This window comes from Adiantum capillus-veneris, chromosome 9, assembly GCF_014529385.1.
Source record: "Adiantum capillus-veneris isolate H3 chromosome 9, ASM1452938v2, whole genome shotgun sequence".
Lineage (NCBI taxonomy): Eukaryota > Viridiplantae > Streptophyta > Polypodiopsida > Polypodiales > Pteridaceae > Adiantum > Adiantum capillus-veneris.
Genome location: NC_140939.1, coordinates 151,145,156 through 151,289,334, shown reverse-complemented (window position 1 = coordinate 151,289,334; position 144,179 = coordinate 151,145,156). Strand labels below are relative to the sequence as shown.

The window sequence follows — 144,179 nt, the reverse complement described above, 5'->3', positions numbered from 1 at the left end:
GAAGCTAATCTAGAAAGAGTGAGGCCGAAGAAAATCCAAGCTCCAAGCGCAAGAGGATGAAACGTGACTCGTTGAGGCCTTTGGTAAGAATGTCTGCAATCGTCTGGTCACTTGGACAGTGTTCAACCATAATGGTTCCTTTGCGTATTGCATACCTGAAAAAATCATAATGGACAGCAATGTGCTTTGACTTATTATGTTGAACATAGTCTTTTGCAAGGCTAATAGCACTCTTGTTGTCACATAGCAAGGGTGTGTTAGAAAGAGGAGAGTGACCGATATCAACGAGCATTTATCGAAGCCAAATCAGCTCACGAGCTGCAAGTGATGCCGCAACATATTTTGACTTAGTCATAGAAACTGCAACACAGCATTGTTTCTTGTTGGTCCAAGAAACAAGACAACCACTTATAAAGAAGCAATTTCCACTACTAGATCGCATAGATAAATGTGAGCTTGTCCAGTCTGCATCAATGTAACACAAAAGAGAATTATATTGCATAGAATTCGATGTGAGTTGTCCTCGATAGACCAAACCAAAATTTGTAGTCCCTTTCAAGTATTTCAATACACGCTTTGTTGAAAACCAATGCTTAACACTAGAATGGTAACCTAACAGGACATAAAAGTGTCCTTTCAGGGTTTTGGGACAAGTTTCCAAAACCATATTAGATCCACTCATTTTGAAAAATCCTTTCATGAGCTTATAGTTCAATAACTACTACATATGGAAAAAATGATAAACTTGTAATTTTTCTCATCCCTTGGTGAACACAAGCCTCCAAAGTTGATGGACCAGTGCATTTTTCCCAAAACAGCAATTTCTTACAGTTGATTGCATATAAATAAGAGTGGGGATTTTTGTAGGACATGAGATAAAATGCCCCGTTAACTTCAATGGGTTGGTGACCAAAACATATGGTTGCTTTTACCTCACTAATTTTTTTTTGGGCAAAAAAATAGGTACAAAAAAGTTACATTTTTTCCATTCTGCGGACCTATCATCAAAGTTTCTATAGTCACGCTCAATACAGATACTATATACATGTTTTCTTAATTCCCTATGGGCCTTTGGATTGAAAAGGAGCCATGGAGCATGTCAAAAGGATAATGGATCTCTTACAATTGGAACCTTGGGGGCAATGATAAAGTGCTAAATACAGCAAACATGAAAAAATTGGGTTTAGCATTATGACCTCTAGAAACCCATAGAAACTACTCAATATCTAGCCAAGTTTGTAGTCTATGATTAGATATGGTTACTACCTACAAAATACACACAATTGGCCTAAGAAACTATGAATATTGAGAAAGTTATACTTGCTACTCTAAAATGCACTACAACAAAAAAGGTGTCATCTACGCAGATATCGACGCACTGCGTCGCTATGTGTGTCGATATCCGCGTCCTTGTGAACCTATCGCTATTTGCGACGCAGATATAGAACAGATAGCGATGACCATAACAGAAAAAAAAAATCTTGGGTAGAGGGAATGTAGCCTGGCATGTGTCCAGTTAAAAAATGGACACAGCCACAGCCAGACTTCCTGCCCTCTTCCCAAGAAAGGGAGCAGCACCAAAATCAACCATGCTCCTGCGCGCAGAAATTTTGGCAGAGTTCCCTTTGTTTTTACATAAAATTTTCAAAAAAAAGCCATATCATGTATACGCCTCCTACATGCTATCCATGTAGGATCTCACATGAGATTTAAGGCCAATGAAAGACAAGTACCGTACCAACTGAAAAGCATAACCATAACGAACCATAACCATAACTTAAAAGCATAACCATAACGAACCATAACCATAACTTAAAAGAATAACCATAATGCAGATAACCATAACCATAAAAAAAATTAACAATAACCATAAGCATAACCAGAAAGTTAAACATAACCATTAACAAAACCTGAGCCATAACTATGTCTATACAAGAATAGAAGAAATAACCATGTCTATACAATAACAATGACAATAATCATAACCATAAGGGAAACAATAACTGTCTGAACAATAACTGTCTATACAAAAAAGAGACACAGAAGCGTGTCTGTGTCTCACAAAGCATATATATGAAATCCGGTCCACTAATGACTAGGCGTCGCAACCTGCACATAGGACAACTCACAAAATTAGTATGGATATTACTTCACATATACTTACTTAATTAAATCAACTCACACATATTAACATCTCACCTCAAGCGATCAGCGAGACTGTAAGGCCTCCCAGTCTACAGGCTCTCTTGAAGCTTCAAGATCATTCAGTACTTCATAGATACATGTGCGATATCCATCTGACTCCTCCTGGCATGACGGAGCTCGATGCATCGCAATATTCTGTGTTTATACAAAAATCAAAGTAATAAGAATACATGATTCATCGCGTTTTAAAAAACGCCATAGTTAAGATTGGATTAGAAACTCACAAACTCATAGCGAAAGGTGTTGAAGCCTCCGCTGCCAAGATGAGATGTCCCCCTAGTCATCTGTCGTACCTACGCAGCCTCACGCTGCTATCTGAACCGCGTGTCCGCTGTTCGCTCATCCTACCTGATATGCAACCATGTTTCGTGTGGGATGCCCGAAGGCTTCGGTGAGCCGGTCCTGAAAGCCTTCCGAGCTGTATCTCGTCGATGTTTCATGGTGTCCCGTGCAACACCCTTGATCCACCTCCTCCGAACAACAGAAGAACCCGGAGCAGGCTGGTACTCTCTCAGGATGGTCTCTACTATGTAATTGACTTTGTCTCCATCCTGATCACCCCAAGACGTCAGAAGGCTGGTCGAAAACTGCAGCTCCGTGAGTTGGCGAATCCGCTGTCGCATCTCAGTCCCGACTCTATCCATGTCAATAGAACCATCTGCCTGTACAGTATAGAGCTTGGAGGCACTAGGATCGTGTGCCCCCCAAGGTGTCCGAGGTGTGTCAAGAGGTGTGTCGAGAGGTGTGCTTGGGTAGGACGGGGGTCGTGAGCGAGGAGGGGTCGAAGCATTTGTGGACCCTCCTCCATAGCAACCACCACCTCCACCTGGCGATCACCGAGATCGGCGAGTGCGCCTGTGCTGCAGAGATGAGGATGTACCCGCCTCTGTCCCACCCTTAGGTGTCGAAGCAGCCATGATGGGAGAAGCAGGCGTCGTACCCATAGGCATCCTCCCCCGCGTAGGCGTCCCCCCCTAGGCGTCGGACCCTCCGGTGTGAAGCCCGGAGGTGTAGTACTCGTGCCTCTGGCTACCCAGTACTGAGAAGCCTCTGCCATCTGAGCAGGCGTCATCCGTGTAACGAAGCCCATGAATGCATCTGCACTCATGGAAGCGGGATTTGGAATCTGGTCTGCCATACTAAAGTCCTGCACAAAGAAAGTAAAATAAAGCGTCAGAGCACAATTGTTTAAACTAACTTTAAGCTTAATTTTAAATCAACGTCTTCACACAAACACTTACAGACCTAGGCCTCGACGAGTGAGGCATCATCGATAAGATCTTGCACCGTATCATCGTCTATCTCTAATTGCAAACATAACTTTGCCCCAACTCGTTCTGGCAGATTGTCTTCATCCATTGCATCTTCATCTACAAGTGTCAATTCTGGCTCGTCTGCGTCATCCCTCGTATATCTGTCAGCTTCCTTTGCCATACCTTTGTCCATCTCATCTAATGTCACAGTAGTATGGACGTTGTCTGACTGACTTTCCTCCAGGAGATCTTGCCCTTCAAATACTTGTTTATTTCTTGGAGCAACCTGAACCACAAACCACCATTGTCGCTCTCGAGGGTCCGGTACAAAGACCACTTGCTCGCAATGTTCGGGGAGAGCAAATGTGTCGCTCGCATCTGTCCAAATCTTTGTAGAATCTATTTGCACAGGTTTGTTTCCATCTCTGCGTACCGTTGCATTGCGACCAAAAGTAATCACCTTGAACCACTTCACATCCAACAAAAACATCTCAAACCGCCTGAAGCTTACTTTTAGGATATCTAACACCAGACCACAATAATCCAGGTTGCTAGTGCTTTCATTCGTGTCTCTAGCACTGGCCCTGCTCTTTTGCATGAAACTAACCATTACCCCAATTTCATACGTGTTTCTTCTGCTGTCAATTTGTTGTGTTCTGAAATGGTTTCCATGCGACCACAGTGCCATGTATGTATGATACTTCCAGTCACATCCAATAGCCAGCTCTTCCTCTTCTAGAGATATGGGTTCTCCGATCTGTCGAGCTGCTCTCACTGTCTTGTCCAACCATGCCATTGTAGGGAAGAGGAGCGAGATATTTTGGCAAGGGTAAGCCTCTAGTGGTTCGACTTCGCGTGAAATCCTGTCGCTCCCTATTGCGTCTCTCTTTCTCTTCTTCGTACCTTTCAAGCCATTTTTGCATGGGCGCTGAATTTAGTATACAGAACTTCATGATCTTTTCTCGCATGGCCAGGTTCATTTTCTTCGGCACCCCTTGCCCTTGCGGATCCTCTCCCATCAGTCTTGCATCCTCCTCATCGCTCCACAGTCGAGGCATTTCTGGGTCAGAAACGGATAGAAATTCGGTCGTCAATACAAGAGACTCTTGCACCAGCCATCCTTCTGCCATGCTCCCCTCTGGATGCGCTTTTTGGCGAACAAAACCCTTAAGTGTTTTCATGAACCGCTCTAGAAAGAACATCCAACGGATGTGGACTGTACCTGCCGCTGCAACCTCATCTACTACATGGACGAGCAAGTGCATTTGGATAGTTAGGCAGCTCGTGGGTAGATACTTCTCAATCATGCAAACTGCCTCAATGGAGTTAGCCCTTGCGACTGCAATAGATTCCTCCTGTATCTCCTTGGAAGAGATCCACCGCACTAGCTGTGAAATCTTGTATATGCAGGTCCGCACTTCCTCCGTTAAACACCCCTTGATTGCAATTGGAAGAATGAATTGCAAGAACTTATGCCAGTCGTACGATTTCAATCCTGATAGTTGATCGTCACGAGTGAATGCTGTCTTGAGATATCGCATATATCCTGTTGGCGTCCTGAACTCTGAAATCTCTCTTTTCACTTGTCGCTCTTCGTTTTTTAGCAATACCCATGGCGCTCTTGGAAGTTTTGTTTGGTCAGCTGCATTGGTGAAAGGCCATAGCTCTAGCATCTTTCCAACTGACTGCAAATCATCTCGTGAAGCTCGATTGTCTTTCATTCCCATGATTGTCTTCCAGAGGAGCTCTCCCACATTCTTGAATATATTCATTGGATCCAGCAAATGCTTAATTAGTAGATCACCCCAGTACGGCAACGTATGGAGAATGGAAAAACGTTTCATTCCTGGAATAGGTTGCCCCTCATGTTGCTCCCATCGGCGACGCCACTCTTGTACATGCATAGGATGACATTCGACGCGACCAAGCTGACCTTCGCACAAGTGATGGCCATCTATAAGATAACGATGGTGGCCTTGATAAATTGTCTTTGGAAAAGAGGCAGAATAGCGCACATCCAAAGACTGCTCGAAAATTGGACATGCATTGTATCCCGAAGTTGTTAGCCCTGCATATATTAAAGCATGAATCAGGCGAAGGCAAAGGGCTTGCGAATAGGGAGATATTTGTAAATCAATAACCATTACCAGAAGCTTCTCCGTATCCTAGCCAATCATGCATAGTCCACATAAGAAGTTGATGGATCCTTGCATGCTGTTGTCCTACTGGTTCAACCGCATCTGCTATGTCGATCCCATGCCATAACTCCTGGAGCTCGTCAACAAGTGGAGCTAGATAAACATCCATGTTTTTTGCCTTGAACTTACCAGGTACAATGAAGCTTAATATCAAATGACCCTTCTTGATGGCAAGCCATGGCGGGAGGTTGTAATTGATAAGGCACACAGGCCAAGTGCTCCATGATGAGCTTCTCAAGCCAAATGGATTGACTCCATCCATTTCCATGCCCAAATGCAAATTGTGTGGTTCACTCTTAAAATGTGTCCAGGTATCTTCAATGTGCCAAGCCTTTGAATCAGCGGGCACCCTAAATGTCGCGTCAGTGGATCTATTCGTAGAATGCCACCGCATCAACTTTGCAATGGAACGACAACGAAACATGATTTTTATCCTAGGAATAATAGGGAAATGCCGCAACACTTTAACTGGCACTGTCTCGCCAACTGCATCTTGTTTGTAGCGCATTGCTCCGCACTTAGGACACGATAGAAAATCTATGAATTCATTGCGAAAAAGAATGCAATCATTTGGACATGCATGAATCTTGTTGTAGTCCAAGCCAACTAAGGTCAAAAATTGCTTTGCGTCTGGCCTGGAGGGGGGCATTTCATTGCCAGCCAGGAGAAGTTGTTCCTGCAATAACCTGTTTAAGCCACATTAAATTAAAAAGCTCTCCGAGCACATCACCGTTGCAATCGGAAAATATCTTTTGTAAATTACGTACCTAAACAATGCAGTGACGCTTGCATCTAACCACCCGTACACTGACTGAAGATTCAAAAACACCAGACAAGTACGAAGCACAGATATTTTGGCGCCTTCATAGATTGGTTGACGTGCCAACTTCCTCAACATGTCTTCAAGAGATAGGCGCACGGCTTCTGGTGCTTCTTCGTTCGCGTTCTCCTCGCTTGTCTGGAAGAAGGCATCCAGCATCTCCTCCATGCCGTCGTCTTCTGTCTGTAAGCCCTTTTCAGCTTCCATCCGTGGCTCTATATTGGTCGGACCTTCACGCATAATCTTTTTTCTCTCTCTCTCTCAGATGTAGGTGCTATGTCACAGAAATCAATGCCCGTTCCGTAGGAGTCGTATCGCAGATCCTGTACGGTTTCTCTAGCAAACTCTCTGTACTTGTGCACATGCTCATTACATATCCTACGCTTGCGCAGGATTTGATACTTGCAGAGCATGCACGAGAATGAAATCTTTTCCTCCATGTTAGTTGATGACGTTGCCATCTACAATGATTATGAATGTTGTTTTAATATATATATATATATATATATATATATATATACTCCTCACAATTAAACTACCTTGCATTCTCTAGTCTTGCCCAATCTCCGTACACCTCAGTCCAGAGGTGTACGGAGATCAGGACCACCGGGTCAAAATCTCGTCTTTACTGGTCGAATCCTATATGGGTAGACACATACGTGTACTCCCAAGTGTACATGGCAAGGCATCTAGCAGGCAAAACCCCTTTGCCTCTTTTAGTTCCATAGTTTCTTCTCTGTCTATGTACCCTATCTCTCGTTCTTTCTCTCTCGATCTCGCTCTCGCTATCTCTCTTTCTCTCTCTCTCTCGATCTCGCTCTCACTAGCTATCTCTCTTTCTCTCTCTATCTCCCTATTTTCCTAGCTCTCTCTCTGTCTCTCTCTCCACTTCCCTATCTCTCTCTCTCTCTCTCTCTCTCTCTCTCTCTCTCTCTCTCTCTCTCTATATATATATATATATATATATATATATATATATATAAAAATCTCTTTCTCTATCTCTCTATTTCCTATCTCTCTCTCTCTCTCTCTCTCTCTCTCTCTCTCTCTACTTCCCTATCTCTCTACTGATCGAACGAGCGACTGAGCTAGGGAGATCTAGACGCCCACGACTGCGGAGGACAACACAACATCGACATAGGCTGCATCAGAGGATCTAGCTAGGTCACTTAGGCTCGACATGCACAACGCCCGGTCAAACTACTGACCATGGAGGAGATTGATGAGATCCGCCAGCGACAGATGCTGGATCTCCTATGATCTACCTATTCAAGCTAGTTGGTTTAGCCGTTTAGTCCACACCCAGCAGTTTAGGGTTCCATAATATTTTATTTTATCATCTTCTTACTCTGACTTTGTATCAGATCCATCACATTGTAACTTTCTTGTCTCATGTCTCATAGGTCACTTTGGCCTTTCGAAGACATTAATATAACATTTCATTTCATTTCTCTCTTTAATTTGTTTTCTTTAATTTTATTTTCCTAAGCATACATTAATTCTCTCTCTCTCTCTCTCTCTCTCTCTCTCTCTTTCTCTCTTTCTCTCTCTCTATTTCCTACACACACACACACACCCCTCTCTCTCTTTCCTACACACACACACACATGCACACACACACACACACACCGCTCTCTCTCTTTCCTACACACACACACACACACCGCTCTCTCTCTCTCTCTCTCTCTCTCTCTCTCTCTCTCTCTCTCTCTCTTTCTCTCTTTCTCTCTCTCTATTTCCTACACACACACACACCCCTCTCTCTCTTTCCTACACACACACACATGCGCACACACACACACACCGCTCTCTCTCTTTCCTACACACACACACACACTGCTCTCTCTCTCTCTCTCTCTCTCTCTCTCTCTCTCTCTCTCTCTCTCTCTCTCTCTCTCTCTCTTTCCTACACACACACACGATGTAGAGAGAGAGAGAGAGGGAGGGGTTGGGGGGGGCGGAGATAGACATAATACTTGCGCAGCAGGTTTCGGTCAAGATCTGAGCAGGCAAAAATGGCCCCTGCGCGCGGGTTTCGCTTTTTTTTTCCCAATTTTTTTTGCGTCGCTATACGCGTGGCTATACGCGTCGATATATGTGTGGCAAATAAATCCTTTCCACGCGTATATCAACGCACACTGCGACGCGTATATCGACGCGTATAGCGACGCATGCAAATTATGTTGATATACAGGTGGAAAAGCATGGCCATCGATATATACGCGTTGATATCTTCATGTAGTGTTGTAGTAATGTATCGTATTCTTCAACAATCAAAAAACTCAACCATCATCATATACTATGCTATATAGAATATTAGGTCCCCCAAAACTCAAGGAAGATTAGCTTTATGTTATATATTACACTTACACAATCAAAATTGAATTTGGATATCAAGAAAGCCCCCAAAAAAATAATAAAAGTGCTAATTTTGGCCAAAAAACAAGATTATGCAATTCTTGTAAATTGGTCATAACTTTCAATTTTAACACTTAGCTCTCCCTACAAGCATCAAAACATGTTGAGAACTATGAAGGCCTAACCTCTAGCCATCTAAACCTCACAAACATGAAGTTTAGAGTGGTATAGTTGCCAAAAATTGAAAAAAAACCAAAAACAGGACCCATTTTTTCACACAGTTTAGGTTCAAAAATTGTGTGCAAGAGTAAGGTTAATGGTGAGATCGATACTCCAAAAAAAATGCTAAGTTTTTTTCAGCTCATAGGGCAACTTTGTGGATATATAGTACCTAGAAATCCATTCTCATCCTCTTCAAATAATTCAAGCAAAATGGTTACTTAACAGGACATAAAAGTGTCTTGTTACCATTCTAGTGTTAAGAGAAGGACATGCAAGATGTTGGCCAAGATAATTAGCAACAAACAGATTATCAGGACGAGTGTTCATGCCAAAAAATTGAAGACATCCAATCAAGTTAGCATAAGATTGATTTGTGACAAGTTGACCGCCATTGTCAGAAGTGTTGTTCGTAGAGCTCGCAAGACAAGGTGTGCTATCCAAATGTGCAGATTACATACCAAATTTTTGAATAGTATCTGCAATAAACTTTGACTATCAAAGGAATAAAATACCTTTTGTACAATTTCATTGGATCTGAATTCCAAGACATGAGTGAATCTCTCCAAGATCCACTATATCAAATGCAGAAGGCAATAATTTTATCAGTTGCTGAAGAAATCCCAAATCATTGGAAACAAGGATGGTATCATCCACATAAAGAGCAAGAATCACAAAACTGTTACCTTGGTGTTTTATGTATAAGTTGGGGTCTGAAGAGCAAGAGATAAATCCTTTAGAGGTGAGAAAAAAGATCAAATTTTATATACCAGGCTTGCGAAGCTTCTTTCAGACCATATAGTGCCTTATGGAGTTGAGCAACAAGGTCTTCTTTACCTGGAATAACAAACCTTTCTGGTTGTTCCATATAAATTTACTCTTCAAAGTCACCATTAAGAAAAGCAGTTCGCACATCGATTTGATGAGCTTCTACATCAAATTGAACAACAAATGCCAACAAAACTTGAACACTTGTAATGTGAACAGCTGGTGAAAAGGTCTCTTGATAATCAACACTAGCTACTTGGGAGTAAAATTTTGCGACTAAGCATGCCTTGAACTTGTCAAAAGATGCATCTGCTTTTACTTTTTTCTTATACACCCAGTTACACTTAATAGCTGTACGACCAAGAGGTAGTTTAGTTAGTATCCATGTACCTTTAGAGATAAGAGAATCATACTCTGCTTTCATAGCGTCTTGCCATTGATCCTTTTGTGGTAAAGAGATAGCTTCATCATAAGTAACGGGATCTTCAGAAGTAAAGAAAGCATTATCAACAATATCATCATCAGAAACATGACATGAGCCATGTTCAAAATCAATAGGCAGATTAACAAAATATCAATATCATCATTGGAGACATTTGGAATGGATGGTTGTGAAGAGGAAAGTTTCTGTGTAGAAAGAGTTTCATCATTTAAAAGAAATGGAAAATCCTGAAGCAATGATTTAGTATCATCAAAACCATCCATGGACCATGAGCCTACCATAAGCTATTCGTTAAAAGTAGCATCACGATTCACAATTACTTTCTTGGAGAAAGGGTCATAGGATTTGTAGCCTTTGGAAGTTTCAGAATATCCAATAAAAATAACTTTAAGACCAGGAGAATCAAGCTTTGTTCGTGTTTCTTTGTGAACATGAATACAAGTAATAGATCCAAAGGTTCGAAAATGAGATACAGAAGGAATGTCACTTGTCCATGCGCTGATGGGTATCTTACTAGAGGGTGCAGTAGTAGGAAGATGATTCTGAATAAATACTACTCTCAAAGTAGCTTCAACCCAGAAAACACGAGATAAACAAGAATGAATCAGCATACATCTTACAATATTGAGAATAGTGTGATACTTTCGTTCAACAACATTAATCTGTTGAGGTGAATATGGTATAGTGTGTTTATGATGAATTCCATTGTCAGCACAGTAACTCACAAACTCCCAAGAGACATATTCGCCTCCACTTTCACTACGAAGCTTCTTAAGGTGACGACCAGTTTGAAGTTCCGCAGCCTTGTGAAACTGTTTGAAAAAAGATAAGGCCTCAAATTTTTATATAAGTTGAAATACAATTGTATACCGTGAGAAATCATCAATGAAAGTAATGAAGTAGTGATATTGTGATCTTGAAGAAGGTAAAGGTCCACATATATCAATATGAATAAGATCCAATATGTCAAGAGAATGAGTTGTATTTGAAAGAGGAAAGGGTTTACAATTATGTTTCCCAAGAGCACAAAACTCACAAATTCCCACATGGGGATGAGCTTTAAGATCTATGCCATGAAGAAGATCACGACGCTAAAGATCAAGGAGTTTTGAGAAATCAGCATGAACAAAACGGTGATGCCATACTTTGCAGTCATGATCACCTAAAGCAGTGACAACATTTGCTACAACATCATTGAGAGAGAGTTCAAACAAATTACCATTTCAAGGAGCAGTGGCTATAGTCTGACCATCTTTCTCAATTCGGCATTTGGTATGATCAAATCCAACAAAGAGACCAAGATCAACAAGTCTAACAACTGAAAGAAGATTACATTGAATATCTGGTACATGTAATACTCCTCGCAAAGTTCGAGTGAAAGAAGATAAGGTACCAAGACATAAATCTCCAATACCCTCTACTTGACAAGTGGTATCATTAGCAAGATAAACAACACGTTGAGCTGGTAGTGGATGATAGTTATGGAGCCACTTATACTGATATGTCATATTTCTTGTACCACTAGAATCGACAATAAAAAGTGATCCATCACGTATATGAAGTATTCTGTCTGGAGCAACTCAACATAGGACGTAACTTGTCTCTGGTACAATAATGTTTTGATGTTCAGTAGCATATGCTCTATTACAATCTGTCTCGAATCGATGCTTATAGCACATATGAGTGGGATGATCAGATCATCCACAATATTCACAAGAAGAAGAAGAAGAAGAGTCTCTAGATAAACGTGGTTGTTTTGTGGTAATATTGTGTTTTTCATCATATTGATGTGCCCAGCAATCATCTTCGGTATGGTCATTTTTCTTGCAGTAAGAACATTGCTTATAAGGAAATTTGAGGCAAGAAAAAATATTACCGCAACGGCCACCTCTACGGTTTCCTCGTTGAAATGGGCGCCTTCGAGCATAAAAAGCATGTTCCATCAGTTGTGACTCAGTTTCCTCTTCTGAAATCATAGCTGTATCGTGACAAGCATTACGTCGTTCTTGACGTTAAGAGTATTCAATTAAAGACATGCAGGCTTGGTGGAAATCAAGACCATCTTTATTAGAGAGAATAGTAACAATGTTATCATAAGAAGTATCCTTCAGCGTATCAAGGAGAAGTGCAATCAGTTGTTTTTGTGGAACAGGATCACCGGTAGCAGCAAGTTGATTAATTATAGATTTAAAAGACTCAATATGTCCCATCATGGTAGTACCAATTTCATATTATAACTTGTTAAGCAACCCTCTTCAATAAATTATTTTTGTAACATATTTCTTCTGAAAAGTTTGCAATAAGGTACTTCGATATGTCGTGGGAAGTAGGCAGTTTATATATATAAAGCAAAAGAGAATCAGTAAGAACGGAAAGAATATATCGACGAGCTGCTTTATCACGTCGTTGCCAATCCGTATACGCAACATTCCAATCTTCAAATATAGGTCCTTCAATGATAAACATATTATCATGATCCATATCAACAGGCTGAGGCAGACAAACACGATTTCCAAGGACAACATCAGAGATTTCATCACCTTCAAGAATTAACAACATCTTTACTTTTTAGCCTGGAAATCCTTGGCCTTGGAAAGGAGGAACAAAATGTTGGTGAGAAGGAAAGCCGTTGACGAGAATAGTTATAGCCATATCTGGTTGCGAGAAGACATATAAGATAAGATCGCAGAATTTGCACACCATATATGGTGAAGGCTGCAATTGAGAACGAGAGAAATATGACGACTGTGTTCTGTCAACAATAAATGCAAAAAAAGATGCTCAATAAACGTCCAAAGATGTGACAGACGTCACCAAAAAAAACCAGGAAAAAGAAGATGTTAATAATAAAAGAGTTCTCAAAATAGAGTGACATAAGACGCAAGATTGACAGCCACAATATGAATAGCAAAAAGCTAAATTTTCTAGAAAAAGTTGACATCAAAATTAGAAAAATGATCGCGGATGCTTCACGAAGACGCATGAGGACGAAAGCTACGTCAAACTCAATTACAATAAAAACAACATAACTTTCTACTGCGAAGTCCAATTGACGCAAACCTAGAAGTCAAATTAAAGAGCTAGAGGAGATGAACAAGTTTTGAATGTAAACTGCCATGTATGCTACGCTCCATCGCGCTTTTCGCGTTTCTCCAAATTTTGAGCAGAAGACTCCCAAAATTTTGAGACGAAGTTTAGGGTGTCAAAAAACAAATCAACAACAAAACGTAATCTACGATTCATTATATCAATTAACAATAAACACCATACAAAACACTAATCATATTCTTCTTAACACAAAACAACCACAATTAACAAGAATCAATCCTCAAAAATAAAATTTATAGAAATTTTGAATCTTACATGTGAATCGCATACACATATTGTTTTGTCACCATGAATTGTGATCGTTACCGTTCTGATACCATGTTGAGAAAGAGAGAGACAAGACAAGAGACACACCATGTACTCTCCCAAAGAATGATTCATATTGAGGACAAGATACAAATATATATAGGTGAAACCAAGTTGAGTAGAGTGAGCCATATGTAGCTCCAACACCTTGCATGGTCCCACGCCACTCCATTCCACTCTTGCTTTTCCACAGCATAGTCAACGCATTTCTTCTAGCGGCGTGCTTCGACGCTCCTCTCAAGATAGAGAGCACTGAGAGAGACGAAGCAGTGGGGATCTTGTGGCTTCACTTGTTTTGGTAGTGGGGACGGAACGAAATCACCTATTTCAAAGCATGCCGCCGCTGATGTAGAGGACAAGGATACTGATGCACCCGTGTCAGACACGCATGGATGCTACTATAGGGTAAATTATGGGGGTGAGGTGGACTTTGGTACAGCACATGGCATGACATTTTGACATCATCTTCAGATTCTTATACATTCAACGTTATTTTGTAAAGTTTAGAGACCAGCTGCCCGATCATGCACGGTATAGTGAGGACGCGTTGTTGCATGCTATATTTCTAAATGCCCCCAATCAATGTTTTTCTCAACAGTAGATGGAGGGCTACATAAAAACATTTTTGAGAAACAAGCAGTCCAGTGTGTTGGGGTATAAAGCCCAATGTGGTCGCCCAGGTAAGTGGGCGGGCCGCCAGGTATGTACACATATTCTTTTGTAAAAACCTATTAAGAACTCACTATGCTCTACACATTACAGTACAGCGAGTTAACCATATCATCCTGCTCTTCTTCTCGCACTCTCTCTCGCATCGCACTTCCGCTCGTACTCCTTCAACTGGTATCAGAGCTCAGATCGAGGCTCGGGGCAGCACTGCTGGAGGCTAGAGTCACCAACTCAGATTGGAGTGAAATTCGATAGGCGAAGACACGGCCCCAAATCTCGTGGGTGAGCCCGAAGGACACGGTGTTGTCAGAATTTCATTCTAAGGTCATCTCGTCCACCGTTCGGCTTCGACAAAGGTCTGCGCAGGCCATTTTCGACTACGTGGTCTCAGCGGGTGCAGATCTGACTCTGCAAATTTGGGGTTTTCGGCCTACGACTACAGGTGCTGAGGATATCGACACTCCTAGAGTGTTGATTTGTGGCTGTCTACACATCGAAGGACGGCTCACAGTTCTTGGAGGCGTGTCACATACGACACGGGCGCATCTACACAGAGACTGTAGGCGACATCCACTAGTTCATCAAGTAGCTTGTCTTTGCTGCTTGATATTCCAGATTTCATCCTGACATTGCAAGTACTTCCACATGGGATAGATGATGTATGTCTGTTGAGGGTTTGCTGGCTGTGAGTCACGCAGCAAACAATCGCCGCAGCAGTTATAGCATACAGTGAGAAATTTGTGGATGTATGACTTTGTGGAAAGTCTATGTGTCTGTCAGATTTACTGCAGCCTTTGTTGAGGGTCGAGTGAGGTTTTATTGAGCTGGGGGATTCTCGAATGTTGAGATCCTTTCGGTGATACAGGTCTTGGAGCGATCCCTCGAGCACCCTTAGATAGGCAGCTAGGATGTATTGACTGTGAGTTAGACAACTGGGATTGCATCTTTGCTTTACTGCCATTTAGGCATTGTCGCAGTCTATGCTTACAGGACAGTGATAGGACAGTCAGAGACAGTATAGGTGCAGGACAGGTTTACCCGCAGCTTACAGTGTCAGAGAGACAGTGTTTTTTGAGCTGTTTTTTGGTCTGTTTTTAGTACACCAAAGCCATTTTAGAAAGGAGACTGCCGAAATTTATGCAGAATCTGAAGCTTTCTTGGTTCATTTGACAGGTTGATATTGGTTCAGAGGTCAGTTTATAGGGGAAACTCTACCGAATTTTTCCCAGGAAAGTAAACCACTGTGAAGCGTAGCTATGGCTGGATCACAGGACACTGCTCTTTACAATATCAAGAAACTGGATGGAACCAATTTCCCATTGTGGAAGAAGCAGATTTGGCACGTGTTGGTACAAAAGAAGCAGATAAAACCTATAAAGCTCAAGGGGATAAAACCAGAAGATATGGACGAAGATGAATGGAGTGAAATGGATGAATTGGCACTTTCTACCATTATGCTGACTTTGGCAGAAAGCGTTTACTTCAATGTAGCAGACGAGATGTCGGCTTATCAAGCATGGTTAAAGTTGAGTGATCTTTATGAGAAGCAGAGTGCAACTTCACAGGTATACTGGCTTAAGAAGCTTGTTGACTTGAAGATGAAAGAAGGGACACCTATGTCCAATCATCTGAATGAATTCAACGCAATCTATAGTCAGTTGTCAGCTCAAGGTGTCAAGTTTGATGAACCTGTTAGAGCTATGTTCCTGTTGATCACATTGCCGGAAAGTTGGGACACTTTTCGCACAGCTTTGAGTAATTCTACACCTCCATATGGTTTGAACATAGCAGGTGTAGAAGGAAGTCTGCTTACTGAAGAAACCAATATATAGAAAGACAATGGACAAAGGCAAAGGAATAGCCATAGTTGTCAGGGGAAGGACCAAAGAAAAGTACAAAGGTGGAAAGAGGAATCAGTCTCGTAGCAAGTCCCGCAGTGCTAAAGGCAAGAGTGACATAGAATGCTACCATTGTGGCAAGAAGGGTCACATGAAAAGAGATTGCAGAGAATGGAAAGCAGAAAAAGGCAAAGAGAAAGCTGAAGACCATGGTGAGAAGAACAAGTCCTCAGTGAAGATTCAAGAAATAAATGTGACAAACACTGTTGCAGAGGATGACAGTCTAGTGTCAGAAGACATCTACTTCTTGAAGAATACAATGGACTCAGCTCTTCTTACAGCATCTGATGGAAATGCACTGAGTGACTGGATTATAGACTCAGGGGCATCACTTCATGTGTCTCCAAACAAGGAGTGGTTTACTTCTTATGTGACCACTAAAGATCATGTTCGGCTAGGCAATGGGCAGACATGTGAGATCTTAGGTGTTGGAGATGTTCAATTGAAGTTTCAGAATGGCTCTTCTTTCACGTTGAAGAATGTGAGACATGTTCCCGCAATTACAAAGAGCTTGATCAGCACATGTTTACTTGATGATGCTGGCTACGTCACCACACTACAAGAGGTTGTGTGCTCTTGTGACGCTGTTAGCGACGGAAATACACTGGGTTTTTATAACCCCCGGCGTCGCTAAAATCGTCGCTACGAGCGTCGCTACGAGAGCGTCGCTATATGCGTCGATATAAGCGTCGCTATATAGAGACGCTCATAGCGACGGTTATAGCAACGTTTACACTGAAGACTATAGCGACGCTCATAGCGACGCTACAGAGCCATAAATAGCGACGGTTATAGCGACGCCCGAGAGAATTTTTTTTTGGTGGCAGGGCATTGAATGCTCTGCCACCCATCAATCATATTGTACTTGATTCACTTTTAAAAAAAAGTGCAAGGGTAGATAATAGACCCAAAATAGTCACCCACAAGACGCATTGTTTGCAAAATTGACAATTGTACACATCATAGGCAAAATGAATTGATTGGCAAATGTAATAATGACAATTGTACAACATCATAGGCATAAAGAATTGATTAGCAAAAGGAATTGCGGTGACAAATGTAATAATATACATGGTTCAAAAAGACGTATAAAATCCGTCTCATGATACATAAGCTATGAGAAACCCTAAACTAATGCTATCTAGCTACGGCTAAACTGACGTCGTCTAGTCAGACGTCTCATCGCGTCCAAGTGGCGTATCTGTCGGATTCTACAAAAAAAGACAATAAGACAGCTTTCAGTAAGTATAAACATATAACGACATTTACAAAACAATACAAAAAATAAAAAAGAGTAAACCCTAATACTAACCATGCCGCCGCGAGAACTGAGAATGTCCATCAGGGCGTTTAAGCCCTTCCTGCCTACGTACTCGCGCTCGTACGGTGTGGGATCACGTCCTGTCATCGACCACTGTCAAAACATACAAAGATTTCATTATGTTAGAATTAAAAAACTCATAAACCCTAAACTATCGAACATAAAGAGCAATGTGAAAACACTTACAAAATCGGCCTCAAATGATGCCCATCCACCGCTCCCCAAGTGGTGCGAGCTCCCTGCCTCTACTTGCGCTCTGGCTGCATCCTTTTGTTGCTTCCACTTGTCACGATTCTCGTGCGCTGCTTTCTTCGCATTCTTCCAATCTTCTTTGGCCAGCCAATCTGGCCTGTTCCACCCATTCTTGATTGCTTTTTGCACTTCGAAACGCTTGTGTTTGCAGTATTCGCGCATTCGAATCTTCATCAGGTCTTCATTGAAGCGCTGATCCCGTGTTGGAACGGGAAACTCATCATGAAGTATGCTGATGACTCTGTTTTTTATATCACTTGGTACTTCACTCCATTTGTGTAGTATGTAGTGTCTAAACAGCTGAGAGCAAAGACCACCCATGCGCGAGATCACCTTCTTGCCGTCATCATCCATGATGATGCCGCCGCTGAAGTCGATGGAGTAAGACAAGCCCTCTGGCCGGTGACGTGTGAACCTGGGTGTCCCGGCAGGGGTCTCTAGCGGTGTGTCGATGGGGGTACGGACGTCAGGTGTCTCCACCGGCGTCTGGGCCCCGAAGAGAGGAGTGGCGAGTGGAGTGGCTCCTGGCGGAGTAGGTAGAGGTGTGTAGCTTCTAGGAACAGTCAGCCGTGCAAAACCTGGCGTAGATGGCGATACTGTGGCTGGTGTGGGGGAGGGAAAAGAAGGGGAGGGTAAAGAGCCTCGTCGAACACGAGGCGGTGTGGAGGCATCGGTGGCGGAATCCCCACAACAACCGCCACCGCCACCACTAGAGCGCCGGTGTCTAGACGAGTGTGAAGCTCGTCTCGTCGACGCCGAAGCTTCGGAGCGCGCCGAATGCTCCGGAAGAGAGGGAGATGCGGATGGAGTAGGAACGCGCGATGATGCGCCAGAGCGATGACGCTCCACGTACCACTGTCTCTGCTGCGGTGACAAAGAAGAAAGAAACTCCTCATCATCCATACCTGCATTAAACACACGAATATTTAAACTTAATATTGAATGAATAGAGTAGACAATGACGCAAAGACCATTAAATACAATGACGTAATGACGCATATAAATACAATGACGCAATGAATTGAGTGATAGAAGAGGCAAGTCGAAAACTCAGAATTTTCAATCAAAAGATGTGAGCGCGAGTAGAAAAGAGCGTTATACACCATGGAAGGTACTTAGAGAGCCAGAGCTTTTACAACACGGAGCAAAATTGTTCAAATACAATATTTGTGGCTTTAAGAGATCTCTCTCTCATCCTCGCATAACTCAGCATAACTTCCTATATCTATATAGAGCTCTCCGTTTAAACACATATCCTTTGTTTCATTTTGTAGCTCCTCTCCATGCACCCCATATAGAGTAGTAGCATCTTGATGCTCGTCTGGCACCACCGCAACGGCTTCTGATTGAGCATCTTCTCTGATCTCCTCCATTGATGCCGTTGTGATTGGCACATGGTAGCCTTCATACGTCCTTGCACTACGAGGGGCTACCTCTATGACGTACCACCAGTTTGATGTAGACTTTGTAGGATGAAATATTACCTGCCAGAGCCACATAACCTACATGAGAGCTTTCAAGCACATAACTTGTAAAAGCGGGATGTTAACTATTTACATACTTACTTGTTCACAATGCTCGGGTAGTACGAAAGTGTCTCTTAGGTCAGTCCATTTCTTAGTAGAATCCACCTCAAGAAAACCAGACTCTCCTCTACGCAGAGTAGCGTTGCGACCCTCCATGATTATCTTGAACCATTGCACGTCGAACAAGTCGACAAAAAATCCTCTATAATCGATCCTCAAAATCTCTTGCAACGTGCCGAAGTAAGTGAGTTCCGCCACCACAGGATCTGCATCAGAGGAACGTCGTCGACTAGACTGTTCAAATTTTGCCATGATTCCACAATCTTGAGTAAAACGCTTTTTGTCGATTCGTTCCACCCTAAAATGTCGACCTTTACACCATGCTGCTGTGTATGACTTATACTACAACGAACAAATATTATGAGTGGTCGTTCAAACGTTTAGAAATAAAGTCACTAGATAGTCGTACATTGCAAACTTACCTTGGTCGCGCAACCCCGAGAGTACTCCCACTCTTCCTCAGTCACTTCGTCACCGCATTGTTGTGCGCTTTTCAATTGGTTGTGCAACCATCTTAAGCTCATGAATGTTGGTAGGCTCTCCAGAACCGTCGGATAGTGCATCGGTGGTCGTCTTCCCCGTCTCCACTCGATTCGTGCCCTTTGTCGCTCTTGCTTTGCATCCTCATATTGTGAAATCCACTTTTGCATCACTGGATTGTGAAGCATGAAAAATCGGTTGATTTTAGCCTCTAGATCTTCCGTCATCTTCTTCTCAACACCGAGATTGCACATGACAATCCCAGATATGCGCTCATCATCTATGGTCCGCCATAGCGTGTCCCGGGCTTTATCAAATCCATCTAGCCACTCTCCAATGTACACTAGGGACTCTGATACCAACCAACCTTCTGCCATGCTACCCTCCGGACGTGCCTTTTGACGCACATATCCCTTAAGCGTTTTCATGAAACGTTCTAAGAAGAACATCCATCTGGAATGAACTGTGCCAGCTATTTCCACCTCATCAACTATGTGAACAAGAAGATGCACCTGAATGGTTAGCATTGTAGTAGGAAAATGTTTCTCAAACATGCACACAAGCTCCGCAGCATTTAGTTTGGCGAATGGTATGGAGTCTACGTTGATCTCCTTTTGTGAGATCCATTGCACCAGCTTTGCAAGTTTGTAGATTGTGTTACGGATGTCGAGAGACAAACATCCCTCAATGGCAACCGGTAAAATAAACTGTAAAGTATGTGCAGCAATGATATTAAAGTCCACATTTTATGCAATGATATTAAAGTCCACTATGAACGTACCTGACACATTTTATGCCAATCGTGTGACTTCAAACCGGTAAGCTTTCCTTCTTTAGTAAAACACGTTCGGAGCGAGTGCATTACGCCAGTGGGGGTCCGCAAAGATCGAATGGTCTCTTTTACTTTGCGTTCTTGGGCTCCTGTGAAAATCCATGGTGCTTTAGGGAGTTTTATCGATCCATCAGACGCTGTTTGCGGCCAATATTGCTCCATACGATCCACATTTCTAAGGTCAACTCTGGCTCCCAAAGTATCTTTCTTGCCGGTCAGATGGTCCCATAGTAGATTACCCACATTCTTGAATATGTGCATTGGATCGAGCAAGTGATTGATCATGAGTCGGGGCCAGTATGGTAACTCGTACCATAGAGATAGTCTCTTCATCCCTGGAGGCAATCCGTCATCGCACATCTCCTTCTGCTCTAACCATGCTTGTGTAGACATCCTTGGTGGCTCTCTTCCCAAAAAGCCGTCGCGTAACACATGATTCTCTGGAAGATACGCTTGATGACCTTCGTAGATTTGCTTCTTCAGTGAGGGTGCCCTACGTGCATTCAGTCTAGGTCCACATGTGACACATGCTCTGTATCCGCTTGTTTGAAGCCCTGCATGTATACACATGATAATAGATCAACTATGGGAAAAAACAAGATTTACAGTGTCTGAGTGAGGAGTGTCAATAGATCACCTGAGCATTCTGCTAGCCCGCGATAGTCATGCATGATCCACATTAGAATGCCTCTGATCAAAGCATTCCGTCGTCCTGTGTGTCGGCTTATATCCACCACCTCTATGCCAATCCACAATTGTTGTAGCTCTTCCAATAGTGGACGAAGATACACATCCATATTCCCCACTTTATATCGCCCTGGCACAATCAAGCTTAGCCATAGGTGCCCCTTCTTCGTAGTCAACCACGGGGGAATGTTGTAGTTGACGATGACAACGGGCCATACACTGTAAGATGTTGATCTTTGACCAAATGGATTTACGCCATCCATAGCCAGGCCTAAGCGCAAATTTTGAGCTTCCCTGGCAAAATCCGACCATGTTCCATCTATATGTTTCCAGGCTGTGCAATCTGCAGGAATTGGTAGCACACCATCCGAAGATTTATTCTCCTCATGCCATGATGCTAGGGCGGCCATGGACTTACATTCGAAGAAATGCTTGATGCGAGGAAGCAGAGGAAAATGTTGCAAAGCCTTTTGTGGAATTTTTGTCCCATGGAGATCTACTCGATATCTTTCGGAATCACATTTCGGACACTTCTCCATGTCTATGTATTCCCCTCTGAAAAGAATGCAGTCATTAGGACAAGCGTGGATAGAATTGTAATCCATCCCCAAGTTTCGCAAAATCTTTCTTGCTTCATCTCGGGAATCTGGCATCACATTGTCAGCTGGTAGTATGTGCTCTTTCAGCAATCTACACAACATAAAAATATGATACAGTCGTGTAAAAATCTATCAGATCATTATACATTTAGAGTTTTATTAAAGTAAACTAATTGTAATAGATCACCTGAAAAGCGTTGTGACGCTAGTGTCACTTCATCCAAACTTTGCCTGCATGTTGAGAAGAACCAGGAGTGCTTTCAATCTAGACATACGTGCTCCATTATACAATGGCGTATCGGCTTCACTTTTCATATCATCATAGATAAGCCTTTCTGAATCCATGATCGTCTCGATCATTTCATCAATCTCGGGCTCAAACATGCCTCGTTGGGAATGTGCTCTGCATGATCATCCCCCGAGCTGTTAGAGGCTACATCTTGTGGCCTCACATATGCTGCTTGACCAAAGCGCCTGCGAACACGTCTATTGGGTTGCAAGATTGCTGCTTGTTGGCCAGCGTCAGAGTCCGACGAGTTATAATTGGCAACAACTCGATCTATAATAGATGGATAGAACTCGCCAAATTCGCGAACGTGCTGCAAAGAAACACGTCTTGTCCATCACACAGCATGCTTGCATTGATTACAAGGACATAAGACCCTCGTTGAGAGATAGTTGTTTCGGTTGGACGGTCCCACATCCTCGTCACTACTCATAATGAGGATATATAAAAAACTTATAACCTGGACAACAAATTTAATATTCTATTGGCATTCTTTGTCTTTTCTCTCTCTCTCTCTCTCTCTCTCTCTCTCTCTTTACCTCACATTCTCTAGTCATGTCCAATCCCCGCACACCTCGGTCTAGAGGTGCACGGAGATCAGAACCACTGGGTTATAATCTCATCTTTATTGGTCAATACCTATATTTGTGGGTACAAGAAATCTACACACCCACGTCTACATGATACTGCATGTAGTGGACAAAACCCCTTTGCCTCTTCTCTAGCTGTAGCACTTCACAGCATCTTAACATCTTTTCATAGTAGATCTTTTCACTGTTCGTCTAACTCTAAACCCTAAACCGTAAGTAATTCTTGCGTGGACTCGATCTAACGTAAATAAGCGTAAATCTAAATAAACGTAAATCTAACTAAAAATAAACCTAAATCTAATTTAACGTAAGTCTACATCTAACCTAATCTTTAACGTCTTTTGGGATAGTTTCCTACGACGTTAAAACTCTCTTCTTCTTGTGTGTGTGTGTGTGTGTGTGTGTGTGTGTGTGTGGGTAAACCTAAATAAACCTAAGTCTAATCTAATATAACATAAATCTAAATCTAACGTAAATTATGTTATATTAAAAACAAAGAACTAAACTAACAGGGATTATAAGAATCTTAAAACTGATTTAACACATAATTTTTCACATAACTCGGCAAGAGTTGGCATTCTCATCACTAAAGATGTGAGAGTTAATTTCCGGCGGTGACGCTGCCTCATCTCCATCTACATCTGACGACAGCAATTGGCCCTTTAGACCGTTCTTGCTCTTGTTACTAACTTTGAAGTTGCTGTTGAATGACTAGAGGTTGTCTAGATGGTCATTGTGTCGGGGATGTAGTGACTCTTGCCGCCCTGAAGATCCACCTTCTTCCCTATCTTCTGAAGACATTTCACCTGTACTTTTGGATCGACGGAGCCCACCATGAGTGAAGGCAGCAATACCCTATATTCCATTGAGGGCTTTCTTCACCCGCTTCATGCAGGCATCGCAGTCTATGGAGACCTAAATCTAATCTAATATAACGTAAATCTAAATCTAGCATAAATAAAGGTAAATATAGTTAAAAATAAACCTAAATCTAATTTAATGTAAGTCTACATATAACCTAATCTTTAACGTCTTTTAAGATAGCTTCCTACGACGTTATAACTCTCTTCTTCTTGTGTGTGTGCGCGTGTGTGGATGTGTGTGCCAATAAAAAGAGATAAATGGTATAACCTTTCTATCACCCATGCCAAGTATGATAGATTGATTATGCCATTTCCCTCTTGAATAATAGGTCTTGACATCAACTCCTCGTCGGCTAGATTTTTAGGTCTTTTAATTTTAATTAGTTTCCTACGACGTTAAATTAGTTTCTCTCTCTTTCTCTCTCAATGTGTGCGTTTTTTTGGATCGTATGCATGTTTTCTCTCTCTTTTCCTCTCTCAATGTGTGCGTTAATTTTTTGTTTATGCATGTTCTCTCTCTCTTTTCCTCTTTCAATGCGTGCGTTTTTTGTTTATGCATGCTCTCTCTCTCTTTTCCTCTCTCAATGTGTGTGTGCATTCTTTGTTTATGTATGTGTGTGTGCGTTTTTGTTTTTGTTTGTACTCTCTCTCTCTCTCTCTTTCTCTCTCTCTCTCTCTCTCAAAAACACTATGTGTGTGTGTGTATGTGTGTGTGAGAGAGAGAGAGAGAGGGAGAGAGAAAGAGGGGAAGGGAACATGAGAATGAGGAGAGGGAAGGAGCATACCTGGCTCTCCTTCCTCTCCTCGTGTGTGTGTGTGTGTGTGTGTGGAGAAGAAAAAGAGAGAGAGAGAGAGAGAGAGAGAGAGGGAGAGGGAGAGCGTTACCTGCTCCTTGCTTGAGGGCGCCGAAAAACTCAGATCTGAGATCTGAGTTTTTGGGCGCGCTCGGTTATTTTTTTAGCCCAGCCGGCGTCGCTATGATCGTCGCTATAAGTGTCGCAACTTTCTTTGTAAATTTGCGACGCTCATAGCAACGCCGGGAATTTTTTTTTTGAGCGTCGCTGTGTGAGCATCGCTAATATGAATAGCCTCTTGTAGTGCCACTTTTGGACAGAGCATGTGGAAGATATCCAACGGTTCTATGACAGTAGCACATGGAGTAAAGTTTGGAGGAATTTACATGATTTATGTATCAAATGTCTCTAAAAATGTAATCAATGTAACCGAGCAGCCGAACGTTTCCTTGTGGCATTGCCGGTTAGGACATATGTCCAAGAAGGGAATGGAAATCTTGTCTTGTTCTGGTTATTTGCCTAGCTTTTCATTTAATGATTTTGAATTCTGTGAACATTGTCTGTATGGTAAGCAAACACAGCAGCCACATAAGCATAGAAGCAGTAGAAGAGATACACAGTTGGCACTTGTTCATAGTGATTTGTGTGGACCTATGCCTAACCTATCTCTAGGGGGAGCTTCTTACTTTATGACATTTATAGATGATTACTCGAGGAAAGTATGGGTTTACTTTCTCAAGCACAAGGATGAAGCGTTTAGTGTTTTCAAAACGTTTGTGACACTTGTGGAGAATCAGAGTGGCAAGAAGCTTAAATGCTTACGCACTGACAATAGTTGAGAGTATGTTTCAAAGGCCTTTCAGGACTTTTAACTGTGAGTCAAAAGGTATAAAACGTGAACTTACTGCTCCTTACAATCCTCCTCAAAATGGTGTTGCTGAGAGGATGAGTAGGACCATACAAGAGAAGGTCAGAAGTATGTTGTCTAATGCGCAGCTGCCAAATGGGTTTTGGGCTGAAGCTGTATCAACAGCTGTTCCTCTAGTAAATAGATCTCCTAGCAAGGTTTTGCAGAAGTATTCAGTGCCAGAGATGGTATGGTCAGGCAAAATGCCCTCATACAAGCATCTCAGAGTCTTTGGCTGTGAGGCATATACTCACGTTCCAAAGGAATTTAGGAACAAACTTGAGCCAAAGAGTAGAAAGTGCATCTTTCTAGGCTATGGTAATTCTAGTGAGATGGGGTATAGACTTTGGGATCCCGAATCCAGAAAGGTTGTCCGCAGCAATGATGTTCACCTTAATGAATCCAAATATCATTCTAAACCAGAGAGGGTTGAGGAGATTAGAAGAGTTATCTTCCAAGAAGATGGACATGCACGTGCAGGACAAAATGTCAGGGCTCAAGAGGAGCAAGGACAGGATAGAGTGGAACCACAGGTTGTGGCTGAGCCTGAGCCACCTATTGTCCGTAGATCTGGACGTGTCACGCGACCTCCTGATAGGTTTGTTCCATCTATGAATTATGTCATGTTGACTGGTTGCAGCGAGCCTTCATGTTACAAGAAAGCAGTGCAAATGAAGGACTCCGGGAATTGGCAATTGGCCATGCAGTCAGAGATGACAGCTCTGCATAAAAACTAGACATGGAAGCTAGTTAAATTACCACAGGGCAAAAAGGCTCTACCCTGTAAATGGGTTTACAGATATAAGATCACCGCTCATGATAGTCAGCCAAAGTACAAAGCAAGGCTTGTTGCCAAGGGCTTTAAGCAAGAACAAGGAATTGACTTTGAGGAATTCTTCTCTCCGGTGGTCAAGATGACTACATTGAGATGCTTTCTTGCATTGGTTGCCATATTAGATTTGGTGTTGCACCAAATGGATGTCAAGACAGCGTTCTTGCATGGTGATTTAGATGTGGAAATTTACATGCAGCATCCAGAAGGGTTTGTTGAGAAAGGAAAGGAAGATTGGGTATGCCAGTTTTTAAAGAGTCTTTATGGCTTAAAACAATCACCGAGGGCATGGTACCATAAATTCCACAAGTTTATGCTTTCTCAAGGCTACAAACGTAGTGAGTTCAATCACTGTCTATATACAAAGAAGGCTAAGGATGGGAGTTGGTTGATCCTTATTTTGTATGTGGATGACATGTTGATTGCTGGCAAGCACTTGGAAGAAATTTCAGCTTTGAAGTCAAAGATGGAAAAATTGTTTGACATGAAAGACATGGGTGAGGCAAGTCATATACTTGATATGCGCATTGAGAGAGACAGATCAAAGAAGTTGATTTGGTTATCTCAAACAGAGTATATTGACAAGGTTTTGCAACGTTTCAATATGGAGAAGGGAAAGGCACTGAGTGTTCCATTGCCACCATATGTGAAACTTAGCAAACAAGATTGTCCTATGTCAGAGGAAGAACATGCTGAAATGGATAAGATTCCATATGCGTCTGCAGTGGGTAGTTTGATGTATGCAATGATTTCTACTCGCCCAAAAATTGCATTTGCAGTGGGAGTAGTAAGTCGATACATGTCAAACCCAGGCAAGAAACATTGGGAGGCAGTGAAAGGAATATTGAGATACCTGAAAGCTACAAAGAGTATGCGTATATGCTATGGGAGTCAGGAGCTAAGTGTAAAGGGTTTTACAGACTCAGATTATGCAGGTGACTTAGACAACCAAAGGTCTACATCAGGGTATGTCTTTACATTGGCTTGTGGAGCAGTATCATGGCGTTCTACATTACAAGATTGTGTTACTCAGTCTACTACAAAGGCTGAATATGTTGCAGCATCAGAGGCATGCAAAGAATCAATTTGGCTTAATCGACTAGTAACAGATTTGGGAATCAAAGAAGAGATGCCTGTGTTATATTGTGATAGTCAAAGTGCTATACAACTGGCTCGCAATCCAGTTTATCACTCAAAGACAAAGCATGTGGATGTGAAGTATCATTTCCTCAGGGAAATGCTCGAGGATAAGCAACTTCAGCTTGTCAAAGTTCACACCACAGAAAATCCTGCTGATCTACTTACAAAAGGACTTCCCTCAGAGAGCTTTGCGCATTTTCGCAAGCAGTTAGGTGTAGGGTAGTACATCACTTCTCTACATCTCTTGTATATTAGCTTGTATAGTAGCTTCTCTCACACTTAAAGTACCACATTGGACTTTAAGTGGGAGGTTGTTGGGGTATAAAGCCCAATGTGGTTGCCCAGGTAAGTGGGCGGGCTGCCAGGTATGTACACATATTCTTTTGTAAAAACCTAATAAGAACTCACTATGCTCTACACATTACAGTAGAGCGAGTTCACCATATCGTCCTGCTCTTCTTCTCGCACTCTCTCTCGCGTCGCACTTCCGCTGCCCAATGTGGTCGCCCAGGTAAGTGGGCGGGCCGCCAGGTATGTACACATATTCTCTTGTAAAAACCTAATAAGAACTCACTATGCTCTACACATTACAGTAGAGTGAGTTCACCATATCGTCCTGCTCTTCTTCTCGCACTCTCTCTCGCGTCGCACTTCTGCTCGTACTCCTTCACAGTGTACGACGCGCCATGGCCAACGAAGTTAGAGATCCACACACGAGCTATTGCAGTGGCAACACGGTAGATGCAGAGTGGGAGTGGGCAATGTAAGAAAAGAGCAATTAGGCTGCAAACGGGCTCATCCTACGGACAACGCAAAGCTCAGGCCAGACAAACTTCCACGCATGCAAAGCAACATGGAAGGACAAATATGTAACATTGATTAAATTACAATGTAACTCGGTGATTGTAAAGATTATAGTTGATAATTTGTTATTGTTATTACTAACTTAGGAAAATATCACTCTTAGTCGACCAACCAAAGAGATGGTCAAGTTTCACGAGCGGCATATAGAATTTGAAACTTGGCAATGGTTGTTTGAGAGCAACCACATCTATCGCGAGCGATTCGACGCAATGGTTGGATCACTACAAGCGATAAGTTTAAATAAATTATTTTGCATAAATTATTTTGAGCTATTCATAATTTTTCAATCTAGTTTGGGTTTATGTAGAGTCAAGGTGATCAAATGTACATGCCTATGGAGGAGGATTAGGTTGAAAAATATCTATCCAAACTTTCATAAACTCCCAATGTGGCACAATGTATATACAACTACTTTTCTTTTATTTGTAACTTTTTTAAGTAGTTGATCTCTTGCACATTAAATTGTCAAGGTAAACTAAATTCACTTTCAATTTTTTCTTTGTATACTCTTTCAAAAAACAATTGATGTTTCATTGTTTTATGTAGGTAAAAAATAAAGGTGCTCATTTGGGCCACCCAAAATAAGCACCTTTATTTTTGAATGGGCATATAGCGATAATATACGCGGTAATAGCAGTAGCAAATCATGCAGTAATAGTCACAGATATATTCCCACGACTATTACCTGTATATTGCTTTTAAATCATTATCGCGTTTTTTGCCGCTAGTATTGCCGCATACGAATTTTTTTTTCTATTTTCCTTTGTTTTTCCGTGGCAATGCTAGCGGTTGTGGAATTCGCCTCTTATAGTGAGGGTTGTTGGAGTAGGTAGTCACAATAAGGATCTTTAATTCCATAAAAAAATATAGGGAAGAAGTAATAATTGCTACACAGCATGGATAGAAAGAGCAGTCAAAAGCAACCAATTTAAAGAAGTTCTTGATGCCGTTCACAAACTTGACGTCATGCTACACAAAGTCCTTTTTTTCTCAAATCTTTGTGGTTTTTGAATATCCTGAAGAAAGATATTGTGCTTTTCATTATCTTGGTCGATATGTATGCCAAATATGATGCACTTGAGAAAGCACAGAAAGTGCTTGAGGAGATTGTTGTTGCCTCTTAGAATGCATTGATTGGGAGATGTACAAGATCAAGGCCAATAAGTTCTAAGCCATTTTCAACGGATGCAAAGAATTGAACTATCGCAAGATACACACAACGATAACGGGGCCAATTCTGACGAAAAGTGCTTGATGAGCTTCCTAGTCGGAAATGTCCTCTCTAGTTGGAATGCAACAAGAGCAGAGCCAAATGTGGTGTGCTTCAAAAAGCACAGAAAGTTCTTGAGGAGCTTCCTGGTCGAAAATGTCCTCCCTTGGAATGCAATGTGCACAAAATATGTCATGCTTGTAACTCCCGTGTTCAATATGCATGCCAATTGTGGTACGCTTGAGAAAGCACAAAAAGTGATTGACGAGATTCCTGTCCCAAATGCCACCCCTTGGAATGCACTGATTCTGAAATGTATACAACAAGAGCAGGGCTAGAAAGCTCTAGGCTATTTTCAATGGATGGAAGCATTGGAATGCATTAGTCATGGGATGCGCACAACAAGAGTAGGACCAGAAAGATGTAGGCTATTTTCAGCTTCCTATTTGGAGTGTGGACACCTAGAATGCATTGATAGCAGGATTTGCCCCACAAGAGGAAGAACTAGTTTGTTTTAAGTAGATGTAATCACCTACATGTGCATCTTGAAGACATGTCATGCAAAATGATGATATGGGCACAAAAATTCAGTATTACATTGTTAGTTGAAAAAAGATATTGTGCTGATATTAGCTAGCTAGCAGGGCGATAGAGCAAAGGGATGTTAAAGGAGGTAGTGGCAGCAAGGATGTGAGGTACAGATGGATACAAGCCGCTCCACAAAAAAAATCCAGAAAAGAAGCATTAATCGCTACACAAAGAAATTCTTGATGACCTTCGCAAACTTGACGTCGTGCCGCACAAAGTCATTATCTTTAAACTTCATGGTTTGCTGAATATCCTGAAAAAAGATATCGTGTTTGTCATTATCTTGGTTAATATATATGCCAATATGGTGCACTTGAGAAAACACAAAAAGTGCTTGAGGAGCTTATTGTTGCCTCTTCGAATGCATTGATTGGGAGAAGTACAAGAGCAGCGCCAATAAGCCCTAGGTTGTTATCACTGGATGCAAAGCATTGAAACGTATCGATCGCCAAATACGCACAGCAGGAGAGGGGCGAGTTGTGGAATGTGTACAACAAGAGCAACACCATAGGTTATTGAAAAAAGATGTCGTGTTTGGCATTGTCTTGTTTGATATGTATGCCAAATGTGGTGCGCTTCAAAAAGCACAAAGAGTGCTTAAGGAGCTTACTGGTCTAAAATGTCGCCTCTTAGAATGCAGTGATTGTGAGATGTGCGGAACAAGAGCAGCGCCAAAGTCAGGAGTCTGGACTCTTCAAATGCAATGATTGTAGGATTCGCCACATGAGAAAGCTCTAGTCTGTTTTCAGTAGATGCAATCACCTACGCATGCATCTTGAAGGCATGTGACTCTACGTCTCCTCTACGCACAACAGGAGAATGGCCAGAAAGACGTCATCCTTGGCATTGCCTTGTTCATTCAAGCCCCTAGATTCTCTTATGGAACCGTGAGTTTATAGAGGGGATATGACTTGCGAATACCTTTTGTAAGAGAGGTTTGAGACTCATTCACACGATGCCTCTCTAACGTTGAGCGGATTACATGGTAGAATATGACCACTAAGTGGAGCTTGTGATGTGACAGGGTAGCATTGATCAATTAGATGCCTACATTCAAGAGACAATTGTGCTAAATTGCCAAATAACATGACCTTTTTATCTTTGAATGGGTCTAGCATTGTGCCATTGCTATCACAATTTGTCAAACTATAAGGTCAAAAGTCTGCTTTGTCAACATTGAAATCTCATCTATAATTATCACGTCTACTTCTTTAATGTTGATGTATTTGTCATCGATCTCGAAGATTGATAGCGAATATTGTTGTGTGCGTATTAATATCTTGAATTGGTAGTGAACTATTGTTGCGATGCTACTCAACCTTGTAGCTGTTGCATCGTTCTACATTTATGTTTGATGTCACTTAGAGTTTGGATGCTTGCCTTCATCTAGGAAGCTAGGAATGCTGATCAACACTCTAAAGGATCCCCGCTTCCATGGGGTCTCTTAAAGCTTAGAATGAAAAAGGATTATTTAGCTATGCCTAGAGCATTGCATAATAAGATGCAATGCTATGTTGAGATCTTATAGCCGTGTATAAAATAAAATAATGTAATATAGAAACGACCTCCGAGAGAGAGAGAGAGAGAGAGAGAGAGAGATTGTTTAATTGTTTGGACTTCTGATGATCATACTGACAAATGAAGCTCAGTTCGTGGCTAGCGGAGAAGGCGCTGGCGAAGAGAGGGAGGATACCGAGGCTTGGCTAGGGCAATGGAAGGTGGCGGAGAGAGGGGAGAGAGGAAGACGAGAGTGCATGTAGGTGAAACCGGTGCTCGAGTCGGGGCTGAGCGTGTGGCCGGAGGCAACCAGACACTGGCCGTTGCGCTCTACGAGGAGGCTAGATCGGTCGCCCATCAGGAGGTCTTGTGTCCATTCGGGACCCGAGCACGCCAGCCGGACGTTGCTGACACTGCAGCCGCCGCACTTGACGCGAACGCTCCCCGCAGTCACTTCAGGTTCCGCAAAACCCATCCCAAAACCCTCCAGATCGATCTGGAATACCTTGATGCACGAAACGTCCAATACAAGGTCTTCCCTCGCATGACGATGATGATTATGATGATGCAGAGAATGGTTGTAATTAGGGCTCATTAACTCTGCAGGCCCTTCCCTGGCAGCCTCTACGCCGCCCTCCGTTGCCCTGCATATTAACGCCACCACTATCAAAAGCCAAACGCTGCAGAAGCTCGGCATCTTCGCCATCTTCTCTTGTCTTTCTTTCTCTTTTATAAAATTCTCACCCTTGCTTTGCCTTAAATATGGAGTACCCCGTCATCATCAGCCGACACTATATTTACTTGGTGAGCCAAAGGTCTTTTTTGGGATCTTTGAGCCCACACGTGGCCACTTGGCATGATCGAAGCCATTGCACACAACTGGAATCGCATGGCCAGGAGCCTTGCACAAAAACAAGTAACAAGAATATCGCTGCTTTTTATTACGTGTGCTTGCGTTAGGTCTGCACAGAGCCGGTCACCCCACGGCTCTGCAAGCGTGGCAAAGCACAGTTTCTCACAAGAGTGGCAAGAGATTTCGTCCAGCGTTTTTGACAAACTGCTTGCAAATGCATGCCCTTTCACATGAGCCACAAATCCTGAGATCTCATCTATGCCCATTAAGCTTGGGCTACCAATTTAGCTTTTTATTAACTTGTGCTTGTGTTTTGAAGGTCTGCACAGAGTTGGCAACCTTGACTCTGCAAGCATGACAAGCAAGGTTTCCAAAGTTTCTCACAAGGGTGGCAAGAGATTCCGTCCAACCAAAATGATCGAATTCAAAAATTAGTGCACGCCAATAAACTGGCACTGGTATGCATCAAGACCACCGTTTTTGACAAACTGCTTGCTAAGGCATGCCCTTTTACATGAGCTAGTCAGAGGGTTTGGCAAGGTTTACAAAGGCATGATGGATGAGGGAACTAAAGTTTCAGTGAAGAGGGGGAATCGAAGATCAGAGCAAGGGATAATTGAATTTCAAACAGAAATTGACAGGTTGTTAAAGCTCCACCATAGCCATCTTGTCTCGCGATGCAATGAGCTACACGTGCAGCTTGAAGGCATTTGATATCACGCAAGATGTTGGTGTGGGCCAAAGAGTTCATGACGATTTTATTAGTCAAAAGCTGTTGACAAAAAAAAGTTGTGCTTGGCGCTGCCTTGGTGGACATGTATGCCAGATGTGGTGTACTTCCTAAAGCTCAAAAAGCTTGATGAGCTTCCATGTCATCTCTTGCATTGCTTTGATCGCGGGATATGCCCAACAGTGACAGGGCCAGGAAGCTCAGTGATGTTTTCAACAGATGCAAAGAGAAGGGAACTCTTTAAATATAGTCACCTTATGCTTCTATCTCGAAGGCATGTGGCATTGAGCTCTTGATGCAATGACCTACATGTGCAACTTGAAGGCATCTGTGGCATCATGCAAGATGTTGGTATGGGCAAAAGAGTCACAGAGATATTGTTAGTCAAGGGCTGTTGATACAAAATGTCGTGCTTGGCATTGCCTTGGTTGACATGTATGCCAAATGTGGTGCTAGGAAGCTGTGGGCTATTTTCAGCAGATGCGTAGCGAGGACCTATCTCTAGATGCAATCACCACTTGGCTTGATCCAGAGCATTGACTCCGGATCTTAATCCAGTGGACCTCGACCTCGTTCGAAGAACAAAAAAAAGCTTGCATTGCGACTCGCTCATAAAAGCATAACCAAAAGAAAAGAAAAGAGAGGAGCGCTGGCAGGTTTTCGCCAAGGCAGCAGGGGCCAAGAAGCAGCATAATAGATGAATGTTGGCTTTGGGCAAGAAAAATCATTGACGAACTGGGGTGGGAGGGCCAACAAACCTGAACAGGGGCACTGACTGAGGTGGAAAGACCGAGGATGAGAAAAATTGATGGGGGAGAAGCCTATGAGCGGTGTGGGTAGAGGAGTTGATCAGAGAGGATAAGAAAAAGTAATGACGAGCCTATAAGCGGTTGCGGACTTGTAAGTTGACGGCGTGAAGAAGATTTGGGAGCCTGGTGCAAGGTTATAAAGCAATATAAAAAGGAGAAGACAAGTAGCCAAGGGGAAATGAACAGGGGTTTCACAGAGGGTGCACAAGGAGGTGGTTGGATCTGCAAATAGAACTGCAAGGCATTGGTTCCTTGGTAAGCCTAAGACGATTTTCCTAAAGCAAGCCAGCGAGTTAAGCCACCTGGCAACATCGAGGGTGTTGCCTTTCACTTGAATCTGACGGCAAGCAGCAAACCAAAAGCAGCGCACCACACAGGAAACAATAAACATTAAATAATAGAGCTGGGTGCAGCAATAAAAGCTCCGTGCAACAAAGTCACCAAGCAGAGTTCTAGCAAATTTGGCAATAACAAACCATCAACCTTTTAGAGGACGACGACAGAGATAAAGTCTGAGGAGAGACGAGTTGCAGAAAGCAAGGAGCTATACAACAAAGACAAGAGGGTGGTGGCGATTCTGACTGAGAAGCTTAACGCACCGATGCAAAAGCATAAAAGTGGAGGAGACGGGCCAGTAGGAGCCGATAAGCCAAAGAAGAGGAGAGCCTCTAACGAATGTAGCAGAAGTGAGGGCGACCAAAGGGCGTTGTCAAGGCCATATGCAAAGAAGAGAAGATTGACAAGCACAGAGAGAGAAACCGATGTGCAGTAGCTAAGAGGAGAGAACTGCATGCCCCTTTGCATCACAAGAAAGCTATAGACAGAGCCAAATGCTATGAGTTTGATTAGCACTACAAGAGGTTATTCATATTAGCGACGCTCACACAGCAACGCTCAAAAAAAAATTCATGGCGTCGCTATGAGCGTCACAAATTTACAAGTAAATTTGCGACGTTCATAGCGACGCCGGCAGGGCTAAAAAAATAACAGAGAGCGCCCAAAAACTTAGATCTCATATCTGAGTTTTTCGGCGCCCTCAAGCAAGGAGCAGGTAACGCTCTCCCTCTCTCCCCCCCTCTCTCTCTCTCTCTCTCTCTCTCTTCTCCACACACACACACACACACGAGGAGAGGAAGGAGAGCCAGGTATGCTCCTTCCCTCTCCTCACTCTCATGTTCCCTTCCCCTCTTTCTCTCTCTCTCTCATACACACACACACACACACACACATAGTGTTTTTGAGAGAGAGAGAGAGAGAGAGAGAGAGAGAAAGAGTACAAACATAAACAAAAACGCACACACACACATACATAAACAAAGAATGCACACACACATTGAGAGAGGAAAAGAGAGAGAGAGCATGCATAAACAAAAAACGCACACATTGAGAGAGGAAAAGAGAGAGAGAACATGCATAAACAAAAAATGCACACATTGAGAGAGGAAAAGAGAGAGAAAACATGCATAAACAAAAAAACGCACACACATTGAGAGAGAAAGAGAGAGAAACTAATTTAACGTCGTAGGAAACTAATTAAAATTAAACGACCTAAAGATCTAGCGGACGAGGAGTTGAACTCAAGACCTATTATTCAAGAGGGAAATGGCATAACCAATCTATCATACTTGGCATGGGTGATAAAAAGGTTATACCATTTATCTCTTTTTATTGGCACACACATCCACACACGCGCACACACACAAGAAGAAGAGAGTTATAACGTCGTAGGAAACTATCCTAAAAGACGTTAAAGATTAGGTTAGATGTAGACTTACGTTAAATTAGATTTAGGTTTATTTAAGTTAAATTAGATTAGATTTAGGTTTATTTTTAGTTAGATTTACGTTTATTTACGCTAGATTTAGATTTACGTTATATTAGATTAGATTTAGGTCTCCATAGACTGCGATGCCTGCATGAAGCGGGTGAAGAAAGCCCTCAATGGAATATAGGGTATTGCTGCCTTCACTCATGGTGGGCTCCGTCGATCCAAAAGTACTGGTGAAATGTCTTCAGAAGATAGGGAAGAAGGTGGATCTTCAGGGCGGCAAGAGTCACTACATCCCCGACAATGACCATCTAGACAACCTCTAGTCATTCAACAGCAACTTCAAAGTTAGTAACAAGAGCAAGAACGGTCCAAAGGGGTTTTGTCCACTACATGCAGTATCATGTAGACGTGGGTCTGTAGATTTCTTGTACCCACAAATTTAGGTATTGACCAATAAAGACGAGATTATAACCCGGTGGTTCTGATCTCCGTGCACCTCTAGACCGAGGTGTGCGGGGATTGGACATGACTAGAGAATGTGAGGTAGAGAGAGAGAGAGAGAGAGAGAGAGAGAGAGAGAGAGAGAGAGAGAGAGAGAAGACGAAGAATGCCAATAGAATATCAAATTTGTTGTCCACGTTATAAGATATTTATCCTCATTATGAGTAGTGACGAGGATGTGGGACCGTCCAACCGAAACACCTATCTCTCAACGAGGGTCTTATGTCCTTGTAATCAATGCAAGCATGCTGTGCGACAGACAAGACGTGTTTCTTTGCATCACATTCGCAAATTTGGCGAGTTCAATCCATCTATTATAGATCGAGTTGTTGCCAATTATAACTCGTCGGACTCTGACGCTGGCCAACAAGCAGCAATCTTGCAACCCAATAGACGTGTTCGCAGGCGCTTTGGTCAAGCAGCATATGTGAGGCCACAAGATGTAGCCTCTGACAGCTCGGGGGATGATCATGCAGAGCACATTCCCAACGAGGCAATGTTTGAGCCTGAGATTGATGAAATGATCGAGACGATCATGGATTCAGAAAGGCTTATCTATGATGATATGAAAAGTGAAGCCGATACGCCATTGTATAATGGAGCACGTATGTCTAGATTGAAAGCACTCCTGGTTCTTCTCAACATGCGGGCCAAGTTTGGATGGAGTGACACTAGCGTCACAGCGCTTTTCAGGTGATCTATTACAATTAGTTTACTTTAATAAAACTCTAAATGTATAATAATCTGATAGATTTTTACACGACTGTATCATATTTTTATGTTGTGTAGATTGCTGAAAGAGCACATACTACCAGCTGACAATGTGATGCCAGATTCCCGAGATGAAGCAAGAAAGATTTTGCGAAACTTGGGGATGGATTACAATTCTATCCACGCTTGTCCTAATGACTGCATTCTTTTCAGAGGGGAATACATAGACATGGAGAAGTGTCCGAAATGTGATTCCGAAAGATATCGAGTAGATCTCCACGGGACAAAAATTCCACAAAAGGTTTTGCGACATTTTCCTCTGCTTCCTCGCATCAAGAATTTCTTCGAATGTAAGTCCATGGCCGCCCTAGCATCATGGCATGAGGAGAATAAATCTTCGGATGGTGTGCTACCAATTCCTGCAGATTGCGCAGCCTGGAAACATATAGATGGAACATGGTCGGATTTTGCCAGGGAAGCTCGAAATTTGCGCTTAGGCCTGGCTATGGATGGCGTAAATCCATTTGGTCAAAGATCAACATCTTACAGTGTATGGCCCGTTGTCATCGTCAACTACAACATTCCCCCGTGGTTGACTACGAAGAAGGGGCACCTATGGCTAAGCTTGATTGTGCCAGGGCGATATAAAAAGGAGAATATAGATGTGTATCTTCGTCCACTATTGGAAGAGCTACAACAATTGTGGATTGGCATAGAGGTGGTGGATATGAGCCGACACACAGGACGACGGAATGCTTTGATCAGAGGCATTCTAATGTGGACCATGCATGACTATCCCGGGCTACCAGAATGCTCAGGTGATCTATTGACACTGCTCACTCAGACACAGTAAATCTTGTTTTTTCCCATAGTTGATCTTTTATATAAATCTTGTTTTTTCCCAAGAACGCAAAGTAAAAGAGACCATTCGATCTTTGCGGACCCCCACTGGCGTAATGCACTCGCTCCGAACGTGTTTTACTAAAGAAGGAAAGCTTACCGGTTTGAAGTCACACGATTGGCATAAAATGTGTCAGGTACGTTCGTAGTGGACTTTAATATCATTGCATAAAATGTGGACTTTAATATCATTGCTGCACATACTTTACAGTTTATTTTACCGGTTTCCAGTGAGGGATGTTTGTCTCTCGACATCCATAACACAATCTACAAACTTGCAAAGCTGGTGCAATGGATCTCACAAAAGGAGATCAACGTAGACTCCATACCATTCGCCAAACTAAATGCTGCGGAGCTTGTGTGCATGTTTGAGAAACATTTTCCTACTACAATGCTAATCATTCAGGTGCATCTTCTTGTTTACATAGTTGATGAGGTGGAAATAGCTGGCATAGTTCATTCCAGATGGATGTTCTTCTTAGAACGTTTCATGAAAACGCTTAAGGGATATGTGCGTCAAAAGGCACGTCCGGAGGGTAGCATGGCAGAAGGTTGGTTGGTATCAGAGTCCCTAGTGTACATTGGAGAGTGGCTAGACGGATTTGATAAAGCCCGGGACACGCTATGGCGAACCATAGATGATGAGCGCATATCTGGGATTGTCATGTGCAATCTCGGTGTTGAGAAGAAGATGACGGAAGATCTAGAGGCTAAAATCAACCGATTTTACATGCTTCACAATCCAGTGATGCAAAAGTGGATTTCACAATATGAGGATGCAAAGCAAGAGCGACAAAGGGCACGAATCGAGTGGAGACGGGGAAGACGACCACCGATGCACTATCCGACGGTTCTGGAGATCCTACCAACATTCATGAGCTTAAGATGGTTGCACAACCAATTGAAAAGCGCACAACAATGCGGTGACGAAGTGACTGAGGAAGAGTGGGAGTACTCTCGGGGTTGCGCGACCAAGGTAAGTTTGCAATGTACGACTAGCTAGTGACTTTATTTCTAAACGTTTGAACGGCCACTCATAATCTTTGTTCGTTGTAGTATAAGTCATACACAGCAGCATGGTGTAAAGGTCGACATTTTAGGGTGGAACGGATCGACAAAAAGCGTTTTACTCAAGATTGTGGAATCATGGCAAAATTTGAACAGTCTAGTCGACGACGTTTCTCTGATGCAGATCCTGTGGTGGCGGAACTCACTTACTTCGGCACGCTACAAGAGATTTTGAGGATCGATTACAGAGGATTTTTTGTCGACTTTTTCGACGTGCAATGGTTCAAGATAATCATGGAGGGTCGCAACGCTACTGTGCGTAGAGGAGAGTCTGGTTTTCTTGAGGTGGATTCTACTAAGAAATGGACTGACCTAAGAGACACTTTCGTACTACCGGAGCATTGTGAACAAGTAAGTATGTAAATAGTTAACATCCCCCTTTTACAAGTTATGTGCTTGAAAGCTCTCATGTAAGTTATGTGGCTCTGGCAGGTAATATTTCATCCTACATGCAAAGTCTACATCAAACTGGTGGTACGTCATAGAGGTAGCCCCTCGTAGTGCAAGGACGTATGAAGGCTACCATGTGCCAATCACAACGGCATCAATGGAGGAGATCAGAGAAGATGCTCAATCAGAAGCCGCTGCGGTGGTGCGAGACGAGCATCAAGATGCTACTACTCTATATGGGGTGCATGCAGAGGAGATACAAAATGAAACAGAGGATATGTGTTTAAACGGAGAGCTCTATATAGATATATAAGGTTATGTTGAGTTATGCGAGGATGAGAGAGAGATCTCTTAAAGCCACAAATATTGTATTTGAACAATTTTGCTCCGTGTTGTAAAAGCTCTGGCTCTCTAAGTACCTTTCATGGTGTATAACGCTCTTTTCTACTCGCGCTCACATCTTTTGATTGAAAATTCTGAGTTTTCGACTTGCCTCTTCTATCACTCAATTCATTGCATCATTGTATTTATATGCGTCATTACGTCATTGTATTTAATGGTCTTTTTGTCATTTTCTACTCTATTCATTCAATATTAAGTTTAAATATTCGTGTGTTTAATGCAGTTATGGATGATGAGGAGTTTCTTTCTTCTTTGTCACCGCAGCAGAGACAGTGGTACGTGGAGCGTCATCGCTCTGGCGCATCATCGCGTGTTCCTACTCCATCCGCATCTCCCTCTCTTTCGGAGCATTCGGCGCGCTCCAAAGCTTCGGCGTCGACGAGACGATCTTCACACTCGTCTAGACACCGGCGCTCTAGTGGTGGCGGTTGCGGTTGTTGTGGGGATTCCGCCGCGGATGCCTCCACACCGCCTCGTGTTTGACGAGACTCTTTACCCTCCCCTTCTTTGCCCATCCCCACACCAGTCACAGCATCGCCATCTACGCCAGGTTTTGCGCGACTGACTGTTCCTAGCAGCTACACACCTTTACCTACTCCGCCAGGAGCCACCCCACTCGACACTCCTCGCTTCGGGGCCCAGACGCCGGTGGAGACACCTGACGTCCGTACCCCTAACGACACGCCGCTAGAGACCCCTGCCGGGACACCCAGGTTCACGCGTCAACGGCCAGAGGGCTTGCCTTACTCCGTCGACTTCAGCGGCGGCATCATCATGGGTGATGACGGCAAGAAGATGATCTCGCGCATGCGTGGTCTTTGCTCTCAGCTGTTTAGACACTACATACTAAAAAGGTGGAGTGAAGTACCAAGGGATTTAAAAAACAGAGTCATCAGCATACTTCATGATGAGTTTCCCGTTCCAACATGGGATCAGTGCTTCAATGAAGACCTGATGAAGATTCGAATGTGCGAATACTGCAAAAACAAGCGTTCCGAAGTGCAAAAATCAATCAAGCATGGGTGGAACAGGCCAGATTGAGTGGCCAAAGAAGATTGGAAGAATGCGAAGAAAGCAGCGCGCGAGAATCCCGACAAGTGGAAGCAACAAAAGGATGCAGCCACAGCGCGAGTAGAGGGAGGGAGCTCGCACAACTTGGGGAGCGGTGGATGGGCATCATTTGAGGCCGATTTTGTAAGTGTTTTCGCATTGCTCTTTATGTTCGATAGTTTAGGATTTATGAGTTTTTTAATTCTAACATAATGAAATCTTTGTATGTTTTGACAGTGGTCGATGACAGGACGTGATCCCACACCGTATGAGCGCGAGTACGCAGGCAGGAAGGGCTTAAACGCCCTGATGGGCATTCTCAGTTCTCGCGGCGGCATGGTTAGTATTAGGGTTTACTCTTTTCTATTTTTTGTATTGTATAAATGTCGTTATATGTTTATACTTACTGAAAGCTATCTTATTGTCTTTTTTTGCAGAATCCGAGAGATACGCCGCTTGGACGCGATGAGACGTCTAGCTAGACAATGTCAATTTAGCCGTATCTAGATAGCATTAGTTTAGGGTTTCTCATAGCTTATGTATCATGAGACGGAGTTTATACGTCTTTTTGAACCATGTATATTATTACATTTGTCACCGCAGTTCATTTTGCCAATCAATTCTTTATGCCTATGATGTTGTACAATTGTCATTATTACATTTGCCAATCAATTCATTTTGCCTATGATGTGTACAATTGTCAATTTTACGCTTGTCAATTTTGCAAACAATGCGTCTTGTGGGTGACTATTTTGGGTCTATTATCTACCCTTGCACTTTTTTAAAAAAGTGAATCAAGTACAATATGCTTGATGGGTGGCAGGGCATTCAATGCCCTGTCACCAAAAAACGTTTCTCTCAGGCGTCGCTATAACCATCGCTATTTATGGCTCTGTAGCATCGCTATGAGCGTCGCTATAGACTTCTGTGTAAACGTCGCTATAACCGTCGCTATGAGCATCTTTATATAGCGACGCATATAGCGATGCTCTCGTAGCGACGCTATTAGCGACGGTTTTAGCGACGCCGGGGGTTATAAAAACCCAGTGTATTTGCGTCGCTAACAGCGTCACAAGAGCACACAACCTCTTGTAGTGTAGAGTGGGCAGAACTGGAGTATGTTGATGAGTGGTGACAAGGACATCGTGCAAAGAGGTGGCCGTCATTGAAAAGGGTCGAAGCTCCAATTGAATCGTTGGCAACAGATCTAGTTCCCCCTTTGGATCTCCATCATCTTCATCGGGAGGAGTGAGCGAATCATACGGAGCTCCAAGCAAGAAATTACTCCTTTACCTGCGGCGTGGCTAGAGAACTGGCCGATCATAGTCTCGGAGTAGCTTACAACCTTTCCTCAAAACTAGGAAAAGGCAAATAGATTCTTATTTTCAATCTCTTAAAGGCATACCTGAACGGATTCAAGGGAAATGGATTTTCAAGAAGTGGTAGGTCTATATAATGTACTTTCGTGAGGGTACCACATTTGACATACGCACTCACCGATGTACTTTGTTATGAAGTGGTACCAATGTACTTTGTTATGAGCCGCACATTGAGCAAACTTTCCGTGCTCGCCCACAAGATTGAGCGCCATTTCGTAGAGATAAAAGAGATGTATCATCAGATAATTGCAAAACAATATATGGAAGGCTGGAGGAAGCACACTGGATGCAAAGGAAAGGATTCTCGGCCTTGCACAAGGCATTGACATGGGTAAGAGAATTCATAGTGAGATTGCTATAAGCCGGTCTGTTGTTGTAGATAGATGTCATGCTTGGTGGTGCTTTGGTCATAGTCACAAGTGATGCGTCCCGAGGAGTGGGGATGGGGCTCAAATGGATTTTTAGTGTAAAAAAGAGGGTGTGTATTTATCTCTTAATGTCTATTTTGGGTATGGCAGGGAGGACATATATTCACAACACTGGACGTTTCAATCGCACAAACGCGACTCCATCTCGACAACACTACAAGGTTCGTTATCTACATTTAGCACCCCATGACTATGTGTTTGATTGGCGCAACACATAAACGCTACGGGGCAGGGCACGGCTTCCGTTTCTTATAATTTTTGGAGAGACCACAGTGCCAACTCTCCACCATACTTTTGTATGGCACCTCTGCATGACGTGCACTGTATACTTTGCAGTTTCAGTTTGTGAGGTTTCATTGCAAGAGGATATGTTTAACTATTCACATTGCTTTTTTGTAGCTTGCATCAAACATTGTCCTCCAGCTTGCACAATTGGATGACATTCGTACAAGATTATCAGGTCGGTAGTATAGTTTGATTTTTATACTCTATATATGGTTTTTGTATTTTTTGAGTTTGTCAAAGCTTCAATTTAGCCATATGTTTTTTTCATGAGTGCATGCTCAATTTTGTTCATCTTATCTATATACCAAATAGGCATACATTTCTTTTCGCACAGTCTGAAAATTCAACCTATATATTGAAAATAAAGAAAAATTGACTACGGATGATTGAGATAAGATGGGTTTCTCAAAGATTGTTCCACGGTTTAGAGACTAAATGGTCGACATTACTAGATTGAATGGTGCCATCTGCAAACAACTACCAAACTAGGTTATCTTGCAACCCATTTGCTCTATTCAATTACGCTCTTTAGTAGCTCAATTTCCTATATGGAGCACTATGGGGCATGACAACTTCCTTCTTTCCAATGTTCATCAAGTCCCAAGATGAGCTATTATTGGAGCATGTCAATTGGTTCTACTCATTTTCTCGAGTCACCACAACAAATTAACCCAATGCGGCAACAATCACAACCAACTAACCAGCTAACCAGCTGCGCTCCAATATCTATCAGATTATGAGCGGCAAAGAGTTTCAAGGAGACATTGAAGAATCTATGGAGCATGAAGATGAAGAGGAACCTCAGGACACTCCTTCCTTGCGTCGGGTCTCTGTGACTCTTGTCGATGCCGCTTCTGACCCGAGTAGGCTGGTGGCCTCGTGTTGCATTGGTTGATGAGCGCAAGAAGGGAGCCATTATTTGCATCTTTACTATCGACGATGCACACTTCTAGCCATCCAATTTGAAGCAGTTTCCTTGCAAGATCATCACCCTCTTGAAATTTCTCCCTGAGCTGCATGTCTCCTAATGAGGTGATGGATAAGCACAAGGAGGCCGTCCACTTATCACGCACAGATGCATGCCTTCTGATGGGTCGATGAGCGCAAGAAGGCAGCCATTATTTCATTACGACAGAAAATTCAACCCGCTGATTGACTATACTTGTTCAATACCATAGAGAGCACCATTCATCAGAAAAGAACTAGAGGAGAATGCGGCACAGCTGCGAAATGGCAAAACGTCTCCTTTGAGCTCATTTTGGGAAAAATAAAGGAAATTAAGCCCATTAAGTTCACAAATCTCATCTAAAATTCTACTTGATAAGTGGTTGTCAGAAAAATCTAGATAAACCACCTGAAAGAGACCAACCAACTCCATTGGAATCTAGCCATGAAACTCCGTTGGAACATAGCCATGAAATTGATTGCTATCAAATCCAAGTAGAAAAGGCCGGAAAGGTTTCCCAAACTCTTGGGAATGACACCATCAAAATAATTGCTGCTGAAATCTAGAGATTGTGCTTGATTCCATAAGAAGCTGTCTATGAATAAGCTGGAAATGCCTCCTATTAGGCTATTATTGTTGACGTAGAAGCCCACCATGGACACCATCCTTGCATACTCAAAAGGGATTTCCCCTGTCAGATGGTTATGGCCTACATCCAAGTGTGATAATTCTGAAAGAAATCCCAAAGGAATAGGCAGATGTCAAGAGAGCTCATTGTGGGAAACATTGAGCTTCACCAGGCTGCATCTTTTACCGAGCTCTATAGGGATTTGGCCGGTGAGCTTGTTGCACTACAAGAGGCTATTCATATTAGCGACGCTCACACAGCGACGCTCAAAAAAAAAAATTCCCGCGTCGCTATGAGTGTCACTATGAGCGTCGCTGTGTAAAAAAAATAACAGAGAGCGCCCAAAAACTCAGATCTCAGATCTGAGTTTTTCGGCGCCCTCAAGCAAGGAGCAGGTAACGCTCTCCCTCTCTCTCTCTCTCTCTCTCTCTCTCTCTTCTCCACACACACACACACACACACACACACGAGGAGAGGAAGGAGAGCCAGGTATGCTCCTTCCCTCTCCTCACTCTCATGTTCCCTTCCCCTCTTTCTCTCTCCCTCTCTCTCTCTCTCTCTCTCTCTCACACACACACACACACATAGTGTTTTTTTTTTTTTGAGAGAGAGAGAGAGAGAGAGAGTACAAACATAAACAAAAACGCACACACACACATACATAAACAAAGAATGCACACACACATTGAGAGAGGAAAAGAGAGAGAGAGCATGCATAAACAAAAAACACACACATCGAGAGAGGAAAAGAGAGAGAGAACATGCATAAACAAAAAATGCACACATTGAGAGAGGAAAAGAGAGAGAAAACATGCATAAACAAAAAAACGCACACACATTGAGAGAGAAAGAGAGAGAAACTAATTTAACGTCGTAGGAAAATAATTAAAGTTAAAAGACCTAAAGATCTAGCCGACGAGGAGTTGAACTCAAGACCTATTATTCAAGAGGGAAATGGCATAACCAATCTATCATACTTGGCATGGGTGATAGAAAGGTTATACCATTTATCTCTTTTTATTGGCACACACATCCACACATGCGCACACACACAAGAAGAAGAGAGTTATAACGTCGTAGGAAACTATCCTAAAAGACGTTAAAGATTAGGTTTGAGAAACATTTTCCTACTACCATGCTAACCATTCAGGTGCATCTTCTTGTTCACATAGTTGATGAGGTGGAAATAGCTGGCACAGTTCATTCCAGATGGATGTTCTTCTTAGAACGTTTCATGAAAACGCTTAAGGGATATGTGCGTCAAAAGGCACATCTGGAGGGTAGCATGGCAGAAGGTTGGTTGGTATCAGAGTCCTAGTGTACATTGGAGAGTGGCTAGACCGATTTGATAAAGCCCGGGACACGCTATGGCAAACCATAGATGATGAGCGCATATCTGGGATTGTCATGTGCAATCTCGGTGTTGAGAAGAAGATGACGGAAGATCTAGAGGCTAAAATCAACCGATTTTGCATGCTTCACAATCCAGTGATGCAAAAGTGGATTTCACAATATGAGGATGCAAAGCAAGAGCGACAAAGGGCACGAATCGAGTGGAGACGGGGAAGACGACCACCGATGCACTATCCGACGGTTCTGGAGAGCCTACCAACATTCATGAGCTTAAGATGGTTGCACAACCAATTGAAAAGCGCACAACAATGCAGTGACGAAGTGACTGAGCAAGAGTGGGAGTACTCTCGGGGTTGCGCGACCAAGGTAAGTTTGCAATGTACGACTAGCTAGTGACTTTATTTCTAAACGTTTGAACGGCCACTCATAATCTTTGTTCGTTGTAGTATAAGTCATACACAGCTGCATGGTGTAAAGGTCGACATTTTAGGGTAGAACGGATCGACAAAAAGCGTTTTACTCAAGATTGTGGAATCATGGCAAAATTTGAACAGTCTAGTCGACGACGTTCATCTGATGCAGATCGTGTGGTGGCGGAACTCACTTACTTCGGCACGCTACAAGAGATTTTGAGGATCGATTACAGAGGATTTTTTGTCGACTTTTTCGACGTGCAATGGTTCAAGATAATCATGGAGGGTCGCAACGCTACTGTGCGTAGAGGAGAGTCTGGTTTCTTGAGGTGGATTCTACTAAGAAAATGGACTGACCTAAGAGACACTTTCGTACTACCCGAGCATTGTGAACAAGTAAGTATGTAAATAGTTAACATCCCCCTTTTACAAGTTATGTGCATGAAAGCTCTCATGTAAGTTATGTGGCTCTGGCAGGTAATATTTCATCCTACATGCAAAGTCTACATCAAACTGGCGGTACGTCATAGAGGTAGCCCCTCGTAGTGCAAGGACGTATGAAGGCTACCATGTGCCAATCACAACGGCATCAATGGAGGAGATCAGAGAAGATGCTCAATCAGAAGCCGCTGCGGTGTTGCGAGACGAGCATCAAGATGCTACTACTCTATATGGGGTGCATGCAGAGGAGATACGAAATGAAACAAAGGATATGTGTTTAAACGGAGAGCTCTATATAGATATATAAGGTTATGCTGAGTTATGCGAGGATGAGAGAGAGATCTCTTAAAGCCACAAATATTGTATTTGAACAATTTTGCTCCGTGTTGTAAAAGCTCTGGCTCTCTAAGTACCTTCCATGGTGTATAATGCTCTTTTCTACTCGCGCTCACATCTTTTGATTGAAAATTCTGAGTTTTCAAATTGCCTCTTCTATCACTCAATTCATTGCGTCATTGTATTTATATGCGTCATTACGTCATTGTATTAAATGGTCTTTGCGTCATTGTCTACTCTATTCATTCAATATTAAGTTTAAATATTCGTGTGTTTAATGCAGGTATGGATGATGAGGAGTTTCTTTTTTCTTTGTCACCACAACAGAGACACTGGTCCGTGGAGCATCATCGCTCTGGCGCATCATCGCGCGTTCCTACTCCATCCGCATCTCCCTCTCTTTTGGAGCATTTGGCGCGCTCCAAAGCTTCGGCGTCGACGAGACGATCTTCACACTCGTCTATACACCGTCGCTCTAGTGGTGGCGGTGGCGGTTGTTGTGGGGATTCCGCCGCCGATGCCTCCACACCGTCTCGTGTTCAACGAGGCTCTTTACCCTCCCCTTCTTTGCCCGCCCCCACACCAGCCACAACATCTCCATCTACGCCAGGTTTTGCGCGGCTGACTGTTCCTAGCAGCTACACACCTCTACCTACTCCGCCAGGAGCCACCCCACTCGACACTCCTCGCTTCGGGGCCCAGACGCCGGTGGAGACACCTGACGTCCGTACCCCCATCGACACGCCGCTAGAGACCCTTGCCGGGACACCAAGGTTCACGCGTCACCGGCCAGAGGGCTTGCCTTACTCTGTCGACTTCAGCGACGGCATCATCATGGATGATGACGGCAAGAAGGTGATCTCGCGCATGCGTGGTCTTTGCTCTCAACTGTTTAGACACTACATACTAAACAAATGGAGTGAAGTACCAAGGGATTTTAAAAACAGAGTCATCAGCATACTTCATGATGAGTTTCCCGTTCCAACATGGGATCAACGCTTCAATGAAGACCTGATGAAGATTCGAATGCGCGAATACTGCAAACACAAGCGTTCCGAAGTGCAAAAAGCAATCAAGCATGGGTGGAACAGGCCAGATTGGCTGGCCAAAGAAGATTGGAAGAATGCGAAGAAAGCAGCGCGCGAGAATCCCGACAAGTGGAAGCAACAAAAGGATGCAGCCAGAGCGCGAGTAGCGGCAGGGAGCTCGCACCACTTGGGGAGTGGTGGATGGGCATCATTTGAGGCCGATTTTGTAAGTGTTTTCGCATTGCTCTTTATGTTCGATAGTTTAGGGTTTATGAGTTTTTTAATTCTAACATAATGAAATCTTTGTATGTTTTGACAGTGGTCGATGACAGGACGTGATCCCACACCGTACGAGCGCGAGTACGCAGGCAGAAAGGGCTTAAACGCCCTGATAGACATTCTCAGTTCTCGCGGCGGCATGGTTAGTATTAGGGTTTACTCTTTTCTATTTTTTGTATTGTTTTATAAATGTCGTTATATGTTTATACTTACTGAAAGCTGTCTTATTGTCTTTTTTTGCAGAATCCGACAGATACTCCGCTTGGACGCGATGAGACGTCTGACTAGACGACGTCACTTTAGCCGTAGCTAGATAGCATTAGTTTAGGGTTTCTCATAGCTTATGTATCATGAGACGGATTTTATACGTCTTTTTGAACCATGTATATTATTACATTTGTCACCGCAGTTCATTTTGCCAATCAATTCTTTATGCCTATGATGTTGTACAATTGTCATTATTACATTTGCCAATCAATTCATTTTGCCTATGATGTGTACAATTGTCAATTTTACACTTGTCAATTTTGCAAACAATGCGTCTTGTGGGTGACTATTTTGGGTCTATTATCTACCCTTGCACTTTTTAAAAAAAGTGAATCAAGTACAATATGCTTGATGGGTGGCAGGGCATTCAATGCCCTGTCACCAAAAAAAACTTCTCTCGGGCGTCGCTTTAACCGTCGCTTTTTATGGCTCTGTAGCGTTGCTATAGACTTCTGTGTAAACGTCGCTATAACCGTCGCTATGATCGTCGTTATATAGCGACGCTATTAGCGACGGTTAATTTTAGCGACGCCAGGGGTTATAAAAACCCACTGTATTTCCGTCGCTCACAGCGTCACAAGAGCACACAACCTCTTGTAGTGTTGTGGCCCAAGTTTAGGCCTTGCAACCTGCCCAATTCTCCCAAACACGGAGGGAGACTGCCAACCAAACCATTCTATGAGAGGTCTAGAGTAGTAAGATTATGGAGAGCAGAAAGCTCCCCCAAAATGCTGCCACTCAGCATGTTACCTTGAAGCAACACATGTAAGCTAGCATGTTGAATTCTGTAGTAAAAGAGAATATCTTGTCTGGAATTGTTCCATCGAGCTGATTATCCGATAGAACAAGGCAATCTAGCTCAGGTAGGTTCTCAATTGCCTCGGGTATTCAACCACCTAGATTGTTACTGCCCAAATCAAGGGTAGCAAGTTGTGAACACCTCCCAAGCTCAGGAGGAATTGCTTCAGTGAAAATGTTGGAGTTAAGAATGAGGGTGGTGAGATTCACCAACATACTGATAGCGGGATAAAGAGCAGTGCAATCGGGTGGCCTCTGTACTCGTGCACACTCCACAAACCACGCCTCATGCAAACAAGCAAAGAACAAAACAAAGGGGGCACCACCCTAAATTAAGAGGTTTAGGGACCTCACACATAGTGCACATAGGCAAGTGAGACTTCTGGCATTATGATGGAATCAAAACATATGGCAAAACACATAGAAACGAAGCTTAGGGACCTTATGTAGCATATATATACACAAGACATCAGCTTAACAATACAACGGCATCTGATCATACATAACAAGGATATAGAGAAGCAAGCCAAGGATGGCATAACCCCTTGTCAAAAACAATCAACCCAGCAAGTAGGTATGATCCTACTAGCAACACATCAATACCTTGGAGAATGATGGCGAGGATGGTGGCCATGGAGGATGAGAGAAGACTCCTTATTTAGGTTTTAGGGCTAGTAATGTAGCATACTAGAGGGAGAGAGAGAGAGGGAGAGAGAGTAGAGCTCCATCCATAGCTCCTCGTTGTGAGCAATGTCGTCATAGCTTCGTTGCTTGGTGAAGTGGGTGAAGTGTTTGTTTTGAGTGAGAGAAGGCCTCCTTATATAGGTTTCTGAGAGGGTTTAGGATTAGGGATAAACATGCTTAAATCCGCTGATTGGGGTTACTTTTTGCTTAGGGTGGTCAACAGATTGAGGTCACCTGATATGTCACCATCAAGATATTCTCTAGAGTGATGTGAGAGGGGAGGGTAAATGCTGATTTTTCTGATTGTGACACATGGGGATAAGGCCTTGACCAACATTTAAGAGGAGGTAAGGTGGCTGTTGAAACTGGAGGTTCTGCACATGTCAGGGAGGGACCTGCGGGGGGGAGGTGGCAGCTGGGTCCTCCTGAATATCAAATTCTCAAAAAATCCTCAACCATGGCTTCTTTTGACATGTGTTCTTTGAAAAAATTAGCATGTCTCTTTTCAACTCAAAAGTCTTTATCCCTGTTGACTCACCTTTACCATAAGATTTTCCCCTTTTCTCCTTCTGTAACTGCATTGTTGATGCCCAATCACTGCTTCTAGTAACAGTGAATTGTTACCTACCAAATACTTATGGTGCAGTAAAAAATATTTGCCATGGTAAAAAAAGTTACTGTAGGTAAAAAGTGATTTGTATTTACCATGTAGGTGAAAAATATTTACTGTGGTAAAAAAATATTTACTGTCGGTAAAAAAAGTGAAAACGGAGTATGCTGTGCTGCGAGTCCACATGAACATCCTCGTGTAAATTTCACTAGAAATTCACACCTAGAATGGGCTATTCTGTAAGATATAGGTTGTAGGCATGCATAAGAGCTCGTTCCCACGTATCTTCTGTCCATGGCACTTTTTACTCTTTGGTGCTTGTGAAGTAGATTTTTCTTCTCTTTCGAGATCCCTTGGACTAGAGTATCCTCATCTCCCCAACAACTGACTGTGCCTTTATTGCATCTTCAGAAGGGGTCCTAAAAACCATGCATCATATAGCCCTCCCCCTTAAGCTAGAGGTATTTGATGCCTCTAGCTGTAGGTTGTGCTACAATAGGGTTCTCTTGAATACTTACCCGCCTGGTACCAACTGAATTTGCCATGTTACTACTTTCTTGGTTGATGCACCCTGTTTAGTCCTTTCTGATGAATAATTGTATCCATCCATGACTAACAACTGGTCTCCTAGACCCTTGAAAGCCATACCCCATCCATTGTCAATATCCGCTTTCACTGGTAGCATTCTCTTTTTTTTTTTTTTTTTGAAACGACTATGTACATGATTGTTACCTTAGTTGGAGCTCGAATATGATGAGCTCTCCTCTGAACCATCCTTAGCATTGATTTCACCAGCATATGGCTGTGAAAGACGACATTGGTAGGCCTTCAATCACCAACCATTTACCGGGGTCTGATGTACCTTACCATCTAGGTCACCTAGCTGGTAACTACCATTTGAGAACCTCTGTATCACTACAAAAGCGCCTTCCCACTTAAGCAAGAACTTACCATCCTTCCTGCGATCAAAGCGATTATCGTATCTGAGCACTAAAGAACCTTCCTTGATACCTTTCTTGACAAGGTTGCGATTGAACTTCTTTCGTTTCTTCTCTGCCTGGGCTGCATAGTACTTTACTGCTGACTCTTGATCTAGCCCTAACCTCTCCAAATCGATGATTCTTCCTTCCACCTACTTCTCTTGACTATCCTCTTGATGTGCTTTTAGAACTCGGAGGCTCGCTAGCTCCACTTCTATAGGCAATAGTGCCTCTTGCCCGTAAACCAAGTGAAAAGGTGTATACCCCAAGGATGTTTTAAAGGATGTTCTGTAGGTCCAAAGTGCTGCATCTAGGTGTTTGTCCCATGCCTTAGGATGTAAATGCACTTGCTTAGTGATGATTTTACATATAAGACCATTTACCTTTTCCACAAGACCATTGCATTGAGGGTAGTATGGTGTAGAGTGCCTGCGCTTGATTTTTAACTTGCTCATCAATTGCCTGACTAAATCAGCTCGAAATCCCGGTCCCCTAACCGAGAGAATCTCCAAAGGTGTGCCAAAACGGCAACAAAGGCATTCAAAAATGAAATCACTCACGTCCTTGGCTGTGATGCGCTTTGTGGGACGAGCTTCTGCCCATCTGGTCATGTACTCCACCCCCATAATGATGTATTCCTTCCCTGATTGAGTGCAAGGTAGTGGCCCTATTGCATCTATCCCCCATTTTTCAAATGGCCCATAGGTTTTGATTGGATGTTGATTTTCATGGGTAAGACGCCTTGGTCCAGCTTTTTGGCAAACCTCACATGTGCGGCACCAATGTTGTACATCTCGATGGAGGCTTGGCCACGTGAACCCTGCTTGTAAAATCTTTCTGCTAGTAATCTCTTGTGCAAAGTGGCCACCACACACACCTTCATGACAACTAAACAAAATATCCTTTATCTCCTGGGATGCAGGAACTCTCCTTAAGACAGCATCTTTCCCTCTACAATACAAGTCCTCATTCACTAAGCTATAGCTGGTAGCCTTTTTTGCCAACCACCTACGTTCACTTTTACTCATACCATAGGGTGCTTCACAATGCTCAAGAAAGTAAAGTAAATCATGCAGCTCCTCCTTTCCCTGGTATAAAGGACTTTTCACAAGGATAGCACCTATTATGAGAGTTTGTAGTTCTTCACCTGCTAAGGCATCTGCTTCTCGATTTTGATCTCTAGGTACAAAGTGCACTCGAACTTCTTTAAAACCCTTCAACAAGGCCTTTGCTTCCCTCATCTTAACATACAATTTTTCATTTTTACAGGCCCATACACCAACCATTTGCTTAACAATCAACATGGAGTCACCAAAAACATTTAGCTTTGTGATGCCCTGAGAAAGACAACATTGCAACCCTAAAACAAGGGCATGGTACTCTGCTTCATTGTTAGAATGAACCTCTTTTAGACGAAACCCTTTTGCAAAGATCTTCTCCTTCTCTGGACCTAAAATTACTATGCCTGCTGATGCCTTGTCTTTGGTCCTCTTCTAAGCCTCATCAAAATATAGACTGTGTGCTCCCAGTAGAACTTCAGGCTCCGGGATAGGCGGTACCTTACTAGGTGCCTCTTTCTTGGCCTTCTCATAACACCTTTGTGTTAGGACATCTGCCAAACAAGCACGGGTGGAATCCTCTACTTGTAGTGTGTAGTCAAACTCTTGAAGCTGCACCACCCACTTTGCTATTCTTTGAGACAATTCCATGTGTTGTAGGGCATATGGAAAAACCTCCTTAGTTGTGATCACCACAAATTGTCTCGGAAGTAAGTAAGCCTGAAACTTCTCCACTGCAAACTTAAGAGCTAGCACCAATTGCTCAGTTGCGCTGAAACCCTTTTCAGCAGCTGTCATCACTCTACTAGAGAAGTAGACTGGTCTCATGAGAGATGTCTTTGGGTCTTTTTGCATCAAGACAACTCCTAGAGCTTCTGGACCTACACTAGGATTTACATAGAATAATTCACCCCATGTGGGCTGTAGGACGACAGGCAATGAGCTCAAAATGGTTTTAACTTCTTGAAAGCACCTTTCACCCTCCTCACTTCATGTCAATGTAGTGTGTTTAGTGAGTTGCTGCAAAGGATAGATTGCCTGAGAAAGGAGATGTATGAATCGTCCCATGTAGCGAACCTTTTGAATGAAGGAGACTAGTTGCTTCACGTTTGAAGGAGTAGGTAAAGCTAACAATGTCTTTACCTTGCTCTCACCTATGTGGCACTTGTCTTTATTCAATTGCCCACCCAATTGGTCCAGACGGGTGAAACCTTCATGAACCTTGGACAGATGTACTTCCCTAGAGCTGTAAATGCAAAAATCATCAATGAAGACTCGTATGGACTTACCAAAGTAAGGTTGAAACACCAAGTTCATAAACCTCTGGAAAGTAGCTGGGGCATTAGTTAAACCAAAAGGCATAACTCTATAAGCAAAACACCCCCAAGGTGTTATGAAGGTAGTCTTTCTTTGGTCTTCATCTGCGATTCTGATTTGGAAGTAGCCTGAGTACCCATCACACACTGTGTACCTTTCATGACCAGCCACTTCATTTAGTATTTCATCTTGAAAAGGCAAAGGAAAATGGTCCCTTTTTGTGGCTGCGTTTAGAGGCTTGTAATCCACACATACCCTCCACTTCCCATTTTTCTTTGGTGCTACCACAACTGGAGACACCCACTCAGAATCTTCCATTGGGTAGATAAATCTTGCCTTGAGTAATCTTTTTACTTCTTTTAAGAGTGCATCTTGTTGCACTAGCCCTAATCTCCTTAGCCTTTGCACCACTGGTTTGGCACATTCCTTTAATTGGATATGGTGTTGGGTTACCGTCACTCCTCTAATGTGCTCGTAATCAGTTATAAAGAGGCCAGCATGCTTCTTTAGTACCTGCAAATAGGGTTCTCTCTCTTCTTCTAGTAGGTCCTTAGCTAGAATCTCCTCTAAGCCTGTGGCTTCTTCCTTGTTTAGAGAGTCTTGACCACCTTCTCCTTCTGGGTTTCGCAGTATTATACCCATGACTTCCAAAGAGCTAGCATCCTCCTCAGATGACTCATCCTCAGATGAAGAGCAGCTGCTTGTGCTCCATTCATCCATAGAAGTCTCTATCTCTAGGTCTTGTTGTCTACCCTGCTTCATGTCATACACAATTTTTTGTTGCTTGCCACCTACCTTATGATTTGGTCGCAACTCAAGGGAACCTGTCTCCCAATCTTGCCTAGCTTTCATAGCCATAAGCCAAGGTCTTCCAAGGATTAGCGGATAGCCCTCCCCCTTAGTTGGGATCACATAAGCATCAATTGAGATTGCCACACCAATAGCTGAAACCTTTACTCCATTAACCTTTCCCACACAAGCCACCCTTACATTATTTTCCATCTTAGCTTGTAAGGAAGTTTGCTCGTTTACTTCCAAACCCAACCTGTGCATTAATTTCTCTGTCATAACACAAATCTCGGCTCCACCATCTACGTACACATTGGAGACTCGCTGACTCTTAATCTCTGCATCAATGACTGGTACGATATCCTTCATGCCTCTTGCACTAATAGACCCAACTGACTTTGCCTTAGCCCTCCTGGTGCTGACCATCTTGGACCGGGTTCTACGCATCTTTGGGGAAAGGTGGAGGAGTTGCTGCGATGAAATCTTTGGTCCTTGCTTACTCACATCTGCTACCAGGTCGTAGGGTATGGATCCTACCCCAAGTGGAAAGTCTTCTACTCCTATGTGCCTCCTTGACCTACTCTTCCTTTTCTTGTCTCCTATCACTTGGGAGGAACCCTCATTCCCTTTATCCGTCTCTGAAGCTTCCATTTCATCAGTTCTTTGTCTCCTAACTCTCTTTATTGGCATGGCAACAGCTTCCTCCATTTTTTCTTTCCCTTTATCCTTACCATTGTCAAGACTTATGACAAAGACAGCCCTGTCCTCCCCTCCCGATGGTAGTGGAGGGATCTCTGCTGGTGCTTGTGGTGGTGGAGGAGGGGGTCTCAATATTTGGATTGGTGGAGCCACGTGTGCATTTTGTCCATTTAGTGGCCTAGCTTGAGGAGGAGTGACTTGCTGGTGAGGAGTCCGTCTTTGATTACCATTTCCTTGATAGCGTCGTGGATGGGGGCAATAATACATGCTGTGACCTACCTCTCCACAGTTGTAGCAAATGTACTCACGTGCTTGCCTTTGCCCTTCTTGTCTATTTCGTTCATTTCTTGGCTGGGGAGCCCTTACACCTTGAACCAGATTGATGGACAGGCTCTCTAGTTGATTGGTGATTTGTTGAAGTAATTCTTGTTGAGAGGACTCTTGGTCTGTTGCTCCTATCCCTGCTACTACCCTTGCCATAGGTTGAGCTAGCGGTGGAGGCTCCATTCCCCCTTGTAGTTGAGCTTGGAATTTGAACTTCGTATCCTTCTCCCTTGCATAAGTCATAGCTTTATCAAAGGTATATGGGAATTTACCTTTTACCTTTTCTCGAAGGATGGGGTAAAGCCCTGCCAGGAAACAGTCCTTCTTTAGGCATTCTGGCGCCCTTTCTACTTCACCTAATGATGCACACCATTTCTCCCACAGGTTGGAAAACTTTCCTTCATAGCTTCTATAGTCATTGGGTGATATTTGGCGTAGCTCTAAGAGCTGTCTCCATATCTCCTCTGGAGGCTCATGGAGGCAAAATTCTTCGATGAAGGCCATCTTTAAGGACTCCCAGTCTCTTCTTTCTTCAGGTGCCAAAGTTTGATACCATAATTTTGCACCTTCCCTCAAGACCAAGGGAAAGGCCCTTAACATAGTAGCTTTGTCATCCCTTCCCGATACCAGAAAGGCCATTTCCAAATTATCCAAAAAGTCTGGAGCAACCTCCCCAGGCTTACCATAAAAATTAGGGAAGGCCATAAGTGAGAGAGTAAACAATTACACAAACAGCTCCAATTTATTTTAAAATAGAGTATGGTAATTACAATTTGGAGCTTTAGCACAACTTAGCTCAAAATAGGATGAAGATCGACACATCAAAGGAATGGTAATAGTCTAGTAAGGGTAGAATGGCAGGATGAGGAGAGCGCAAGATTTCCCCAAGTCTCTCGGCTCCAAACAACAGGGCTATTCTTTGCTGATAAAAGATTTTTCTATCAATACAAATATTCACACGGATATGACGCACAAAATGGAAAGGAAACATGCGGGGATCATCATTCTCATTATTAGCATCCATACTTACACACAAGAGCCTAGCTTAGTTGCACCACCTTGGGACCAATGAGCCTGATCAACCACAAAAGGTCAGCACCTCGGATCACTTCGACTCTTCCTGATGCATCTGTGAAGACGTAAGGCGTGATGGCAACACTTTGTACAATGCTGAGCCTTTTAGCAAGCAACAATTGGATGCTATTACCATAATCATCATGACAAATGAAAGTGACACCATTAATGTGCAGCACATCATCAACTAAGATAGTTTCCTTAGATTGAGATAACTTCTTGAAAATTAGCAGCAAAGGTAGGGCAGGGAGGCTTTTCACCCGGTCTCCAAAGCACTTTGGACAATATCCAAAGTGATCTTCACGCGGACAGGAGGTTGGCTTGGGATTGGTGGTGTCTAGATTCACAAAGTGCACTGGGAGCACTCGCAGACGGGCGGCAATCTTGTAGGCAAGCCTTCGCCTCTTTGCTTCAGGAGGATTTAGGGGTGAGAGTCGTGGTTGCAAGTTGGAGGTTGAAGTTGGTTGCTCACTAGCCTTTTTCTTGCTTGTAGTGGTCATGTAATCCCTTATTAATGAGATTAAGCCAAATGTTACCTTACGCTTGAGCACGCGCTGCGGCCTTGGGCCACTTAGGTGTAGAGGTGATCTTCCTCCTCTTAGTCGGCTCCTCAGGAAAGAGAGGTCTGGTGATGCTTTCTCTTCCCTTAATGTGTGTCACAGTACCTTCGTGTATGTTGAGGTAGAATATTTCAAGCTCGTGTGCGTTGGAGGTTTCTGGAGCACTCATAGGTTGAGAGGAGAGGTATATCAAGCTCTTCTTCTTACTCTCCTTCGTTGGCGACGATCACGAAAAAGGCATGTAGAAGAACTTACTTCTTGAATTTCAATGATTCTGCAACCAGGTAACAAGACCTCGATGAAAGCTTTTAAGGCCTCTAAAGCCTCCTCTTCTTCTGTTCTCCAATTTGCAAATTTCTCACGCCATTCGTCCATGTTGTAGATTGCACATCTTCATTGCTTGTGGACTGAAGGTCTGTGTAGCCCTCCTCCGTGGGGGCACCAAAATGATAGCGGGAAAAAGAGCAGTGCAATCGGGTGGCCTCTGTACTCGTGCACACTCCACAAACCACGCCTCATGCAAACAAGCAAAGAACAAAACAAAGGGGGCACCACCCTAAATTAAGAGGTTTAGGGACCTCACACATAGTGCACATAGGAATGTGAGACTTCTGGAATTATGATGGCATCAAAACATATGGCAAAACACATAGAAACGAAGCTTAGGGACCTTATGTAGCATATATATACACAAGACATCAGCTTAACAATACAACGACATCTGATCATACATAACAAGGATATAGAGAAGCAAGCCAAGGATGGCATAACCCCTTGTCAAAAACAATCAACCTAGCAAGTAGGTATGATCCTACTAGAAACACATCAATACCTTGGAGAATGATGGCGAGGATGTTGGCCATGGAGCATGAGAGAAGACTCCTTATTTAGGTTTTAGGGCTAGTAATGTAGCATACTAGAGGGATAGAGAGAGAGGGAGAGAGAGTAGAGCTCCATCCATAGCTCCTCGTTGTGAGCAATGTCGTCATAGCTTCGTTGCTTGGTGAAGTGGGTGAAGTGTTTGTTTTGAGTGAGAGAAGGCCTCCTTATATAGGTTTCTGAGAGGGTTTAGGATTAGGGATAAACATGCTTAAATCCGCTGATTGGGGTTACTTTTTGCTTAGGGTGGTCAACAGATTGAGGTCACCTGATATGTCACCATCAAGATATAGAGTGATGTGAGAGGGGAGGGTAAATGCTGATTTTTCTGATTGTGACACATGGGGATAAGGCCTTGACCAGCATTTAAGAGCATGTAAGGTGGCTGTTGAAACTGGAGGTTCTGCACATGTCAGGGAGGGACCTGCGGGGGGGAGGTGGTAGCTGGGTCCTCCTGAATATCAAATTATCAAAAAATCCTCAACCATGGCTTCTTTTGACATGTGTTCTTTGAAAAAATCAGCATGTCTCTTTTCAACTCAAAAGTCTTTATCCCTGTTGACTCACCTTTACCATAAGATTTTCCCCTTTTCTCCTTCTGTAACTGCATTGTTGATGCCCAATCACTGCTTCTAGTAACAGTGAATTGTTACCTACCAAATACTTATGGTGCAGTAAAAAATATTTACCATGGGTAAAAAAAGTTACTGTAGGTAAAAAGTGATTTGTATTTACCATGTAGGTGAAAAATATTTACTGTAGGTAAAAAATATTTACTGTGGTAAAAAAATATTTACTGTCAGTAAAAAAGTGAAAACGGAGTATTTTGTGCTGTGAGTCCACACGAACATCCTCGTGTAAATTTCACTAGAAATTCACACCTAGAATGGGCTATTCTGTAAGATATAGGTTGTAGGCATGCATAAGAGCTCGTTCCCACGTATCTTCTGTCCATGGCACTTTTTACTCTTTGGTGCTTGTGAAGTAGATTTTTCTTCTTTTTCGAGATCCCTTGGACTAGAGTATCCTCATCTCCCCAACAATTGACTGTGCCTTTATTGCATCTTCAGAAGGGGTCCTAAAAACCAGCAATCACATACCAAGCTCGACCGGGAGGGGCCCTTCGAGAAGGTTGCTATCGAATCACAGCTCATGCAATATTTTGAGGTTTCCTATAAGGGGAGACAAAATCCCAGTGACGTAGTTGTCTCTCGTTGATACCTCCATAAGGGAGTCGGATTCCCAAAGCTCATTTGGCCACTAGCATTGCCATCCCTGCAAAGTATCCTGGAATGTTCCCTGTGAGCTGATTGCTAGTGAGTTCTATGTCTGACAAAGCAGTGCATTTACAAAATGTCGTATCGATAGTGCCATTAAAAAGGTCCCTATTCAAGAATGGTTGTGAGAGGTGGGGTGCATTGCAGAGCTGACCAGGTGTAGAGCCTGAGAGTTTATTACCATCCAAGCTTAAAGTGATGAGTGAATAATTGTCACCCAACTCTTTTGGTATGCTCCTTAAGAACTTATTGGTTACCAACAAGAGAGAAGTTACCCTTGTCTAGCTTCCCAGCCAAGATGGTAATGGCCCATTGAAATGGTTATTCTCTAAAGACAGGGAACTGACAAGCTGATGGTTCCCAAGCTCATCCAAAAACAGACATCAAAACTGATTTAAAGAGAGATCCACAATTTGCAAACTTTTGCAGTTCCTCATCGAAATTGAAAGAGACCCATTGAAAAGATTGTAGGGCATGCTAAGAATAGTTAAGTTTTGGAGGCGGCCAATGGAGTCAGGAATAGGGCCAGATAGGAGATAGTGAGTGAAATCCATCTTTGTCAATGCCTACAAATTGCCAATCTCTGTCGGCAGGGACCCCGAGAGTTGACATGAATCCATGTAGAGGTTTGCTAAAGTGTGCAAGCTTCATATTTCTTTAGGCAATGCACATTAATGATAGACGTTGTGTGCCTGTGTTACTGAGGAAACATGACAGTGAGTGTGTGCATATAAGCATCTGCAAGAGGTATGGCAAGTGTGTGTGTATATTGTGTGTGTGTGTGTGTGTGTTAGTGGATGTCTCTTTGTGTGTAGTAAGAGTGTTGTGAGTTAGAGAAGAGTACCTCATGTACATCACTCTTTGGCTCCTTGCAACAATCACTTCTCCATGGAAACAAGCAATTGTGTCTGTTGCCTTTGCAGGCCCTTTCATCACATTTTTTTGTTGATGGTATGAGACTGTTGGCAACGTAGGCAACAAAAGTTCCTATTCTAATGGAGCCTGAAGAAAATGTGAATGTTGTTGTCATTGGATCCTGTAGAAATGTTGAAGGAGTTGTAGCACTAAAGCGTTCTGGTGATGCGCTTCTATTGAAATATCAAAACTCCCCCTTCATTGTTGTATGTCAAGGTGATGGCCGTGCAGCAAGAAGGGTAGTGGACAGAGGTGATTGTCATGTTGTTCTCGTCTATGGATGAGAAGCCCACAACCTTGTAAGACAAGGGACTGGTGTGGAGTCATACATGATGATGCCCCCTTGCTCCATCACCACTACGAATTTGCCATACAAGAACTTGCTGAAGGAAACACTGCATTCTCTTGAAGGCCGTATTTGTTCTCCAGCCAAAACCCAAAACCCAACCAAGCACATTGCTGGTCCCACAATACGAGGAGGTCACCTTCTATCATCCTAACACACATACATGGAAAAATTAAATACAAGGAGATTTCTAGTGGGGGGCTCGAGGGAAAGGCCTCGTTAATCTTCAAAGTGCTTTGGCCATACGTCAAATTCCCTTGAAGGCATATGGCACTGCCTTGGTTGACATGTATGTCTGAAATGTCGTCCCTTGAAACGCATTGATTGCGGGATATGCCCAACAAGGATTGGGCCACAAAGATCTGGCTCATTGGTTTTAGGATGCAAAGCGAGGGCACTTCTCGCTCTACGTAGGAGTCCAATATGTTATGATGTAGAACATAAAGTTAGCTCTACTTATCTTTAAGTTTAATCTATATCCTGCATCTTTTCTATTTGTCTTAACATGTGTTTTGTGTCTGACAGGGAGGACATATATTCACAAAAGTGGACGTTTCAATTGTACGGGAGTGCCTTTAACTCGACAACACTACAAGGTTCGTTATCTGTATCCAGCACCCCATGACTATGCGTTTGCTTGGAGCAACACATAAACGCTACAGGGCAGGGCACGGCGTCCGTTTCTTATTACTTTTGGAGAGACCACAGTTCCAGCTCTCTACCATACTTTTGTATGGCACCTCTGCATGACGTGCACTATATACTTTGCAGTTTCAGTTTGTGACGTTTCATTGCAAGATGATATATTTAGCTATTCACACTGCTTTTTTGTAGCTCGACTCAAACATTGTCCGCAGGCTTGCATAATTGGATGACATCCGTACACGATTATCAGGTTAGCAGTGTAATTTTTTTTATATAGTTTGTTACTTGACTATGCTTGATTGAGAGGATGGGTGTCTCAAAGATGGTTCCACAATTTAGAGACTAAATGGTCGATATTACTAGGTTGATGGTGCAATCTGCAAATAACTACCAAAGTAGGTTAAGTTGCAGCCCTTTTTCTCGATTCAATTACCCCGTTTAGTAGCTCTTTGTCATATATGGAGCACTCTAGGACACAACCTCCTTCTTCCCAATGCTCATCAAGTCCCAAGCATTGAGCTATTATTGGTGCCTATCAATAGGTTCTACTCATTTTCTCGTGTCACCACAACAAAACCTAAGGAAAAAACAATCACAGCCAACTAACCAAGTAAACAGCTATGCTCCAAAATCTGTCAGATTATGTACGGAAAAGGACCACCAAGCAAGACTAGTTCTTAGTAAGACATGTAAATCATATATCTTTCATGGAGCTCCTCAATATGATAAGGGTCACGCTAGCATATAGATAGATTCAAAATAATGCTCTCTCATTGCTCCACATGGTCTTAGCAAAAATTACCAAAAATAGCGAGCAAGAAAAATCGGATAGCGAGGTCTCCTTCTCTCTTCCTCTCTCTCTCTCTCTCTCTCTCTCTCTCTCTCTCTCTCTCTCTCTCTCTCTCACACACACACACACACACACACACACACACACACACACACACACACAAACACACTCACAGATCACGCTTGTGCTCTCTTCTCTCATGAGATCTCCTTCTCTTAGTCTTCCCACTATTGTCACCGTGCATGATCACAACAACATTGTGTTCCTCGCTGTTATCTACGGACTACAATTTGACTATGAAGAGCTTAGGTCAGGTGGTTACATGTTTAGAGGTTGGCAGCTAGCTAGTAGGGCGATGGAAGAGAGGCACTATGAAAATCTCTAATTGTTTATCACGGTCTTTTATCGCGTTTTGTAGAGAGAAGGGCCAAAATCAATTAGAGAGGGAGAAAGAGGAGGAAGGTTTTCTTTTTTGCATTTCAAATATTACCATAGTTATTTCTGTGACTATTACCGCAAAAGTTGCCTCTAATATTGCCGCTACTATTATCGCGTTTATTTCTGAAGCGCAATTTAGTGCCTAAACATTGAAATTCTGGCTTAAACATCCTTCTATTCCCCTTCCCCCCCTCAGATTTTGGTGTTTCCCTCCTCTTAATAAAAGCTAAAGAACATTATATGAAATTTTCAAATTTTAACAAAAGACATATGAGAACATGGAACAATAGCTAGCTACGTGGGACTACACTTGGATACAGCTAAACTAATCACTATTAATTGATTACCATAATTTAGCACGCTTCACAAAATTAGAGAGAGGAAGAAGGGGGAGAGAGATGAATGGATGACCAAAAGAATTCATAACTTAAAGTATGCAAAATGTTTATGAATCATCTTCCAAAAGATCCTACAAGAAGCATCATGCAATTCTAAGCCCATGGCTCCTAAATATATAAAGAAAGAAACATAATTTTTATTTGTGGATGCGTTGGCTTCATCATCTTCGGATTTATCATCCTTCATCTCATGATATTCATCATCATGACAATCATCCTTGCTAAGACTTGGGGACGCCCGACTTGATTCACAGACCTCCCTCTCCCTCTCTCCCTCATCCATAGTAGGAGGTGGAAGAGAATCGAATATGGTCGCCACTTCATTAGTGAAAACAATGGTTCTCCCCCGAGGTGTTACGGGAATTACAAACCAAAGTTTTGGTTGGTGGATTGCTAGGACATAGATGACCTATAGAAGATATAGAAGCTCAAAGTGAGTAGTATTGGTATTATAATCAATGTTACAAGCAAATAAGAATAAAAAAGGTAGTTACTCACTTGCTCACAATTGCATGGCACAACTAAATTTTAATACCTCCATGTGTGATTTACACTAGAGTCCACCATGTAGAGTCCATTCTCATGTCGTCTAGACACATTTTGTAAACCACTTGCACTAGAAAATGAATGTATGAAAGGTTCTAAAACTAACCTTTAGTATCCTTTCAATAGTTCCACAATACCTGGCTTCACCACCATTTGTGTCAAAGTTACCCATGATGCCACAAAGCATGGTGGACGTTCTACGCTCGTCAATTTGGCGCGTACAAAAGTGATGACCGTTTGACCACATAGAGTTATAGGAAAGACACAAAATAGGAACATATCTTTTATCAATTACAAAGATAAAATCAAGAAAAAACTTTACAATATGGTTTAGGTATATGAGTACTCCATCTTTGGTACACAGCCTCGTGCATACTCCCATTCTTTGTCGGTGATGTCTTCTTTGCAAAATTTTGCTTCAGTCATTCTCTCGTGAGTCCACTCCGCACTAATGAGATCTAGGAAACATGCCACCTGTCTAGGCACTAGGGATGCCCTTCTTCCTCCATGGACTTGTTTCCATGCTTCTCTCTCTTGCAAACACCTTGCCTTTGCCATTGTCCACAACTCCACCCACTTGTTCATAACCTTTCATTGAGAATACAAAAGTTATTGAACACTGAGGATGGATTCATATCCATGTTAAATAATTTTCCCTTTCCACTTGGAAAGTGTGAAGTCATCCTTTCATCTTCCTCGTTTCACCACACGTGAGTCATTGAAGGATCAACTTGTGCCAAATACGACGAGATATAAACAAATGCCTCTTGCAAAGCCACCCTTTGGCCATACATGCCTCTAGTTGAGACCGCAACCGCACAAAATCTTTGAGAGTCTTTAAAAACCTTTGTAAAAAGAACATCCATCCTGCGTGCACTACTCCACATATAGAAATATCCTCCACAACGTGAACCAAGGGATGGATTTGACTAAGAAGGACCAATTGAAGAAATGCATCCTCAATGGCACAAACAATTTTTGTTGCTAGTGTTTGAGCAGCAGGGATAGCGGCTATTTCAATTTCCTTGGATCTCATAAATCTTCAAGAAAACACATAAGAAGATACTAACTGCTAGTTTAGCTTATTGTGTACATATAAAAAGTGTAGTTGAGTGGAGTCTTGTGGTGTACCTTACTAGCTGTCCAAACTTAAAAATAGCATCCCTCAATTTGTTTTCCCGACATATACACATACTCATCGGCAGAATGAACTACAATGTAAATTAAGGGAAGGGAAAGAAAGAGAATGTCACACACACACACACACACAATGGTGAAAGCGCGCGCACACACACACACACACACATACATTCTATTCGGATCGATTGCGGAGACGGTTTAGGATTGGGGGCTATCCGCGAACGACATTGGATGCTCAACCTAGTTGGGAACCCACTCTTCAATGCGACGTAGTAAATACCTAATATCCTCCCCTTCTCCCCCCCCCCCCCCCTTTTCCCTATTATTTTCTACCGCCACACACACACAAAAATGAAAAAATGCATAAATTGTGCATACCTCATCCATTGTTTGGGATTTACGACTAGTGTGAAAAGTAGAGCCTTCTTTTCTGCACACGATTGTTGTGAAAATGCGGTAATAATTCTTGTTGTTGGCATGAGATTAGTTCATAGGTGGTGGTGTGCAATTGGTTGTTTGCTTGGTGTATGATTAACACACACACACACACACACACACACACACACACACACACACACACATACACAGAGAGAGAGAGAGAGAGAGAGATAGAGAGAGAGAGAGAGAGATTAGGAATGATTTAATGGGTATTGTTAAATAACCATTAAATAAGTCCTAATGTAGAGAGAGAGAGAGAGAGAGAGGAAAATGTTGAATGTTAGAGTAGTGTCAAAATAGTGTAAGTTAGAAAAATAGATAGATAGAGAAGACAAAGAGAGAGAGAAAGAGAAAGAGAAAGAGAGGGAGAGAGAGAGAATAAAGAAACAGAGAAAGAGAGAGAAAAAGGGAAAGAGAGATAGACATAGAGAGAGAATGGAGAGAAAGAGAGAGAGGTGGAGTAAGAGAGAAAGAGAAAGAGCGATAGAGAGAAAGAGGAAGAGATAGATAGATAGAGAGAAAGACAGAGAGATAAGGTAAGAGAGAAAGACACACACACACACACATAGAATATATATAGAGAGAGAGATAGATAGAGAGAATAGAGAGACACAGAGAGAGAGAGAGAGGGAGAGAGAGAGAATGAGAGGGAATACAGAGGGAGAGGGAAATAGAATAGAGAAAGAGAGGGAGAAGAGAGATAGATGGAAAGAGCGAGGGAGAGAATATATATATATATATAGAGAGAGAGAGAGAGAGTAGAGGGAGATAAATAGAGAATAGAGAGAAAGAGAGAGAGAATAGAGGGAGAGAAATAGAGAATTGTTAACCCTCATGGATCACGGACACCCCATCACCTATGACGGACGTGTATTATGTATTTGGTAGAGTCAGGTACCGGGCTTGTCGGACCAATAGGAAAAGGGTAAGAGTGATCGCCGATGAGAGGCGCACTCTAACTGGGACATTCAAGGGATTAGTTGGCTAAGCATGGGCGCCCAAGTGTGAATGGGGTGAGCTCATATAAAAGCCAACTAAACCTAAAATTCACTCATTCTCTCATTTGTGCAATAGAAGAGTGCTCTTGCTCCATCTCCATCTCCATCTTCTTCTTCTTCACCTCCTCGTGTGTGTGTATGTGAGAGAGAGACAGAGAGGGAGAGTGTGTGTGCGATCGAGCATTACGAAGGCACAACGGCGGCGAAGCGGTTGAGTGCGGCACGACTGCAGCTTCTTCTTCATTGCAGGGAGGAATCCTCCATGGCAGGAGCATAGAGCGGTGAGTGACACACCATTGCCCTCTTTTGAGCTTGCTAGATTAGTCTTGTTGTGTGCTTGGAGCCATTTGTGGCTCGCACACGGTGTATCGGCAAGTCCCTTGCTTCGACAGTGTGGCAAGGAGCGCACAAGAATAGAGAGAAAGAGAGAGAGAGATAGAGTAAGAGAGAAAGAGAGACGCAAAGAGAGAGAGATTAAAGAGATAGGTTAAGGTCATGTTATTTGGCAATTTAGCACAATTGTCTCTTGAATGTAGGCATCTAATTGATCAATGCTACCCGTGTCACATCATAAGCTCCACTTACTGGTCATATTCTACCATGTACAATATGTATTTCTTAGTAAGACATGTAAAACATATATCTTTCATGGAGTTCCTCAGTATGATTAGGGTCACGCTAGCATATAGATAGATTCAAAATAGTGCTCTCTCGTTGCTCCACATGGTCTTAGAAAAAATTACCAAAAATAGCGAGCAAGAAAAATCAGATAGCGAGGTCTCCCTGTCTCTTCCTCTCTCTCTCTCTCTCTCTCTCTCTCTCTCTCTCTCTCACTCAAACACACACACTCACTGATCACTCTAGTGCTCTCCTCTCTCATGAGATCTCCTTCTCTTCGTCTTCCCACTATTGTCATCGTGCATGATCACAACAACACTGCGTTCCTCGCTGTTATCTACGCAGTACAATTTGAATATGAAGAGATTAGGTCAGGCGGTTACATGCTTAGAGGATGGCAGCTAGCCAGTAGGGCGATGGAGGAGAGGCACTATGAAAGTTTACCGCGTTTTGTAGAGAGAAGGGCCAAAATCAGTTGGAGAGAGAGAGAGGAGGACGTGTTTTTATTTTCATTTCAAATATTACCATTGTTATTTTTGTAACTATTACCGCAAAAGTTACCTTTAATATTGCCGCTACTATTACCGCGTTTATTTTTGAAGCACAATTTAGCGCCTAAACATTGAAATTCCTGCTTAAACACCCCCCCCCCCTTCAAATTTTGGTGTTTCCCTCCTCTTAATAGAAGGTAAAGAACATTATATGAAATTTTCAAATTTTAACAAAAGAGATATGAAAACATGGAACAATAGCTAGCTATGTGGGACTACACTTCGTTATAGCTAATTGGTTACAACTAAACTAATCACTCTTACTTGACTAACATAATTTAGCATGATTCACAAAATTAAAGAGAGGAAGAAGGGGGGAGAGAGATCGATGAATGGATGACCAAAAAAATTCATAACTTAAAGTATGCAAAATGTTTATGAATCATCTTCCAAAAGATCCCTACAAGAATCATCATCCAATTCTAAGCCCATGGCTCCTAAATCAATAAATAAAGAAACATAATTATCATTTGTGGACGCGTTGGCTTCATCATCTTCGAATTTATCATGCTTCATCTCATCATATTGATCATCATGACAATCATCCTTGCTAAGACTTGGGGACCCCCGACTTGATTCATTGACCTCCCTCGACCTCTCTCCCTCATCCATAGTAGGAGGTGGAAGAGGATCGAAGATGGTCTCCACTTCATTAGTGAAAACAATGGTTCTCCCCCGAGGTGTTACGAGAATTACAAACCAAAGTTTTGGTTGGTGGATTGTTGGGATATAGATGACCTATAGAAGATATAGAAGCTCAAAGTGAGTAGTATTGGTATTATAATCAATGTTACAAGCAGATAAGAATAAAAAAGTTAGTCACTCACTTGCTCACAATTGCATGGCACAACTAAATTTTTATACCTCCATGTGTGATTTACACTAGAGTCCACCATGTAGAGTCCATTCTCATGTCGTGTATACACATTTTGCAAACCACTTGCACTAGAAAATGAATGTATGAAAGGTTCTAAAACTAACCTTTAGTATCCTTTCAATAGTTCCACAATACCTGGCTTCACCACCATTTGTGTCAAAGCTACCCATGATGCCACAAACCATGGTGGACGTTCTACGCTCGTCAATGTGGCGCATACAAAAGTGATGACCCTTTGACCACATAGAGTTATAGGAAAGACACAAAATAGGAACATATCTTTTATCAATTACAAAGATAAAATCAAGTAAAAACTATACAATATGGTTTAGGTATATGAGTACTCCACCTTTGGTACACAGCCTCGTGCATACTCCCATTCTTTGTCGGTGATGTCTTCTTTGCAAAATTTTGCTTCAGTCATTCTCTCATGAGTCCACTCTTCACTAATGAGATCTAGGAAACATGCCACGTGTCTAGGCACTAGGGATGCCCATCTTCCTCCATGGACTTGTTTCCATGCTTCTCTCTCTTGCAAACGCCTTGCCTTTGCCATTGTCCACAAGTCTACCCACTTGGTCATAACCTCTTCATTGAGAGTACAAAAGTTATTGAACACTCAAGATTTAAATTCTTGCAAAATGCTATTAGTGAAATAATATTAAAGCGTGCAAGCCAACTTAAATAATGGGAGGTGAAGTTTGACAACTCCAAACCCGTAGGTTTAGTGCTCCACACACTAATGGAAGGATGAGGTTCGTGCATGGCAGCTTACGGAGGTCACTGGTTGTTGATGACTACTACTAGGATTGGCTCGTGCGGTACTCTAGTAAGTCCAACCTCCAATAATTGCAACGAGTGAACACCTTTATTCTTCCTCAAGCAATGGCGACCAAGGGAGTCGCATATGGGGTTTTTCCATAGCAGGCATGCCTTGCTTCCTGCTAACGATTATGATTATAACTCTCTCCTCTTCATCATCCCGGGCTCAAGTTTAAACACAACATCAAAAGTTCACTTGGAATTCTTTATCTTCTGATCCGGTATTCTTGTCTAAGCCGTTTAACCTTTGTAAAATCTTAAACTGTTGCCTTGTAATCCTATAATGTAAACTGTCGCTAAGCCCTCTCGAGTAAGGTTCTGCTCTCTTTAATATCGACCTACTAAATGCTATGTATTACTCCTCTTTGTCGTCACTAATCATCTCGACATGATTTTTAGTTTAATCCGTGTTTTTCTTTGTGTTTAATTAACACAATATTTACATCAACAAGCACTAAATTATGGTGATAAAGAAAGGACTCTCTTAAATTTCGACCAAAAAACATTAATTGTATCATGCAATCAACATTAAGTGAAGCAATTAGCAAAATCTACAAACATAAGAAAGAAAAACCACTTAGTTGTTGCTTCTCAGATTGTTCAGTCTGGGAGCATAGCCTCGGCTCTGATACCACTGCTATAGTCGGGAGCGCGGAAGGCCTGCAAAATACGTAAAATAACACACTACAGACAATAAAGCGATAGATCTGCATACCTGCCGCATCCACGAGCACATAATCGACGATATACGCGGACAGAGAGAGACAGAGAGCGATAGAGAGTGAAAGAACACGTGTAAGCGCACCTCCTAGAGCGGAGTGCTACGCCGGCACGGTGAGAGAGATGAGGGGAGAGATAAGAAGAGCAATGCAGAAATTGGGTGCAATCTCCCCCCGTGCAAGAGTGACCATTTCCCTCTTGCACGTATTTGTTTTATAGATTTCTTGAATGGTCAAATTGGTTACAAACTGGCCGGCCGGTCATAATTGGCCAAAGCTCATAAAAGAGCACTTGAATAATAAAATGTACATGATATACAAATAAATTTGCATAGGCCAAGCTGGGTCTAGTCTTTTCCACCTGTCAGTTGCAATAAATCATAAAATATCATAAAATATCGACTGTGAGAACAATAGATTTTATCCAGTCGGGATGTTGTTCGGGCATATTTTAGGTTGATGTATGTGAAGCCTGGCATGTTATGGGCCAACCTCCCACAATTCCATTAGAGCCCATTTTTTGTATAGGCTCATCCATTTACATTTTTCCAAACCAACTAGCAAAAGCAAGCAGCCTGTTCTAGCCTTCATCTTCTCATCCATATTGAAGTCTCCTAGTATGAGCCACTTCCCTTCAATCTAAGTATGTGGCTCTGTCTTAAAAATTGCAAGGGCTAATATGTTTATTATTGTGAGTGGATGATCCACCCCTTTGACTCTCACTCTTAGGAATCTTCTAGAGGGATGATTCATGATCACTTTTGGCCCTAGGTCCCCATCCACAATAGAGAGGATGCCCCTTTACCCATCCACACCCTCTCCATAGAACATCAACTTCTTCCCTCAAGCTTGGTCTTTTTTGCTGTGGGCATCTAGATGATGCTCCTAGATACCTCAATAGCTAACTTTATTAACCCTTTAACTCCCTTCCAAAACTTTTTCCGGGATTTTAACCGTTTTACATCCCAAGATTGAAAAACAATATCTTCCATCATTGAGATAAGGGTTTATATTCCTCCACCTTGAGTAATTCTTCCTCAGTGCTCTCTTTCATGTATTCCTTCTCCGTAAGGTGTTCACAATCTGATATCTTATCAGCTTACTTATAATAAGATCCACGAGGTTGGCATCTTATGTCATAAAATATAATATCTATCTTTACCAAATGATTTTCTCATATTAAAATGATCACTTAATATGGGAAGATAAAATGGGAACAAGAGCTAGTATATATATATGTGCTTCTAGACCTATCTCAACAGGGACCGAAAGGAGAAATGGTTGCATCTCAACAGGTGCTCAAAAGGAGACGGTCTACCAAAGAGCAATGTGCAATAAGTGCTTTTAGATTTACCTCAGCAAGAGATCAAGAGGAGAGATGGTTACATCTCAAAAGGGGTCCAAACGGAGGTAGTCTATCAAAGAGCAATGTGCATCTAATGGAGCTTAAAAGACCTTAGGAGTAGCTTCATTAAAGACCTCCAAAAGTTAGTGTTAAAAAGTCTTTTGACCTTACACAAGCTAGGGCTAACCTCGAGGTGGGAATCGTACCCAAGCATGAGGTGCTAAAACGCTTAAAAAAGTGGTGGGAATCTTTCCCAAATCTTGAGGTGATTTTTATGTTTAAATGACTAAGGTTTTTTAAATGTTAAATTCAAAGATAAATTCTCAAGAGGCATGAACGTCCATGCTTGATTGACTAAGGCTTAAAGTATTCAATTCAAAACAAATGACATAAGAAGCATAAAAGACACATGCTTGCTTGATTGACTAATTTCTTGAGGTATTCAGTGCAACCAAATGACTTAATCTGCATATTAGACACATGTTCAAATGATCCTCCACATGTGGTCCTCATGATGTGATTGAATGCTATTGGTTAGATTTTAAAGGGATCCAATGAGAATTTAGATACATAAAAATAAATAATTAAGTTCTTTTTCTCAAAGAGGAAAAAGAGCACACATGTCCAAATGAAATAATAAAATAATACGAAAGAGAGAGAGAGATAGAGAGAGAGGGGGGGAGTGTGGACCAAGCATGAGAGGGGGGGTATACTCTCCCACACACACATACACACATTCTCTCATTGTATGGATTGCAAAGTGCAAGAGCTCCATCTCCTTTTCTTGAGAAGTGGAGAGCCTACACCAACACTCTTGGCTATGGAATATAAATCCAACCAAGAGCCATGCTTCAATACTTAAGCTTTCCATCTTCTTCATCTTCATTATTATGCTATTATGCTATGCTAAGCAAGAAGAGTAGTGATAAGTGAGGAACTAGTTCTTTCTCGTATGGAATGTTTCTTCTTCCTCTTCCCTACCCTCATTCCCTACTAACTCTCTCCACCTTCGAAGGTGTTTGAGGCCTTGGGACTGAGGCTTGGGATAGTTAATTCTTTTTGCAGAGTTTATGTACATGTTAACCTCGTGATGCATGAAGCTTTCCATCTTCATAGCATCACCAAGGTCACAACGAACACAAAGATTGTATTGTAACAAAGTCGCTCTTGATGGGAGAATCTATAATACAAACACCTTTAAGAGGGGGTATCGGCTTCAAGTAAATCTGGTCCTCATCTACTGTCATGTTCTCTAATACTCTCTCTCTTGCAAACTGTTCATGCCAAGTTAATTAAGTACTATGTTTTTGTTGCTACAATCAAGTAAGTTCATTTCCAAGTTCTCAAAGTAACCTCAAAAAAATGCTCACTCTACATTACATTGGTATCAAAGCATTTGGTTTCCCTTTTCTTGCTTAACACTAGAATGTTAACAGGACACTTTTATGTCCTTGGACACTTTTGTGTCCTGTTAAGTGACCATTTTGCTTGAATTATTTGAAGAGTATGAAAATGAATTTCTAGGTGCTATATATCCACAAAGTTGCCTTATGAGCTGAAAAAAACTTAGCATTTTTTTTTTGAGTATCGATCTCACCATTAACCTTACTCTTGCACAACATTTTTGAACCTAAACTCTGTGAAAAAACAGGTCCTGTTTTTAGCTTTTTTTTTCAAATTTTGGCAACTATACCACTCTAAACTTCATGTTTGTGAGGTTTAGATGGCTAGAGGTTAGGCCTTCACAATTCTCAACATGTTTTGATGCTTGTAGGGAGAGCTAAGTGTTAAAATTAAAAGTTATGACCAATTTACAAGAATTGCATAATCCTGTTTTTTGGCCAAAATTAGCACTTTTATTATTTTTTTGGTGGCTTTCTTGATATCCAAATTCAATTTTTATTGTGTAAGTGTAATGTATAACATAAAGCTAATCTTCCTTGAGTTTTGGGGGACCTAATATGCTATATAGCATAGTATATGATGATGGTTGAGTTTTTTGATTGCTGAAGAATACAATACATTTTAGAGTAGCAAGTATAACTTTCTCAATATTGGTAGTTTCTTAGGCCATTTGTGTGTATTTTGAAGGTAGTAACCATATCTAATCATAGACTACAAACTTGGCTAGATATTGAGTAGTTTCTATGGGTTTCTAGCGGTCATAATGCTAAACCCAATTTTTTCATGCTTGCTGTATTAACACTTTATCATTGCCCCCAAGGTTCCAATTGTAAGAGATCCATTATCCTTTTGACATGCTCCATGGCTCCTTTTGAATCCAGAGGCCCAAAAAGAACTAAGAAAACATGTATATAGTATCTGTATTGAGCGTGACTATAGAAACTTGGATGATAGGTCCGCAGAATGGTAAAAATGCAACCTTTTTGTACCTATTTTTTTTTACCAAAGAAAATTTAGTGAGGTAAAAGCAACCATATGTTTTGGTCACCAACCCATTGAAGTTAACGGGGCATTTTATCTCATGCCTTACAAAAATCTCCACTCTTATTTATATGCAATCAACCGTAAGAAATTGCTATTTTGGGCAAAATGCATTGGTCCATCAACTTTGGAGGCTTGTAGTGACCAAGGGATGAGAAAAATTACAAGTTTCTCATTTTTTCCATGTGTAGTAGTTATTGAACTATAAGCTCATGAAATGATTTTTCAAAATGAGTGGATCTACTATGGTTTTGGAAAATTTTCCCAAAACCCTGAAACAACATTTTTATGTCCTGTTAGGTTACCATTCTAGTGTTAAGAAGAGAGGTCCTTAAGTAGCCTATTAATGGTTGATGTTGTTAATTCTATTAGGGTAAGGACTGGGATCTATTATCCGTTTTGTTGAGCCCACTATGTGGGAAATGGTGCACACCTCGGGAGATTTGGTCTTAAAAATGGGGTCTTTTTAGACTTCCCCACGACTTTACCATTATTGAGCCATAAGAAGTCTGAAAGGAGCTATCCCTAGGCATTTTTGCTATGCTAAACCCACTCCACTACTCTCTATAATTAAGCAATTTGATCTGTGGGTGTATGTTGAGATGTAGAGAGAAAGAGAGAGAGACGAGACAAGAGACACACCATATACGCTCCCAAAGACTGATTCATATTGAGGACAAGATACAAATATATAGGTGAGACCAAGTTTAGTAGAGTGAGCCATATATAGCTCCAAAACCCCCACTCAAACAAAGGTCTCTATCTTTGGATGAAAAAACCCTTGGGGAGTTCAAGGGAAAAACCCAAGCCCCTATACAATGTGAAATATGAACCAACGGTGATGATGTGAAAGTGAATTGTGCATCTATGTACAAATATTCAAGTGACTTAGATATCACAAGGTGCAAATGTGGAGTGTGCATAGTGCATGGTACCTAAAAGATTACAATGTCATATGTACAAAGCTATTACAATAGCAAAGAAGCTAATCTAGAAAGAGTGAGGCCGAAGCAACTCCAAGCTCTGAGCGCAAGAGGATGAAACGTGACTCATTGACGCCTTTGGTCAAAATGTCTGCAATCATCTGGTCACTTGTACAGTGTTCAACCATAATGGTTCCTTTGCGTACTTCATACCTGACATAATGATAATGGATAGCAATGTGCTTTGACTTATTATGTTGAACATAGTCTTTTGCAAGACTAATAGCACTTTGGTTGTCACATCGCAAGGGTGTCCTAGAAAGAGGAGAGTGACCAATATCAACCAGCATTTGTCGAAGTCAAATCAACTCACGAGCTGCAATTTCCACTAGTAGATCGCATAGATAAATGTGAGCTTGCCCAGTCTGCATCTGTGTAACCCAAAAGAGAAAGAGATTGCATAGAATCCGATGTGAGTTGTCGTCGATAGACTAAACCAAAATCTGTAGTGCCTTTCAAGTATTTCAATACACGCTTTGCAGCAGACCAATGCTTAAGAGAAGGACATGCAAGATGTTGTCAAGGATAATTAACAGCAAACAGAATATCAGGACAAGTGTTCATGCCAAAAAACTGAAGACATCCAATCAAGTTAGCATAAGGTTGATTTGTGACAAGTTGACTGCCATTGTCAGAAGTATTCTTCGTAGAGCTCGCAAGACAAGGTGTATTGGCTGAATGTGCAGATTCCATACCAAATTTTTGAATAGTATCTGCAATAAACTTTGACTGTCGAAGGAATAAAATACCTTTTGTACGGTTCCGTTGGATTTGAATGCCAAGACAAGAGTGAATCTCTCCAAGATCCACCATATCGAATGCAGAAGATAATAACTTTTTCACTTACTGAAGAAATCCCAAATCATTGGAAACAAGGATGGTATCATCCACATAAAGAGCAAGAATCACAAAACGGCTACCTTGGCGTTTTATGTATAAGTTGGGGTCTGACGAGCAAGAGATGAATCCTTTAGAGGTGAGAAAAAGATCAAATTTTGTATGCCAGGCTCGTGAAGCTTGTTTGAGACCATATAGTTCCTTATGGAGTTGAGCAACAAGGTCTTCTTTACCTGGAATAACAAACCCTTTTGGTTGTTCCATATAAATTTCCTCTTCCAAGTCACCATTAAGAAAAGCAGTTCGCACATCCATTTGATGAGCCTATAAATCAAATTGAACAGCAAATGCCAACAAAACTCGAACACTTGTAATACGAACAACTGGTGAAAAAGTCTCTTGATAATCAACACCAGCTACTTGGGATTAACCTTTTGCAACTAAACGCGCCTTGCACTTGTCAAAAGATCCATCTGCTTTTACTTTTGTCTTATACACCCACTTACATTTAATAGTTGTACGACCAGAAGGTAATTCAGTTAGTATCCATGTACCTTTAGAGATAAGAGAATCGTACTCTGCTTCCATAGCCTCTTTCCATTGATCCTTTTGTGGTGAAGAGATAGCTTCATCATAAGCAACGGGATCTTAGAAGTAGAAAAAGCATTATCAGCAATATCTTCATCATAAACATGACATGAGCCATGTTCAAAATCAATAGGCAGATCAACAAAAATATCAATATCATCATTGGAAACATTTGGAATGGATTGTTGTGAAGAGGGAAGTTGCTCTATAGGAAGAGTTTCATCTTCTGAAAGAAATGGAAAAGCCTGAAGCAATGATTTAGTATCATTCAAATCATCCATGGACCATGAGCCTCCCATAAGCTGTTCGTTAAAAGTAGCATCACGATTCACAATTACTTTCTTGGAGGAAGGGTCATAGAATTTGTAGCCTTTGGAAGTGTCAGAATATCCAATAAAAATAACTTTAAGACCAGGAGCATCAAGCTTTGTTCATGTTTCTTTGGGAACATGAATATAAGCAATACATCTAAAGGTTCGAAAATGAGATCCAGAAGGAATGTCACCTGTCCATGCTGTGATGGGTATCTTACCAGAGGGTGCAGTAGTAGGAAGATGATTCTGAATAAATGCTGCTGTCAAAGTAGCTTCAGCCCAGAAAACACGAGATGAACCAGAATGAATCAGCATACATCTTACAGCATTGAGAATAGTGCGATTCTTTCGTTCAGCAATACCAGTCTGTTGAGGCGAATATGGCATAGTGTGGTTATGATGAATTCCATTGTCAGCACAGTAACTCACAAACTCTCGAGAAACATATTCGCCTCCATTGTCACTACAAAGCTTCTTAAGGCGACGACAAGTTTGAAGTTCCGCAGCCTTGTGGAACTGTTTGAAAACAGATAAGGCTTCAGATTTTTGTCTAAGTAGAAATACAGTCGTATACCTTGAGAAATCATCAATGAAAGTAATGAAGTAGCGATATTGTGATCTCGAAGAAGGTAGAGGTCCACATATATCAGTATGAACAAGATCCAATATGTCATGAGAATGAGTTGTATTTGAAAGAGGAAAGGGTTTACGATTGTGTTTCCCAAGAGCACAAAATTCACAAATTCCCATATGGGGATGGGCTTTAAGATCCATGCCATGAACAAGATCACGACGTTGAAGATCAAGGAGTTTTGAGAAATCAGCATGAACAAAACAGTGATGCCATACTTTGCAATCATGATCACCTGGAGTAGTGACAATATTTGCTACAGCATCGTTGAGAGAGAGTTCAAACAAATTACCGTTTCGAGGAGCAGTGGCTATAGTCTGTCCATCTTTCTCAATTCGGCATTTGGTATGATCAAATCCAACAAACAGACCAAGATCAACAAGTCTAGCAACTGAAGGAAGATTACGTTGAAGATCTAGTATATGTAATACTCCTCGCAAAATTCGAGTGGAAGAAGATAAGGTACCAAGATATAAGTCTCCAATACCCTTTACTTGACAAGTAGTATCATCAACAAGATAAACAACACGTTGAACTGGTAGTGGATGATAGTTATGGAGCCACTTAGACTGATATGTCATATTTCCTGTAGCACCAGAATCGACAATAAAAAGTGATCCATCACGTACATGAAGTATTCTGTCTGGAGCAACTGAACATAGGACGCAACTTGTTTCTGGTACAATGTTGTTTTGATGTTCAGTAGCGTATGCTCTATTCCGATCTGTGTCGAATCGACGCTTATAGCACATATGAGTGGGATGATCAGATCGTCCACAATATTCACAAGAAGAAGAAGAAGAGTCTCTAGATAAACGTGGTTGTTTTGTGGTAATATTGTGTTCATCATATTGATGTGCCCAGCAATCATCTTTAGTATGGCCATTTCTGTTGCAGTAAGAACATTGCTTATTAGGAAATTTGAGACGAGAGAAAATATTACCACGACGGCCACCTCTGCGGTTTCCTCGTTGAAATGGACGCCTTCGAGCATAAAAAGCACGTTTCATCTGTTGTGACTCAGTCTCCTCTTGTGAAATCATAGCTGTATCGTGACTAGCATTTCGACGTTCTTGACGTTGAGAGTATTCAATTAAAGACATGCAAGCTTGGTCGAAATCAAGACCATCTTTATTAGAGAGAATAGTAACAATGTTATCATAAGAAGAGTCCTTCACCGTATCAAGGAGAAGTGTAATCAGTTGCTTTTGTGGAACAGGATCACCGGTAGCAGCAACTTGATTAATAATAGATTTGAAAGATTCAATATGTCCCATCATGGCAGTACCAACTTCATATTGTAACTTGTTAAGCAACCCTCTCAAATAAAGTATTTCTGTAACAGATTTCTTCTGAAAGTTTGCAATAAGGTACTTCCATACGTCGTGGGAAGTATTCAGTTCATACATATCAAGCAAAAGGGAATCAGTAAGAGCAGAAATAATATACCGACGAGCTGCTTTATCACGTCATTGCCAATCCATATAGACAACATTCCAATCTTCAAATATAGGTCCTTCAGTGATACGCACGTTATCATTATCCGTATCAACAGGCTGAGGCGGACAAACACGATTTCCTAGAACAACATCGGAGAGTTCATCGCCTTCAAGAATTAACAACATATTTGCTTTCCAGCCTAGAAATCCTTGACCTTGGAAAGGAGGAACAGAACGCTGGCCAGAAGGAAAGCCATTGACGAGAATATTCATAGCCATATCTTGTTGCGAGAAGACGTATAAGATAAGATCGCAGAATCTGCACACCATATATGGTGAAGGCCGCAATTGAGAATGAGAGAGATATGAGTACTGTGTTCTGTCAACGATAAACGTAAGAAGAATGCTCAAGGAACGTCCAAAGATGTGAGAGACGTCACCCAAAAAAAAGTAGGGTAAAAGAGACGTTAATAATAAACGAGTCCTCAAAATAGAGTGGCGTGAGACGCAAGATTGACGGACACAATACGACGAGCAAAAATCTAAATCTTCTCGAAAAAGTTAATGCCAAAATAAGAAAAACGATCGCGGACGCTTCATGAAGAAGTAGGACGAAGAAAGCTGCGTCAAGCTCAATTGTAGTAAAAACAGCATAACTTTCTGCTGCAAACTCCGATTGACGCAAACCTAGAACTCAAATCGAAGAGCTCGAGGAGACGAACAAGTTTTGGATGAAAAGTGCCATTACACTCCATGGCGCTTTTCCCGTTTCTCCAAATTTTGAGCAGAACAGTAAGAAAAATTGAGATGAAGTTCAGGTTGTCATTAACAAGAAAACGTAATCGACGATTAGATTGATTAGAAATAAACGCCACATAAAACACTAATCATATTCTTCTTAACACAAAACAACCACATTTAACAAGAATCAACACTCAAAAATAAAATTTGTAACAATTTTGAATCTTACATACGAATCGCATACACATACTGTTGTCACCATGAATTGAATCGGCGCGTGATCGTTACCGCTCTGATACCATGTTGAGATGTAGAGAGAAAGAGAGAGAGAGAGAGACGAGACAAGAGACACACCATATACGCTCCTAGAGACTGATTCATATTGAGGACAAGATACAATATAGGTGAGACCAAGTTCAATAGAGTGAGCCATATATAGCTCCAACAGTGTAGACACTTAGAGTGGCAACTAAGGTTTTGAAATGCCAAAGAATACACTAAGAAAACACATAAGTAAAATTAGCATGGCTGACAATAACCAAGAGAGTAGAATGAACATCGATAACTTTGATTTTTCACATGAAGGTGCTAATGATGATGCCCCCAGGTTTATCAATTATCTTATTACTAGGTTGCATCAAGCTATGGGCAACCCTACTTTGTAAGCCGAAGTTACCCGACAACTTTGTGCTTATGGGATTTTCCTTCCTCCCCAAGAGGAGAGAGAGTTTAGGAGGTCTCTTGATGAGACTCCCAAAAGAAGACTCTCTCCCATAAGTGGAGAGGAATCCAAAGAACGAGAAAGAAACGAATCCCTAAGTTCCTCTAAAGATGTGGTTGCATGAAGACGGCGGTCTAGACTATTGCCAACTCCTCCCAAGAGGAAACGATCAATCCATAGTTCTTCTCCTTGTCACTCCAAAAGGGAAGAGAGGAAACAAAGGAAGAAAAAATGCAAGAAAGAGGTGACCCTCTTCTCGTTCTTCTTCATCTTCCTCCTCTTCCGATCAAAACAATAGTTATTCTCCTAGATAATACAAGAGGAGAGGACATTGCAAAACCTACCTTGTATGGCGAAGGTCCCAAAAGCTTAAGAAATTCAAAGGGAGACAAAAGAGTATCTCTTTTCTCACCTATGATGGCACCTTTGGTGCCACAGACAAATTATTGGCCTTCATCCAACAATTTGATGCGGCCTTTGGAGACGCGGGCTTCACAGCGTCCTCCAAGCTACAGCATGTAGTTATGCACCTCCAGAAATCTACTTGTCAATAGTGCACTAGCCTTTATGGCAACGGCAAGGACCGTGTTAGGGGTCCCATTGTTGCAATAGCTCCGATGACCAACATAATTGTTAATACGAAGAGATGAGCTACCCGGCTAGGGCATGGAAACACTCACACGGTTAGTGAGCTAATTATGGAAACACAAATGGTTAACTCTACAAGATGAGCTTCTCGGACTATGGAGGATCTAAGACACAATAAAGGGCAATCTCCACATCCACTTCTCTTAACCTCTAATTAACCCAATCACACTATGATTGCAAGACACACACAACACTAATCCTATCATACAACATACTAATCGCAAGCACACACACATAGATCTATTGAGCACCACACTCCAATCAAAGCTACATGCACACACAAGAAAAACAGGGCAATCACACAATATTAGAGAGGGATTAACCACTAATTAGTTAAGATCTAGCTAATCTAAGCATCATAGGCAATCATAAGAAGCATGAGAGAGGCATAGTGAAAGACAATGAATCATTGATTAGTGTTAATCGAGTCTCATGAGCAAGGAGAAGCTCAAGGACTCCATAGCCACACACCTTAAGAGCTCTCACCAAAGAGTGCTCTCAACAAATGAGCTTGAGAACCCTATTTTATTTTACACACTACCTTATATACCTAGGGTAAAAATATGCAATATCCAGGCACCCAAGGCCTTTAGGACTCCACCACTTACTAAATCTGCAACCTAGGCACAGTAATTGACCTATTCTTACAGCTTGGAACTCCCGTTGAGCCCGTAACACATTAAAATATTACAATGGCTTGAAATAAATCAATAATTTACAAAACATGACCATTCTGGGAAAATGTGGAAAATGTGTAACTCCAGTCTTTACTGCTTCTCCACTTTCATCTTTGATGTACATTCGTATGTCTTCGGTCTTGAGCAGCTCCTGTTAACTGACATTGACTCATTTTACATTCCCTTCTTTCGATTTTAGTGCCCGTCCTTGGGCAGTGTTGAAAAGCGTCCGTGGAGGCTGTGGAAGGTTTTTGATTGGTTGTTGATGGTTTGATCGTCTTTATTTGACATTGGATTTGTTGATGAGGTTCAATTTGTTGCAACGTCTTCATTGGTCGAAATATGTCTGTTGTGAGAGATGATGTTGCATTTGTCTGTTGTAATAGAATAGTGAGGAGGCTTCTATTTATTTATGAAAAGTGTGTACAAGTGAAGTAGAATGATGAGGTTCTAAATTTAGGGCTAATACCTCAATGACCAAAGGGAAAAAACCTAGTGGGAAAAAAGTCCCTTTGGGATACGCGCATTATTGGAGTACTTATTAGCATGGGAAATATATATAAAGTACACAAGGGATTATTTGCTGATAGATATGGAATTAAAAAGGTAGCATGATATAACATTGGTTTGCCTGCTGTAGTCCACTCAAGCTGCATAGGTGGAAGCAAAAAAGAGTGTCTAATGTATATGTCCAATGGTGGAACATCCTATTTATGCATACGCAAAAATGCATGGAAAACAATATGATTCTCAAGAAACATTTTGAGGGGTTCCTCTGAAAGATGGTGTATCTATAAAAGCATATGACATGGTTTTGCAAGCTGGAAACCCTTTAAGAATGGTTTTCTTTGTCGAGGATATGTGCTCTCATCCTACTATGCACTGTGCATGAGTGTTGAGGATATGTGCTCTCATCCTACTATGCATTGTGCGTGGGTGTCAAGGATATGTGCTCTCATCCTACTATGCATTGTGCATGACCTACGACACTCCACCATTTGTAAGTTAATAGAGTTTGAATCTTATGCTCATCTCATCTAGCATAAGCAACATGACTTAGATATGCTCAACTCTTCCAACTTGAGCATAAGCCTAATAACTATGACTCTTAGCACATATATAGTTTAATATGACTTGAAGATTCCGCACTAATGCTTTGCTCATTTTGTGGCTCAGCAACCCGGCTCTGATTATGCCAAAGAGAGTTTTTTGCACCCTGGCAACTTGGATTTTTACATTCTTGTGCTTACTAAAAACATCTCTTCAGGTAAAAGTAAGCTTGAATCCTCAAAAAGAGGATTAGTGAAGGACCAAGTTGGCATTGAAGTTTTCTTTTGCCTTACCTGTTTTATCATCTTTGAATTTGCATCGTTGGTTGGATTGTCCTTCACGTGCTTCTGTTGATGTTGACTCCATTGTCTATAATATTGCACTTTTTTGCAATTGTTGATCATTGTCTACTTGCATCTAAGTAGCTCTTGATCTTAATAGACCCACTGTACTTTTTGGAAAAATCTATCTCTTCGGAGGAGATTTTGGTGGTGACCTTTGTGTAGCTTTCTGGACTTTTTCTCCCATTGACTTTGACTTTTCTGTACATGTTTTGGTAGCTTGAGGCTCTTAATCATCTTTAGATAGTCTTTCACTTCAGTCTTACCATCCATAGGGGTTTGTACAAGATCATGATCTTGCTGATATTCGTTACCATGTGCATCTTGATATGCATATGTGAGCTTGTTCACATGTAACTGTATGAATCTATGGACTTTGTCAATTTTTTAGTTTGATTTGTGGAGATCAGTTGAAACTTCTGTCCTTGATGATCTTCATAGAGGCATTTATCTACAAAGTTTGATGGAATCTGGGTCAATTAGAAACTTCCAACAACCATATGATCTTTCAATGGTTTCTGCCTTGAAGTGGTTTGTTGATTTGATGCTTTAGGGCTTCTAACTGGGGTAGCATTTCCTGGTACATAAGCCGAGCTTGATGGATGTATAGCTCCCCCCTTCCTAGGGTGATCACTATAGCCTGCTTCATTGTAAGAGTTAAAAAATATTTGGGTTTGATCTAGTCTCACCTTTTGAGATTGTGAAGTTACGCTTTGGGTAGCACTGTTGATGTTTGGCATCTGTAAACCTTCTACATAGTTTCCTATGTATCTCCTTGAAACATGACAAATTATTCCCCAAGCTAAGCTGTAGATAGCATTATCCTTGCCGTAATATTGTCTATCCCATCGGTCTCCTATGTTATGAGCTTCTATGATTTCAAGACCCAAGCCATCATAGATGCTTGTTAACTGAGTCAACCTTAGTTACCAGAAGTTGCTAAAGATCGAAGAAGTACCAATACACATCGAAGATCAAAGTGAAGAAGGAGTAAAGACTGGAGTTACACATTTTCCACGTTTTTTCAAACTGGTCACGTATTGTAAATTCCCGATTTATTTCAAGCCATTTTAATATTTCTAATGTGTTATGGGCTCAATGGGAGCTCTAAACTGTAAAGAATAGGTCAGTTATTGTGCCTAGGTTGCAGATTCAGTAAGTGGTGGAGCCCTAAAGGCTTTTGGGCCCCCGGAAATTGCATATTTTTACCCTAGGTATATAAGATAGTGTGTAAAACAAATTAGGGTTCTCAAGCTCATTTGTTGAGAGCACTCTTTGGTGAGAGCTCTTGAGGTGTGTGGCTATGGAGTCCTTGAGATTCTCCTTGCTCATGAGACTTGATTAACATTATACAATGATTCATTCTCTTTCACTATGCCTCTCTGATGCTTCTTATGATTGCCTATGATGCTTAGATTAGCTAGATCTTAACTAATTAGTGGTTAATCCTGCTCTAATCTTGTGTGATTGTCCTCTTTTTCTTGTGTGTGCATGTAGGTTTAATTGGAGTGTGGTGCTCGATAGATCTATGTGTGCGTGCTTGCGATTAGTGTGTTGCATGATAGGATTAGTGTTGTGTGTGTCTTGCAATCGTAGTATGTGTGATTGGGTTGATTAGAGGTAAAGAGAAGTGGATATGGAGATTGCCCTTCATTGCAGCTTAGCTCCTCCATAGGCTGAGAAGCTCACCTCATAGAGTTAACCATTTGTATTGCCACGATTAGCTCATTAACCGTGTGAATGTTTCCATGCCCTATCCGGGTAGCTCATCCCTCCGTATTGACAATTTTGTTGTTCATTGGAGCTATTGCAACGATGGGACCCCCAACATTTGGCACCGCTGTCCGGAACGATGGCCTACGCTAGTGTAATTGTGGCATAATCAAATGCGTTCCCTCACTAATTTCACTACTAATTTCACTTGTGTGTTTATGTTTTTGTGGATTTTGAATGTGTGTTCATGAAGCATTGTGTTCATAATTCCTTAATGTGTCATTGTATCTTGCCAATTGTGTGTTTATACACTCTAATTTCACACTAACCCCTTGCTAATTTCACTAATTTTTGAGAACTTACTAATTTTCTATGAAGGATTGGAGCATTCGACCATTCAATGTAATGTTGATGAAGGATTGGAGCATTCGAGCAATGTAATGTTGATTCAATGTAATGCTATTGAAAGGGCGGTGATAATGTATATGCTAGTCTCCACCCAACCGTGCTATCTTATAGCCTTCCCCTAGCATACGCACTGTCCACCCGTGCCGGTGGCCTTGCCCATAGGACCCATGTCCTTACATTACCCCCCCCTTGGAGAATCGTTTTCGTCCTTGAAAATGAACATAGGAAAACGTTTCTTGAGTGCGGAGACATTCTCCCATGTAGAACCTTCTTCAGGTCTATCTAGCCATTTTACCAACACCTGTCGTCTGACATGATGTCTGGTGCAAAGCTCATGAGAATCCAAAATCTTTTCGGGCTTGTGAGGAATGCTTGGCGATGCGATAAGTTCAACCAACACACCTGTGTCAATGACATTATCATTATGTCCTAGCTGTTTTCGTAAACGGCTAACATGAAAAACAGGATGAACTCGTGAGTGCTCTAGAAGAGCTAACTTATAGGCCACTTTACCTATACGTTTGAGAATGGTAAACGGTCCACAATAGCGTGGTGAAATTTTAGTAACTTTTTCCATCTTCAGACTTTCTGAATGCTCTGAAACTTTGAGGAAAACCTTGTCTCCTTCTTCGAAAGTAGCAAGACGTCGATGCTCATCTGCGTACTTCTTATATCGATCCTTAACATTCTGTCGAGCAACTCGAAGCATGTCAAAATTGCCTTGGATAAAATCCTTCGCTTGTTGTATCTTCTCCTTAGCTTACCCCATCATAACGGGTGATCTAGGTTGAAATCCATACAAAAGCATAAATGGACTTAGCCCTGTAGTCACATGCTTTGAACTATTATAAGAAAATTCCAATATAGGTAAGTAGTCTTCCCAATTGGTTTGCTTCTTGCTAACGTATGCTCGTAGCATATCCTCTAGCACTTGATTAACTCTTTCTGTTTCACCATCCGTTTCTGGATGATCAGTCGTACTTAGATTAAGTTTAGTTTCCAACTTTTGGAACACAGCTCTCCAGAAGTGATTATCGAACTTTCAATCTCTGTCACTAATGATACTAGCTGGAAGACCGTAGATTTTATATATATTTTCTACAAATAGCCGTGCTAATTCCCGTGTCTTAACCGTAGTCTTAGTGGGAATGAATTGACCCATCTTTGTGAGACGGTCTACAATTACCCAAATGGAATCATGGCCACGATTTGTAGTAGGTAGTCCTACTACAAAATCCATAGAGATACTCTCCCACTTACCTTGTGGAATCTCTAAAGAATATAGAAGGCCATCTGCCTTGAGGTGCTTTGCTTTATTAACTTGACATTGTTGGCAGTTTAGTAGGTACTTTTGAACATCATGATGTAAGTCCGACCAATGAAATTGCTATCGAACTAAGGCGTACGTCTTACGGATACCTGGATGACTAGCACTTGGACTATCGTGACACTCAAATAAGATTTTTCACCTGGTGTCTGAGTCCTTTGGCACACATACTCTAACTTTGTGGAGTAAGTAGCCATCATCAATGGAAAAATTATTCCATCGCTTAATTTAACACTAGAATGGTAACAGGACACTTTTATGTCCTTGGACACTTTGGTGTCCTGTTAAGGTACCATTTTGCTTGAATTATTTGAAGAGTATGAAAATTAATTTCTAGGTGCTATATATCCACAAAGTTGCCTTATGAGCTGAAAAAAACTTAGCATTTTTTTTTGAGTATCAATCTCACCATTAACCTTAACATTTTTGAACCTAAACTGTGTGAAAAAACGGGTCTTGTTTATGGCTTTTTTTCAATTTTTGGCAACTATACCACTCTAAGCTTCATGTTTGTGAGGTTTAGATGGCTAGAGGTTAGGCCTTCATAGTTCTCAACATGTTTTGATGCTTGTAGGGAGAGCTACGTGTTAAAATTGAAAGTTATGACCAATTTACAAGAATTGCATAATCCTGTTTTTTGGCAAAAATTAGCACTTTTATTATTTTTTTGGTGGCTTTCTTGATATCCAAATTCAATTTTTATTGTGTAAGTGTAATGTATAACATAAATCTAATCTTCCTTGAGTTTTGGGGGACCTAATATGCTATATAGCATAGTATATGATGATGGTTGAGTTTTTTGATTGCTGAAGAATACGATACATTTTAGAGTAGCAAGTATAACTTTCTCAATATTGGTAGTTTCTTAGGCCAATTGTGTGTATTTTGTAGGCAGTGACCATATCTAATCATAGACTATAAACTTGGCTAGATATTGAGTAGTTTCTATGGGTTTCTAGAGGTCATAATGCTAAACCCAGATTTTTCATGTTTGCTGTATTTAGCACTTTATCATTGCCCCCAAGGTTCCAATTGTAAGAGATCCATTATCCTTTTGACATGCTCCATGGCTCCTTTTGAATCCAGAGGCCCAAAAGAAACTAAGAAAACATGTATATAGTATCTGTATTGAGCGTGATTATAGAAACTTTGATGATAGGTCAACAGAATGGCAAAAATGCAACTTTTTTGTACCTATTTTATTTTCCCAAAAAAATTTAGTGAGGTAAAAGCAACCATATTTTTTGGTCACCAACCCATTGAAGTTAACGGGGCATTTTATCTTATGTCCTACAAAAATCTCTACTCTTATTTATATGCAATCAACCGTAAAAAATTGTTGTTTTGGGCAAAATGCAATGGTCCATCAACTTTGGAGGCTTGTAGTGACCAAGGGATGAGAAAAATTACAAGTTTCTCATTTTTTCCATATGTAGTAGTTATTGAACTATAAGCTCATGAAAGGATTTTTCAAAATGAGTGGATCTACTATGGTTTTGGAATTTTTTCCCAAAAACCTGAAAGGACACTTTTATGTCCTGTTAGGTTACCATTCTAGTGTTAAGCTCTTCCGCAGTAGGGGTGGAGCCCTGTGTGTTGGAGTTTCTATCTGCGCATGCAAAGACATATTGATCTGGCTGTGCAGAGACATGTGGATGTGAGGGATCCCATTTTAAAATTGCACTCCATACTTTAGCATATGATTGATCTTGTTCACACTTGCCACGTAATGACTCCAAAAATCCACTCTTTAGTTCCATGAAAGCAAGTGAATTAGTTTTAAGCATCCGACTTAGTGCATCCGCTACTACATTATATCGCCTGTTGCGATATCGTAGCTTACAATTATAATCTTGAAGTATTTTTGCCCATCTAGCTTTACGGCCCTTCAAGTCCGTTTGAGTAATAAACCATTTGATACTCTCATGGTCACAAACTACTTCAAACTCAGCACCATATAAATAGTGTTGCCACTTTTGTAAAGCGTGAATTATGGCATAGAGCTCTCTCTCATAGACAGAATAATTATGTTGACCTCTATCTAACCTTTTACTTTCAAAGGCTATAGGTCTTCCCTCCTGGAGAAGTACCGCACCAATGGATTTATCACTAGCATCAGTCTCTACCACAAAGGGCTTAAGTGGGTCGACGATTGCTAGGATGGGAGTATTGGCTATAGCTACCTTGAGCTGTTTAAAACTGCGTTTTTGCCCTTCTTCCCAAGAAAGGGTCTTACCTTTTTCTTTAAGCTGATCTGTCATAGGAACAATGATTTTGGCATATCATGGATATACTGTCGATAAAATCGAGCCATGCCTAAAAATATTTGAAGCTCCTCAACCGTGTTGGGATGTGGCCATCGAAGAATGGCAGGGACCTTGTTAGTGTCCATCTTGATGCGAGAATAGGAGATCACATGACGAGGTAATGTATCTCTATTTTAAAGAAATCTCACTTGCTTTGCTTATCATACAATGCATGAGCTCGTAGTTGTTCAAACACTAATCGTAAGTGTTCTATGTGTTCATCTTCAGTCTTACTGTAAATGAGAATACCATCAAGGAAAACCACAACAAATTTTCCAAGATAGGGACGTAAGACACTATCCATGAGTGTCATAAATGTAGCTGGAGCATTGGTTAGACCAGAAGGCATAACCAAAAATTCAAAATGCCCAAACCGTGTTCTAAAGGCAGTTTTGGAGATATCTTGCAGTAGGATATGTACTTGGTGGTATCCTGAATGAATATCTATCTTTGTATAGTATCTTTCCCCGTGGAGTTGATCAAACAACTCATCCACTCGAGGCAGAGGATACTTGTTCTTGACGTTATCACATTTAATCCACGATAATCTACGCACATGCGCATAGTACCGTCTTTCTTTTTAACCAATAGAATTGGTGATGCCCAAGGCGAAGTCCTAGGTCTAATGAAACCACGAGCGAGGTAGTCATCGAACTGACTGTCAACCTCCTTGGCTTCTTTAGCACTCATACGATAAGGTGGTTTACTCACCGATTTAGTGCGTGGCAAGACATCTATGCCATGCTGCACATCACGTGTAGGGGGTAAACCCGGTGGTAAATCACTTGAGAACATATCACTATACTCCGTGAGTAAGTGAGTCATCTTTTGCCGTGCAAAAGGAGAAAGTAAACTAGAGTTATGTTGGGATGGAGAATTTTGTAATTCGTGTAATGTTTGTTTTACAACAGTTGCACGTTGCTCTATAGAATTAAAATTGAGAGCACTTTGCTCGTTAGATTTGTTAACACTTTGTTTATCAATAGAATTCATTGCACTTTGCATACCACTACTAGAATCCATTGCACTTTGCATACCATTACTAGAATTCATTGCACTTTGCATACCATTACTAGAATTCACCACACTTTGCTCTTGAGAACTCACAAGACTTGGAGACAAGCAGTAACACAAAAAGACTTCATCTATTAAATTTTCTTTTTGCAAAATAGAAAGCTCGGCTGTACATATAAGAGGTGTAGAAGGTATTATTTTCTTACCAAGCAAAAGCACATGTTTACCATTGGCCATAAAGGATAAGGAGTTGTGTTCATAACTAGTGTACAATGTGTTTCCTAAACCATGCAGCCACTCTTGTCCTAAAACTACATCAACATGGTCCATGTTCATAACTTGAATTCAAGGGTCATCATATGATCTGGAACAATAAGCTCAACCCTTGAACTACCGTGCCCCATATTTCTTTATCATTCCCACACATCTGCTCCACCACATACTTGTGAGAGCAGGGATTCTATGTAAGCTTCAATTCCTTGACTAGCTTATAGTTCAAGAAGTTATGAGTTGCACCATCATCCACTAAAATACGAACACGTTGTCCGTCAATAGTGCCATGCATGCGAATCAAATCATGGGGACCAAAGATGGGCTGCCAAATTGAAGCAGGCACACAAAACTTGTGCTTTTCTTCCATATGAAGAACCTCTATAGCACAATATCTAGGAGATGAATCTAATGTGAGGCGTTGCACCGTGTGCATGGACTTTTCTTTGCCTTGCAAAAGAGGAAAATCTTTCTTGTTATGTTGGTCCAAAAGACATCTAAAACACAAATTGCGTTTCTTTGCACGCTCAAAATCAACAGTGCTGAGATCGAGACCCACGCAGAATATCTCGTGATTGCTTAGGCTTCTTATTCTCTTGTGGACGTGGAGAGGTAGATTGTCTCTTATTCCTCTTGGAACGTGTGGGAGATATACCACGCCATTGGCTCTTAGCCACATTGCTCTTAGCAAAAGTATTCTTAGAGTAGGGAAAATTTCCTTTCCTCTCTTGGTCATCATCATATCTTTGTGCATGACTAATGGCTTCTTCCAAAGTTTTTGGATGTTGGGTCTTGACATGAAGATGATAGTCTTTGTCAAGACCCCTATTAAAACTCCGTATCTTTTGGAATTCATCTAGACCTTCTAGTTTTTATACGTTTTCCCGATAATTTGAAAGATACTGTGTGAGAGAGAGGCCAGACATGCGGCATACATCCCATGCTAACCAATTATTATCTTCTTCATTGGATTCCAAAAACTCTTTGGAGAAAGAAGCTTGAAACGTAGCCCAAGACGGAGGACGAGCATTTATTGGAAATGTCATCCACCACTTATAGGCCTTGCCTTTAAGAGATAGACTTGTTTCCACAGCCGTCTTTATATCCGGGGTGTGTCTCAATCTATGAATATCACTCCATTTGTGTAAGAACATATTGACTGCATCCTTGTTGCGATCACGCTCTTCCCCATGAAACTCAGGAATGGTGATATTCTTAAGTAATGCATTGCTACCTTGTGCATCTTCTGCAGCACTTGTCTCTTGGACTCCTTGAGTCATGCGAGCTTGGTTCCCTTGAACCATGCCACTTGTGGCTCCTTGAATTGTCTATGAATTCATAAATTTCACAAGTAACTTTGTAAGATTGGTAACATTTGCATTGAGTGTAGAAAGGTTTCTTTCAAGTACGCTTTGGCGATGTTCCAAAGTCTTGAAAGAAGCCATATCTACAAGCCCATGATCTCCTAGATCATCATCATCATGCATATTAGTATCAGCAACACTCGTGGTGCAATGATTTTGATCTACGTGCTCAAAATCAAACGTGTGTGTAGGTGGGATATCCTCACTGGCCATGGTAAACACACACTAATTAAAAGAGAAAAAAAGAAATGACAACTTGTACCTTGAGAAATTGAAGTCTTTGTGTTTTGTATGCTCCACAATTTGCGTTGCATGCGAACCTCGCCTTGCGGGAATTTGAGTGCTTCACTCGTCGTTCCTTGTAAGCACATCTTTAATGATTCTTCACAAAAACTCATCGTTTTTGTGAAGGCTTTTCTTCACTTTAAAGCTACCTCTTTGAGGAAAAAAGAATTTTTGGAGGAAAACTTGCTTTCCTTCAAAAAGTTAAAAGGAAGGGTAAAGCTACTTCCTTGAGGTTTGAAGCTTTCCCTTTCCTTCTAGTTTTCCTTTCAACACAAGTAGACTATCTTTTCTTGTTATACACAACAAGGTCCAATAGCTTGATGGTAAAGTGTTGGCCTCTTACCTTCATGGGGTGGATTCAACCCTCCTTCATGCAAGGGTTAAGCGGGCCTTCCTACGCACCCAGCCAACGACACCAATAGAAGCCTTCGGAGCCTCGGTTCTATCGAGTTGCCGGTCGACTTTGCCTTAGTCACCCGCTGTGGAGGGTGTAGATGGGGCGGCCGCGGTCGACTGTCGCTGTCTATCCACGCGTTGCTCGCACAGAAAATTGTGCGTATCTTTTTTTGCTGCACAATGGAGATGTCATTATCTGTGGATTGTGGGAGAGAAGCAGGGTGTCGCACGCAATGCAAGCCACTTTTAGCCTCCTCCCAAAAATAGGAGACATCGTCTCCACAAACTTGATCTAAGCATGCATACTACTTTATTTTTGTGCACAAATAAAGAAAAAGAGAGTCTTATAAGACAAAAAAATTGTTCATTTTTAACATTTTGTACATTTGCTTACTCTTGGGAAGCATTGTAAGCATTGACAAGGTTTAGGTTATCCTTTAATTGTATGCCTTGCATCCATCTAGCATCTTCAAAAGGATAATTCTTAAACTTAATAAGATATCGTCAGATAGTCTTACCGCCTCTTAGTACCTTGTCTTCATGTCGGAGAATGGACTCAGGCTGCAGCACCTCCTCTTGGTCCTCAATCTCCGGTGGGTCTTCAATAGTTGGTTCTTGAGGTGGCTCTCCTTTGTAAGGCTTTAATAGGCTCACATGGAAAGCATTGTGTATGAGCCAATGATTGGGAAACTTGAGTTGATAGGCCATCTCATTGATTAGTCTAAGAATCTAAAAGGGACCATAGTACCTTTATGCTAGTTTAGCATAGTACTTTTGGTGGCCCGTAGGATTCTTGCCCGTCGTTTGCCTCAATCAAGCCTTGGGAAACTTTAACAAGACCCAATCGTTTTCTTTAAAGGCTTGGGCTCTTCTGTGCTTGTCAACAGCAGTCTTTTGCCTTTGCTGTGAGATAGAGATAGCATCCTTAATCTTTTGAAAAGATTCTTGTAGGTCTCGGCTATACTCATCTGTAGCGAAGATCTTCCCATGTACCTTAAGTAGCAAGGGACTTTTTGATCTTCCCTCAATTACCTCGAAAGGTGATTTTCCCGTGGAAGTATGTACAGTGTTATTGTAAGCATACTCCACTAAGGGTAAGTACTTCTCCCATTGGGATCTTTGATCTACTTCTGTTACATAGGCTTTTAGTAGATCGAGAATGGTCAGGTTAGCTATTTCACTTTGGCCATGAGTTTGTGGATGATAGGCAGAAGAGAAGTTTAGCTTTGTTCCTAAATTCTCAAAGAGACCCTTCCAGAAATTACTGGTCATTCTAGGATCTCTATCCGACACTATGGACATGGGCAAGCCATGGTACTTGAAAATTTGTGAAATAAAGAGGGTTGCCATTTGATGGGCTTTGATAGTCTTTTTGGCAAGTATAAAATGAGCTTGTTTACTAAACCTGTCTACTATCCTCCATATTCCCGTATTCCCATGGATAGACTTAGGCAATCCAAAGATAAAATCCATGGATATGCTCTCCCATGGTGAATCAGGGATTGGCAAGGGTTGAAGCAATCCAAGTTGCTTCCCTCTATCAAATTTTGTCTTTTGGCATACCACACATTTGGAAACATACTCTTGTATGTTCACTTTCATGGTAGGCCAATAGAAATATGTTTCAACTCCCTTTAAGGTAGACTGAATCCCTCTATGCCCCGCATAAGGTGGAGCATGAGATTCATACATTACTTTCTCACGTAGTGAGTTAGTAACGCATAGTCTATTGCCATAGAGAAGATAACCATCTTGTAAAGTAAATGGTTCTTCTTTCTTCCCTAATGCAAGGGCTGAAATCACATCTCTAAAATCGGGATCAATAGCATACTCATCTATCATTGAAGATAGATCATTGTGAGTTGCTATGGAAACCGCATTCACTCTCGGCCGTCTTGAGAGTGCATCAGCTACTTGATTATGCTTGCCAGTAATGTGAGCAATATGAAAATGAAATTGCGAAAGAAAATTTGCCCACCTCATTTGTTTGTCGGAGAGCTTGGTCTGCGTCATGAAGTACTTAAGACTTTGGTGATCCGTTTGCAGAATGAAAGGAGTTCCCAATAAATAGTGCTTCCATGAGTCTAAGGCATGTAGAAATGCAAGGAGTTCCTTTTCGTATATGCCTAGAGCTTGCTCAACAGGGTCGAGCCTTCGACTCTCATAGCCTATGGCGTGTCCTTCTTGGAGCAAAACAGCTCCAAGGCAATCACCACAAGCATCACATTGGACATCAAATGGTTTTGAGAGATCCGGTAGTGTAAGCACAGGTTGAGAGATAAGCTTTTCTTTAAGATTTTTGAAAGCATTGTTCTCCTTAGGAGACCATGTATACCTAACGCTTTTCTTTGTTAGGTCATGTAATGGTCCCGCAATTTGTGAGAACTTTTCTATGAAGTGTCTATAGTATGCACACATACCTATGAAGCTTCTTAGTTCATGATGATTCCTTGGTTTAGGCCATCCTTTTATTACCTCTAACTTGGATGGATCCATTTGGATGCCATCTTGAGAGATAATGTGACCTAAATACTGAATCTCTTGCAAGAAAAATTCACTTTTCTTTCGATTAACGTAAAGTTTATTCTCTCTTAAAACTTGAAATATTACCTGGAGGTGTTGCTTGTGTTCCTCCAATGAATTAGAGTAGATGATAATATCATCAAAGAACACTCTAGTGAAGGTTTGATGAGGCCTGAACAGCTTCTCCATCAAGCGGTTGAATGTGGCTGGTGCATTGGTCAAGCCAAAAGGCATGTTAATGTATTCGTAAAGACCAAATGTAGTACGAAATGCGGTCTTTACAATGTCTCAATCAACTATCCTTATTTTATGATAGCCACTTTTTAGGTCAATCCTACTGAAGTAGGTCGATCCTTGTAGCTTATCAAATAGGTCTTCTACCCGTGGAACGGGAAACCTATTCTTGATAGTGATCCTATTTAGTGCTCTATAGTCGACACACATACAATATGTTCCGTCTTTCTTTTGCACTAATAGCACAGGTGAGCAAAATGGAGATGAGCTTGGCCTAACCATACCCTTCTCAATAGTAACTCATGCACTTGCCGCATAATCTCCTCTTGTTGAGCATGAGAAACTCTATAAGGAGGTTTATTAGGCGGTGAACTTCCTGGAAGAAGTTCAATTGCATGGTCATCATTACCTCGTTTAGGAGGTAGCTCACAAGGGATGTCGTCAATAAAAACATCTTGAAACCCCTTGAGAAAATTGGATAACTCTAATTGCTTTTGGTTGCTTTTATTTTCTTTTGTTAAAGCATTAGGTTCATTTTGAGAATCTTTAACAAAAATCATGTACACGGAAATAGAGCTCTTTATTGACTTGTTGAAAGCTGGTGTATGTACAATGGGGATGGTGCTACCCATTTCCTTACCGTTTATATACATGTCTTTTTCCCTGAACTTAAAAGAGATTCTCCTTTCAGGAAATTTAACATGGGCAACCAGGCGATCAAACCATGGTGCCCCTAGGATTACATCCTCATGCTTGAGAGGAGAGATAAAGAAGTCCTCTTTGTCAACATAGCCTTGGAAATGAAGCCTCAATTTCCCAATTAAGGGAGTGACTGAAGCTTCTTGCCCCTTGAAGGCACTGTCTGCGGGTAGGACATCTCCCATCTCGTAGGATTGTATGCCTAGCTTGGTGGCTAACTCCATGGATATAAAATTGTGAGTAGAACCAAGGTCAAAGAGAATAAAAGCATCATGTTCTCTTACCTTTCCCCAAGCATGGCATAGAGGAGATCCTTTGTGATGAGTTTGGTGAATTTCCTCCTCTTGGATTTCAACCAAGGAAGCTCTAGGAGGATCTTGGCGGTTGTTCTTTTGGGGACAAGCTCGGTACGCATGCCCTTGTTCGCCGCACTTGAAACATCGGTTATCCTTACGATAACGCTCAAGCTCTTCAGGATCAGAGAGTTTATTCTTACCTTTGTAAACTCCCTTCTCTTTAGCTTTGTTGGAGTTGCCCTTAGGAGACTTTTGGACATTGTCCTTCCCCTTAGGCTCATTGGAACCCTTGTTTTCCGGGGGCTTATTATTTCTTTTTGCCCCCGTTTGGAAATTGATTCGAGAGGCCACCATAGTGTGGTGTATTACCGCCGATATGGTACGTGGTCTTTGCGAGTTGACATACTCCGCCATTTCTTCGGTTAAGCCCGCACAAAATTGTTGCTTTTGCTCTCCAAAATCCAACTTTTTGAAGACAGTGGCTTTGAGTTGTAGGTCCCAAAACTTGTCTACATATTTGTGGATGGATTCATTGGGTGAGAGCTTTAAGCTTCGCCATTCGGTGAGTACTTTGTCTTTGGCATCGGTGGCCAAAAACTGCTTCATAATGGAATCTCTTAAAGCTTTCCATGTTCGTGGAGCTTCACCGTTGGCTCGTAGGCTAGACCACCATTGTCTGGCGGACTTTTGAAAGTGCATAGCTACATGGCGTAGCTTAGAGGATTCCGTGAAGCCCTCATCTCCAAACGCTGCATCGAATTGCTGGATAAAGGCCAAGACTTTGTCCGTGGCACCAAAGGTACCATTATAGGTAAGGAAAGAGATGCTCTTCCCTCCCTCTTTGAATTTCTTCAGCTTGGATGACCTCTTCCATGCGGCATAGGATTTCCTATGGCCTCTTCTTTTTGATGGTTCAAAAGTTACACCATCACTTTCTTCAGAAGGTGAAGAATTTGAACAAGGTGGAGAAGAGGGTGACCTCTTTCTCGCCTTTTTCTTGTCCTGATCTTTGTCGTCTTCACCATAGCTTTCATAAGAGGAAGAGGATGAAGAAGATGGAGAAGAGGGTGTCCTCTTTCTCGCATTTTTCTTCTCTTGCTTTTTATCATCCCTCTTCGAATTGTGGTGAGGAGAAGAATACGATGGTCTTCTCCGCTTTGGTGGTGATGGAGAGCGTTTAGCCCGCCGTCTTCGTGGAGCCATCTCCGCCGAGGTGGCGGGAGACTCGCTTCTTTCTCGTTCCTTCGGTGGAGGCTCTTGAGTTCTCCTTTGGGAAGGAGATGCATCGTCAAGAAGTAAATTCTTGAGCCCTTCATATGGATTCTCTTCTTCTTCCCGAATCGGAGAGAGACCTCTTTTGGTAGTCTCACAAGGAGGCTTCCTAGGTGTTCTCTCGTGATGGTGATGAGCTTGGAGAATCCCGTGAGCACGAAGCTGCCGTTGCACTTCACTTTGGAGAGATGGATTGCCCATGGCTTGTTAAAGCCTAGTAACAAGATAGTTAACAAGCATTGAAGCATCATTAGTAGCTTGCTCATGAGCAAAATCAAAGTTATCAACATTAATTTCACTCTCTTTACTATTGTCAGCCATTCTAATAACTTTTAGGTGTAAACTTTTTAGGTGTACTTTGGCACTTCAGGCCCTAGTTGCTACTCCTCTTTACCCCTTTAGAAAAAGCACTCAAGCTACTGTACCCGCGGCTCGAAAACCATTAATTGCAAGGAATAGAAGAGAGGGTCTTTCGACACCAAAACAGCACCGGCTCCTGTCAAGCTTCTAATAGCTCAATAGTGGTTAAGCCGTAGGCAAGCCCCGTAGGACTCCACTATTAAGACCATAGCTCTCGACGGTGATTCCCCGTTAACTGCACAAAGGCAGGCACACTGCAAGGCTGAAAAATCCCTATTCTACTTACTCACAGGCAATTAATAATACCAACCATTTATAGCTAGCTTGAGGACCTCCCTTCTTGAGCAAGAAAAGAGAAACCTTGAGCTCTGATACCAATGTAACATTTAATGGCCTAATAACTTATGTGTAGCGGAAATTAGCATGAACATAGTGGGCATTTCATTAGAATAGATTCCTAATGAGAATTACAAGAGTGCTTGGGTGGAGAGAGCAACAAAAAGCATAACACCTAGTTAGATAGCATCGACAATACTTTCAAAAGAGAGAGAAATTAAGCTATTGACAACAGTTGAGGACCGGATTTTCATGGAGCCGGTCCCCCCTCCAAAAGGCTTTGTATTATGGTTTCTCCCATCAAGAGAGACATTGTACAATACAATTCTTTGTGTTCCTTCAAGACTAGCTAGTGCAATGAAGATGGAAGCTTCATGCACTAAGCAAAACACTTAATCAAACACAACTTGAATTATCCCCGTTCTCAGACCCAAGACCTCACACACCTTTGAAGATGGTGAGAGCTAGCAGGGTATGAGAGTAGATTGAGAGGAAGAAGGAGTATCTTACGAGAAAGATGTACATCTCCTCACATAATCACTCATATTAGCATAGCTTAGCTTAGTAATTATCTTGGTAGAGAAGATGAGCATGCATTGAAGCTTGGATCTTGGTTGGATTTGCATCCACATGCCAAGAGAGTGTTGATGTAGGCTTCTATCTCACAAGCTTGGAGTAGGTGATGAGCTCTCCATTAAAGCTTGGGAGGAGATAGAGTATTCTTTCTTCACACATGGTCAAGTGTGAGTGTGTGTGTGTCAATGCCAAGCAAAAATCAGCCCCCTCTCTCTCTTGGGCGAGCCCTTCCTGCTAAATTGGTCTGGCTTTTGCCTCATTGGACCTCCCCAAGTCAAGCCAATGGGTGTTAACCAGCATAAGTGATAGCCTTCTGACATGTGTCCCCCTTTCCCCTTTTGTGAGAGCTTTAGGTAATTAAATAATTAAACTAAACTCTCATTGGACCCCTTTGCCTCCTGGCCAATAGGAATCAGGCAAGCCATTGGGCTCCTGAATGCTCATTGGACCCCTTGGGAGACTGCCCAATAGTCTTCTAGGAGACTTAATTCTCATTGGTTTCTTTTATTAAATATTTTTAAATTAATTATACTAGATTTACTCTAGCTTAATTCTCATTGGTCCACTTCAAGGGTCTTCCAATAGGAATTGGGCACACCTTGTGGGCATCTGGCCTAGGGAGCTGACATGTGTCCCTGATTCCCTTTGTGTAAAGGGAGCCTGTGTGTGTGTGTGTGTGGCTTTCTCTCTCATCCCCTACTAAATGGGCTCGCCCCCTCCTTTGTAGGCTTTGAAGAAGACTTTTGTACACAGACTAAGCATCCAATTTTCCCTAGGGTTGACCTTTGGACACAACCTTTGAATTTTGGAACCTTAGCATTTTGGAAGTCTTAATGGGCTGAACCTTAGGGTCTTTTTAGCCCATTGTTTCACACGGCTCTTTTGCAGATGGCCCCCCCTTTTGATCCCTATTTTCCCTCCTTTGGATCCCTACTGTGGCCGGTCTGCTAGCTTCACCAATATTCTAGCTTTTTCTCCCGTGGTACCTCCCCATATTAAATGATCAGTTTAATATGAGAAAATCATTTAGGAGAATTAGATATTGATCATTATGACACTAACAAGCCAGTTTTTAAGCTGAAAGTGTGCTAGATGTGGCTCTAAGGGTTAGAAGATATCTTGGTAATGCTAAACAGTGAGTATTCTTCAAGTGGTCATAGCTGGGGTTTTATTAATCCAAGCCGAAGTACTCAAAAAGCTCTACATGTCTGTCTTTACGGCTCGTCAATTGGAGCTACGGGTAAGAAGTTATGACAGGTTTAAGTTGAGTCAATAGCAGATCTGTACCGGATTGGGCAAATGCAGCTGAGGGGGAAAAAATGAAATGAATGCGTCGGGCTGAAGTGCTCACTTTGTGGAGCGCATCGGTCTTTTCAGATCAGTGATCGGAGTTCTGGTTACGAAGATATTGGCCGATAAATATTCACCGGGGGCCGGTTCCGTACCACTCCGGTCCGCTCGGCCAACGAGCTGCAGCTGGGATTTTGGAATGCATGGAGCAGTAATTGGTTTGACGAGTATCACATTCGGAATGTTGATACGGGCATCAAAGTTCAAGAAGATAATGCCGTGTTTGGTAGTGCTTTGCTAGCTATGTATGCCAAATATGGTGCCGTAAATTTTGCAGAGCTTCGTGTCTAGAATGTCGTCTTTTGGAATGCAATAATTGCAAGCGATGCCTTGGTTGGTATGTGTACAAAAATAATGCAGGAATTAAAATTATCAATAAGGTTATTGCCTTGGCCGAATGTATACAACACTGGATAGCCGGTAAGTGTGCCCGAATGCCGCCAATGAAGGAAGATTGGCCGGGGGAGAAATGTTGTGCTCGACAATGCCTTTGCCGATATGTATGCGAAATGTGGTGCCCTTACCAATGCTACGGCCGCCCAATGGATAATACCTAATGTGGTGTCCTTATGAACTAACTCGGCCGCCCTAAGTATCAAGGTGTGTGAAGACATAAAGAAGAGAAAAAACAAAAAAGAGCTTCAGGGCAGGTAGGGGCAGCACGAGCTGGGCAGGCAGGAGGGAGCATGGGACGGGCTGCACGATGCTCAGATGAGCTCGCCCAAGAGACAGAAATTGCAGACCTTGCCAGCATGCTTCTATTTGGAGCCACTCCCGCCACATTCCGCGTTGTTGATCCACCTGGCTGCCACGTCATAAGGAGGCCCTTCCCATTAGCGATATCACTAGTGGGATGGCCGAAAATATATTTTTTTTTCTCATGCATCTATAAAAAAGGAACGGCTCTCATCCTCATGTGTAAAGGAGTTACCCTCTCAAGAAGAAGAAGCCAAGGAGGATCATCTCGTGGAGGTTCTTCTTCTCCTCATGATTATCATAAGCTCGAGGCGAATCCTCCTCCTCCTCATGAGCCCATGATTCCTAATCTCCCCCTCATACCTTGAAGCCAAGGCTAATCCTCCTCATACCTTGAAGCCAAGGCTAATCCTCCTCATACCTTCAAGCCGAGGCTAATCCTCCTCATACCTCCAAGCCGAGGAATCTCCTCCTCATATCTTGAAGCCGAGGCTAATCCTCCTCATACCTTCAAGCCGAGGCTAATCCTCCTCATACCTCCAAGCCGAGGATAATCCTCCTCATACCTTTAAGCTGATGCTAATCCTCCCCATGCCTTGAAGCTCCTTAAGCTCAAAACCTTCTTGATAAACGAGAGCTCTTAAGCTCCATCTTCGGGGAAAGCTCTTCTAGCCGCCTAAGAAGCTCTTAAGCTCTATCTTCTTAAGCTCCGTCTCAGAACCTCCATAGTTTTGAGCTTAATACGAGTTCTTAAACTCTATTTTCTTAAGCTCCATCTTGGAACATCCATAGTTTTAAGCTTAATACGAGTTCTTAAGCTCTATTTTCTTAAGCTCCATCTCCGAACCTCCATAGCCGGAAATTCTTAACCTCTTCCTCCTCATAGGAAGTTAATCTCGAGAAGCTCTTAAGCTTAATCGGGATTCCTATTAATGTCTACAAGCTCTTAAGCTCGCTTAATCTTCAAGCTTAAGCCCTTAAGCCAAGCCGTAAGCCAAAATGAAGCCTAATCTCAAACCGTTATAGCAGTGACCATTGGAATCAGGAAGCAGAAGGTAGAGTAAGCAAAATTCCATCAATTTTTCTGTTTAGCACCTGGTTTTAGCCAGGATTTCTTCTTGTAAAGAGCATTTAAAATCCATTACTGATCGATTAATCATGGATTTTGTCAATTAACTGGGAATTAAATGGACTGCCTATTTTAAATAGTGTTGTCGATAAATTGTATCTGCTACACCTTGTTTTCCGCACCTCTCACAGCCAGGGGCACGGTGCCTTCCAGGTTCACCTTTCGCACAATTATCCCCCGACAACGTGTACAAATGATCCTCCCCATGTGGCCCTCATGATGTGCTTGAATACTATTGGTTAGATTTTAAAGGGGTCCAGTGAGAATCTAGATACATAAATAATTAATTAAGTTCTTTTTCTCAAAGAGGAAAAAGAGGACACATGTCCAAATGAAATAATAAAATAATACGAGAGAGAGAGAGAGAGAGAGAGAGAGAGAGAGAGAGAGAGAGAGAGAGAGAGAGAGAAAGGTGGACCAAGCATGAGAGGGGGGGTATACTCTCCCACACACACACATTCTCTCATTGTGTGGAGTGCAAAGTGCAAGAGCTGCATCTCCTTCTCTCCAAGTTTGTTGAGAAGTGGAGAGCCTACACCAACACTCTTGGCTATGGAATGCAGATCCAACCAAGAGCCATGCTTCAATTCTTAAGCTTGTCATCTTCTTCATCTTCATTACTATGCTATTATGCTATGCTAAGCAAGAAGAGTGATGATAAGTGAGTAACTATTTCTTTCTTGTATGGAATGTTTCTTCTTCCTCTTACCTACTGTTGAGCTTATATGTGAAGCTACTCAATATATGGATTCTCTATATATGGTACCCAGGTCCCCTCTATATATACATCATCTCATGTGTGTATTCTACACACTTTGGGATTCTATTTCTGTGCTCTCTCCTTCTCTCTCAACATGGTATCAGAGCAGTACGTTTTTGTTTTTGATTTTTCTCCTGATAAAAAATGATTCTGCAGAAAAATCGATGTGGTCTACAACTTTGCAGAAGGAAGTTTTTTCAAATTCTTCACCGATTTCAAGTTATCGTTCGTGAACTGTGTACATACCTGAAAAGCAACTTCCGCGTTTTGTTTTTGATTTTTCTGCTAATTGAAAACGATTTTGCAGAAACTACTCATGAGAGGGACCAAAATCGATGTGCTCTACAACTTTGCAAAAGGAAGTTTTTTCAAATTCTGCACCAATTTTGCGTTATCGTTCGCACACTGCGTACATGTCCGAAAAGAAAGTTTCATTTTATGTTTTTGATTTTTTTGCTATTTGAAAACGATTTTGCAGAAACTACCCGTGAGGGATCGGAATCGATGTGGTCTACAACTTTGCAGAAGGAAGTTTTTTCAAATTCTGCACTGATTTTGAGTTATCATTCACAGACTGCGTACATGTCCAAAAAGTAAGTTTCATTTTATGTTTTTTATTTTTTTGCTAATTGAAAACGATTTGCAGAAACTACGTGCCATAGGGACCAGAATAGATGTGGTCTACAACTTTGCAGAAGAAAGTTTTTTCAAATTCTGCATAGATTTTGAGTTATCGTTCGCGGACTGCGTACATATGTGAAAAGCAAGTTTCGTTTTATGTTTTTTATTTTTCTGCTAATTGAGAACGATTTTGTAGAAACTACCCACGTGAGCGATCGAAATTGATGTGGTCTACAACTTTGCAGAAGAAACTAGCCGCTGCGGGAATCGAAATTGATGAGAAACTATTCGCTTGAGCCATCGAAATCGATGTGGTCTATAACTTTGCAGAAGAAAGTTTCTCTAAATTCTGCACTGATTTTGGGTTATCGTCTCGGACTGCAAATATGTTTGAATACCAAAATTTTACTTTTTGCTTTTGATTTTTCTCATAATTGAAAACTTCTCAATTATATTTTTTCTTCTCATCAATCATATATTTATTACTGACGTAACTTTGCTGTGCAGAAGCCAGTTACATATCGTTTCGATTTAGTCGAGCCGTTGATGATCGTCCAGATTCTATTGAGCTACTGTTGGTACATGATCTTTTTTTATATGATATACTCGTTCATTGATTCTCGTATAATTATTCTTTTAGAGATATAGTTTACGTCGATTTATTGATAATTTCTCATTGATACCATAGTGATTTTGATGGTACCATGATGATGTTTTGTTAATACTTTGGTCATGGTGATTTTCGTTGATACCATGATGATATTTCATTGATACCATGGTTATTCTCGGTGATGCCATGATGATATTTCGTTGATACCATGGTTATTCTCGGTGATGCCATGATGATATTTCGTTGATACCATGGTTATTCTCGGTGATTCCATGATGATATTTTGTTGATTCCATGATGATTTTTGTTGATACCATGATGATGTTTCGTTGATACCATGGTTATTCTCGGTGATACCATGATGTTGTTTCGTTGATACCATGGTTATTCTCGGTGATACCATGATGTTGTTTCGTTGATACCATGGTTATTCTCGGTGATGTCAGGATGTTGTTTTGTTGATACAATGATTATTCTCAGTGATATCTTGATGCTTTTCGTTGATACCATGACGATTTATTCATTTTTATTGATACAATGATGATGTTTTGTTAATACTTTGATGGTATTCATTGATCACTACGTTGATAATTGTTGTTTTATGTAGTATATACACATATCATTTGCATCACGTAATCACACATCTTGTACTTTTACATTCATACTTTATGTACCATATGTTGTCGTGCGTATAAATGTCGTCAAAAGAGTGGCGTCGCGAACCATCTCTTATGGCATTGTGAACGTAATTATTTCACTAACGATGCTAATAATTTTCATGAATATGTTTTTTTTTTGAGTCTATGATCTATGTAGGATTGATCAAAGAATTGATTTTATGAAGACAAACTTGGTGACAATAAAAGATTTATGAAGATATGTTTGGTGATGCCATATTGATGACAACATGAAGACATGTTTGGTGATGGGACATTGATGACAAGCTACACAGCAGATTCACGGAGACACTTTTGATTACAAGCTAATCGATAGCCTGTACACCTCTTTATTGAACCTTTGTATTCATTATTGTATTTGATAGGATAGGAGTAATGTAACTCCTCATAAAACATTCATTGTAAAAGGAGTGATGCAGCTCCTCATAAAACATTCATTGTAAAAGGAGTGATGTAGCTCCTCGTGAACATTTGTATATTCAATGATTTTTATAATATAACGGTGGGTGTATATAGATCTGTGGGTTTTTCCCTTGATCCCCCAAGGGTTTTTTCATCCATAGTTAGGGACCCTTATTTGAGCGGGGGTGTTGAGCTTATATGTGAAGCTACTCAATATATGGCTTCTCTATATATGGCACCCAGGTCCCCTCTATATATACATCATCTCATGTGTGTATTCTACATACTTTGGGGTTCTATTTCTGTGCTCTCTCCTTCTCTCTCAACACCTACCCTCATTCCCCGCTAACTCTCTCCCCCTTGGAAGGTGTTTGAGGCCTTGGGATTGAGGCTTGAGATAGTTAATTCTTTTTGCAAAGTTTATGTTAAGCTTCTGATGCATGAAGCTTTCCATCTTCATAGCATCACCAAGTTCACAAAAGGAACACAAAGATTGTATTGTAACAAAGTCTCTCTTGATGGGAGAATCTATAATACAAACGCCTTTTAGAGGGGGAATCGGCTCCAAGTAAATCCGGTCCTCATCTATTGTCATCTTCTCTAATACTCTCTCTCTTGCAAAAGTATTGTTCATGCCAAGTTAATTAAGTACTATGTTTTTGTTGCTACCATCAATAAAGTTCACCTCCAAGTTCTCAAAATAATGTCACAGAAATACTCACTCTAATTCTCTTGATTTTGCTATTCTCAAAGTTCAAAGACAATCTACATTACACTGGTATCAGAGCATTTGGTTTCTCTTTTCTTGCTTAAGAAGAGAGGTCCTTAAGTAGCCTATTAATGGTTGATTTTGTTAATTCTAGTAGGGTAAGTGGGATTGGGATCTATTATCGGTTTTGTTGAGTCCACTATGTGGAAAATGGTGCACACCTCGGGAGATTTGGTCTTAATAATGGGGTCTTTTTAGACTTGCCTATGGCTTTACCATTATTGAGCCATAAGAATTCCGAAAGGAGCTATCCCTTGGCAGTTTTGTTATGTTATATCCACCCTACTTCTCTCTATAATTAAGCAATTCGAGCTATGGCTGTAGATACTTAAGTGCTTATTTTCAAAGGCTAAGAGGAGTAGCAACTAAGGTTTTGAATTGCCAAAGAATACACTAAGTAAACACATAAGTATATTTAGCATGGCTAACAATAACCGAGAGAGTAGAATGAACATCAATAACTTTGATTTTGCACATGAAGGTGCTATTGATGATGCCCCCATGTTTATCAATTATCTTATTACTAGGTTGCATCAAGCTATGGGCAACCCTACTTTGCAAGCCAATGTTACCCGACAACTTTGTGCTTATGGGATTTTCCTTCCTCCCCAAGAGGAGAGAGAGTTTAGGAGGTCTCTTAATGAGACTCCCAAAAGAAGAGTCTCTCCCATAAGTGAGGATGAAATTAAATAACGAGAAAGAAATGAACCCCAAAGTTCCTCTAAAGATGTGGCTCCATGAAGACGGCGGTCTAGACTATTGCCAACTCCTCCCAAGAGGAAACGATCAACCCATAGTCCTTCTCCTTGTCACTCCAAAAGGGAAGAGAGGAAACAAAGGAAGAAGAAGTCAAGAAAGAGGTCACCCTCTTCTCCTTCTTCTTCATCTTCCTCCTCTTCCGACGAAAGCAATAGTTATTCTCCTAGAGAATACAAGAGGAGAGGACATTGCAAAACTTACCTTGCATGGCGAAGGTCCCAAAATCTTAAGAAATTCAGAGGGAGAGGAAAGAGTATCTCTTTTCTCACCTATGATGGATCCTTTGGTGCCACAGACAAAGTATTGGCCTTCATCCAACAATTTGATGTGGCCTTTGGAGACGAGGGTTTCACAGAGTCCTCAAGGCTACACCATGTAGCTCTGCACTTACAGAAATCTACTTGGCAATGGTACTCTAGCCTTTATGGCAATGGTGAGGCCCCTGTTGGGGGTCCCATTGTTGCAATAGCTCCAATGACCAAAAAAATTGTCAATACGGAGGGATGAGCTACTCGGCTAGGACATGGAAACAGTCACATGGTTAGTGAGTTAATTATGACAACACAGATGGTTAACTCTACAAGATGAGTGTGCACTCCTTGCTGCACTGTCGAAGCAAGGGACTTGCCGATACACCGTGTGCATGCCACAAATGGCTCCAAGCACACAACAAGACTAATCTAGCAAGCTCAAAAGAGGGCAATGGTGTGTCACTCACCGCTCTATGCTCTTGCCGTGGAGGATTCCTCGCCGCGATGAAGAAGAAGCTGCAATCGTGCCGCGCTCAACCGCTTCGCCGCTGTCGTGCCTTCGTAATGCTCGATCGCACACACACTCTCCCTCTCTCTCTCTCTCTCTCTCTCTCTCTCTCACATACACACACACACACACGAGGAGGTGAAGAAGAAGAAGAAGATGGAGATGGAGCAAGAGCACTCTTCTGTTGCACAAATGAGAGAATGATTGAATTTTAGGTTTAGTTGGCTTTTATATGAGCTCACCCCATTCACACTTGGGCGTCCATGCTTAGCCAACTAATCCCTTGAATGTCCCAGTTAGAGTGCGCCTCTCATCGGCGATCACTCTTACCCTTTTCCTATTGGTCCGACAAGCCCGGTACCTGACTCTACCAAATACATAATACATGTCCGTCGTAGGTGATGGGGTGTCCGTGAGCCATGAGGGTTAACATGCCCCCCTTCCTGATGTAGATTCCGTCCTTGGAAGCTATTGAGTTGAAGCTCGTTCGTCGAGGTGGAAGAGCATTTGAGATGAATGTCCTTAGCCTTCTTCAGTCAGTGCAAAATCAAACAACATTGGCACAGTAATTGCATTCTCATAAGTGATTAAAAAGAATATGCAGTTTTAGGTAGAAAAATTGATTGGTAAAAGAATTTCAAACAATTTGTCAGCAATGAACATTAAATTGCAATGTAATCAAATGCATAAACAGATGTAAAGGTAAAAAATTAAACAAGTCTTGGGTCGCTAATTTGATGGTCGAAAGGAACTAGAGATCGAATATTAATATGATGGGTAAGCTTCTTAATTTTGTGTGGTCAATTAAGTTGTTTAATCGCGAGAGCCAAGTATTCATGTTCGAGGGCTGACTAGAGGCTATATCTAGAAGACCTTGTAGTTAAGCTACCATAAAAGGAATTTCTCATGAAATCATTGCCTGACTGATTACTTTTTCTTTGACCCCCCAAAGTCTTTTCACAGTGATTCAATTTTGATGTGTGTGCTTATTTATGTATGCCTTGGGTTTTTTGCTTTTCAAGTAAAAGCACCCATACTGGGAACCTCTAGGGCTCTAGTACCATAGGCAATACATGTGAGTGAAGTACCAAATCAAGCTGAGATTTCTCTTCCAGCTTAAGGTTTTACAGTGTGGCACTTTGATTTTTTGTTTGTTCATATTCAGCATTTTAATTTTGTAACTTTGGGGGGTCATATAACACTGATACACCTCCCCAGGCTCATCACACTAGTAAACTCCCTTTATAATACTTAAGCTAAAGGTCAATAGGGTCAAGACCACTAGAAAGCCCTAGTACATTCACAGAATGTTGCCTAAATCGGATTAAGAACCTAAGTAACCATTGATTATTAGGAAGGCATTCCCCATGGTATTAAGAGAAGATTTCTAACACCTAACTTGGTCAAACAAGCTTATCGGACTGCTTGATTTTTAAACCTAGACAAGTGATTATGACAAAAAATTACATTGAATTAAATGTTTGATACTAAGCAAATGCGGTGAATATTAGGCTACCAATCACAATTAAAGCTGACAGTCATAGATGAGGGGCAATGCTAATGGACAAGAAACACCTGTTTGTGTCGATGGTCGCGCTTGATTTGAAGAGTGAGTCGAGATAAAGATTCCATGAAGGTCCAAATCCTACCAATAGCAACACGCTCCTGTACACACTAGGAAACAAAAGGAATACCTCTAGGAGGCACATTAGTGGAAAAAGGTACCAACACTTATTGAACACAACAAAAAACATAAGGAACCCTAACCTAATTATTTGCACTCCCCCTAGAGAGTCAAGGGAATAGGATATTGTAGAGGTTGGGGGAAAACCCTAAGGCTAAACTCCTGTCTTCGTCGTCGAGATAAACAAAGTCATCATCCATGAGACCATATGTGCCATCCGTGTAGTCGTGTAAATTTTCTTCTTCATCATAGGTGTCCATATTTACTAAGAAGGTCGCTAGACGCCTATAGTCATCTTGGTCAAAAGGGTAGGCTTGTGCAATGGGAGAAACGCTCTCTACTAAGTATGGATCAGACGTGGTCAAGAGACGTATCAACCATTCTAACTCCTCAAAATTCCTCTCACATGCTAGCGTACCTATCAAATCCCATTCACATGCAAGCACTGGAAAGACCATGTGAAATATTTGTGAAAAGTAATGAGGGTACCTCTCAACCAAGGCAGGAGTGGATGACTCTAGCGTACTAGCCATATATGTACACGCAAATAGATGATGGTTAGAGTGCAAATATTACAAGGGTCGTGTTCTTGTGCATAATTTGTTTTTATGATATGTGTTATGGCTCTTGCTCTTTTACTTTTTTATCTTGTTTTTGTGAGTATAAGGCTTTATATATACATTCCCTAAGATCGGAGATGAAGAGGTCAGGGAGAAAGGTTGAGAGGGAAGCAAGTGAATAATGGATATCCACAAACAATCCCCCCTTCCTTGGGTAGATCATACCGTTTGAAATGATGTCGTCACCCTTTGAAACCAATTGTTCCAGTTGGTAATAGGTGAGGATTTTTGCCAATAGTTTTCTATTACCCTAGGTGCCTCGTCAAGTTGCAAGGGTGGTAAGGTACTCTCCCAGGATCAAACTTGAAGTGGTTCATCAGGTGATTCTTGAACAGTGGGAGGTGTGGATTCTTTTGTAGCTTCATGGAGGTCCATTACTATAGATGGAGGCTGTGTAGAAGCTTTTACCTCTATGGATGTATTACATGAGGATCTAGAAGCTTCATGAAACTCCTCCCTTCCTGAGCTAGGTGGAATAAATTGGTTTTGCCATGGAGCCCAAACTAGCTCTGGACTAGGTGTGTAGCATTCTGTGATCTTTCCCTTCCCACGGTTTGCCATTGGCTTTAGCGTTACACTGTTTGACTCATATGGGTTTGTTGTCGATAGGGAAGGACACATTTTACGTTTAGGTACCCAAATTTGCTCATTTCCATCATAGTAGCCTTGGGCTTCTAATAGTTGTTTTGGAATCCATCGTGATTTGGTCTTGACTCTCCTAGGGCGCGCTCTTGGTTTTACCGGGAAATTTTTTCTTGGAATGGATGGGAGGATTGAGGTAGTTGGAAGTAAGGCCTTGGGGACCCATTGATATGTACTCTTAGGTCGTGCAGGTTGAGTACTTGCAATATTACTGCTTGCTGCAACTACAAGTGTTGAAGTGCTAGATTCATGGGTAGCTGGCAAAGACACGTTAACCACCTTGGCTTGTGAATGTTGGCTATCCTTCAACTTTGCTAGAGTTTGCAACGTAGATGACTTTGCTTGAATGATAGGGGTAAGAGTCGGTGATCGCGTCGTGACACTACCAGTATCCCAATCAATAGTGCATTTGGTTGACAACATCCACGTGCGTCCCAGATTTACATTGCCTTCCATAGCTCCCACGGGCATGACTAGAAACCTCTGCACTATGCTTCCATTGTCATAGACAATAGGGGTCTGAAGGACTCCAAGAATAGCATTTTTCTTTTTATTAATGCCCTTGACTTGCATCGTACTCGGGGATAGGGTCAGTTTCCCTAATTGACACCAAACTCCATAGGATAAAAAATTGTGTTTAGCTCCCGTATCTAATAAGGCATTGTATAGTACTTTTCCATAGGGGCTATTTAGCTCAATTGGGTATCATAGGGGTGGCTCAGATTCTAATGAGTCATCATCTATGTCCTCAAAAAATGCTTGCGTGATTCCCAGATTAGCCTCTCGTTGGCGTCTAAGACGTTGTTGTTGTTCTCGAGCCTCAACTCTTGCTTGGATTTTTTTGAGCTTTGCTTGTTCCTTGGCAGCCTTCTTTTGATGGATGGCTTGCAACTCTTCCTGGCTTAGAGGATCATAATATCTTTTGAATTTACTCCCATTAAGGAATCCAATGGTTTCAACTCCATCTAGAGTCTCCACACGAATGGTACCTTGCGGAGTAATTTCACACACTCGATATGGTCCCTTACCAACGTATTTCAATTTCTTCTTTTCATTACGTACCCCGTACATAAGAACTTTATCACCAACCTTGATGTCTTTATCCTTTAAATGGCTATCAAACCACTTCTTTCTCCTATCCTTCTCCACTAGAGCATTTCGCACAGCTAATTGCCTTTCTTCATCTAGCCTTTCCAGGATATATAATCGCTCCACTAAGGGGTTACCATCCCAACCTTCTTGAGAAGCTACTCGAAGACTAGGAATGACAAACTCCCATGGCATAACTGCTTCTTGGCCATACACCATCTTAAACGGTGTGTAATTAATAGCAACTTTATACGCGGTACGATAAGCCCATAAAGCATTGACATTCATCACATCCCTTTGCAAAAAGTGATGCATCCTTAAACAGAGTGGGCCACCAATAGCCTGACTGTAAGATCTTTCGAGCAGTCAACTTTCCTGAAAAGTGACCACCAGCTACGCCCATGTGTGCCTCTTGTAGAATATATAAATAATCATCCTCGTGGGCACAGTGTCTAAGAACATCATCTTTTCCTCTCTTATAGAGAGTTCCAGCCAGTAAGCAATAGGGTTCGCATTCCTTGATTAATTTTCGAGCTATATCTTTTCGCAGTTCTTTGGGTGGAAAACCATTAACTAAGAAGTTAACAATCTTTTCACTCCATTCAGGCATTGTCTCAACAATGAACAAAAGAGTATCAGGCAATTCATCATCAACCCCCGTAGGAGCTTTGCCATTAGGGATACGAGATAAATGATCCACCATGACATGTTTCCTCCTAGGCCTCACAACAACGGTGAAGTCAAACTCAAGAAGAATTAACAACCATCGTGTAATTCGACCTGTGGAACACGGCTTGTTTACCAAATATAGCAATTCTTGATGATCAACATAAAACACAAACTTGGTAGCAAGAAGGTAATAGCGAAATTTCTTTACTGCGTAAATCATAGCTAGACCTTCGCGCTCTGTAGTAGTGTAGTTCATCTCGGCATCATTTAATTGGCGACTTGCAAAGCTAATAGGGTAGTCCAATTTATGTTCTCTTGGTTGAGTTAGTACACACCCAATAGCAAAATTTGATGCATCAATATGCACATGAAAAGGTACATTCCAATCAGGTGTTCGTAGGATTGGAGCACTTGTTAGGGCCTTCTTTAATAACTCATAAGATTGATGACATTCTTCCGTCCAGTGAAACTCGATAAGAAGCTTGTACAATGGACGCGCTATCCCGGCAAAGTTTAAAATAAACCTTCGATAATAACCAACATGGCCCATAAATCTTTGAACTCCTTTATAGTTAGTAGGTGGTGGCAAGTCGGCAATGGCTTTAATCTTACTCTCATCTGTGGATATCCCGTTCTTGGACACTATATGCCCTAGAATGACTCCATGCTTAACCCAGAATTGGCATTTGAAAGGGTTCAATGAGATGCGATAAAATCTGTACCTTTCAAATATTTTTCGTAGATATAACAAATGCTTCTCCCAAGAAGAATAAACACAAAGGTCGTCTAGGAAAGCTTCACAAAACTCCCTTAGAAATTCTTTAAACGCAGTGTTTATTAATCGTTGGAATGTAGCAGGGGCATTCGTTAAGCCAAAAGCCATAACATGAAATGCAAACACTCCAAAATCTGTGATAAAAGAAGTTTTAGCTTGGTCCTCTAATGCAATTGTGATTTGATTGTAACCAGAGTACCCATCTAAAAAGCTATAAGCTTCCTTGCCCGCGACTCTTTCAAGCACATGTTCTGAATATGGCAAGGGATAATGATCTCTCCTAGTGGCTGCATTAACTTTCTTGAGGTCCACGCACACTCTTAGTTTCCCATTCTTTTTTGGCACAATGACTATTGGAGAAACCCATTCTGAGTGCTCAATAGGGTATATGAATCCACATTGGATAAGTTTTTCAATCTCCTCTTGTACAATTTTGGCGTACTTAGGATTCATTGGATAGGGTCGTTGCTGGACGGGTTTAGCGGTGTTGATCATGGGAATTGTTTGTTGCACCACAGAAGGTGGAACGCCCTTCATGTCATGATATGTCCAAGCAAAGATATCTTTGTATTCCTTGAGGAGCTCCTTAAGTACAGCCTCTTCAGTTTCGGTAAGGTCTTGAGCAATAAAGACTAGTTTAGACTCCTCACCTGGTTCTGCTAATTCTATCTCTTTAACTACCGCTGGACCATCATAGACTCCACTGCTTCCATTGGTAGGTATTCGTTGGGCTTTGGCATACACAACATTTCGCTCCCCCGTGGTATAAGATTTAAAATGTTCAAGAGACGTATGTAGGTCAGCAGGCTCTTATCCTGACGGGGACCTTTTTTTTAGTTCTGCCTCCTTTTGTTGTTGTGCTAACTCTCGGTTTTGACGTCTTCTTATAGTTCGACTCTATTTCGGCTCTGTAACCTCCAATTGAGCGAGGTCAATGGGTTGCGGGTTGCACCACATGACACTCTGGAGATGTTCACCCCAATTGTCTACTAGATTTCGATGAGCATCACATGTCCCTAGATAGCTAAGCCATTCTGCAGTAGATCTTTCCTTGTTTATCCTAGCTCTCACATTTGCTCGATATCGTCGTCTCTTATATGACCTTTGTTTCTTGTTAAGGTTTTGATTTTGGTAATGTTTGAACTCGACTCACTTGATAGGTCTTCGCTTGTATCTTCTTCACTCTCATATAAATTACCAAAAATGGTCGTACTAGACCTTGAGTGTTCAGTTTCTATACTTGGCTCACTCGATGTTTCCTCAGGTTCTGAATCCATTTCTCCCTGAGACTCTGTTTCTGATGTGTATTGGCCTGAAGCCTTTGAGGAATCATCGCTTTCACTCTCAGGTAGGTGTGCCTCTTTCTTATCATCGGATGTTACATGCGCTACACCTAACATGTTTACTGGTGCAATGTGTGGTATCTCTTCCCCATCTGGTGTTACCCAGGTTGTTCCTCTAGCTCCCCATGTATCTATAGATGCCGCTAGGTGTACCCAATCGACATTGTCTGACTCAGCCATTCCGGGTAGGATATCCATATAAGGAGAGTTCTCCCCAATATCCATATCTTCGTTACACGTGTAACAATACTGTAATGGAGCTGAGTGAATTGTTGTGTCTAATCGATTATCAATGATGAATTTATTTCCTAGAGGATGCGTTCGACCACTTAAAAGATCAACTCGAATGACAGAGTCTTGGAACTGTAAGTAGACGTGGTTTTTGGACCAGTCATGCACCATTTTTGCTTCCCTCATGATTGGACGCCCTAAGATCATCTCAAATGACATAAGATGCTTGGAAAAATCCATAGCAATGAAAGTCTGCCTTACCTTGTGTCCCAAGACCTTGATCCTGAGATCCTTAAGCATTCCAATAGTCGTAACAATAGATCCATTAGCCATTTTTACCACTACGCTTGTGGCTTCAAGGTGAGGCCGCCCCATAGACTCCCAACAACTCTTTGTCACCATGCTGACTCCCGCACCACCGTCAAGGACCCCCTTTACAGTTAATCCTTTAGTAGTGATTGGTAGAGTAGCATTAGATTCATCACCTTCAAAGTATTGCCCCAACTTGTTAACGGGTACTTCAATTACAGATTCATGTCCCATCAGGTCAGATGGTGGTGCTAAATGCTCCTCATCATTCATTACTGAGTCAGGTTTGTTCATATGTGCAAACTGTGGTAATCCGGCCTGTAATTCTCCATTGAGGAAGGCTCGAAGAGCTGAGACTAGCTCGGGGTCTTTATATAGTTTGGACATGATGGTGGTTCTAACTTCTGAAGACATGAAATCCATCAATTTGGTAACATTTAATGGCATCTTGTGGGACGTAGGACCCTGACAAGAGAATAGTGAAGATGGAATCTCCACTTCCTCTAGGGGGTCTGGTATTCCCTCACCAAACATTCTCTCTAGTAGGAAAGGTGTGCGTCCACTTTCAGATGTCCTACCCTCACTCTCTTCCCAAATGATACTGGGTATAGCTAACGGCCTGTAGTTATTGTGAGGTTGAACTTGTGTGGGAAACACTGTGTCCGACATCTGGATGTGTTTGGGTTTAGGTTCTAATGTTCGTTGAGTTTCTTCCACCAAACCCCTCAGTTGTTGGACTCGTTCAATTTCCACTGTTGGGTTTGGATAGGTTCCAATATTTCTCTTGCAATCCTCATTTTTTGTCTCTCGTGGCTTATCTTGGGGGTTCGCAACTGGGTAGTTTAACTTTGAATACTCTTGGTGTTCTTCGTGATTCCCTCTCGTGATCCTCCTCACTGCCTTTTTCCTTTGTAGTAATAGTTTTGGTCTTCGTGGTCTCTATCGAATCTGAGTCATCCTCAGGGTCATTCATATACATGGGATCCTATCATGTCCCTATGTTAGTCTTTGAACTAGGTTTTGAGCTAGAAGCATTAAGGGATTTCTTTCTTTGTGTTTTCTTCTTTCTCGCTCGGCCAATGGATGCAGCATCTCTCTCTTCGAGGATGTAATTTTGCTTTTGGAGCATCGACCGTGTGAGTGCATTCATTGGTGCTATGTTTATAGTTGGTGGTGTCCCATCAACGATCTCTATTATGTTCAATGGTGTGATTTTCGGTGCGTTTGGATTGTTAGGACACTGTGCGATCAAATGATCTATGCCACAACGATTACAAATGAGTATTGGCATTGCCAATGCACTCCCTTGACTTGTTTGCATTAGTGCGGCATTCTTTTGTATTCTAATGGGGCACTCAGCTACTCGCTGTGGTCCACCACATTCGTAGCACTGAAGAGGTGGTCTCCTGGCAAAACTATTAATGTTTTGGCCTCTTGCTGCTAGCGCAGTAGCTTGATATACCGGTTTGATTTGTCCCCAATGGTCTTCCATATAGTACATGGGACACTCCTCAAGCATGTCGACTCCATAGGTGATACTAGAGTCTATGTCTTGCTTCCCAAGTAGTGATACCTCTAATGACTAGGCCATTATAGATACTTTCATGTCGTAGTCCCCTAATGAATCTATCGAGAAATTGGTTGTTGTTGAATCGCTCGTTTGGATTGCATCGAGAATTTAAATTCTTTAGGCGACTAATGAAGTCTCTCACGGATTCACCTTCTTCTCGTTGGGCTTTCTGGAGCTGAGAGGCTACACCCCAAAGTACTCCCTCTCGTATGTATTCTTTTAAGAACAGTCTCCTAAGAGTAGAGTAGATCGTTTTCTCTTCTACTCTTAAGGTTCTATACCAATCTCCAGCCTTTCCGCTTAGGGTCAAACTCAAAGCCTTACACTTATGTAGCTCATTGTTCTCTTCCAAGGAATCACACACATGTTCAAAGACTTCCATATGCTTTCTAGCATCTCCGTCTCCACTGAATTTCTGTGTGAGCTTAGCTACTTGAACTGCCTTGCTCCTACGCTCTCTATCAGGTGCACTACCCATGTTTTTCGCAATAGAGCGACCGATTGTTTGAGCAAATGCTGCCAAATCTCCTATTTGAGCAGGTATAATGGGTGTATGTGCTCCTAGAACCACATGTGAAATGGGAGTTGGCCTTGGCCTTCACATACGCGCGGCTCTTGGGTCCCAAATTTTGTATGGTGGTGTACCAGACGGTGGTCCAAAGTTGGTCCAAAGTTTACAAGCGTGGCCCTAGGCATAGGGGGTGCCTGATATGGCATGTTATTATTAAATGGCATGGCTCCACTTGTATAAGAGCTTGGATAATTCCATTGTGGATTGTAAGCTCTTGGAATAATCGGAGGTGTAGGAGGAGCTACATGAGGCTGAGGTACGACAGGTGTACATGATTGATACATACATGTAGGTATAGTTGGGGGCACTGTGCTACTAGGCATCGGCGCCGTGTTAACAAATGAACTCCATGGTGTACTTCTTGTCATGCTCACCATTGGGATATGCATGGTAGCCGTAGTGTCATTAAGAGAAAGATGAGCTAGATCTGGGAAGGTAAAGCTGTCACTTGTGGGCTCTGATTGTACTGAGGCTCCTGGCGAAACAACATATGGAGGATCAATGGGGCTCACTGAGGGAGTCTCCATTTATGACAGGGTTGGTTGGTTGGCCTTTCTCGTATCCAAGAATCTCATTAGGCATGTTGAAGGCATGTTGATCCCTGTGTTCTGTCTTTCTAACTCGACAATCCTATGGAGGACATCACAGACTTTCTGTTGTTGCTCATCTATGCTAGTAGCACCCGATGTGGATTGTAGAACATCTAACCAACCCACATGAATAGGTGTGTCCTGTGTATCGATCAGTTAAAGCTTCTGCTTGTAGGTCATACTCCCAATTTTTGTTTAGGAATATCCCATCTAGGCCTGGCGTGCTGGAGGTTTCCCTTGAAGTGGAAGCATTATTGCTCCCCATAGCTTGCCCCTCCGTGACTGCTACCTTGGGAGCACTTGGTTGCTCGGCTGGCATGATTGTTGTCATAGGAGCCTTTGCTTTCAGGGCTCGACTTTGTTCTAGATTTCGTAGGTTCTCAATTTCCCTCTCCCTTGTTGCTTGCATATAGCGTTCAATCTCTTGTACTTCGGTAAGACTCCTACCATCGGGTAGTAAAACCTCAGAGAGAGAGATAGTCCTAAAGGATCAGGAGGTGCAGTGGATGGAACATTCACATGCACACTCTCAAGAAGCATAGGGTCCATTTTAGGCATGAATGACGAATTTACTTCCCCACTCCCTTCATTTATTTCATTAAGTGCATGTTCGGAGCGAGTAGCTCTACTAAGGGTCTCTTTTAAGCGGCTAAACATGCTGGACCCGGGCCGTGGGCCCATGGCATGCATGTCTTGACTTGAACTATCAGGGTTTGGTGTAGGATACCCCTCCATGACTTCGTATTCAGAGGAAGAATCACTAGACGCGATATGAGGATCTTGGGTCGCGCTACCTTGAGTCTCGGTCGAAGGTCGAGAACCTAGGGTGAAGGAATAATGGGTGCCCGCGTAAATGGAGTCACTACCAATATGCTCGTGCTCTAACACTCGTCTAGATCGTAGGTTCATATGACTTGGATCCCCTAGAAGTGTCAGTGAGGGCCCGTAAAGGCTGCTCACCTAGTAATTTTGGGTGTTTTGCAACCCAAGTCTTTTCTTATTTATTTATTTATTTATTTTTTGGTCCTTTTTTTTGACCCAGCTATAGAATAGAACGTATGATAGCTCAAAACGAGCGTCTCGATCAGAGGGACGTGTCGTGCTTTACAGCCCTCCGTTTGGTCACTTTATGCCCTCGGAATCCCTAAAACCGTCAATTTCTAGTAGGGAACTAAGCCCAAATTAAAAAGTCTAAGGGTGCAAGTGGGAAGAGAAGGGAGGAGGGTGGAGGACTTGCCCCACATGCTCTCATTCCCTCTTGAGGGAGTAGGGTATATATATAAGAGTGAGTCTAGTATATATCATAAGACTGAGGACTGAGGCCGAGGCTTGGGCTTGGGCTTGGGCTTGGGCTTGGGCTTGGGGAAATGATCCCGATCCCGATCAAAATTTTAGTGTGGCCCACTAATCCCTTGAATGTCCCAGTTAGAGTGCGCCTCTCATCAGCGATCACTCTTACCCTTTTCCTATTGGTCCGACAAGCCCGGTACCTGACTCTACCAAATACATAATACATGTCCGTCGTAGGTGATGGGGTGTCCGTGAGCCGTGAGGGTTAACAATGAGCTTCTTGGCCTACGGAGGAGCTAAGCACAGTGAAGGGAAATCTCCACATCCACTTCTCCTCACCTCTAGTCAACCCAATCACACACACTATGATTGCAAGACACACACAACACTAATAATATCATACAACATACTAATCGCAAGCACACACACAACACTAATCATATCATACAACATACTAATCGCAAGCGCACACAAATAGATCTATTGAGCACCACACTCCAATCAAACCTACATGCACACAAAAAAAAGAGGGCAATTACACAAGATTAAAGAGGGATTAACCACTAATTAGTGAAGATCTAGCTAATCTAAGCATCATAGGCAACCAAAAGAAGCATGAGAGAGGTGTAGTGAAAGAGAATGAATCATTGATTAGTGTTAATCAAGTCTCATGAGCAAGGAGAAGCTCAAGGACTCCATAGCCACACACCTCAAGAGATCTCACCAAAGAGTGCTCTCAACAAATGAGCTTGAGAACCTTAATTTATTTTACACTCCCTTATATACCTAGGGTAAAAATATGCAATATCCGGGCACCCAAGGCCTTTACGGCTCCACCACTTACTAAATCTGTAACCTAAGCATAGTAACTGACCTATTCTTTACAGCTTGGAACTTCCATTGATCCCCTAACACATTAAAATATTACAATGGCTTAAAATAAATCAGGAATTCACAATACGTGACCATTTTGGAAAAACGTGGAAAATGTGTAACTCCAATCGTCACTGATTCTTCACTTTGATCTTCCATGTGAATTCGTATGTTGGAAAGGGGGAAGTCGAAAAACCACCAGCACACTCAGTGAATGCCTCTCTATAGCCCAGTGATCTCACAACACCCCTATCCCCGAGTAAACACACACCTACGAGCCCGATCTGCAAATCACTACTGTCATGGCCCATACCCAACCAACCCAGACTGTATGCACTCAAGTGTAAAGTAAATCATGATGCATTTCATATATAACCGTGGTACTCCATATCCACATACATGCTCCCCACAAATGAACTGATACACAGATCCTTACCTAAATCTCTAACATGCACAACACACAAATATGCTTTGAAATCCACGTCATGTACCACATTTTAAGTAGACAGTGCCATCACATTGCATTAAAGTACCTCAGATATGCGACGGAGATGGCCTACATTTGCAGTGCTTGGTTGTTCGTGTCCTTAGGCAAGCATGTACCACTAGTTGCTTGGAGCAACTAAAGAGTGTGTACAGCCACATTGCCTCTAAGAAGAGGAATCGCCTTCGGGTTTTGAGGGCCAATGATTTGGTGTTTGTGTAACAGACTTGGACACTCCAAGTCAAGAATCAACCGCGACAGCACCAAATAACCACTTCAAAACAAGTCACAGATCACAATAGATGTACATTGGCCCGGCGGAGTTCCGTGCCTAGAGATATTGGCCCCAAAGACTGGCGCCCCTTTCGGTATTTCTTTTTTTTATTAATCAAATCAAAGTACAAGAGACTCGCTAGGGTTTCACTCTCAAACTCTGCGTCCAGATGCTCTGAGAAGTGAGACCCTCACCACTTATTTAAAGGTTACAAGGGATGCCCAAAAGCAGAGCCCCCGGCCTTATTAGCAGTAGAGCGAGAGGGGAAATTATATATATATTAAGAACTAGGAGAATATGATAATGCAAATCATGCTCGCTTCAATTCAAGCATATACAATGATAGAGTGGCATGAAACAAAATGTTCTCGCTCCTCATTTATTGCTCTTTCTTCTTCTCCTTTTTGATTCCCGATCTGTCTTCCTTTGTGTGATTTTTGCTTCTTCCTTACTCAAGGCAATGCCCCTTCTAACTGGCAGAACCTAGCTCCGCTTTCCTCGCCACTTACAATCCTTAGATCCTCCTCATGCGAGCATAATATTCAATGCCTACTCTATCCCATGCAGCCCTCAACTTATTTTGCAGATAACAACCTGCCAACTCCCAGACAGCAATGCAAAAAAACTCCAATTGGAAAGAGTATTCAATTTGCATGTTTGGGGCATCACCTCCTCACCGTATGGTACGTGTAGATCTCAAGCACAGATCTCAAGCACAACCCAATATGCCCCCATCATTGCAGTTCGGACCTTGCCTCCTTTTCTTTGCAGCGCTACGATATCCTTTCTCAGGGTCTCTCAAACCTTCTCTTGGCACCAAATCCTTCCTTGCCACCACAGGTTGCGTGGCTCTCCTCTGGTAGCCCCAACCCTTATAAGCACCCAATCGGCGACCTTACACAGAATCCCGGACCTCCACAATAGTTTCACCTTTATGTTGTCAGCTCTTGGACCCTCTTCAATAGCTGACAACCTTCGATCTCTTGCAGCTCCCGTCATCCTCTTTGTTCCTTCGCCCACGGCACCACGTCCTTGACAGGTTCCCGGCCCTCTGCAGTAGCGTCCTGAGCTGCTCGTCAGCGGTCCCAACCTCTCCTGGCTTCACTCACCTGCCGGCTCGAGCCTCCCTCGGCCCGTCTACTGCCTTATGCAGACTCCCCCACCTCTGGCGGCCTCATGAAACTGCCGCGCCCTCCTGTATTCAACTGGCCGGGCTCCTCTTCTCTCTTGCTTTTGCATGGCCACCAGTGGCGCCCTTTCCACTGAGAACTGCAGCACCCCCTGCTCTCGGACTCTCATACAGATGGCGCTCCACCACTCCTGAACAGCAGCTCGTTTTTTTTTTAGCATGGCTATTTTAAGGAAATATACTTTTTTTGACTTATGGCCTGGACAATGTTCCCGCGAGCAAAGTGTTGATCGCATCAGGCTTTGCATATCAAAACCATGCAAGCTCTGGAATGACAATAGTCAATACTCTAGCCCCAACAAAAAGAATCCTTTCAAAGGCCATCGACCAATGACATCTCCGCCGGAAAAAAACCTATGATGGTCATCACGAACGCCTTCCACATTGAGCTTATATTCACTTGCTCGGGGATCCTGCTTCCGACTTGTTGGGCTCCAAAAATCAATGCTTGACCTGCATAATGTCACATCTTGCATACACATCCTGATGGTGCTTATTGTACCCTACATCTAGTAGCTGCTCAAGCATTGAGTCAACAGCCTGCTAGCTTTCACACAGGTGTCGCTCGCTTCTCCTTGGGTCGACAATCTTTGGGTGTACCATCATTGCCCACCCCCTCGTTGAGCATTTATGCTCAACCATAGCATTATTTAGGTAAAATAGTATTGCATATAGAGAATGATACAAAACAGCGACATAATGAGACCACGCATCTTCAAGCCTTCCTTTGCACTTGTAGTCCAGTAGATAGGCCACCCTTCCAGCTCTTTATAGCACGGAGCTTTGTCACCCTGCATCCATAAACCTCTCTGCCAACCATAACCATACTTCTGATCACTTGAAGCACCTGTACCATAAACCGCTATCATGCCATCTGCTATAGAACCCTCCATATCATCATCTTTTTCACATGAGCATTGAAACTTGCATAGTACACCCTGCAAAGCAACCTGGAACAACATAGCTATCAACAACAGAACACATAGCTTCAATGCCTTGCCATTTTCTTCCACTTGATGCATAGCCAAGCAGACATGTTCCCTTTGCAAACCTGTATCCAAACCCTCTGTAAACGGCTCCAAGACCACTTTTTCGTACCCAAGAGCATGACCTGCTAAATCTTTATCGTGTTCTTCAAACACCTCATCACCTGCAAGGTTGGTGGCACCTTCCTCTTTTCATGGAACCTCTCTCTTATAGGTTGCACATGTATCAGTTTCCATAGAGTCATCTGCCTGAGCTAGCTCTCCACGGCTACACACAAACTTTGAAACTTCAAAGTACACCTCGACATGCCCATCAAGGCAAGGTTGCCCCACCCCCTACATAGATAAATTACCTTGATCTACCACAGTTTCTGCAAGTCACCCTCAGAAACCTGCTCTTTAATCAAACTGGATGCACAATCAAACCAAATTTCTTCTAGCAAGCACTCACCACCACCAGACACAAGATAGGACTGTTCAACTGGCCTGTTCACACAAGGCATCTCCACACTTGCACTATGTTCCTCTTTTACCTTTAAATGACTGGCAGGCAACTCGTATACATCTTGCTCCTCTTCATCTACACAAAAAATATCATAACTTTCATACCTTGAAGAGATGGATTCTGTCTCCCACATGCTATCAATGTCCAAACTGCTGCTGGAGCTATGAGAACTGCCGAACTCATCTTCTGATCTTGCCGGTTCTGGCACCTTTGCTATCAGCCTCGTTGCTGGCTCTAGAACTGATACCTCTTGTTTAAGATCTTCTATCATCTAGTCCTCTTGAGGAAGCAAACTAGGTGGCACTCTGAGTATGCCCCTCTGTATCCTTTGAGACCTAGTTGGCATTTGTTCTACCTCTTCTACCCTAGCATCAGCTTCACGTACTTTGATCACATTCACATTAATAAAAAAAGGAGCTTTTACCTCTTCATGCTCATCAATCTGTTTGGACCTAGGTCCACTGGCTGTCGCGAGTATAGACTGTACCAATGCTACCTCCATATTCTTCTTCATCTTTCGACTCTTTGCCGTGGCAACTTGGATAGCTTCATCAAAGGTCCTTGGATCTTCATACTCCACTCTCTCACGAACAGAAGGATGCAAGCATGATAGAAACCTTTCTAGCTTAAAGTATCCTGCATTGGTTGCTCGAGTAGCAGCCACAAAATCCCCCCAATAAGCTTCAAATTATCAACAAAAGCATCAAAATTTGCACTTACGTCCTGCTGCAAGCCTTTGATCTTTGCATCTGCTTCCGAGGCCAACCCACCACCTTTCGATACCTTTGTAAGAATTGCTTGCGAAATCCGATCCAAGTCTGCTTGTGTGCATCTTCTAAGCCATCGAACCAAACTTTTGCTTTACCTTGCAGCACCAAACGTAGAGTCTGGAGTTTTGCTTTGTCCCCTGGCATCCGCAATACCGCCAGCACAAATAGCTCAAAATCGACAATCCACTCGTCAACATCTACATCTCCTTTGAACATTGGACCAAACTCCTGCTTCATTTTGACTCACAAACACCTTGTTAGGAAGCAATCAGTGGATCCTTAGTGGAGGCACCACATGTAATGGAATTTGCCTATTCAATTTGAGAATAGCGGAATTTAATGAGAGTACTTTCAAGAAATGATTTTGTGAGCATAGCGGTAGACATAATTGAAGATAGCAACATAATCATAGCAATTAGTTAACTTGGCATAGACAATACTTTTGCAAGAGAGAGAGTTTAGAGAACATGACAACAATTGAGGACCGGATTTATGTGGAGCCGGTCCCCCCTCCAATAGGCATTTGTATTATGATTTCTCCCATAAAGAGAGACTTGTTACAATACAGTCTTTGTGTTCCTTGTGACCTAGGTGATGCCATGAAGATGGAAGGCTTCATGCACCACAAACATAACATAAACTTGAAGAAAGCTTTAACTATCCCAAGCCTCAGTCCCAAGACCTCAAACACCTTCGAAGGTGGAGAGAGCTAGCAGGGAATGAGGGTAGCGAAGAGGAAGAAGAAACATTTCGTAGGAGAAAGAATTAGTTCCTCACTTATCATACTCTTGTTGCTAGCACACATAATAGCATAGTAATGAAGAAGAAGGAGATGGCAAGCTTAAGCATTGAAGCATGGCTCTTGGTTGGATTTGCACTCCATAGCCAAGAGTGTTGGTGTAGGCTCTCAACCTCTACTTGCTTGGAGAGGGAGCTCTTGCACTTTGCATAGCACACAATGAGAGTGATTGTGAGTGTGTGTGGGTGAGTATACCCCCTAGGCACCCCCCTAGCTTGCTTGGGTCGACCCCCCCTTGTAGCTCATGCCTGAAGCTCATTGGACCCTTCCAGGCCTAGCCAATCACAAGCAAGAGCCATTACAAGCAACATGGGTAGCCTTGGGACAAGTGTCCCCCTTTCCCCTTTGAGAGAGAGGACTTCATAAATGAAAAATCAATTAGATAATTCAAGTAATTTATCATTGGACCCCTTTGAATCTTAGCCAATAGGCTTCAAGCAACACATGAAGGTAACATGGGTAGGGGCCTGACATGTGTCCTTGCTGCCTCTTCAAGTTGGGGCTTCCCTTGTGTGTGTGAGTGGGTGTTCTCTCTCTAGCTCCTAGGAAAAGGGCTCGCCCCCCCTCTTGTAGGAATGATTTTGACTTTAGGTGATCAAGCACCTTACTCATCAAGCATGACAAAGCACTTGAACTAGGGGGTGTTCCCACAAGCATCTCAGGCAAGCTTCTCAAGGCACCTCAAGTACTTTAATCATGCATCAAGTCAAGCACCTCAAGCATGGAGCCAGTCAAGCACCTCAAGCATCTTAATCAAGCACCTCAAGCATGAAAAACACCTCAAGCATGACAAGCACCTCAAGCATGACAAGCACCTCGAGCTTGGGCCGGGTTCCCACCTCAAGCTCAGCCCTAGCTTACTTAAGGTCAAAGGACTTTTACACACATTTATTGGAGGTCTTCAATGAAGCTAACCCTAAGGTCTTATGCTCCATTGGTTAGCCTTGCTCTTTGATAGACCATCTCCCTTTTGGGCCCCTTTACCATTGGCCCCGTGTTGAGATAGATCTATAAGCACATACCTATATCTTAACACTTGTTCCCGTTTATTCTCCCACATTAAGTGATCAATTTAATATGAGAAAATCATTTGGGTTAGTTAGATATTAGATTTTATGACATTACCTCTCTCTTGAAATCATAGTCGTCCTCGACTATGAGGTAGAATAGATAAAGTCTTAGTCATTAGTCAATCGTACTTAGCGGGTAAAGGATCCCTTTTTACCCTACGACATCTTTCCAAGATGGATGACTAATCCATTTGGTGCTTGGGAGACATAGCTACCACAAGCATGTCTGCTCTTTTAGTCCATTTCATTCTCCCATAGTAGAGTGACACATTCTACTTGGTGTTTGAGAGACGTCGTCATCACAAACATGATTCTAAGCATGCATACTAGTTAAATTTGTGCACAATTAAAAAGAGGACTAGTCATATAAGACAAAAACATGAGTTATTTAAAAGAAATTTGTACATTTGCTTACTCTAATGTAGCATTGTAAGCATTGACAAGGTTCATACTATCCTTAAGTTGTAGTCCTTGCATCCATTTAGCATCTTCAAAAGGATAATTTTTGAACTTAATAAGATACCGTCGGATAATCTTACCATGTCGTAGTACTTTGTCTTCATGCCGAAGGATAGCTTCGGGTTGTAGCACCTCTTCTTGGTCTTCAACTTCGGAGGGTCTTCAATAATTGGTTCAATTGGTGGCTCTCCTTTGTAGGGCTTAAGTAAGCTTACATGAAAGGCATTGTGTATAAGCCAATGGTTGGGCAACTTGAGTTGATAAGCCGTCTCATTGATAGGCTTCAAGATTTGGAAAGGACCATAGTATCTTTTTGCTAGTTTAGCATAATACTTTTGATGGCCCGTAGGATTTTTGCCCGTCGTTTGCCTTAATCGAGCCTTAGGAAACTTGAGTAAGACCCAATCATTTTCTTTGAACATTAAGGCTCTTCTGTGCTTATCAGCAGCAGCTTTTTGCCTTTGTTGAGAGATGGCTATAGCCTCCCTAATCTTTTGAAAAGATTCTTGTAGGTCACGGCTATACTCATCGGCGGCGAAGATCTTCCCATGTACTTTCAGTAGCAAGGGACTTTTAGGTCTTCCTTCTATGATCTCGAAAGGTGCTTTGCCCGTAGAAGTATGTACAGTATTATTGTAGGCATACTCTACTAGCGGTAAATACTTTTCCCATTGTGAGCGTTGATCTACTTCGGTAACATAAGTCTTGAGTAGATCGAGTATCGTAAGATTGGCTATCTCACTTTGGCCATCCGTTTGTGGGTGATAGGCCGAAGAGAAATTCAATCTTGTTCCTAGATTTTCAAAGAGACCTTTCCAGAAATTACTGGTCATTCTAGGATCTCTATCTGACACGATGGATGTGGGTAATCCATGGTGTTTGAAAATCTGAGATATGAAGAGAGTTGCCATTTGATGTGCCTTAATAGTCTTTTTGACAGGAATAAAATGTGCTTGCTTGCTAAACCTGTCAACTATTGTCCATATTCCTGTATTCCCATGGATAGACCTGGGTAATCCAAAGATGAAATCCATGGATATACTCTCCCATGGTGAATTTGGAATAGGCAATGGCTGGAGTAATCCAGGTTGCTTCCCTCTATCATACTTGGTCTTTTGGCATACTACACATTTTGAAACATACTCTTGTATGTCCACTTTCATGGTAGGCCAATACAAATACGTCTCTACTCCTCGGAGAGTAGGTTGAATACCTCTATGCCCTGCATATGGGGGAGCATGGGATTCATACATAACCTTTTCACGAAGGGAATGGGTAACACATAGCCTATTGCCGTGGAGAAGATAACCATCCTGCAAGGTGAATGGTTCCTCTTTCTTCCCCAAATCAAGGGCTGACATTATGTCTCTAAAGTCAGGGTCAGTAGCATACTCATCTATCATAGAGGATAGATCATTGTGAGTAGCTATAGACACCGCATTAACTTTTGGTCGTCGTGAAAGTGCATCGGCAACTTGATTGTGCTTACCAGCTATGTGAGCAATATGGAAATTAAATTGCGAAAGAAAATTTGCCCACCTCATTTGTTTGTCGGAAAGCTTGGTTTGCGTCATGAAATACTTGAGACTTTGGTGGTTGGTTCGTAGGATAAATGGAGTCCCCAATAGGTAGTGCTTCCATGTGTCTAGGGCATGTAGAACAGCTAAAAGCTCTTTCTCATAAATGCCCAAGACTCGTTCATCACCATTGAGCCTTCGGCTCTCATATGCTATGGCATGCCCTTCTTGAAGCAAAACCGCTCCAAGGCAATCACCACAAGCATCACATTGGACCTCAAATGGCTTTGAGAGATCCGGAAGCACGAGGACTGGTTGGGAAGTAAGCTTCTCTTTGATTTTTTCAAAAGCATTTTGCTCCTTAGCAGTCCATACAAACTTAACGTTCTTCTTGGTTAAGTCGTGTAGTGGTCCTGCTACTTGAGAGAATTTTGCTATGAAGCGTCTATAGTATGCACACATACCAATAAAGCTTCTTAGCTCATGTAGATTCCTTGGGTTAGGCCGTGATTTTATTACCTCTAACTTTGATGGATCCATACGAATACCATCGTGAGAGATAATATGGCCTAGGTATTGAATCTCTTGAAGGAAGAATTCACTTTTCTTTTGGTTGAGAAAAAGTTTGTTCTCCCTCAAGGCTTGAAAAATCACTTGGAGATGTTGCTTATGTTCCTCCAAAGACTTGGAGTAGATGATGATATCATCGAAGAAAACTCCATTGAATTTTCGATATGGTCTAAAAATTTTCTCCATCAAACGATTGAACGTAGCTGGTGCATTAGTCAAGCCAAAAGGCATGACTAGATATTCATAAAGACCAAATGTTGTGCGAAACGCGGTCTTTAAGATATCCTCATCCACTATCCTTATTTGATGATAGCCACTCTTAAGGTCAATCCTACTGAAGTAGGTAGATCCTTGTAGCTTATCAAACAGATCTTCTACCCGAGGTACGGGAAATCTGTTTTTAATAGTGATATGGTTTAGTGCTCGATAGTGACACATACGGTATGTACCATCTTTCTTTTGCACTAAAAGGACTGGAGAACAAAAGGGAGAGGAACTAGGCCTCACCATCCCTTTGTCTACCAGCTCTTGTACTTGCCTCATGATCTCCTCTTGTTGAGCTTGTGAGACTCGATAAGGAGGTTTGTTAGGCGGTGAGCTTCCTAGAAGGAGCTCAATACGATGGTCATCATCCCCTCGTTTTGGAGGTAGGTCCATAGGGATATCATCGATGAACACATCTTGGAATCCTTTTAGAAAAGTAGACAAGTCTAACTCTTCTTGATTCCTATCATTTTCATTTGATGAAACATTATTAGCTTTTAGAGACTCTTTGACATAAATCATGTACGCAGAAACTGAGCTCTTCATTGATTTATCAAAAGAAAGAGGATTTACAAGTGGAATAGTGCGACCATGCTCACTAGCATCTATATACATGTTCTTTCCCCTGTAGGTGAAGTAAATTCTCCTTTCAGGGAACTTCATGTTGGCAGCCATGCGATCAAACCATGGTGCCCCTAGGATAACATCTTGATGTTGGAGGGGAGAGATGAAGAAGTCTTCTTTGTCGACATAGCTTTGGACATGAAGCCTCAACTTCCCAATCAAGGGAGTAACGGAGGCTTGCTGTCCCTTGAAAGCTGCATCAGTGTTACTATATCTCCCATCTCAAAATCTTGAATGCCCAACTTGGTGGCCAACTCTATTGATATGAAGTTGAGAGTAGAGCCAGGGTCAAACAAGATGAAGGCATCATGCTCTCTTACCTTTCCCCAAGCATAGGAGAGTGATGATCCTTTGCAATGAGCATCCTCTTTTGGAGCTTCAATGGTGGAAGCCCTAGGAGTCTCATTGCGAGTATTCTTCTTGGGGCAAGAACGATAGCCATGTCCTTGCTCCCCACACTTGAAACACTTATGGTCCTTGCGAAAAGCTTCAAGCTCTTCAGGAGAGAGTTTGTTTTTACCTTTGTAAACTCCCTTCTCCTTGGACCGATTGTTGTTGTTGTTGTTGGAAGTGCCTTGGGAATTATTTTGAGCATTGGATTTCCCCTTTGCATCATTTTTACCCTTGTTTTCCATGGGCTTGACATTACGTCTAGCCCGGAAATTGATGCGTGAAGCAACCATGGTGTGGTGGATTACTTCGGTAATAGTACCGGGCCGTTGAGAATTGATATATTCGGCCATCTCTTCAGGTAATCCCGCACAGAATTGCTGTCTTTGCTGGGCAAAGTCTATCTTTTGAAAGACAGTAGCTTTGAGATGTAAATCCCAAAACTTATCTACATATTTGTTGATAGACTCATGAGAGAGGAGCTTCAAGCCGCGCCATTCGGTAAGAACTTTATCTTTAGTATCGCTTGGAAGAAATTGCTTCATGATGGAAACTCGTAGAGTTTTCCATGTCTTTGGGGCTTCTCCATTGCCACGAAGGCTAGCCCACCATTGACGAGCTGATTTTTGGAAGTGCATAGCTACATGGCGTAGCTTGGAGGACTCTGTGAAGCCCTCGTCCCCAAAGGCCGCATCAAATTACTAGATGAAGGCCAACACTTTGTCGATAGCACCAAAGGTGCCATCGTAGGTGAGAAAAGAGATACTCTTTCTTCCCTCCTTGAACTTCTTTAGCTTTTGTGACCTTCGCCATGCAGGAAATGATTTGCGATGTCCTCCCCTCTTGTATTCTCTAGGAGAATAGCCATAACTTTCATCGGAAGAGAAGGAAGGTGAAGAAGAAGGAGAAGAGGGTGACCTCTTCCTAGCCCTTTTCTTCCTTTGTTTCCTCTCTTGCCTTTGAGAGTGATGAGGAGAAGGACTATGGGTTGCTCTTTTCCTCTTGGGAGGAGTAGGCGATCGTCTAGACCGCCTTCTTCGTGGAGCCACATCTTCAGAAGAACTTAGACTTTCATTGCTTTCTTTCTCTTTAGATTCCTCCTCTCGAATGGGAGAGAGTCTTCTTTTGGGGGTCTCTTCAAGAGGCCTCCTAAGCTCTCTCTCCTCTTGGAGAGGAAGGGAAATTCCATAGGCACGAAGTTGTTGAGTAACTTCGGCTTGCAAGGTAGGTTTGCCCATAGCTTGTTGCAACCTAGTCACAAGATAATTCACAAACATGGGAGCATCATCATTAGCACCTTCATGTGCAAAGTCAAAGCTATCAATGTTGATTCTACTCTCTTGATTATTGTCAGCCATGTTAACAAAATTTTATGTATGTACTTAGTGTATGCTTTGGCAATTCAAAACCTTAGTTGCCACTCCTCTTAGCCTTTGAAAATCGGCTCTTAAGTATCTACACCCACGGCTCAAAGTGGTTAATTATAGAGAGTAGAGGAGTAGGTCTAGCATAGCAGAGTTGCCAAGGGCTAGCTCCTTTCGGACTTCTTATGGCTCAATAATGGTAAAGCCGTAGGCAAGTCTAAAAAGACTCCATTATTAAGTCCAAAGCTCCCGAGGTGTGCACCATCCCCCACATAGTGGGCTTAACAAAACCGGTATTAGATCCCAGTTCCACTTACTCTATTATAATTAACAACATCAACCATTTATAGGCTACTTAAGGACCTCTCTTCTTAAGAAAGAAAAGAGAAACCAAATGCTCTGATACCAATGTAATGGAATTTGCCTATTCAATTTGAGAATAGCGGAATTTAATGAGAGTACTTTCAAGAAATGATTTTGTGAGCATAGCGGTAGACATAATTGAAGATAGCAACATAATCATAGCAATTAGTTAACTTGGCATAGACAATACTTTTGCAAGAGAGAGAGTTTAGAGAACATGACAACAATTGAGGACCGGATTTATGTGGAGCCGGTCCCCCCTCCAATAGGCATTTGTATTATGATTTCTCCCATAAAGAGAGACTTGTTACAATACAGTCTTTGTGTTCCTTGTGACCTAGGTGATGCCATGAAGATGGAAGGCTTCATGCACCACAAACATAACATAAACTTGAAGAAAGCTTTAACTATCCCAAGCCTCAGTCCCAAGACCTCAAACACCTTCGAAGGTGGAGAGAGCTAGCAGGGAATGAGGGTAGGGAAGAGGAAGAAGAAACATTTCGTAGGAGAAAGAATTAGTTCCTCACTTATCATACTCTTGTTGCTAGCACACATAATAGCATAGTAATGAAGAAGAAGGAGATGGCAAGCTTAAGCATTGAAGCATGGCTCTTGGTTGGATTTGCACTCCATAGCCAAGAGTGTTGGTGTAGGCTCTCAACCTCTACTTGCTTGGAGAGGGAGCTCTTGCACTTTGCATAGCACACAATGAGAGTGATTGTGAGTGTGTGTGGGTGAGTATACCCCCTAGGCTCCCCCCTAGCTTGCTTGGGTCGACCCCCCCTTGTAGCTCATGCTGAAGCTCATTGGACCCTTCCAGGCCTAGCCAATCACAAGCAAGAGCCATTACAAGCAACATGGGTAGCCTTGGGACAAGTGTCCCCCTTTCCCCTTTGAGAGAGAGGACTTCATAAATGAAAAATCAATTAGATAATTCAAGTAATTTATCATTGGACCCCTTTGAATCTTAGCCAATAGGCTTCAAGCAACACATGAAGGTAACATGGGTAGGGGCCTGACATGTGTCCTTGCTGCCTCTTCAAGTTGGGGCTTCCCTTGTGTGTGTGAGTGAGGGTGTTTTCTCTCTCTAGCTCCTAGGAAAAGGGCTCGCCCCCCCTCTTGTAGGAATGATTTTGACTTTAGGTGATCAAGCACCTTACTCATCAAGCATGACAAAGCACTTGAACTAGGGGGTGTTCCCACAAGCATCTCAGGCAAGCTTCTCAAGGCACCTCAAGTACTTTAATCATGCAGCAAGTCAAGCACCTCAAGCATGAGCCAATCAAGCACCTCAAGCATCTTAATCAAGCACCTCAAGCATGAAAAACACCTCAAGCATGACAAGCACCTCGAGCTTGGGCCGGGTTCCCACCTCAAGCTCAACCCTAGCTTACTTAAGGTCAAAGGACTTTTACACACATTTATTGGAGGTCTTCAATGAAGCTAACCCTAAGGTCTTATGCTCCATTGGTTAGCCTTGCTCTTTGATAGACCATCTCCCTTTTGGGCCCCTTTACCATTGGCCCCGTGTTGAGATAGATCTATAAGAACATACCTATATCTTAACACTTGTTCCCGTTTATTCTCCCACATTAAGTGATCAATTTAATATGAGAAAATCATTTGGGTTAGTTAGATATTAGATTTTATGACACCACAAGATGGAAAGGGGAAGTCGAAAAACCACTAGCACACTCAGTGAATGCCTCTCTATAGCCCACTGATCTCACAACACCCCTATTCCCTAGTAAACACACACCTAGGCACCCTATCTGCAAATGACTACTGCCCTGGCCCATACCCAACCAGCCCAGAGTGTATGCACTCAAGTGTAAAGTACATCATGATGCATTTCATATATAACCTGGGTACTCCATATCCACACACATGCTCCCCACAATTGGACTGATACACAGATTCTTACCTATATATCTAACATGCACAACACACAAATATGCTTTGAAATCCGTGGCATGTACCACGTTTAAGTAAGTAGAGAGTGTCGTCACATTGCATTCAAGTACCTCAAATATGCGACCTCCTTATTAGCACTAGAGCGAGAGGGGAAATTATATATATATTAAGAACTAGGAGAATATGATAATGCAAATCATGCTCGCTTCAATTCAAGCATATACAATGATAGAGTGGCATGAAACAAAATGTTCTCGCTCCTTTGATATAGCACCCTTCATCCATTTATTGCTCTTTCTTCTTCTCCTTTTTGATGCCCGATTTGTCTTCCTTTGTGTGATTTTTGCTTCTTCCTTACTCAGGGCAAGGCCCCTTCTAACTGGCAGAACCTAGATCCACTTTCCTCGCCACTAACAATCCTTAGATCCTCCTCATGCGAGCATATGCTTACTCTATCCCATGCAGCCCTCAACTTCTTTTGCATATAACAACCTACCAACTCCAGTTCAGCAACGCAAAAAAACTCCTATTGGAAAGAGTAATCAATTTGCCTGTTTGGGGTATCACCTCCTCACCGTATGGTACGTGTAGATCTAAGGACACCCAATATGCCCCCTCATTGCAGTTTGGACCTTGCCTCCTTTTCTTTGCAGCGCTACAATATCCTTTCTCAGGGTCTCTCAAACCTGCTCTTGGCACCAACTCCTTCCTTGCCACAGGTTGCGTGGCTCTCCTCTTGTAGCCCCAACCCTTATAAGCACCCAATCGGTGACCTTACATAGAGTCTCGGACCTCCACAATAGTTTCCCCTTTATGCTATCAGCTCTTGGACCTCTTCAATAGCTGACAACGTCCGATCTCTTGCAGCTCCCGTCATTCTCTTTGTTCCTTGGCCCACCGCATCACGTCCTTGACAGGTTCCTGGCCTCTGAAGTAATGTCCTGAGCTGCTCGTCAGTGGTCCCAGCCTCTCCTCGCTTCACTCACCTGTCGGCTCGAGCCCCCCTCGGCCCGTCTACTGCCTTATGAAGCCCCTGCCACCGCTGGCGGCTTCACCTCCTCACCGTATGGTACGTGTAGATCTAAAGGACAACCCAATATCCCCCCTCATTGCAGTTTGGACCTTGCCTCCTTTTCTTTGCAGCGCTACAATATCCTTTCTCAGGGTCTCTCAAACCTGCTCTTGGCACCAACTCCTTCCTTGCCACAGGTTGCGTGGCTCTCCTCTTGTAGCCCCAACCCTTATAAGCACCCAATCGGTGACCTTACATAGAGTCTCGGACCTCCACAATAGTTTCCCCTTTATGCTATCAGCTCTTGGACCTCTTCAATAGCTGACAACGTCCGATCTCTTGCAGCTCCCGTCATTCTCTTTGTTCCTTGGCCCACCGCATCACGTCCTTGACAGGTTCCTGGCCCTCTGAAGTAATGTCCTGAGCTGCTCGTCAGTGGTCCCAGCCTCTCCTCGCTTCACTCACCTGTCGGCTCGAGCCCCCCTCGGCCCGTCTACTGCCTTATGAAGCCCCTGCCACCGCTGGCGGCCTCATGCAGCTGCTGCCACGCCCTCATGTATCAACTGGTCGGCTCCTCTTCTCTCTTGCTTTTGCATGGACACCAGGTGGCGCCCTTTCGACTGAGAACATCAGCACCCCCTGCTCTCGGACTCCCATAGAGATGGCGCTTCACCCTTCTCATCACTAGTACCTCTCTCGTCTGCAGCTGGCGACTCTTCCACTCCTGAACAGCAGCTCGTTTTTTTTTTTAGCATGGCTATTTTAAGGAAATATACGTTTTCTGACTTATGGCTTGGACAATGTTCCCGCGAGCGAAGTGTCGATCGCGTCGGGCTTTGCATATCGAAACCCTACAAGCTCTTGAATGACAATAGTCAATACTCCAGCCCCAACAAAAAGAATCCTTTCAAAGGCCATCGACCAATGACATCTCCGCCGGAAAAAAAAACCATGATGGTCGTTGTTGGGCTCGAAAAATCAATGCTTGACCTGCATAATGTCACATCTTGTATACACATCCTGATGATGCTTACTGTACCCTGCATCTAGTAGTTGCTCAAGCATTGAGTCATCAGCCTGCTAACTTTCACATAGGTGTCACTCGCTTCTCCTTGGGTCGACAATCTTTGGGTGCACCAACGTCTTCGGTCTTTAGCAACTCCTGTTAACTGACGTTGACTCAGTTAACATTCCCCCCTTCCGATTTTAGTGCCCGTCCTCGGGCAATGTTGAAAAGTGTCCGTGGAGGCTATGGAAGGTTTTTGATTGGTTGTTGATGGGCTAATCATCTTTATTTGACATTGGATTTGTTGATGAGGTTCAATTTGTTGCAGTGTCTTCATTGGTCAAAATATATCTATTGTGAGAGATGATGTTGCATTTGTTCGTTGTAATAGAATAGTGAGGAGGCTTCTGTTTAATTATGAAAAGTATGTACAAGGGAAGTAGAATGGTGAGGTTCTAAATTAGGGTCTAATACCTCGATGACCAAAGGTAAAAAACCTAGTGTAAAAAAAAGTACCTTTGGGATACACGCATTATTGGAGTACTTATTAGCATGGGATATTAATAAATTACACAAGGGATTATTTTCTGATAGATATGGAATTAAAAAGGTAGCAAATATGAAAGGGTAGCATGATGGAACAGTGGTTTTCCTATTGTAGTTCACTCAAGGTGCATAGGTGGAAGCGAGAAAGAGTGTCGAATGCATATGTCCAATGGTGGCACATCCTATTTATGCATACATAGAAATTCATGCAAAACAATATGCTGTGCAAGAAAGATTTTGAGGGGTTCCTCAGAAAGATAGTGTAGATATAAAAGCATATGGCATGGCTTTGCAATCTGGCACCCCTTAAGATCAATGGTTTTCGTTGTCGAGGATATGTGCTCTCATCTTAGTGTGCACTGTGCGTGAGTGTTGGACCTACGACACTCCACCATTTGTAAGCTAATAGACTGCGGCTCTTATGCTCATCTCATCTAGCATGAGCGACATGACTTAGATATGCTCAACACTTCCAACTTGAGAATAAGCCTCTGGGTGTCTCCTTAGAGGTTTCAGTTGGGTCAGCAGTTGTCTTGAAGTTTTGAAAGCCTTTCTTGCTTGAAGAAGCTGATCCATGAGGGTTTTTTGATGTAGTGGCATATGCTGTCACACCTTCTTTGCTAATCGGTGGAAGTTCCACTTTAGCTTTACCTTTGTCTACAATATTTGTCTTAAATTCTTGTGACTTCCACAACTCTGAATCTAGCATGAATGGTACCTGTAAATGTTGTTGGATACCTCTTGCAAAAGAGAGTATTAGCATTTTATCTTCTTTGTAGGCCTTGTGTTGGTCTAGCTAACCACTGATGTCGAAGGATGACATCTGCAAGCATTTCCTTTGAAGGCTTCACCTGAAACTTTACCTACTCTTCATGATTTTGGATGTTAAGGGTAGCAACCATTTCTTCTTGGCTTGTAGCCTTACCCATGATTTCTTTATTATCTGGCTGGTCTTTAGTAATCTCTACAATACTCAGGATGTTTTCTACAACTATATTGCACTTCGCTTCTTTATCCAATAGAGCATTGCATCTGACACTTGCTCCTTTTGTATTGCTCAGAACTACAACTATTCTCAGTGTTGGTTCTATTGAATATTTTTGTCGTTCTTTTGCCATGGTCTCATCTTGATCTGCTACAGTCGAGAGCGCAGAAGGCCTGCAAAATACGTAAAATAACAAACTACAGACAATAAAGCGATAGATCTGCATACCTGACGCATCCACGAGCACATAATCGACGATATACGAGGACAGAGAGAGATAGAGAGCAATAGAGAGTGAAAGAACACGTGTAGGCGCACCTCCTAGAGCGGAGTGCTACGCCGACACGGTGAGAGAGAAGAGGGGAGAGATAAGAAGAGCAACGCAGACACTGGGTGCAATCTCCCCCCGTGCAAGAGTGACCATTTCCCTCTTGCACGTATTTGTTATATAGATTTCTTGAATGGTCAAATTGGTTACAAACTGGCCGGCCAGTCATAAATGCCCAAAGCTCATAAAAGAGCACTTGAATAATAAAATGTACATGATATACATATCCATTCGCATAGGCCAAGCTGGGTCTAGTCTTTTCTACCTGTCAGCTGCAATAAATAATAAAATATCAATTCTATAACATACCTCTCCGTTGGAAAGCAATTGTCCTCAGTTGCGAAGATAAAAATCTGCAAACAATACTTGTCAAAAATAATGATTAGAAATCTGTATCAAATAGTAAAACAAAGTCCATAAAATTAGACAACATTGCTTATGCCTGCCGTCATCCACATACTACCTATTCTAGTGTCCCATACCACTAGAATAAGTAGTATATGTCATACCTTGATGAATCACGATATCATTGGTCACACTCATCATCAATCTCATAATGTCAAATCTCATCACATAAACACTGCCATAATAATCACCACATACCAAATCCCAATCAAATTCCAATTCCATAGTATAAGTCCAAATCCAAATCACTTTCATTATATACCTGGGTAACAAAATCATACCAGTTGCAGTGGTGGCCAACCACTGCAGCATGATTTTGTGAGTGGTGTTGCCTAAATCGACGAATCTACACCAATAAGACGTGCTGCCTAAATCGGCTAATCTACACTAATGCTGCCTAAATTTGTGAATCTACATTTGATACTATTTAAAAATCATGAATCTGCAATTTATCAATGTGCTGCCTAAATCGGCGAATCTGCAAAAAGATGATTATCTACACACTGCCTAAACCGGCGAATCTGTGTGTTTGTGACCAATGGACTAGGCGAGACATAAAAATATAACATTTATCACAGGTGTAACATCAATGTGGAGTGTGTTTGAGTAGGAGGGTACTTACAAACTGTTGTTTACTATCCCAGAGTACCTTAGCTCACATGAGTAGCTGCATAGCTAAATTATCTCAATGAAAATCCCAGGAGGGTATACTGTATTTGAAAATATATATACCATTGTTGGCGCATGGAAACGGGTACAAGTGCTGCAACTAGCAAACTTACACCAAAGTATAGCTAAAAGTTTCAAAATGTGTTAGCGTGAGGTTAATAATTGGTCATGAACTTGCAATGATAACTATAGAAGGGATTAGTAGACAATTAAGACAAATGTGAGGCAACTGAATGGAAAGGAAATTTTTGCAGTTCTAATGAAATAGCATAGGTCAACTAGTGTCACTAACCAAAAAATACAAGAACGAAGTGCAAGTTATTGTAGAGCAACTTGTGCTTAGGCAGTTGTAGACAAGAAAGTTAGCATACTTAACAAATGAAGTGCTTATTAAGAGTTTAGGCTAGATAGTACCTTTTAAGTCCACCAGTCTTGGTTCTTTCTATACAAATGTAGACCGTGACATATAAAAGTAGGAAAGGACTTATCTTGCTCGACAGGGTGGTCTATGGTACTGGGCAAGGATTGAGGTTGAAAAGTTAGCAGTGTCACTACTTGTATCTTTTGAATCGTGAAATAAATAATGACAATTGTGTATACTTTGGCAAGCTCTATCAAAGCAATCCATTGAAATTTAGAAATATAACAATGTTAAGAAGTTTTGGACTATCATTTGTAACAAAATGTAATAGAAAATGAGTATTTGTGCCCATCAAAGATAATAACTTTACGTTTAAAAGCTTTAGTAAAGCCTTACCATGGTCATATTTGATCGTTATTTCATTTCAAATTATTGTTTTTTGTTGAAGGTCAGCAAATATGTTGTGATATACCATATAGACTCACTAGAACAAACAATTAGAACTTACCAAGGACTAGAAAATGGTGTTCAATTTGTGACTACTTTCACTAGGAAATCTTGAATATTACAGCTTGAGAGTATGCAAAGACAAAACAAAATCACAACAACGACATACTAATAAGATTTATTTATTATTATTTTTGTTAGATCTGGGTGAGCACGGATAGCCGAATAACAAGTCGAGTATCCCTCGAGACGAGACATGATAAGTCTCATTGTAATCTGCAAAGCGATACCAAATGAAACATGATTTCTTGCCTTATGGGGGCAATCTACCAGAGATTTTTCCTACCTTTCGTTAGCAACAGATACACATGATTGACAAGAAGGCTTTTCAATGGTCAAATTGCATTGATCGTAAACCTACACGAGTATATTGGGTCTTGTACAAAGCTTGTGGGCGTGTAGGTAAGAGAGAGGGTAATTGGTTATGCATCATCAATGTGGAGAGAGAGATAGAGAAAGAAATTAAATGAAATGTTATATTAATAGGCTTCAAAATGCCAAAATTTCCTCTGAGTCCAAGCTGATACAATCCTTGTGGATCTAAAACAATGTTTGGGTACTAAAATAAATGAAGTAAATTGAAAAACTTAAATGAAAAAAGAAAAAAAAAACCTGAAAACATCACACTAAAATCTTCATCATCATTGTTGATGACTGAGGATAAATGGCATCGGGTGTTGTGCAAGAAAGTAGTGCATTGCTCGCTGAAGAACGTCATCAATGCTTCCTGTTGTAGTAAATACAATATAGCATCCAGGCGAAATGTTGTTGAAGTGAGCACATGATCATGAGATAAAGGAGAAAGTCTGCTTGGAGTAGATCTCGCTTCATGGTCACGACCACCTCACAGTGCATGCTACACGCGCTTATGATATTGAGCTTTAATGAATGAGAGAGAAAACCATAAGTATTGTATCTGTTTGGTTTACATTTCATCCCTCTAGTTACATGGAATAACAGATCGATGCAAGCAGAAGGCAATTGGATGAGGGAATCTGTTTCATCAACGATGATTGTTACAGGTGTCAGCAGTTTTCCTTCAGAGAGAGCAAGATGAACTGTACTGCCTTGCACTCTTCCTGTGGATCCCTGGCCGGCCTAAGGAGGTTGGGGCATGGGAGTTTCAAGGTATTCCAAAAGCAGGCCCAAAGAGTTTGGTCATCCCAGCTGTCATTAACACCTTCCAAGCCAAAACCTAAGTACACGGAGGGGGGGTGACCGAGCGAGAGTTGTTGTGGGGGGGGTGGTTGTGCATGAGAATGCGGTAGAGGGAGAGCAGAAAGAGAAATAGATAGGCGTGTGTGGCTATGCTTCTACGGCTCCAAGCTTGCATGGCGGCTTGAGGGAGAGGGCATGCTTTGTGCAACTGATGAGCGTCGTATGTGGCTGGAAAACCGCAGGAGAAAGAAGCAATGATAGAGAAAGTAAGAGAGAGAGAGAGTGTAAAAGAAAAAACTGGGCTGAGTAGCCAATACAGTAAGAGTGCCACAATGCAATACAACTATTTGGGGTGGTGGTTAATGCAATACAACTGCATAGCGTGTGTGAGACACTGGTTGGGGTTGGTGGGAAAGGGGCCATGCGAAGGGTAGGGGCACTATTTGATAATGACTGCCATGCTCTCAAGACCCACCATTTTATGAGGCTGCATGGCGGCTGGCCGAACAGGAGCCCTGAGAATGAGAGAAAGAGCGTGCGAACTTCGATTGGGTGAGAGAGAGTGTAAGAAACACTGGTTGACTAAGAGCAGGCAAAGAAAGATAGCGGTTGGTTGAGAGTGATACCTGTGGCTGCATGGGGAAAGTTGCGAGGGAGAGAGTAAGAGAGAGAGAGAGAAAAGTTTGTGGTGGCACTGCAGGTATTAGTGGTCACGCTGAGGCTGTAGCGCATGCAATTCTTGCAAAACGCCATTAGTGAAATAATATTAAAGCGTGCAAGCCAACTAAAATAATGGGAGGTGAAGTTTGACAACTCCAAACCGTAGGTTTAGTGCTCCACACACTAATGGAAGGATGAGGTTCGTGCATGGCAGCTTACGGAGGTCACTGGTTGTTGACGACTACTACCAGGCTTGGCTTGTGCGGTACTCTAGTAAGGCCAACCTCCAATAATTGCAACGAGTGAACACCTCTATTCTTCCTCGAGCAATGGCAACCAAGGCAGTCGCATATGGGGTTTTTCCACAACAGGCATGCGTTGATTCCTGCTAACGATTATGATTATAACTCTCTCCTCTTCATCATCCCGGGCTCAAGTCTAAACACAACATCAAAAGTTCACTTGGAATTCTTAATCTTCTGATCCGGTATTCTTGTCTAAGCCGTTTAACCTTTGTAAAAGCTTAAAATGTTGCCTCGTAATCCTATAATGTAAACTGTCGCTAAGCCCTCTCGAGTAAGATTCTTCTCTCTTTAATATCGACCTACTAAAGGCTATGTATTACTCCTCTTTGTCGTCACTAATCATCTCGACATGATTTTTAGTTTAATCCATGTTTTTTTTTTGTGTTTAATTAACACAATATTTACATTAACAAGCACTAAATTATGGTGATAAAGAAAGGACTCTCTTAAATTTCGACCAAAAAACATTAATTGTATCATGCAATCAACATTAAGTGAAGCAATTAGCAAAATCTGCAAACATAAGAAAGAAAAACCACTTAGCTATTGCTTCTCAGATTGTTCAGTCTAGGAGCATAGCCTCGGCTCTGATACCACTGCTACAGTCGGGAGCGTGGAAGGCCTGCAAAATACGTAAAATAACACACCACAGACAATAAAGCGATAGATCTGCATACCTCACGCATCCACGAGCACATAATCGATGATATACGTGGACAGAGAGAGATAGAGAGCGATAGAGAGTGAAAGAACACGTGTAGGCGCACCTCCTAGAGCGGAGTGCTATGCCGGCACGGTGAGAGAGAAGAGGGGAGAGATAAGAAGAGCAACACAGACACTGGGTGCAATCTCCCCCCGTGCAAGAGTGACCATTTCCCTCTTGCACGTATTTGTTTTATAGATTTCTTGAATGGTCAAATTGGTTACAAACTGGCCTGCCGGTCATAAATGGCCAAAGCTCATAAAAGATCACTTGAATAATAAAATGTACATGATATACATATCCATTCGCATAGGCCAAGCTGGGTCTAGTCTTTTCTACCTGTCAGCTGCAATAAATAATAATATATCAATTCTATAACATGATCTAATTGTGTCTCTGTGGAGGGTGACTTGAGACTCTGATTTCCAATCTGATTTACATCAGCTGAGTTGACTGGCAATGTTTGGATCTTTGGACTTCCTATTGCTTCTTGGTTTTCTGCAACTCTGTTCTTCTTAACTTCTGGCTTTGATGGCATTCTTTGCTCAATAGCTTCCGTGGTTGCTCTTTGCTCTGTTTGATCTGCACTTGATATTGCCTGATTTTCTTTAAGCTCTTCTGAAGTTTTGATTGATGGAGATGAATCATCTTCAATAGGATTTGCTTTGATATAAGTCTCCATTTTAACTGTGTATGAGAACTTTGTATTGTCATCCACGAGTGGCCATTCTTGGTCTTCATTCTTTGTTGTCTCTGATGACTCCGTCATGTTTACATTCTATATCTCTAACATCTTCTGCGCTATTGCATTCCCATTATGATATGGTCTGGCATATCTTTTGTTGTGGTCATGTGACATTGAGCTATGATGATCTGTGAACTTACTTTCAATGGTGGTAGAGATGATTCCCCAGCATTCCCCTCGTTTGTCTCCATATATGCACACAAATTCAGGAGAATCTTCCAGTTGTGCTTGGCCACATCTTTTCCAAGTGCGAAAGGACATGAGGTTCTTGTCTAGCTTTATGTCTCTTGACAGCTTTTCTTCCTTTTCACCAACAATGTTTCACTTGATTGTCTCAAGATTTGTGTTTGAATTGACTGCTTTTGTTGTGGCAGTGTCCTTTGGCTGAGCTTTATCTACATTCTCTTTGCTTTGACCATGTGCTTCTGTTGATGTTGACTCCATTGGTTGTAATATTGCAAGTTTCTGCGATTGTTGAGCATTGTCTACTTGCATCTAAGTAAATCTTGATCTTAATAGATCCATTGTACTTTCTGGAAGAATCTGTCTCTTCGGAGGAGATTTTGGTGGTGACCTTTGTGTAGCTTTCTGGACTTTTGCTCCCATTGACTTTGACTATTTTGTACCTGTTTTGGCAGCTTGAGGCTTTGCATCATCTTCAGATAGTCTTTGACTTCATTCTTACCATCCATAGAGGGCGTACACCTATTCGTCAAAATGTTAATCCCCTCCATAAGCTCATGGAAAATAAAGAGGCCCGTCTACACCCCATTATCTTCCTAATGGACCCAGATTTCATCAAAATCTGCAGATAAATTCCTCTATGAAGCTCATCAAGGACAGAAGTTTCAACTGATCTCCACAAATCAAAGTCAAAAACCGACAAAGTCCATAGTGTTCAAACAGCTACATGTGACCAAGCTCACATATGCATATCAAGATGCGCATGGTTACGAATATCAGCAAGATCATGACCTTGTGTAAACCTATGTGTAAGAGTGGTCAAAGCATGCACTTTTCTCCCAAAAAGGAGGTGGAAAGTTTTAGGATTTTCGGCCTTCCATAACTCCACATATGATCTCCGATATGAGTGGAGATCGTAGATCTGCAATCTACGCATCGAGCTCTTTCCATAGATATGCTACATGATATGGTTTTACTCGCTAGATTTTAAATTTCATTTTGGGGAAAATTTTTGAATTCAAATAAACTAGCCGTTTTTCTTGTTTGAATTCAAAAGTTGTCTTTTGACTACTTTCTTAATACTAAAGGTTGACTTCCTTAAACTGCCAAATAAAGAGGCCCTCATAGCCCTCATTCTCTTCTTAATGCAATTGGAAACTTCCAACAACCATATGATCTTTCAATGGTTTCTACCTTGAAGGGGATTGTTGATTAGAGGCTTTAGGGCTTCTAACTGGGGTAGCATTTCTTGGTACATAAAAGGAGCTTGATGGATTTACAGCTCCCCCCTTCTTAGGGTGATCACTTTAGCCTGCTTCATTGTAAGAGTTCAAAACTATTTGGCTCTGATTTAGTCTCACCTTTTGAGATTGTGAAGCTACACTTTGGGTAGCAATGTTGATGTTTGGCATTTGTAAACCTTCTACATAGTTTTCTATGTATCTTCTTGAAACATGACAAATTATTTCTCAAGTTAAGCTGTAAATAGCATTATCCTTGCCCTGATATTGTCTATCCCATGGGTCTCCTATGATATGAGCTTCTATGATTTCAAGACCCAAGGCATCATAGATGCTTGTTAAATGAGTCAAGGTCCGTTAACAAAAGCTGCTAAATACTGAAGAAGTAGGAATGCACATCAAAGATCAAAGTGAAGAATTAGTAAAGATTGGAGTTACACATTTTTCACGTTTTCCCAAAATGGTCACGTATTGTAAATTCCCGGTTTATTTCAAGCCATTGTAATAATTCTAATGTGTTACGGGCTCAATGGGAGTTCCAAGCTGTAAAGAATAGGTCAATTACTATGCCTAGGTTGCAGATCTAGTAAGTGGTGGAGCCGTAAAGGCCTTGGGTGCCCGGATTTTGCATATTTTTACCCTAGGTATATAAGGTAGTGTGTAAAAAAAATTAGGGTTCTCAAGCTCATTTGTTGAGAGCACTCTTTGGTGAGAGCTCTTGAGGTGTGTGGCTATGGATTCCTTGAGCTTCTCCTAGCTCATGAGACTTGATCAATACTAATCAATGATTCATTCTCTTTCACTATGCCTCTATTATGCTTCTTATGATTGCCTATGATGCTTAGATTAGCTAGATCTTAACTAATTAGTGATTAATCCCTCTCTAATATTGTGTAATTGCCCTCTTTTTCTTGTGTGTGCATGTAGGTTTGATTGGAGTGTGGTGCTCGATAGATCTATGTGTGTGTGCTTGCAATTAGTGTGTTGCATGATAGGATTAGTGTTGTGTGTGTCTTGCAATCGTACTGTGTGTGATTGGGTTGATTAGAGGTGAAAAGAAGTGGAT

At 42.0% G+C, this 144,179-nt stretch overlaps 4 pseudogenes; all 4 read right to left on the bottom strand.

Moving 5' to 3' along the window:
* Nucleotides 1–32,369: 32,369 nt before the first annotated feature.
* On the bottom strand, nt 32,370–43,868 carry LOC147451383 (uncharacterized; annotated as a pseudogene).
* Nucleotides 43,869–44,005: 137 nt separating this feature from the next.
* LOC147451382 (uncharacterized) lies at nt 44,006–60,251 on the bottom strand (annotated as a pseudogene).
* Nucleotides 60,252–60,861: 610 nt separating this feature from the next.
* LOC147451381 (uncharacterized) lies at nt 60,862–113,257 on the bottom strand (annotated as a pseudogene).
* Nucleotides 113,258–121,354: 8,097 nt separating this feature from the next.
* Nucleotides 121,355–122,328, bottom strand: LOC147451380 (uncharacterized; annotated as a pseudogene).
* Between the last annotated feature and the right edge of the window lie 21,851 nt (nt 122,329–144,179).